The 144,179-nt window shown below is 37.4% G+C and overlaps 3 protein-coding genes across 8 annotated transcripts; 2 read left to right on the top strand and 1 right to left on the bottom strand.

The window, feature by feature from the left end:
• Window positions 1-25,843: 25,843 nt before the first annotated feature.
• LOC127970619 (core histone macro-H2A.2) lies at window positions 25,844-33,136 on the top strand. 3 transcript variants are annotated; one of them, XM_052573273.1, is made up of 10 exons: window positions 25,844-25,974; window positions 30,034-30,068; window positions 30,156-30,337; window positions 30,423-30,529; window positions 30,704-30,892; window positions 30,972-31,079; window positions 31,448-31,547; window positions 31,690-31,779; window positions 32,180-32,354; window positions 32,459-33,136. In XM_052573273.1, the coding sequence occupies exons 3-10, from the start codon at window positions 30,166-30,168 to the stop codon at window positions 32,622-32,624; spliced, it is 1,107 nt and encodes a 368-aa protein (XP_052429233.1). In that variant the 5' UTR covers window positions 25,844-25,974; window positions 30,034-30,068; window positions 30,156-30,165; the 3' UTR covers window positions 32,625-33,136. The 3 variants fall into 3 exon arrangements, with proteins under 3 accessions (XP_052429233.1, XP_052429232.1, XP_052429234.1); XM_052573272.1 differs by lacking the exon at window positions 25,844-25,974 and adding an exon at window positions 26,222-26,414; XM_052573274.1 differs by lacking the exons at window positions 25,844-25,974; window positions 30,034-30,068 and adding an exon at window positions 26,223-26,414.
• Window positions 33,137-34,016: 880 nt separating this feature from the next.
• gbf1 (golgi brefeldin A resistant guanine nucleotide exchange factor 1) lies at window positions 34,017-117,603 on the bottom strand. Of its 4 annotated transcripts, none has more exons than XM_052573464.1 (41): window positions 117,415-117,548; window positions 112,079-112,181; window positions 111,486-111,552; window positions 73,341-73,472; window positions 65,735-65,853; window positions 63,536-63,644; window positions 63,086-63,146; window positions 59,845-59,899; window positions 57,949-57,984; window positions 56,594-56,738; window positions 55,386-55,603; window positions 55,140-55,308; window positions 54,845-55,056; window positions 54,661-54,759; window positions 54,383-54,577; window positions 53,205-53,397; window positions 52,942-53,082; window positions 52,735-52,820; window positions 52,443-52,645; window positions 51,347-51,470; window positions 50,540-50,665; window positions 48,545-48,627; window positions 47,386-47,622; window positions 47,204-47,297; window positions 46,942-47,118; window positions 46,746-46,810; window positions 45,965-46,082; window positions 45,778-45,849; window positions 45,565-45,659; window positions 45,306-45,459; window positions 44,991-45,216; window positions 44,730-44,878; window positions 44,364-44,613; window positions 42,611-42,813; window positions 40,200-40,350; window positions 39,531-39,661; window positions 39,330-39,431; window positions 39,131-39,244; window positions 38,315-38,492; window positions 38,030-38,200; window positions 34,017-35,997 (listed from the first exon to the last, which is right to left on the bottom strand). In XM_052573464.1, the coding sequence occupies exons 2-41, from the start codon at window positions 112,172-112,174 to the stop codon at window positions 35,762-35,764; spliced, it is 5,592 nt and encodes a 1,863-aa protein (XP_052429424.1). In that variant the 5' UTR covers window positions 112,175-112,181; window positions 117,415-117,548; the 3' UTR covers window positions 34,017-35,761. The 4 variants fall into 4 exon arrangements, with proteins under 4 accessions (XP_052429424.1, XP_052429425.1, XP_052429426.1 ...); XM_052573465.1 differs by having other exon boundaries at window positions 42,623-42,813; XM_052573466.1 differs by lacking the exon at window positions 57,949-57,984 and having other exon boundaries at window positions 117,415-117,603.
• Window positions 117,604-119,069: 1,466 nt separating this feature from the next.
• Window positions 119,070-131,857, top strand: pitx3 (paired-like homeodomain 3). Its single transcript, XM_052573463.1, has 4 exons — window positions 119,070-119,280; window positions 125,164-125,290; window positions 127,797-128,002; window positions 130,510-131,857. The coding sequence occupies exons 2-4, from the start codon at window positions 125,182-125,184 to the stop codon at window positions 131,074-131,076; spliced, it is 882 nt and encodes a 293-aa protein (XP_052429423.1). The 5' UTR covers window positions 119,070-119,280; window positions 125,164-125,181; the 3' UTR covers window positions 131,077-131,857.
• The last annotated feature ends 12,322 nt before the right edge of the window (window positions 131,858-144,179 follow it).

Here is a 144,179-nt window from a genome sequence, read left to right as displayed (position 1 = left end):
TACTGATTGCCAAGAGTGTGTTGCTGTGATTGTCCTCAGCTGTGGGACGTATGCAGCCCTCTTTCTAACAGCTCAAAAGGCCTACAGGATGACTTGGATGCTGTCCATCGGTTATTTAGGAGATCACAGGAGAAAGCAGTATGCTTAAGCATTAAATAGTCTACTTTTGAGGAAAAGTGAAAACAGCTGGCAGGCTCTGGATGTCAGCACAAGTAATATGGATGACAGATAAGTCCAAGCTTTAATGAATAGAGAATACATTCATTCTCAGAAGCAGACAGGATGCTGTGTTTGCCCACTGGGCGAATGTCTTTACCGAGATCATTTGTTATTTCATTAGTATTTTAAAATGACAGTTTAATGAGAAAATTCTCATAATGAGAATAAATTCCCATTTGTTTTTCACTGGGTAGGAACACTATCTTTTGTGTGTGTGTGTGTGTGTGTGTGTGTGTGTGTGTGTGTGTGTGTGTGTGTGTGTGTGTGTGTGTTGAATGCAGGTGTTTTTAAAAAAAAATCCAATATGTATTGAACACTAAGCCCCAAATGCAACACCACCCCTTTCAAGTAAGTGTTTGGTCTTTAGCTTTAATCACTTTTGTCTCTTTCAAGCAGCTACTATGAGTCTAGTGAAAGCAGGGGCCACATGTGTGGTCTGTGTTGTTCCTTTGTTTCTCAAAATATGCCAGTCACACCGAAGCAGAGAGGAGCAATGTTTTGACAGGGTTTGACAGGGGCGGCAGCATCCCGCTCCAGGATTGTGCTCTGACTGTTAATAAAAGTACAGCCTTCTTTAAAAGCCTGCGCCAGAGTGTTTTGATACTTCAACAGTCATGATCCACTCAGAAACACCCATCTCCAAAATGGACTGGCCTACCACGTCTATCATAACAACATCAGTTTATACACATGGGAACACTTTTTTTTCCTCTTCTTCTCTGAAGACGTGAAGTACGGGCAAATTCCTTTCCGGTGTGATCCAGGCACTTGTTGATGACAGGTTTCATCTTCAGGTTCTTCTCTAGACTATACAAAGCAGCTCGCTGGTCATCTGTGGCATGCTTTCAACAGGTATAATGGAAAGTCAAAAGAAACCGTTATGTGAACACTCTGAAGTGTGTTAGTAATTTGTGTCTCGAAATGTGAAGTCTCCATGTGTGATGTGAGCAATGTCCCTGAAATAGTAGCTACTGTGATTTCAGAAAGAAAAACCTGGAGTGTATCAAGAGCGGAGTGAGAAAGAGGAGAAATCGCTCTGATCCATTGTTCCAGACCGGCTTTTAAGCTGTTTTGGCTTCTGTTGGAATTATTTTTCTACTCTTGTAGAATAAATAAAGCCAGTTTTGTGGCCAAATGAATTATGCCTACACTTCTGTGCAGATTTAGATGTACGGAAAGTAAATAAGTGTTCAGATGAAGCAGACATGGCTGGCCTGAGCCCACCCTAGACCAGCTCTAATGTTTCAATGTTTATGCACGAACACATCTGCTTCTCAAAGAACTCAGCCTTTCAAATGCACTGCAGATGTCAACTGTGTTTATAAGAGAAAAAGAGCATTTGGATTCAAGCGTTTTATGAAGAAGTGTGGTCAGTCTCTTGCCCTTTTCACTGTAAACCTGTCCTTGGTTCACACAAGCACCTGTGGCTAGTGGAAGCAGGTCAGACTTCAAAAGAACCTGCGGTTTTGAGACTTCACTTACTGCAGTTACTGTCGTATGAATATGTAAGAAAAAAAAAGGAAGAAAAAAACCCGCATTTATTTCTATTTTGATTTTCTTTCAAAAAGGCTTATAGTTCAACAAAAAATGAAAATGTACTTGTTTGTCTTTTTTAGCTTTTGTTGAACACAAAAGGAGATATTTTAAAGAATGTTAATGCTGCTCTAAATGGGCTGTCATTCTCCAAAAAAAGACAATAAAAACCATAAGAGTAGAATATATGTCTCACAATATGTTACAAATCTGAATCCATAGATTTGATTTGTGTAAGGACTGTGACTTAAATTTTTATTCGGCAAAAATCTCTCTCACATTACTACGAATTCATACATGATGATTCATAATAACACATTATAATTCTTTTTACATTTTCATTGTTAATATAATGTCGATACACATTTTCTGATTCTGATGTAAAGTTACGTATATGAAAGCACTACAATTTAAAGGATTACTTTAATGGTTTTGTACAGCAAGGACACACTAAATTGATCAAAAGTGACATTGCTAATGTTGGAAAAGATTTCTATTTCAAATAAATGCTGTTCTTTTCTGTTTTATTTAATCACTGAATACATGAAATGTATTAGTTTCCACAAAAACTTAAGAAGCTCAACTGTTTTCAAAATTGATGATGATAAAGAGCAGCAAGTCGGCATATTAGAAAGATTTCTGAAGGATCACGTGACACTGAAGACTGAAGTAATAGGAATAAATTAGATTTTAAAATATATTTTAATAGATTTTAAAGCATTAGTGAGCATAAGAGACTTCATTAATATATCTTACTGGCCACAAAACCTTTCAACAGTGGAGTATGATTTTCATAAATCTCACTGATCAAACGTTTCACACTAAATATTTCAAAATAATCCCACTGGCTATTAAAAAACAGAATTGACCAGCTATTTCAATCGTCTTGTTTCCAGATTGTACTTTCTTTAATAAAGATGGTTAGCAGAATCAGTTTTATTCTTGAACATCCTTTGATTCTGCCGGTTTGCAGCTTTGATCTCACAAGTACCATAACCTCTTAAAATGGACTGTGAGTTTCTGCTATCATTCGCAACAGTTCTCTGGCTGAACAACAAACTTAACATGTTTAATCTGAAACAAAGGACAAACAGGATGTCTCTCTGAATTTCTCACACTAAATCATACGGCACTCAGTACAGCACCTAAGAAGTGCAGATTACACATCGCCGTCCACACCAGACTGGACACTTGGGCGGCCGGTGGGCAGGTGATTTATGGCAGGTAACTCAGACCTCCTCCTCAAACCTGCTGACGTCTGTTATTACGATGAGATTCATTCTCCCTCCAACAAGCCGGCCTGATGGTTTTAGCAGCCTTGCTGCCACGGCAATCTGATCTGAGGAGGAGCTGAGAGAGGAGGAAGTAGAGCAGTGATGGGAGGAAGGGGGCGTCCAGAGAAAGGGTCCAGCGCTGGTGATAGGGTGGGACAGAAATAAATAGTGTGCACTGTAAAGGTATGTATTATTACCCTCAGCAGACTGCTGGATGACAGTAATCTGAATGATGGTGCCTCTCAGTATTTAGTACTGTCGTTATATCTTCTTTTATTGCATAAAAGGTGAAGGGTGTAATTTTTTCTGTTAAAGTACTTTCTTCTATGTAGAATAAAGTGTAAAGGAAACAGTTGTCTGACACAGCAACAATGGTTCAACTAATAGCATGAGTTTGACTGTTGTAAATGTACAAATTATATCAGTGTATACATGTAGCAATTATATATGCACAGTATACAGTAAAAATAAGTGCTGCAATTAATTATCACAACTTAAAATTCAACACTAGAATACATTAAAATTACAAGTTATTTAACAAAGTGTGTATGTGTTTTATACGATATATATATATATATATATATATATATATATATATATATATATATATATAAATACTGTAACTAAATCAACTTATGTTTAAAAAACGTAAAAAAATTAAATTTGAATAATACTATAACTGATTCAAATAAAGGGTATTTTATATGACTCACATACAGGTGTACATATATAGATCTATAGATGGCACCAATAAAAAAATGGGTAAATAAATAAATAAATAAATATACATATTTATTTATTTATTTACCCATTTTTTTATTGGTGCCATCTATGATCAAGAAAAAGATAATAAACACTAAAATAATTCAATTAATTTTTTTTTACACTTTTATTTAGCCAGCATGCATTAAATTGATCAAACATATAGATATAATGTTACAAAAGATTTTTATTTGAGCAAATGGATTTGATTTTATATTCTTAACAAACTTAGTTTACTAAACTCATAGCATGACATCACACAAGAGGAAAATGTGAAAGGCTTTCTGAATGCACTTGTGGTCCATATATAACTCCATCTATAGGGAATGACTAATTTTGCTTTCCATTAAATGGCAGTGTGCTCACAAAGGTTCAGCGGGGAACACTTGTCCAGAAGGTGGACAGGCAACACAAACATCCCTTTCCGAGGGGGACAGGAGCAGCCCTTTGGAGTGCTGGAGCTGTGTTATTGATAGTTTCCAGGCATGTGGGAGTATTATGCCTGCAGCTGAACAGGCCCTAAAGATAGACACGGGTCCACTTTTTTGCCATTCATGTTTACATGCATTCACAGAGCAGCGAAAGAGTGCGTCACTGTCCAGCTCATTACCAGACTACACTTCACATGCTCATTTATTAGCTTCTCTTTTACAGGATGTTTCATTGTTGATCTTTGATTTACCTGCCTCTTTAAATCTGTTTTTGCTTAAAAACACAAGATAATTGGGGAAACACGGGTGCATGGAATGATAGCAACAATCAACATGGGACATGGAACACATCGAGGGAAAACACAACACAATGTCTCACTAAAATTATTGTTGACCAAAATGTACTGCAAGCCACTGAAAACACTGGATCATGAATGGTTCATGTGTAAATGCACACAGTACCACGCCTCACTCTGAAACACATTAACTTAATTATTTTGCAGCCTTTGCGATCTGACAAGTGCATCATAATTAAGATTTTATTTTAATTAATAATGCAGTCTTACTAATAATGAAGTTTTAGCTCTAGTCAAACAAACAAGTCAATCAACTAGAGCAACTAGGAAAACATGTTGCATGTTGCTTGCATACTGGCTGTTTTATTAATACTTGCAATATGACAAAAATAAAATTGTGGCCAAAATATTTTTGAAATATATGCTAAATATATGTTGTAAACAGTAAAGCTAAATGAAATTAATTAATTAAATGAAATAATGAATCTATCGTATCTTATTTGATTCCAGTCTAAAGTTTGATAAACAGATAAACAGTGTGGTTAGGTCATGCTTTTTTACTCTTAGACATTTGGCCAAAGTAACTTTCCTTTCAACACAGACATTCAAAAAAGTCATCCATGTGTTCGTTACATCTAGATTAAACTATTGCAACTCTGTACAATGGGATAAATCAGAGCGACTGCAGTCGGTTCAAAGTAGAGCTTAGATCGGGCCCAACAAATCAAACCCGACCCTACCCGACCCCGAGCACGTTGTGTCCGAACTCGGTCCGGCCCAACACTGTAATTATGAGCCCAATATGTGCCATTTTAATATGTGGGTCGTTATAACCAGAGGCGGCGCCAGATTTTTTTTTTTTTTTACCGCAGGTGCTGCTGTGCTATACATAGTACTTTGTGATGGAGCATTGCCTCGAAGGAGTTATCGTGTTCCTGAAAAACTCTTGTGAATCCAAAAAAAAGTGGATCAAATTTTGAGTATGAACATCATTGAACCCTCTCGAAGTGACTGGTGTAGTCCTGTGGTGTTGGCTCTAAAGAAGGATGGAAGTCTCTGTTTTTGTGTGGACTTCCATTATCTTAATTCCGTCTCTAGACTCGATTCCTATCCAACACCCAGGATTGATGAACTGATTGATCGCCTAGGCCATGCTAAATGGATAACCACTAGTGACCTTTGTAAAGGTTACTGTCAAGTCCTCTTGACTGCACAGGCAAAAGAACTGACTGCATTCCGCACTCCTTGGGGTCTCTACCATTTCTCTGTTATGCCTTTTGGGTTACATGGGGCTCCCGCTACATTTCAGAGGCTTATGGATCTGGTGTTGTCTGGCCTTTCTGATTACGCAGCTGCATACTTGGATGACATTATTGTGTATAGTTCATCCTGGGACCAACATCTCCAACATCTGAAGGAGGTCTGCCATCACATCCAGGAGGTGTGCCAAACCATGCCCTCATTTCAAAAAAGCCATTTGTGTTGCAGACGGATGCCTCTGATATTCGCATTGGTGCAGTGCTCCTTCGGTGTGAGTCAGACAGTAGACATCCAGTGGCGTACGTCAGTAGAAAGTTGTATCCAAGGAAGGTACGGTATTCTACCGTTGAAAAGGAGTGCCTGACAGTAAAGTGGGCCTTGGATACCTTCAGGTACTACCTTCTTGGTAGAAAGTTACCTATTGAAACTGATCATCGACCATTGCAGTGGATGGACAGAATGCGTCTTTGCAGTTTATCAAATAAAAGGACATTACTATATTGGTTTGGTTTACAATCTTTATTTGTCATTTTACTGAGCCAGTGCACAAGCTTAGTTATTTGGCTTAAGGTTAAAACATTAAAACCAGTTAAAATTCCTCTTTGGGTAGAATATGATTTTATATAAACATAGCAAATTGTTAAAGTTCATTCTGGTAATTAAAATGACATGAAATGTTTAATACCTGTTGGGTTGTAGGAATGGACCAGCCTAGTGACAAAGAGATTCAAACAGGAAGTTGTTCTGTTTTATGTGAATTCTAAAGGAAATGAGACCATACCAACTTTGATGTATAAGAGGGGACATAGGAAAATGTGATGTCTTGATCAGTGTGATGTTTGTCTAATAGAATCCTTTTTCATTAACTAAAATGTATCCATGGCTCTAAATTTAGTTAAATGTATTGTTCATTCCAGATTTGTTGTTGTGAAAATGTGTATTTTGTTTCCCCTTGTTTTGTTTCATGGTGCTGGCCACCTCCTATAAATTCAGTGTACAGTATGTTTTGTCTATTGAGGTTGTTACGTATTGTATTCTGGTAAAGGTGGTATGGAATGTTGTCCTTTGTCAGTTTGAGAGGATCATGCCCCGTTATGTCCTTTGTGAATCTCCTGTGATGTAATCTACATGGAATACCATTTTTGGTCTTTTTCCTCTCTAATGAGGTTTGATCACATTTTATCTTGCATAAGCAAGAATTAATAAACCTATCACAATTGAAGACCACTTTGCTCCCTGTTTTGTGGCTATGGGCTCATTATTTTTCTTGTGATCTGCTCATGCTTATGACGGATCTTTCACAAAGATATACCAAAATATACTTCTAAATTTATTTCAGGGGCTATATATATATATATATATATATATATATATATATATATATATACACATTTTAGTACACTACATTTAGGTTAAATACAAATGTGCATGGCCTACTATAGATCAAATGTAGATTTATAATGATTTGCAAATGTTTAATATTTAATATATTGCGATATTTCATGTTTTTTTTGGAGCATACATTTAAATAACATAATTTTAAATGTTCCTTGCTGAAGTTTTTTCAAATGTTTTTATTTTCACATGTATCATAGACAACTAATTTTTTCTTCAGGTGTGACAACTGAAATATATAGAGGTGAAAATATATATTTAAATGCTTTTAAAATATAATTATAAATGTAAAATATATATTTTTTTAAATGTGTGCATATTTTCGCAAATACTTTTGTTTGTTTGTTTTGTTATAAAAAAAACATATTAATGCCTTATTCTGCGTATTTTAGATCGATGAATCCTACCCCATACTTAAACTTACCAGCTACCTTAAGCAGCAAACTGAGAGTTCAATCAATCAATAAAGGTCAATAAAGGACGTTTTTCGGGGGGTCCAGATGGTGCAATTATGATATCTACCATCAGCAGCTAAACAGACACATATGGTTTTACAAGTCATGCATATGAAAAGAAGAAAGAAACAAGAACTAAACATACAAAACCTTGACTAATTTCAAGACGACAGAATAAAGCAAGTTATGCAGTTGTATTTGCCTTTCCTTCAGTGATAAACATACTAACTTTGTCTGTTTGGCCTACCTACTTACAAATCACTCCTGCACATCTGCCACATTACTTATGATACACATTTTCCTGCTCTGCTATTACTCAGCTTCAAATGAATCAGCCAAATTCACCTAATGAACTTTCATTGCTTGCAAAATGACAAACACAAAGAGCTAAATAAATCTCTCTCTTCAAAACACTGAAAACTAATTCTTCGCTGGATTAATGTGACACGTGTAACATCTAACAGAGCATACAGTAGGTGCTATAAATGCTTCAATATTTTTAGATCCAGGATGTGGTTTTGATTTCGGGAGCTGAGATGTGTCTTTGCTGCATGTCTGCATTTGGACTATTCCTTTCGAAACACTCATCATCACGCAGTTTTGTGGAAATGAAGCATAATGGGCTTTCTAGGGGCTGAAAAAAAATCATTTTCCAAGCAAAACCATGATTTAATTAGGAACCGATTTAATTATATTCAGATTACAGGGAAGGTGCAGTAATTATGACTCGTTATGAGTAAGTGAGTGAACAGCAACTGGGTAAAATACGTTCTAACTTTGGCATTTTACATGGCTGCTTTGTGTCTCGTATAGGTGCATTTGACTAGCTCTGTTTAATAGAGCACACTAAGTTACTCAAACCCAGAAAGACACCCATTTCAGATATGCAGCAAGCAAAGCAACACTCAGGTTGTAAAATGTTCAAGAGTTCAAGAGAAAAGTAACAAGCTGTTTTCATCAGTTTACTGCAGGTAGACATGTCTTTTGGTGAGGGTCAGTGTCATATTGAGATGATGCTGCAGGTCTGAACATCCGTTTCCCATCTCTTCATCGCGACAGTTATTCACACCTCTCTCAAGGGCTTGTCTTCAATGTGTGGTATGAGAGACATGAGACACTTCAAAGCGCAGGGGCGGAGCTAAATGTTCTACTCGTTTCCAAATAGACACTTTTCAGCCATGCAAGCTCAGCGTCTCATTGGCTGATTCACTCGGATATAGTCTTACATAGTGCATTAAGACACTGCCAGTCTATTAAATACCTGCATAACTCTGCTGCTTTTTTAGTGCTTACATATTTTGCATAACTTTCTGCAACACATTTTAAACTTGTGGTTTATGCATGGCACATTAATGAATTATGGCCTGTTATGGTTTTTGATTAGTAATATGCATTGCTAAGAACTTCATTTGGACAGCTTTAAAGTTTTTTTTTTTTTTTCAGTTTTATTGCAATTAATAAAATGCTTTTTAATGTGTTTAAGTTCTAGCATTCTAGCAAAGTTTCTAACATTCATGTAAATGTTTTTATTTCTCATGCTTATGATGTAAAGGAAATCTGTAATAAATGTAGAAAATAATACAAAACAGAATAATTTTCACTATTGTCTCAGACATCATTCTACAGTATAAGCGATTTAATAGTGACCTATTAAAAACAGCAACAAAATAAAATAAAATAAAATGTAACAATATTTTTAATAGTACTACAAGTTCAAAATGGTACTGTCATCTAAGAAAACATCCAAAAAGCAAAACTAAATCATCTACAAGATATTGCGTGTAACCCAACTTAGCCTAACTTTAGCACAGTTCTCCTGCAGGCATTGGTCAGGATCAGGGTGATATCATTGGTCTTCTGTGGTCCCATTCTTGACCGGGACCTTTCATCTCCCTCTTAGTTCTGAGGGTCGCAGTACAGGCAGTATATCATTTCAAAAAGAACAGAAAAGCTTTCAAGTGAGCACGTCCCTTGAAAGACTAGCCAGAATGTAATTATAGTGTGGTGAGGATTTGAGCTTTGAGCTGTGCTGAAGATAACTGTGGTGACGCGGACCAGTGCCGTTCTGCATCTCCTGAGAGAGAATGAAGAGAGGGAAAACTCACAGGGAACATGGCAAAATCTACAGAGGACATAATGGCTTTTGAGGTTAAACCACATAGTAAACCACCATAGAGACCAGCAGAAGAAGTGAGGACTTGGTAGAAAGTCTTTGAGAAGGTCCAAAAGTCTATAAAAATAATACAAATCTGATGTTTTACTCTTTTGATTTAAACTTGATCAAATTTGTGATGCTGAACATGTGACTAATTTATACAAAAGGTAAGATGTTTCTAGCTTGGTTGCACTATAGTTGCTTTCTACCATCGCTATAGTCTCAAATACTGCTTGAAGATCTTCCCTTTTTAGCTTTGGGGTAACTTAGTCATACACAGGCCCTTCAAAAACCGTTTTAACATCTGTCCCACCAGCATACTGTTTTTAGTGGGAACACCATTTCCAGAATCCGTGTATCTGCCTTCAGCATTGCGGAAGAGGAGGAACACACAAAACGAATCAAATAAACCAGATGCAAACCAGATGTTTGGGTTAGGTGATCAGGTCAGAACTTAATCCCAAAACTATTAATCCAGTATTTTGCTCTCTCTGTACATTTCCTCTTCTTTGTAAACGTCAGGCAAATGCTTCGATGTGGAAAGAGGAAAGGCCTGCACACATCTTCATACACTCATTCACTCTTTTCCCCGTTCAAAACACAGCACTGCAAAATAAAATGAGCACCAATTTGTTATAATTAAATCAATCCTTTAAAAATAGGATGGTAAAAGAGCAGCTTGACAGTGGACCATGAATAGCCATGGACTGACTTATTCAGATGTACACAGTCTTAGACTTAGTCTTTTCTTCACATTCTCTGCTCTGATTTGGGGGGGGGGGTGTTATATAAGTACTGTTTATATACTATTATAGTATTTATTGTTATTTAAAATTGGCCTCTACTTTTAAAGTATTTTATTTTTAGTAACTTATATGTTGTGTGTTCTTGTGGGGTTTTTTTCTATTTATCTTTAAATTACTTTCATTTCAGTTTAAGTATTATTAATAATAGTTATTATACTGTATATCGGTTAGTTGCCAAGTCTACACTTCTAATTTCTCTTTTTTTCATCTAATATTTTATTTTATTTGTTACTTATTTAAATAAATGACAACAAAGTTTTAATAGTTCCGTTTTTTTTTTTTTTTTTTGTTAGCAATAAGTGCATTGGAGTAAATATTTTCAAAAATGTTTTAAATGTGTTAAATTAAGTATAGCATATTTAATTATCTGAAAGCATGATCAAATTAGCATATATATATAAAGTGTATTTCTCAGGTCCTGTTGTTTTTAACCATCATGAAAATCACCTATATTTGTCTCTTATTGTGAACGATGACGATATGTTTTTTTTTTTTTTTTACCTCATAATGTTTAATCAAAATGTTATAACTCCTTGGTCTTCTGGTGAAAACGACAATCTTCTCCTCGGTTCATTTAGTCTGCTTAAACATCCATGGTCAACTTGAACAGTTCATTTTTGCATCGCCCACATCTCAGCATCCAATCAATAACACTTTTTTTCAATAATCCATTACAATATTCTTTTTTGATAACTTATTAATTTTGGATGTACAGCAATATGTTTAGTATCTTTAATATACTGTAAGAGCGTAAAAGCTGCATGTATACATATAACAAAAAAAGGCAAACTGTTGTATAAAATATCGTTTTACATATAAAATGTCACCGCAACACATTACAATGAAATATCAGTTTTAGTAAACAGTACTAAATTAAAACTATATTGCATTCAAAAAAATAAAAGACTGAAAATAAGACAGCTTGTCTGGAGATCAAATAAAAGACTGGTTTTGGTTTTGCTATAGCATTTTGAGCACACAGAGAGAAGTCCTTGTGTTCAGGTCAGAGTATGCGGTGACCACCTGGAGGTGTCACATGTCCTGGGCCGTGGATCTCTTCCTCTACATCTTTAGGCATGTGAAGGCTGCAGAGCTACTTTGGGCCTCCTACAGGGTCGCTGAAGCACAACCCTTCCCTTAACATCCACAAATCACCCTCGTTCTCAAGGATCTGTCATCCGTACAGCGCTGAGATAGTCCAAGACCAGTTAGTCGTGAGATTGCGTTTGTTTGCTTTGGCAGCTTTGACGGTTATATACTGAATACCATGGATATCCATAACATGTATATTGTCTTCATATGAAAGAACATTATATTACAGCATTGGATCATTTCACAAAACAGTGGGGTCCAAAAGTCTGAGACCACTGGTGAAAATGCTTCTGTTTTCCATCCACTAACACTATATTACTTAATTTAGTTGTCAAATAAACACGGCATTGTATATGAATATTATGTATTCTATAGTATGAATATTGTCGGCTCTATTCCCAAATTGTTTTGTTCCTCTTTTGTAAATCGCTTTGGATAAAGGCATCTGCTAAATGCATGAATGTAAATGTATTTTAAGGTGTAGTTACATGTATGTAACATATACTTTATAATAACAGTAAAGTAGGCATAATTACAAGCAACTAACCGCAACCCTAACATTAACAGTACTTGTATTTAATTAATATTACTATGTATTTACATAATTACACTGTAACAATATGACCTTCAAAAAAAAGGGTCACACTTTATTTTAAGGTGTCCTTATTACAGTGTAATACAGAATAATATTAATTAACTGAACATACTTGCTAAATGGTTAGGATTAGGGTTCTGCTTAGGGTTACTTGCATCTAATTATGCATAATATTATAATAGTGACATGTAACGAGGACACCTTAAAATAAAGCATTACCAAAGAAAGTATTACATTGCATTCTTCAAAATTGAATTGAAAAGTTGGTGTCAAACGTCACGAACTGACGATCTTGCCGTCTGTACAAAGAGTCACACGATCAAAGACAGAAATGTACTTATTCTATACAGACCTAGAAATAGTGATAGCAAAAATAGCTTAATTTACAAGACCATGTGTTTTCCTTATTATTTTCAAAATCCTAAACCTTTGTTTTGTTTTGTTTTTGGACCTCACTTTATATTTTAGGGAAGGTCAGAGGTCAGTAGGTGAGTGGGTGTCACAGGGCCGGAGCAACAAGGCCGTGGTGAAGAGGTCTGTCATGGAGACATGGCCCGTGTTGACCTCAGGGGTGCATCGGGTGACATTCTCACTCAGGTTAGCATGCTGTGTCAGATTACAGGAGGGTCTGCTGATGGAGGACTGGACAGGTGTCTCTCTTCCACAGCTGTATTCATAAATCATAAGAAGCAGGACTTACTAGCCAGTAGCTACCAGCTTCAATTCTTTTGCCTTTATTTGCAGGGACTAGGTTTGATTTGATGGATTGATCAATGATTTAACATGGGAGTTGTAAAGCCTCTCCACTGTCATTCTCCATTCTTAATACAACTAAGTAACAGGTGTGTCGTTTCAACATTCATTTATCCATATCTTCATCCTCTGGTTGAATTAAACACACAGCAGACTTATCTGGAAGTTTCCAAAACCATTAAAGGCAATGGGGCGATACATAACTGAAAGGCACAGCGGATCCAAAACAGGCCATGCCCTGGGGCTTTACACAAACTCTTCCTCCCCAGGGTCAAGGACTTCTCTCGGGTTGTACTGCCAACAGGTCAGCCCACCATTATGAGCGCAGCTCCAGAGGTCACTGAACCTGCTCTACAAACACTGTGCTCAGTCACGTCTAAAATAAAGTGGAGATGCGATGAATGGAGCTCATGTCACAGCATTCGTTTCCGTATTCAGACCTCAGTCGTTCTGCTCAAATGTGAGCTATTTACATCCACAAACGCCATTATGAGTGTCGAAATACAAATCTAATGACTATGATAGAAATTGAGCTAAACCAACACATTTTTATAATAAGACATACACTGCTTTGCAGGGGTTGGTAAGAGTTGTTTAGCAAGGCTGCATTTACTTGATAAAACTATTCTGTAAAAACAAACACATTGTGTAATATTATTACAACTGTTTTCTAATTTGAATATATTTTAAAATGCATTTAATTCCCGTGAAGCAAAGCTGAATTTGTATTATCATTACATTACAGTGTCACATGATCCTTCAGAAATCACTCTAATATGCTGATTTGCTGCTCAAGAAACATGTCTCATCATTATTAATGAAAACAGTTGTACTGCTTGATATTTTTGTGCAAACCCTATTTTTTATTATTCTTTGAGGAACAGACAGTTCAAATGAACAGCAATGTTAAAGTCTTTTCTGTAATTTTTTTTAACAATTTAACAATTTCATCCTTTCTGAATAATATGTTTTCTGAAAAAAAAAAAAAAACCATGACAATTTAATTATTTACGTTATAATATATCCAGTAGAAAAAAGCTTATTTTGTGAATACAATGACTTTTTTTTTCAGGATTTCCAGGATGTTTAGAATCCATGAGCATCTAACGTCTCGGTTACTCCTTGAGGGGATTGAGGGTTACAATACGTAACCGAGACATCCCCTTTCAGTCGGTCACTCTCAACACCACATCGGTGACCGACGAAAAATGGGATCCCTACTAAAGCGTCATGCATGCTGCCCCTTCCAGTGCCCTGTGCTAGCCGCCTGCGCCCCTATTAGGTGTAGGCTGGGGCTCGGAACAAGTAGTTCCACTCACCATTGTCAAAGCACTACCTCACTGGGTGAGATTTGATAACACTGGGAAAACGTACCCGTTCTGCTTGGAACAGGGACGCTGCGGAAGCCCCATCCTTCCCAAAGGAGGTTTAAGGAGCAAATACACACATAGCATCCATTTAGGTGTATATGGAGACATTTGAGGTGATTAAAACCCTCTTGGGAAGTCAGAAGTCTGCCGGAGAAACACGGGGTCTAAGGCTATACCGTTGACAATACACATACGAGTACTGCTTAGGTCTCAATATGGAACCCAGCCTTCCATGGTTCTCACGGATTCATCATGAAGGCCTGGCGGCGGACGTTCCACCGCGTCCAGCTGCCTAGGGTGATGGAGGATCTCTACAGGGTCTATAGTACGGACACTCTGGAGCAGTTTAAGCAAGCCGACACTAATCAATGCCTCTCAGTGCCCCTACCTGTTTGTGGTGAGAACACAGGAGAATACCGGCTCTACACGAAGGCTCAGTGTAGACCCAGGAGGATGCAACACTTCTAGTTGAGTGAGCTCGCAACCAGAACGGGCAGGGCACACCCGGAACCCGATAAGCCAGGATGATGGCATCCACAATCCAGTGGGCCATCCTCTGCTGAGGGACGACATTCCCCTTCTAGACAGAGCAAAGCCAGGGCTGGGTCTGCATCCTACAGGGGCAGCGCTTGCAGGTTCACCACTTGGTCTTTGAAGGGTGTAGAGGGAACCTTGGGCACGTAGCTAGGCCGGGACCTCAGAATTACCTGGGAGTCAGCCGTCCCCAACTCTAGGCATGAATCGTCGACCTAAAATGCATGTAGGTCCCCTACCCTCTTGATGGAGGCCAGTGCAAGCAGGAGCAGAGTTTTCAATGAAAGAAACTTTAGCTCAACTGAATGCAAAGGCTCAAATGGGCCCTGCTGTAGCGATTTAAGCACTAAAGTCAGGTCCCAAGATGGTATAGAGGGGGACCAGGAAGAATTTAACCTCCTGGCCCCTCTAAGGAACCTGACAATGAGGTCATGCTTACCCAAAGACTTCCCATTCATGGGGTCATGGTATGCAGCAATAGCAGCAACCTGGACTTTGAGGGTGGAGGGAGACAGCCTTCACTCCAGCCCTTGCTGCAGAAAGGAAAGCACGACCGCAATCGGGCATTATTGGGGGTCTTCTCTGAGAGAAGAACACCACTCGACGAACAGGCGTTCCATTTCAAGGCATAAGCATGTCTCGTATACGGTGCTCTTGCCGAAGTGATGGTGTTCACTACCTCTTGGGGTAGGTCACCTAGAACCTCCATGTCCTGTCCAGGGACCAGACATGGAGCTTCCAAAGGTCTGGACGCGGGTGCCAAATGGTGCCCCATCTCTGAGTCAGTAGATCCTACCTCAGAGGAATCAGCCAAGGAGGGGCCGTCGCGAGGAGCTCTAGCTCGGGGAACCAGGTCCGAGTGGGCCAATCCGGCACCACTAGCAAGTCTTGCTCCTCGTCCTCCCGGACTTTGCACAGTGTCTGTGTGAAAAGGCTCACTTCCAAATCCCTGTGCTTGCACAACTGATCCCGAGATTGTGCTAGCATCAGCCAATCGTCACATGAAAGTAAGCGTCCTTCAGGTCATTCACTGCAAACCAATCTCGGGGATGGACACAACCGAAGATGCGTTTCTGCGTCAACATCTTGAACGGTAGGCGATGAAGGGCCTGCAGAAAAAAACTCGCAGATCCAAGATCAGTTGTAACCCACTGCCTTTCTTGGGTACAATGAAGTAAGGGGCTGTAAAACCCCATCCTCATATCGGCTGGAGAGACCGGCTCATTCGCGTCCTTCGCCAGTAGGACTGCAATCTCTTCCGGCAGAACAGGGGTATCGGACACTTTCACTTTAGTGAAGCCGATACCGCTGAACTTGGGGGGGATGCCGTGCAAACTGAATCGCATAGCCGAGGCTGATGGTCCGCAGAAGCCAGTGAGACGGGCTGAGTAGTGCTGACCAGGCACTTAGAAACCGTATAAGCGGGACCAGTGGAACCACAGCCGTACCCGCAGTGGGGAAACGAGGTGGAACACAGGGACCCAACTCGGGCGGCTTGTGAGCAGCCCAGAGTGTGGTGCGAGTGTGGGGTGCAGGGCTCACCTGGTTCCATGGGTTGGCAGAGGGTGCGTGAGTAGGGCCTTTGTTGACACTCTCGAACCGCCCACTGCTGCCATCTGGCAAAGGAGGAGGATGAGTGAGGTCCGGTGCTTGGCCATCCGCAACTCTCCATGCCCTCCTGGGACCCAGAGAGAAAGAAAACTGCTCTCTCATTGAGATTTCCAGATTCTCCGCCTGGCCCTCCTCCAGGGGAGGGAGAGGTGTCTTCACCAACCCCCAGAAAGCAGCTACCTCTCTCTGGGTCATCCGGGAGGTGCAGCCTGCCTGCGCCCTGCTCTACGTCACCACTTGGAGGCTGCTGCAGATGCAGCACGGGAGCGGAGGTGGATGCAGGGGGCTGCCCTTGGCGAAAAGCATGCTGGGGCACAGCAGCTGTATGCAATAAGTGCATGCCAATGTGCATCTTATGATAATTGCTTGTTGTGGTTTTCAACTGTAAAACTTTGGATTCAAACGTCTGCCAAATGAATAAAAGTAAATGTTTAAAAGAACAGAATAGAAATCCCTTGTAAAATTATAATGTCTTTTTGTAATTTTTTATCTAATTAATGCATGATTGCTAAAAATAAAGATATAAATTTCTTCTGCCCCACACCTCCTTCCACCTAATATTCCCCAAACTTTTGAACAGTATAGTGTAAGTATATATATATATATATATATATATATATATATATATATATATATATATATATATATATATATATATATGTATATACACACACACACAAACACACACACACACACTGCTTATATATACAGTTACAATTAAATTACAGATTTTTTAACTTAGCATGAGTCTCATCTCTGGTGGGGTGTGTTTTAGGGTTTTATATGTGAAAGGTGCAGAGGTTCCACTCTTCTTTTCCATGTAATACCTAATGGTATAGCCTCTATATTTATCCAGTATTGTTTGTATCCAATACTAGTCTTGGGCTTCAAAGGGATGCACACATGAGCAGCCTGCATGCCGCCATGTCTTTGAAATTCAACACTGTTATGTGATGTTGTTGCGGTAACTGTCCTTCAAAGTGACAAGCCAATAAACAAGGGGCCTAAACAGGACGTTTCAGAGTTGTCAAGACATAGTTAGTGTACAAAACTTTCACTACCTTTTTGTATACTGTATTAAAAGTGTATACTTACAACAAAAATAACTGCAGATTACAAAGAATGGACACAAGCTACGCTGACAAAAAAGGCAAAATATTGCATTCTTTGAGGTACCATGTAAATATTAAGGAATATGAATATTGTAATATAGAGATATGTATATCTTATACAGTGTACTATAAAAGCACTTTCAGGCCGTTAGTTTTGCAACAGTGAGTCTCAACTGGTTTGCTTTAGTGGCCAAATTTACTCTAGACCTCAATGGTGATTCCAAACAGTACCAAAACTGTTTATCATCCAAAACTAAACAAAAACACACTTACAATTAAACATCAAAACACATTAATATTTGCAAGAACTACACAGGCCTAAGAATAGGATGAAGGCATGTTTCACAACCTGCCCGCGTTACATCTGCTTAATTTGGCTTCTATCAGTGACAGATAAATTTGTGTCTAAATAGCTTAGCGTAATTAGTCATCTAGTGTTGACATCAACAACAAAACATATGGGAAAGATTTTCTCCTCACTTCCCGCAGCTGAGATATATATTAATCTGCATGATTATATGATTACTTGAATTAGTAGTTGCATTTAAAAATGTTCTGCACTATCAAAATACATTCATGATTATTGGTTGAGAAACTCTGTTTTAAATAAATTACCGCAAAAATAAATAAATCACAACTGTTTTACTTGATAATTACAGAGCAGCAAATCAGCATATTAGAATGATTCCCAAAGGAGTAATGATGCTGAAAAATTCAGCTTTGCATCACAGAAATAAATTACGCTTTAAAATATATTAAAACAGAAAAGTTATTTTAAGTTGCAATAATATTTCACATTATTATTATCATTATTATTATTATTATTATTATTATTATTATTATTATTATTATGGAGGGCCAAATTACTCGATATTAAATAATTAAATAAATGTTGAAATATATAAATAATCGTTTAATACATAATTAATTAAACAAAAAAATAAAAACATAAAAAAATTATATAAATATTAATTAATTTATTCATTTATGTATTTATTTACTTATTTATTTATTCATTCATTCATTCATTCATTTGCTCATTTGTTTATGTATTTAATCATTCATTCTTTATTTATTCATTCATTTCTTCCCTACACAATTCATTTTCGGGGTTATGGTTGTGGGCACATCACTCAAAGGACAATGTTATTTATTATTATAAATAAATAAATAGATACATAAATTAAGACATAAATCAATAAAAAATATAAATCAATATTTGTATATTTGCTTTGGCATTTATGCATTCATTTATATATTTAATTATTTCATTATGGATTTCGCAGTGTATTTATATATTTCAACATTTATTTAACTATTTAATTTTGAGTAATTTGGCCCTCCATAGTTTTTATTTCTGCTTAATAAAAAAGAAGCAGCCAATGAACTTATTTCAAAAACATTTATAATCTTAACCATAAGTGTAGACTCATTCCACGCAATCAAACCTGTGCTTCTCCATCAGTGCTCAGGTTCTAATATTCTACTTGACTTGACTTCTCTCTCATTTCACACAACATAGCAGTGTTTATCTTGGGTAAGCGCTTGGTGTGCAGGGGTACACAGAAAAGGTGAACTGATTGATTCAGCAGATGGTGAACACTGTTGCTGGGAAAGGAGCTGCTGCGCTTCCAGAAACATCTGTATTTGTGAGGGCAATTCTATACGTTGCTGTCGTAACTTTTCTGTTTTTTCATAACAGACCCCCATTTCTGTTGCGTGTTCTGTTGCCAGCCCGTGATAGCATATCTCGCTGGATCCCCTGATTTATGGGCCAGACTCATTTTCCAGATGGATGCAAAGCTAGGAGGACGCTGGCCAGATTCAAAGCCTTCTTCTCCAGGTCTGACATGTGCTGCGTGACCCACTCCTCCAGGTATCAAGTGAGTGTTGGAGAACGGTCTGCACCTCTGTGTATCAAACCACTAAGACATTAAAGGGATAGTTCTTCCCAAAATGTAAATTCTGTCATCATTTCCTCACCTTCAGTTTGTCCCAAATCTGTACAACTTTCTATAAATCACAAAAGACGTTATTCAGAAAAATCACTTTTTTGTCCATACTATTTAAGGTGCTGTATGCAGGATTGACACAGAGTGGTTGAACTAGGTATGGCAGTCCAAATTCAAAATATTGTAGAAGGTTTTTTTTTTTTTTACCATGCTCCTTCTCCTCAGACTTGCACACGCAGGTTGCCAGATTGACGACAACAACAGGATAGACTGCACTTGACAATGAATGAAATTAAATGCGTTGAGTTTTCCTCCAACTAGCAACCCAGGGTGCCGAAATACAATTAGGTTAACTGGAAGTGGGCGAGTTTCACAAACCAAAACAAAGACCGACTAGAAGATACAGTTCAAGTTCCCTCTAAAGGGAACATTTGTATAGCTAGTATAGCTAGTAGATATTAAGTCATTATTAGGCAAGGCAAGTTTATTTATATAGCACATTTCGTACACAATGGTAATTCAAAGTGCTTTACATAAAATAAAGTAAAATAATCATGAAGAAAGATAGTCATAAAAATAAAACAAGCAATTTAAAAACTTTGAAAATGTTTTTAAAATTTTTTTTTTAAATGAATTTAAAGCATTTAAAAATATAAAATGATTTGACATGAAATACAGTGCAATCGGTACGGACATCGCACAGTGCTCATTCAATAAATGCACAGCTAAACAGATGGGTTCGGAGTCTAGATATATAAATGTGACTAATGTTTTAGCATAGGCATAGTATCTAAAGGCGGACTCCGTTTGTTTTGTGTGAACCCTTGGTATTTCTAACTGACTCGATCTTAATGATCTGAGTGCTCTGTTAGGTTTATATTCAGTGAGCATATCTGCAGTAAATTTCAGTCCTATGTCATTGAGTGATTTATAAACAAGTAAAAGTACTTTAAAATCAATCCTAAATGTAACTGGAAGCCAGTGTAAGGACCGGAGGACTGGTGTGATATTCTCAGATTTTCTGGTTCTAGTCAGAATCCTGGCGGCAGTGTTCTGGATGAGCTGCAGCTGTCTAATTGTCTTTTTGGGAAGGCCGGTGAGTAGACCATTACAATAGTCCACCCTGCTGGTGATAAAGGCATGAACAATTTCTCCAAGTCTTGGCTGGAAACAAAACATCTAATTCTGGCAATGTTTTTAAATTATAGTATGCCAATTTAGTTACTGCTTTGACATGACTACTGAAATTAAGGTCTGCAATTTGGTTCTTTCTCATTATTTGACTTAGTGGGAGCATATACAGGCTAAAAAATAGGGGTGCAAGAATTGACCCTTGTGGGACTCCGCATGTCATGGACGTCCAGTTAGATTTGCTCTCCTTGACTCACATAATAGCCTCTCCCTTCTAAGTATGACCTGAACCATTTGCATACCATCCCAGAAAACCCAACCCAGTTTTCCAGTCTCTCTTTTTTTTTATTATGAGAATGTTTCTCGTTATCGAGAACTATGAGATCTTAAAGTGATATTTTACCCAAAAAGAAAATTACTGCCATCATTTACATACATACCCTCAAGAAGATATTTTGAAGAATATTCAGTTTCTGGTCCCCATCGACTTTCCTGTTTTTTTATTATATATAAATTTTTTTTTTTTTTTTTTATGAGAATGTTCTCATTATTATGAGAAGATAATTTGATATTCAGATATATTGTGTGTTATTATTAAGCTACGATTACATTTTGCTGGCAGAAAGGTCCATAGTCCTGTCTCAATAGCGTAGTGATGTATGAAGCACCGAAGTCATATTCAAAACAAGCAGAATGTTGTTGGTGAGCACATTCAATCCACATGACTAGCCTGAACCAATTGCGAAATCTGAGTGGGCAAATCTTTTGCCCTGACAGGAAATTCCAAAATGCATGGATTGCTATTGAAAATACTTGATTTTAACCACAAAAATTCACTGAACACTCGGACAAACATTAAAAGACGTAAAAGGGTTATATTTTTCCCATAATGTTGTCAACTGTCTAATATGGTGAAGGAAAAAAAATTTACTGTAGGTTGTACACGAGGGAGGGATTTGTTATTACACCTGTTATAATTTTCCAAGACAGTAGCTAAATTGGTATGTGTAAGATCAAATATATTTTACCACCTATTTCTGTAATGTTTTAATACACAAGGCATATATTGTCAATGTGTTATGATTAGTTCTTGTTTATAATGTGGTTCATAATGCAGTTTAATGAAATTAAAAAAAAACCAACATATGTGGTACAAAAATTTTAATTTTTCTTTGGTGCAGTTGGCAAACCTAATGTTGATTAACTCACAGGTGAAACTTTTTTAACCATATTCATATGGTCATGAAAAAGACATTAGTATCCTATCTTGAATGTAGATTTTATGCTTTGGAAACAATAAAGTAATTTTTGCATGAATTTTACTCAGAACATCATGGAAAAGGACAATAAAACTCTCAGTTTTGTCTGAGGATCATAAACTCAGATCCGATAATGCCAGTTACGTTCAGCCTTTCATCGCCAATTAGCCCATGTCACGGAAAACACTATCTTTAGGAAACACGCTGTCATCACCATCCTGTCTATCCCAGCTCCAACAAAAAAACAGGCACTTATTCAAGCATCTGTGACACTAGGGCTGATTTTAACTGCTGCTGCCCTTGTTAACAGGGAAGCTGTCTTGTTCATTTCACACACTTCCAGTGATCCATGTGTCCCTGTGGCCAGAGTCATTTAATGCAGAGCACACATTAAGCATCAGATAAGTGACAACTTGTTCTCAGGTATGAAATGGAGATGGATCTAATCCAGTTTTTTGCAAGTGGAAATAATTGGACTACATGAAAACCTGGTGTACACTACTGTTCAATACTTTGGGGATGGTTTATGACATAAGATTTCTGTTTTAAGTAAATGCTGTTTCTTTTGAACTTTTTATAATCCTGAAAAGAAATGTATCACGGTTTCCACAAAAAAATAAAAATACAAAAATAAGCAGTTTTCAACACCGATAAGAATTAGAAATGTTTCTTGAGCAGCAAATCAGCACATTAGAATCATTTCTTAAGGATCATGCGAAAGTAGACTAATGAGTAATGCCTCAAAATTCAGCTTTGCATCAAAGGAATATATTTTACAATATTTGTAAAAGTTATTAAATTTAAATCTCTATATATAATTTCATTAGAGTAAAAGCAGACTATCAGGGACATGGCTTAGTGATTTTTGCACTGTAGTGCTCATACGGAAAGACCATGATCGAATGCTGCTTGCAACATCCTTTTCCTGTAACCTCTATAGGCCAAAAAATAATATACATAATCAAATGCACTACAGATACAAAATGCATAATGTGTTATAACCAAACCTAACTGTTAAGTAATAACATGATTGATTGGCAGGGAGAAACACAAGATTTCAATATTCTATGCCCATTTATAAACATCAACAAGATCAAACAGTATGTTATGTTCAGAGAAGATGGGGCACATCAAGTTACAGATATTGCCTCACCTACAAATAAAACCTTCCCCTCAAATGACTCGTGGTCTAAACGGCGCTTGCTGAATATTAACGGATATTTCATCTTTTAAAATAGACTAACCTGGGCTAACCTGTTTCAAATCAAGCCACTTTGAGGATTGTCTGGCTTAACTAGCTAGGTTGGACAGATGACGTGTTGGTCATTCTGGCGCTTTCCTCGTAAACAGTGATCAAAGCAGCCGTCCCGGTCTTTTCGCAGATCTACATGTGTGTGTATTTCACCCTAGTTTAGGTTGGACCAGGACCACAATTCATCTCTTTCGATATCGAACAGCAATGTCAACAATGCTCTGGTTCAGCACAACACAATGTGTGCTGGTTTATAAACAAAACTCTAATTTACACATCAATCAAATAAAAGACTGAAGTAAAACGTGGTTGACGTGTCTATTTTTAAACAGGCCCTGTCTGGGTGGGCGTTTGCGCCCCAGACCTCCCTCTTTTACAGGAACAGGAAATACTGCAGATTGCCTGCAGTTGATCCTCTGCCAGCTTTAAATGCCACCTCTAAAAATATCCGGCAGGAATGTTCGGCTTGGCAAAGGGGTAAGGTCGGTGGCCCACGGTTTGTCGCCACTCTGAAGGCCTATTTTGACACGGCAGCCCCCTTTAAGTGTAATCGGAGACTCTTCCTCTGTTACCCTCGCTATCTCGTACAGCTCTTTCTGCCTTGGGACTCTCTAAGGGTCCTTTGCAATGACACTGGAGCTCAGAGGGATGGGTTAAACAGAAGGGGGCTATTCACAGCATCCCCAAGGGTGGCTCTTTTTGTGGACTGTGGTCTGGGAGAGGGAGACACACCATCGCCTGCTTGTCTGAGGCCTAAAAATACCTGGCAAAGGTAGCCGTGCTGGAGCTGCATGATGGGGATTTTTTGCTGATGGGTTTTTTAGTCATGCCACTGGCAGGACAGCTTGTTCCTGTTAAATGACCCAAAAAAATGACACGTCATCAGAAACATCCCTTACACAAAAAAGGTTTTAAAATAATAATTTATGATATAATATTAAAGAATATATGCAAAATGGACAGTGCTATAGGGATAGATTGACAGGTTCCCACGATAAATAACATGCTCACACTCCTGTAGAGAATATATCAGTGGCATATTACTTGGACGAGTGCTAAAATAAGCAAGTGGGGAAAATTAATTCAGCGTCAAGACACCAAACGGCTATAAGAAAACACAGATGGAAAACATAAAAAAACCGAAGCGTCATTTCGCATGTAACACGTTGGAATTTACAGTATGTGATGTTATACTCTGTAAGATGTACAGTATATTTTGAGAAGTCCGATTTCCCCACAAATACAGTAAGCATGCTGTTTGTGTTCAACTCACACTATTAAAATAAAGGAAAATGACTTTGTCTTCAGTTCGCTGAAGCAGCACATTTCACGTAGTTTTCCTCAGTTAAAGATGATGTCATTTCTCTAAACACCGCCAGCCCTGAGACAGACTGAGTTTGACGTCATACTTCTGTTTGAGCTCGATATCACAGAGATGCTGGAGCTGAGGGCCCCAGACCAGGTCCAGTTATTTGTTTAGATTGCTGGAACCAGGTGTTTAGATCATTCAGTCTGGCTCTGCTGACTAAACACATGCATGTCATTCTTCCCAGAATCCTCTTGGGCCCGTTCTGAAGGCAAGGCTCACTTTATCCCTGAAAAAGTTGCCCCAAATAGGGCTGAGGAAATCATTTTCAAAGTCTCTCTGTGGTTGTGTAAGGAATCTGCCACACATTGGGTATTTCAGACTCAGCCGTCCTCTATATCTTTTCTTATATTCAATATTTTTTTTACAAATATATATTAACTGTCTCTTACAATCTAAATATTTAACACAGGTGACTTCAGAAATGACACATTGTGTTTGTTTTCAGAAGCAGTTTTAACATAAAACCTTGTAGGTTTCTTTAAAAAGTAATTTTTATTTGTTTATTTTTAGACAAAATAATTTAAGAAAGGACTGAGTAAGAAGGGTCTCTGTGGATAGGGTTAAACTATCTAGTACAGTAAAGGCCTGATCACACCAAGGACAATAACTGTAACATTAATGATAATATCAGCAGTGAAGTGTTAATAAAGTCCACACCACATCTATTATGATAAGGACACAGAGGAAAAAATATAGAATCAGAACATTCAGTAAAAAATGTTTCCAGCTGCTGAATAATGAAAACTTGACACCTAGTACAGTAATTTAGTGAGCAAATAATAATTATAATAATAATTAACTCTTATTCACAGTATGATTTGGTTCTTCGAAATATATAGCTGCCTTTTTAATTTTAGGATGGGGTTTCTTGCATAAGGATGATCATATATGGGAACCAGGGCATCAAGAAGATTAAAAACCCCCTCAGCAAGCGATATTTTGGACGATGAAAAACAAAGTGTGTCTGATTAAAGATGTTTCTCGCAGTCCTGTTATGTGTAACTTGAATTTGAAAATAAATAAAAAAAACATATTTCATGCCATGTGCATGCTTGAAATGTACATTTTAAATTAGATTTGATTCTGGGTAGTCCCAGAGCAACGCTATTCCTTGTCTGATGGGCTCTGGGCAAATATAACCCAACATAACACAACACCGGCCCCTAGAGGAGCACAGCAGCACACCAGCGCATCTGACTTCTGATCTCTGACTGCCCTCTGCAGAACCAGTTTGGTCTAGCACAGGTGCATTTCTCAAAGCGCACATCGGACTGCGTTCATTAGGCGCCAGGAGAGGTGAAAATGAATGAAGAACAACACGCCATCGCGTAGAGACCAGGTGAAGAGAGGGTTTTACAGTGAGTATCAACCTCCCAGTCATCTGCAGCTGTCTGTGATGAATTCTTTTTGCACGGTGCTCTCAATAACCGCCTCTTGAATGAGACTGATAATGCATTATATCTGCATAATATAATCACTTATAGGTGCATTTAGCATGAATTGCATTGGCTGCGCTCTAAATGTATTTCATATTTTGAATGCAATGGTTTTTTTTTTTTTTTTTTTTATGAGAAGCAGCAGTAGCCTAAAGCCTGCCTCCATCGACAGTACGGTGGTACTGGCTGCTGTAGTTTTTCGCGGTGTCTCTCTCTCTCCCTCTGTAATTTTTTTTTATTTTAACGAACAGCAGAGACTCAGAACACAAGGACAGGGAATAGGAATTTGGAACTCCTCCTTATTTGCGCCGGTCAGAGGACTGATATATTTCGTACATGACGCATTCGTAGAGAACAAACAGGTAAATATTGGCACGAGATATTGAGTTGATAAGCGCGCGATGCGATGCATGCGAATACGGCTCGAGCACACTGTACGAGACGCGCGCGACGAAACGACCGCCGCGTTCGCATGATAAAACACGAAGCTGAACGCAGCTCGCGTGCAGATGCGTTGATTAGAACAACAACGTTGCAGTTGTGTCGCGTCGCGTTGAAACGCATCATTCGCTTGCGATGTTTTACTGTATGTAAATGCAACGAGGTAAAAACAAAATGGGGGAGAGTTGATGTGGGAGGAGCGAGGTTAGAAACCAAGATTAAGAATTTGTGCACGACCTAATTTGTCCGGGATACAGATATGTCTGTGTTTTGTGTGCGTTTAATGGAGAAGCGGCGAAGTTAAGGCGAGGCCTTTGATTTTACGCGTTGAATCACTGATTCGGCGATGGCCTCGCGATCACGTACCGCATCCTGACTTAATATAATGGTGTTAACGTGCTGTTGCTGCCAGGAGGCGGGTCTTTTATCACACATTTGAGGCGAAACTTTTTTTATAGCGGGGAGGAATCGCGCTCCGTGTTTATGAATGTCCGCTGTTTATCTTAAAACAAGCGCTGCGCCTTTAACTCGCGACGGCGGCGCGAGCTCGCTGCAGGCTGAGACACTTCACAGCCATTCGCAGACCGGGGCTCATGTTTGTGTAGTTTGGGCTAAATGGTGTGGTTTTCATGCCTTCTTCTAGTCCACACAAAAAATAAATACAACTGTGTGAATTGGTCAACATAAACGAATAGCATGCAGTGCTTATAAACGATTTTTATATGGGTAAATCTCATGAAATATTTGAGGAATGTGTCCTGGACACGTCAAATTTCATCCATCCATAAAAAAAAAAAAAATCCCTAATATCCACCACCAAGATGTATCCTGCTAATTACATGGATATTTAACAAATACATATGTAATAAACTTATGATTGGACTTTGAGACGAACACAGAAACTGTATTAATTTATAAAATAAAATAAAACGTATTAACTAGGAATCCAAGTTTCTTTCTCCAGTGTATGTCAGTCTCTCTGTTTCTCACCTGTTTGTTGCTGTTCTTAACCTGGGAACTTACTTTTACTTGGGGAACTATAACCATTAAAATATTACGCTTACCATACAGTATTGTTCAAAATAATAGCAGTACAATGTGACTAACCAGAATAATCAAGGTTTTTAGTATATTTTTTATTGCTACGTGGCAAACAAGTTACCAGTAGGTTCAGTAGATTGTCAGAAAACAAACAAGACCCAGCATTCATGATATGCACGCTCTTAAGGCTGTGCAATTGGGCAATTAGTTGAAAGGGGTGTGTTCAAAAAAATAGCAGTGTCTACCTTTGACTGTACAAACTCAAAACTATTTTGTACAAACATTTTTTTTTTCTGGGATTTAGCAATCCTGTGAATCACTAAACTAATATTTAGTTGTATGACCACAGTTTTTTAAAACTGCTTGACATCTGTGTGGCATGGAGTCAACCAACTTGTGGCACCTCTCAGCTGTTATTCCACTCCATGATTCTTTAACAACATTCCACAATTCATTCACATTTCTTGGTTTTGCTTCAGAAACAGCATTTTTGATATCACCCCACAAGTTCTCAATTGGATTAAGGTCTGGAGATTGGGCTGGCCACTCCATAACATTAATTTTGTTGGTTTGGAACCAAGATTTTGCCCGTTTACTAGTGTGTTTTGGGTCATTGTCTTGTTGAAACAACCATTTCAAGGGCATGTCCTCTTCAGCATAGGGCAACATGACCTCTTCAAGTATTTTAACATATGCAAACTGATCCATGATCCCTGGTATGCGATAAATAGGCCCAACACCATAGTAGGAGAAACATGCCCATATCATGATGCTTGCACCTCCATGCTTCACTGTCTTCACTGTGTACTGTGGCTTGAATTCAGAGTTTGGGGGTCGTCTCACAAACTGCCTGTGGCCCTTGGACCCAAAAAGAACAAATTTACTCTCATCAGTCCACAAAATGTTCCTCCATTTCTCTTTAGGCCAGTTGATGTGTTCTTTGGCAAATTGTAACCTCTTCTGCACATGCCTTTTTTTTAACAGAGGGACTTTGCGGGGGATTCTTGAAAATAGATTAGCTTCACACAGACGTCTTCTAACTGTCACAGTACTTACAGGTAACTCCAGACTGTCTTTGATCATCCTGGAGGTGATCATTGGCTGAGCCTTTGCCATTCTGGTTATTCTTCTATCCATTTTGATGGTTGTCTTCCGTTTTCTTCCACGTCTCTCTGGTTTTGCTCTCCATTTTAAGGCATTGAAGATCATTTTAGCTGAACAGCCTATCATTTTTTGCACCTCTTTATAGGTTTTCCCCTCTCTAATCAACTTTTCAATCAAAGTACGCTGTTCTTCTGAACAATGTCTTGAACGACCCATTTTCCTCAGCTTTCAAATGCATGTTCAACAAGTGTTGGCTTCATCCTTAAATAGGGGCCACCTGATTCACACCTGTTTCTTCACAAAATTGATGACCTCAGTGATTGAATGCCACACTGCTATTTTTTTGAACACACCCCTTTCAACTAATTCAACTAATTGCCCAATTGCACAGCCTTAAGAGCGTGCATATCATGAATGCTGGGTCTCATTTGTTTTCTGAGAATCTACTGAACCTACTGGTAACTTGTTTGCCACGTAGCAATAAAAAATATACGAAAAACCTTGATTATTCTGGTTAGTCACATTGTACTGCTATTATTTTGAACAATACTGTATAAGTATAATAATATTTGACCTTTTTAACATTTCTGGGTTTCTCAGCAGCAGAAGTCGTCACACTTGGGTTAACTTGAAGAGATGGGAGAGTACACCACAATGCGCAATGAATGTAATCTAGAGCTGTTTTTATACAGTCTGTGATCTAGACATACTACATTTGCCATGTTTGTCATTGTCACGTGACCTACCAGCATCAATTGAGTCCCTTCCCTGCCATTTACAAATCTTCTGAATCTTGCTGGGAGTAGTAGGTCATTTTTGTCTGCTCTTTTATGAGTACTGTGAATTCAGAATTCTATGTAGTAGGGAAGTATCCAATTTCGAATGCAGCCCAATTGTGTTTTATTAAGCGCTGCATTAACACTACAATTTAAGGTATGCACATCTTCTTTGGTTATAAACATACAAATGTAAAAATTTAGCAAATGTTTAAATAATATACCATCTTCTCCACTTTCCCACCACAGTGCACACCTGCAGCTTTGAAGTGTGTGTTCTTTGATTTTAGCCAAGTAGTCAATATGTGATGTTCAGATTACAATTTTTTTTGATCATACATCATCTTGCTATGCAATTTTGCTGATCTGCGTTAAACAAATTTGAACTCTTTGTTTTGACTTCATCAGAAGTCAGTGGAATGAAAAGTCCCCTCCCTTTAAGCTTAAATTGTGGCCAAAAAGCATTAACTTTTTTAATGTGCCCATGTATTAGCTTTGTTCTCATCACTAATTTAGTCATTAATGTGAATAATGTATATCTGTTGACGCAGATGGAGACTGTTGAGTTTACATTCAGAGATGTTGATGAATGGATCATTTTGTCTTGATTCCTCTGTAGGTTCTCCATCCAGTGGCACTGTGAGTCAAGAGGAGGTGGGTCCTCTCGGTCACTCGCACGACTGATGTTTCGATTACGGGGATCATTACCTTGATCAAAAGACCTTTGATTTTTCTCCACAGAAAAGGCAGGATGTCAGCCAGAGGAGGAAAGAAAAAGATCACCAAGCTGTCTCGCTCTGCCCGGGCGGGAGTCATTTTTCCTGTCGGGAGGATGATGCGTTACTTGCGCACAGGAACCCATAAGTATCGCATTGGCATGGGCGCCCCGGTCTACATGGCAGCTGTCATCGAGTACTTAGCAGGTGGGAATCCAGATTCTCCATTATGCAATCATTTCATTATATTGAACACTTACATGGAGTCTCTGTTGCACTGATGTTTTTGTAGCTGAGATCTTGGAGTTGGCTGGAAACGCGGCAAGAGACAACAAGAAGGGGAGAATCACTCCAAGACACATCAAGCTGGCTGTGGCCAATGATGAAGAACTCAACCACGTAATGAATTACATGTTAAATAGACTGAGGTCGGGTAGGGTTAATGTGAAAGCATAAGAGGCTTCTTTTGACCGGAAGTGTAGCTCTGCTAAATGTTTTAGGATCTGCATTTTGACTATTGTTGTCCTTGTAGCAATGCCATTAATGAGTTGGTTTTTCTGTATTCTTGAATAGTTGCTCAGAGGGGTGACCATATCAAATGGTGGCGTTCTGCCTCGCATCCATCCCGAGCTGCTCTCCAAGAAGAGAGGAGGCAGGGTGAAGGTGGAGACTCAGGTGACCGTTCCGGAGAAGAGGGTGAACCGGAAACCCATCAAGAAACCCAGCAAAAAGAGCAAAGGAAAACCAGGCCGCAAACCCAAAGTGCGTGCAGTGTCGTGCATGTGTTGCTCTGGTGCCGTGATTATCCGCAGGAATACTGAAAAAGGTTTCTTTCTTGCAGAAAAGCACAGAGAATGACAAAGAAGCAGATGCCAACACAACAGTGGAGGACGGACCAGGAGAGGGATTCACTATTCTCTCCGCGAAAAGCTTGTTCCTTGGACAAAAGGTGGAGATATTCAATATTTTACAATTTATTTTAACACTTAGAGCGCACATTATAAAGTTTATTTACCTTTGAATGCAAGGGACATTTAGTAATTTACCTACATATATTTTTCACTTTTCATATTTACAGTCTTGGATTAAACTAGTGAGTAGTTGAATCAAGATTTTGATTGTCATTCTGAACAGAATTAAACAATACAGATATTATTTTTTTATCTTAGACAGCAGGGTGGTCATCTGCAAATATATTGTAAAATGTATCGAGTAACTCATTAAAAAATAAATATTGAATTTGGTTTTTAAAAATCTGCTAATACACTGATGATTTAAAACTTAATGCAATAATGAGTGAACTGGTTTGTTTATCAGCTGTCCCTAACAGAGAGCGAAATCAGCAAAATCGGCACGATCAAAGTGGAGGGAATCATCAATCCCACAAACGCAGAGATTGATCTGAAAGAGGGAATCGGTCAGTGCTTTTAGCTACTATTAAGTTATTGTCAATTAGATTTGCTAGATAGTAAAATGCTAGATCTGTGTAGCAAGTGTCAGTTTTCCTGTATGTTGAAATATGTGGCAAATGCGGATTTATTTTCTGTGCTGTAACACAGGTAACGCTCTGGAGAAAGCAGGAGGAAAAGATTTCCTAGAGACTGTCAAGGAGCTGAGAAAAAGCCAGGGTCCTCTGGAGGTCGCATCAGGTTGAATTCTCATACATTTCTTGACACAAGCAGACTCGGATTAGTGTGTGTGCTCTAGCAATGTACAAAGGGGCAGGAAATGACCTTGTTAAATATTTTAATATAGGAAAAAAAGTAACGTACCTGGAAAAGTCATGGAAATTAGTGAAATCTTCAATAGTAATTGAAGATTTTTATAGCTTGGAGACATTTGTACACCAAGAAGTGTTCTACAAAGATTGTTACCTGACATACCATGGCAAATAAGGCCAAAACAAGTACTCTTTTCGCTCAGTCCTTTGATTCTTTGATCAAAAAGTGTGGGAAGCAGTAATAAATCCCCTGTAGATACTGAAGCAAGACGTTTGTGCTTGTTGCTGCTGTTCTGACTGGAGTCTTTCTTATTCCCTCTGCTCTGCAGTGGCTGTGAGTCAAGCCAATGGGATGGCAGCACGTTTCATCATCCATTGTCACGTTCCTCAGTGGGGTTCAGAGAAGTGCGAAGATCAGCTGGAGAAAACAGTCAAGAACTGTCTGTCTGCTGCCGAGGAGAAGAAGCTCAAGTCGGTGGCCTTCCCTTCGCTACCCGCCGGACGGTGAGCATCACAATCGTGAATAGTTCTGTTTCCATGCAAATGTGGTGAGAAATAGTTCCTAGAAACCAGAAATCATCTCACCTCTTTGATTGTTGTTCCCCCAGAAATGGTTTCCCAAAGCAGACAGCAGCCCAGCTAATACTGAAGGCCATTTCGAACCATTTTGTCTCAGCAACCACCTCCTCTCTGAAGAACATTTACTTTGTTCTGTTTGACAGCGAGAGCATTGGGATATACCTGCAGGAGATGGCAAAGATGGACGCCAAGTGATGTGGAGTCATGGGTTTGATTTCTTTTGAAAGTGTAACGCCTCGATGCAGCTCTGTTTTAGTTTGCTTTGACTGGTTTTGTCGGCCTGGCCGTCGTGGGAAGGTGAAATGAGTTGAACGTGAGCTTTAGCGGAGAGTGCATCAAGGCTAGTAGGAGCGTAATAAGTGGAGTGTAGTGCAGCTTGGTGAAAGATGTTGTAGGTATATGTTTTTGACAACAGATTATTTGAAGGTGTTTAAACAAGGATATTTGTGAGTGATGTACTGTACACATTTATGTTTCACTGTTCTCCTTTAAAGTAAAGACATTCATTTAGACTAGATCAACTTAATCTTCATCGTTTGCCATTTTTATCCTTAGAATGATCTTTTTACATTCCATGTTCAGAGTTGAACTTTTGACCGTTGTTTTTGGCTAGATATCATGTGTGGTTTCTGACCGTTTTGGTTTATCGAGAAAAAAAAAAAAAGTGTTTCTTGTTCTGCTTTGAAATAAAAAAAAGTTTTACACCACAGGTTGAGCTCTCTTTTTCCATACAAGTTTCCATTCACACACGACTTCACCCCAAAATTAATTTACTCATCTTCGTGTCATTCCAAACCTTTGTGGGTATTTCTTTCTTCCGCAGAATATGAACGATATCTTGAATAATGTTGGCAACCAAACAGTTTTGGTTCCCTTTGTTCCCAGTGAGTGGACTAAAAACATCTGTGTTACACAGAAGAAAGTCAGTCATACAGGTTTGGTACCACATGTACCACCAATTTGCAATGACAAGCAGCAAAACGAGATGTATTGTACAGCTAAAAATACCGGAATAGTGGACCGGAAGCCTTGCACATAAAATTGACAAATAGCCGCACCAGCTCTTACGGGGAAAAATAAGGTGAATAGGAACAGAATGAAATGCAAGTTGTGAACTGCTGCAAAAGTTCCCTTGGCTAGAACTTCTCGAAACGTTAGATGCATCAGATGTCATCACTGGCAACCCCTAACTAGTCATGTGACTTATTAAATACTTTAGCTTTTAACTTTATGAGCTTGGCGATCGATATAAATCGGATCTCCAATGTAGCTTAAAGAGATTGTCATAGTCTGCAAAAAAATGGAAATTGTCATCGTTTACTCACCCTCATGTCATTCCAAACCTGACTTTGTTGGTAACCAAACTGTTTGTGTTACCATTGAATTCCACTGTATGAAAAAAAAAAAAAAAAAAAAAACCCTTTCTTAACATTTCTTCAGGTCTGAAACGGCATGAGGGTGAACGAATAGCAGAATTTTCAAGTTTGGCCGAACTTCATTCTGCCCCTCTGGATCTTAGCCTCCTAAATTATTCAAATTAAAGATATAAAACATAATTGACCTGCAAGAGAAAACAATGAAACAGGATTAGGATATTTTACCATATATTTATTACATTGTAAAAAGTACATTAACTTTTGTTCATATATATATATACACAGATTATTTTCATTGAATTACCTGTTGACTACAGAATTAGTTCCTGATGCATCTAAGAACGCAATACAACAAGTGAAAAAAAAAGAAAATAAAAAAGAAAATGTCCATCTGTTCACAGCCATCTCTTAGGATTGTGATGGTGTGATCGTTGATCTGCAGTCACTGCTGTGACAATCTACATTAAACTACAGTGATATTCTTAAACGAACCTACAGTTTTGGTACTGATCCAAACAGCATACGTCTCAGGTCAAACGCTGATCGCTGAACACACTTGAGCTGCTCGTGGGTGGTCTTGGCTGATGGAAGGAGCTGCAGGTCTGAGAGCTATTATACTTTTATATTAGTGAATTTTATAACTCTCTTTTGAGATCTACTTCTCATGAAGCATTCATTAATTCAAACCAAAATAAAAGTGGTCTGTAAACTTTCCAGAGCCGAGATCACCGCAATAAAGTGATACAGTTAATAGAAAGAACAGCAGAAACGTATATTTGGAAGAAATGATGCATTGTCCAGGAGAAATTCGGGAAAGGGAGAGCAACAAAGAGCAGAAGTGCTTCAGTGATACAGCATTAACACGAGCAACAAAACCACCTCTCTTTAAGACAACTAACCAATAAAAATACCCATCAAAATAAAATAAAACCTGACATACAGAGTTTAGCTGGTTCAATTAGTTGAAAACATCAGGGATGTGTCTGGAATGTTTTAGAGATGCACGATAATCATGTGGTGTCATCAAACAAGCCATATTAGATTGTTTTGAACCAAAAGAACTGGACTTAATGGGACAGTTCACCCAAAAATGAACATTCGGTCATTCTTTACTCACCCTCATGTTGTTCCAAACCCGAATGACTTTCCTTCTTCATTTCTTTCCTTTAAAGAAATGGTTTGGTCCATACAATAGAAAGTCAATTGTTGACAAGGTCTACAGAAGGTCCACAGAAGAAAGAAATGTATGACATGAGGGTGAATAAATGATGACAGAATTTTAATGTTTGGGTGAACTGTGCTTTTAATTTTCTCACTAATGAACCATGAATGGCAAACATTACGTGGCTACATCTCTGACTCTTTTCTCTGGAGCAATTACGGCAAAACTATATAATTAAAGTGTAAAAGCCACAATAAGAAACAATATGAATTGTCAAAATAAATTATGTTTTCTTCATCATACTGTACAGGTTTATTTAGCTGGAGCGGTGATAAAAGCTGCAACACTAATGTCGATTTTTTTTCTTTTTTCACGGTTTCATTAGCTGAACCCAGTGTGCGGTACACACTACCCATCAGCCATTCTCTGTGATCACTGCCTAAGTACTGATACATTAAAATCTACTCTGACCTAACTGACCGAAATCCAGTCCCATCAATAATGATCTGTCCTCCAGGGTGGCACCACCTCCCTGTTTTGAATAAATATGATCATCTATGTAACATCTCTAACCGAAGGACATTCAAATCCGAGTGGTTTGGGAGTTGCTTTGATGTTTGAAAAGAGGACAGGCAACCATGCATGTCAATGTCCTCTCACGCGGTCTTGTTCCAGGTCCTGCTGTTACATAATTTAATAGTGTGGGCTACAGCGAGTGCACACGTGCAGGAGAACAGTCAAATCAGATGCCTCTCCTTCAGATGCACTCTTTGGGCTGATGTTTGAGGGGTGGGTCAGTCTGTGTTGGGCCGGGGCAGCAGGGGCACTGGTGAGGTAGCCTCTATTAGAGCTGGGTTCAGGATGATTGGCAGGGACATCGGCGGGACGCCCACTTGCAGTGGAGAGGCGAGAGGCTGAAGGATGAGCGGAGACTGGCCCAGAGGAGACCGCAGGGACTCAGGAGGACTCATCTTTGCTGGAGTGGGCATTGGGGGTGTTGATGGAGGAACTGGAGATGATCTATCTGATCCTGCACAGAAGAACGAGAGCAGAAAAGTTCACAATTATATATATGTATATAAATAAATATATTTTTCCAGACTATATAGTCTGTCAGTCCTGCGACTTATAGTCAGGTGCGACTTATTTATCAAAATTAATTTGACATGAACTGAGAGAAATGAACCAATAGAAAACATTACCGTCTCCAGCCGCGAGAGGGCGCTCTGTTTTCTCTTGGGTCTAAATAAATGCGACTTATAGTCCAGTGCGACTTATGTTTTTTTTCCTCATCATGACGTATTTTTGGACTGATGCGACTTATACTCAGTTGGACTTATAATCCGAAAAATACAGTAAATGTTTTTATTCAGAAACTATGCACTGGTGTGACAGTAAAAACTATTGTAAATGAATGCTGTTCTTTAGAATTTTCTATCCATTAGAATGTCATAAATGCATAGTTTTCCACATAATTAAAATAATTACTTTTTTATTGTTGTTTTCGAAAGAAGTCTTATGCTCACCAAGGCTGCATATATTTGTTCAATTATGGTAAAAAAAAAAAAAAAAGAAAAAAAAATACATTAAAAAAACTAATAATGTGAAATTGTTAAATGTATTTTCAAAATATATTTGAATATATATTCAATATGTAATTTATTGCGTTGACGCAAAGCTGAATTTACTATGGGATGAAATTAGACTCAAAATGATTAATAGATGCAAGCAAAAATATCAATGTACCACATAAATTTTATACATGTATCTTACGAACCACAAACGAATGCCTTTCAATTTGATCCGGGATTAAATGATTGTGCAGCGATTAGTACATATACAGACATGTTTGCAAATAAAAAATGTTCTCTTCTGCATTAAAATATCATAAATTGCTCATGCAAAAAGGAATATGTGCATATGTGGATCAGTTGACACGCGTGCATCAATGACGTCTAGTTCGAGTTGATCTTGTTTGGTTCATTTGGATTTTGAGACTTAATTTTCACAGTTTTCAGCATTTCACGTCCCCCACACACACACAACTACTAACAAACAAGGCACAGTGCAATTCATCAATATAATTATTTTTATCATCAATATAATTCTACACTGAAAAAAAGATTTGTTTCAGTGTAGTGAAACACATTAGCAAATTTTGTCAATCGTGTAAACGTTAATGAATTGCACTGTGTCTGGGAAGTGAAATGCTGAAAACTGCGAAAATCCAAATGAACCAAACAAGATCGACTCGAACTAGACGTCATTAATGCACGAGCGTCAACTGATCCACATATGCATGGATTCCTTTTTGCATGAGCAATTTATGATATATTAATGCAGAACAGAACATTTTTATTTGCAAACATGTCTGTATATGTACTAATCGCTGCACAATCATTTAATCCCGAATCAAATTGAAAGACATTTGTGGTTCGTAAGATATATGTATAAAATTGATGTACTACACTGATATTTTTGAGTGCATCTATTAATCATTTTGAGTCTAATTCCATCCCATACATTACTCCAGTCTTCAGTATCACGTGATCCGTCAGAAATCATTCTAATATGCTGATTTGCTGCTCAAGAAAACATTTCATGTCATCAATGTTGAATAAACTGAATTTTGTGCATCATTAGTTCCATTATCAATTTTTGTGAAAACCATTATGCACTGCCTTCCAAAAGTTTGAAGTAAAAGAAAACTTTTATTCAGCAAGAATGCATGCAATTTATATCATATAAAAAAAATTAAGCAGTAAAACAATAAAAAAAATCTATCTTTTTTTAATGATTTTTTTTATATTAGATTTTTTAATAATGACAACCATTATTGATACATGAATACTAATAACAACGGAGCACCTAATTTTTATATTAGAGTGAGTTCTGAAGGATCCTTTGACACTGAAGACTGTAGTAATGATGCTTAAAAATTCAGTTTTGATTAAATAAATGTAGCTTTAGTGAAAAGTAAACCTTTAGTGAAAACTATACCCATAGTACATTATACTACCCACTCCTATTCAATATGTTAGATGTGTCTAAATGATGCTTACGATCACCGTTGGCACTAGGTGTGGGCGTATCCTGAGGTGACTCGGGTCTGCTGGGGATATTTGGCTCTGCCGGGGCAGCTGGCACTGGTGAGGGGGCTGGCACAGGGGGAGAGGCTGGGGTTACGGCAGCAGGCGGTGGGACGGGCTCCACAGGATGATTACACACAGGTTCTGTACGAAAAACAAAAACCAGCAAAAGAGGATTTCAGCTAACCAAATCCAAACCTGTGTTGTGCATGGTTGAACTCAAATGTTAAATGTGAGTATTATGTTTGTGCTCAGTACCTGAAATGACAGCCTGTTTGAAGAGCTCCTCCTTCAGATGGGGCAGGAAACAGTCAATTCTCTCCCAGGTGATTTCCCACAAGTCTGAGTAGCCTGTACGCGAGTCTGCGCTGTGAAAGATCCCTGCTGTGTCCATCACCAGCAGCATGTTCTTCAGAGACTCAGGGATGGCCTCCAGCTGTGCACCAAAGTTACACACAGACTCATCAGCGCTCAGGATTTAATCACTTTTTTGCTGTAAAACTATGAACATATTTAGGAATGATTGATAGCAAAATAACATATCACAATTTATTTCAGACAGGAACACGATTCTTAACAATCTTAATTATTTTTCAAGATTGCAGTCTTCACTGTATGATTTTTTTTCATATACATTGATTCTTATTAACTGTTTCTCTCAACAGTTTACATTCACTTAAGACACAACTGTGTTTGCATGAACTTTGAGTGTGGTTGGCAAAATACTGTTTGTTTTTGACAGTTTAAGCGCAATAAGGCATTTTTTTAATCCCATATAGTTCCAAATGCATTTCTTTCTTGTATGAAAAATGCTAAAAAGAAATTTGAGCTACTGTTTTCTACACATTAAAACTGTCAAGCTTCAGAAAAAGAAAACAAGTATCAGAGTTTCATACAGTGCATTCATGCGAATTCTGTACAATCCACAATTTTCCAAGTCAATACTACACCTTTGCTACAAAAATACACTGAATTCTTAGTCATTGTTGATATAATACAGGTTTGAGATGACATAAAGGTAAAAGATTGAGAACAGGTTCCTTTAATATCCCTTGCTATCTGAGAGCATCTTACCAGAAGGTCGCTGGAGCCGGCGTGCATGTACTTGTCCATGAAGTCTAAAATGGTGAGCCAGAGGGCAGCAAATGTGGGAAGAGAGAGCAGAGGAGAGAGATGCTGCAGGAACACCTGAGGAGACAGAGACACTTACAGTCACTCTTTAAATAAGGTTGAAGTTATTAGGATTATTAAGCAAAGAAGCCCAAGGCCAGACCTTAGAAAGCAGTGTGCAGGCCCTCATCCTGGTCTCCTCCATGCCTCCCACATCAGCTGGACTGATGTTATCTAGGAGTTTTGTCAGCAGAGGAAACAGGACCTAAAAAAAAAAGACAGAAATCACCATCATTTCTGCAGTTTCCTGAAAATTTAAATGCATGTTAAACTAACACTATACAGCCAAACAGAACTAGTTTACCTTGTTGAAGCAGGACTCCCACTCCACTGCATCCAAAGTTTGTAGATCATGTACAAGAAGTGCCCTCTGTAGGTAGGTGAGAGCTTGCATGCGGACTTGCCTCCGTGCATCACAGCACAACCAAGCCATACCTACAAGACCAAAGCGCACAAGTTATAGAGCATCTATAACATCTTTTAAAGGGATAGTTCACCCAAAAATGACAATTCTATTTACCCTCTTACCTGGAAGACTTTCGTTCATCTTCAGAACACAAATGAAGATAGTTATGAATTAAATCTGAAAGATGCCTGTCCTTTCATTCACAGTCTACACAACTACCACTTTGACACTTCAAAGTCCATGAAGACATCGTAAAACTAATAAAACTAAAACTTTCTATGGAAAATCATCTATTTATAAATTTTTTGAAGCATCAAATGTTATGTTACTGTCAATGGAGGGACAGAAATATTTCAGATATCAGTAAAAATGACTTAATTTGTGTTTTAAAGATGAACGAAAGTCTTATGGGTTAACGACATAAGAGTAAGTATGGCAGAATTTACATCTGTGGGTGAACTCTTTAATCTCTTTAATGCACTCAGTATAACATCAGACATAACATGAAATTATAACATTTGTAAAGACCCTGAGGCTTGCTAATATGCTTTTTGGCTAGTCTCTGACCTTGAAGGAGAGGACACCAGCAGCTGGACCATAGAGTTTGAGAGTCTGCCTCGATCTTTCTGCCAGCATCCTCTAGGTGGCGCTGTTCCTCTGCCCAGGAGCTGTAGATGCCGGCTGCTCGAGTGTGCAGGGTATGCATCAGGTCTAACAACTACATGGGCAAACAGGCTGTTTTAATAATCACTGAACACTCAGGGGCATATCTGGTGTATTAAATTGATATTTGCTTTTCTAACAGACTCACTTTCATCTTATTAATAGGGACAATAGAAATGATTGTTTTACAACCACTATACTGAGACATGAGAGGTAAACAGGTGGAAAGAACATGACAAAACACACAAAAATCATGCTATACATTTGATACTGTTCAGACATCATGATATTGCTTTTATATGCACTATTCAGGTTATGAATATGGGGAAAACATGCTTCCCCAGGCAAACATCACAAAGACATGTCAAGTCATATTTCAACAGGAAAAAAATGCTATATTTGAATAATTACCATTTTTGTAATATGCCTTTTTAAATTAAAACTTAAGAGCCTATTTCTATCAATAAAGGCATAAAACCCGTCAGTAGGGATGGGTATCGTTAAGGTTTTAACGGTATTACTACTCTTACCGATACTGCTTAACGGTCCGGTACTTTAACGGTATTCTTATCGGTACTTTGTGTTGTGTGTGTGTGTGTGTTTTATTTTAAGAACAAGTTGAGAACAGAAATTAACATTTCTTTATTTTTTTATGTAAAATTAACAATGGGCTTGTCTTGGACCAGAGGTGTTAGGAGTTGGTTGGTTCATAGTTGCTGCAGCTTAAAAAAAATTATTAAAAAAAAAAAATTATATAAATATATATATATATATATATATTGTCAGCATTAACTAGTGAAGTATAACCACACTTTGGAACGTTTTGCACTCTCTGCCATTGTCACTCTTTGTATTAAGCGGGAGTTTTCGTACTGTCATGCGTGTAACGTGCTCGTTCTTGTTGTGTGAGTGTGTGTGTGTGACTGACAGACAGCCTCCGCGGCGCGCATGCGAGTTCTTGCAGATCTCACAGACAAACGTCTTAATAAAATTGCAAATAAGAAATGTTTGGTAAGATAAAATGTGCACGATAACAATAAGCAAATCTCTTCGCCATCGTCACTCTTTATTATTAAGCAGGAGTTTACATACAGTTAATGCATGTGCGTGCGCTCGTTGTGGTGTGTGTGTGTGAGACTGACAGACAGCCTACGCGGCGTGCATGAGAGTTCACGCAGATCTCACGGACAAACGTCTTAATATGATCGCACATTAGAAATGTTTGGCGAGATTAAATGTTCACGACAACATTATTAAGCAAAAATACATAGTACATTATTTTTTTTCCTCCAGTACCGAAAGCAGAACCGATACCGTCAGATCTTACTGATACTGCGGTCTTTCATAATTTAGCCCCGGGGCCAGTTTAATACTGGGTTTCGGTACCCATCCCTACCCATCAGTCATTACTGTGATAAAGCAATAAAATCATCTTGGTCAGAGATGATTATTTTTAAAAGCAACACAACATAATACTATGATAATTGGATTTTCCAAACATTCTTCCCCATTTTAAATAATTCATATTTTTTCTAAAATTACTGAAATAAAAACCTGATTTTGTAAATAAGAAACTAAGAATTAGGATGTGTGAAAAGTAGTCATGAATTAAAAAAAAAGTCACAAAAATAGGCTTGATTTTCTATAACCAAAATATGGCTATATGTATAATTAATTAAATTCAGTAATATCATTGTATATATAAAAAATACATATTAAAAACATTTAAAGAAAAAAAAAATCAATACAATTGTAGTATTAATATCTAATATCTATTAATATCTAATAACAATACTGTCAAAACTTAGTTTAATTAAACATTAGACATCTTTAGAGCTTTTTTTGTCAGGTTCTAAATTTCTTACTTGAATACTTTTTTTAATTGAATACTTTTTTAGAAACCTAAAAATTACATTTTTTATCATATTACTGCTTGCTTTAAATCAATGTGAACTTAATTGTGAAATACTTGGACTATTGTTTCATTTTTAATTAACTTATTTTGTTAATTCGTTTTGTAATTTAATAATTCACATTTAACTTGTTAAATAAAGCTCTGCTCAATAGCATTTTAGTTTCTGCTGTGGCATCAAAACTTAAAAAGGTGAAATTCAAATTGTACTGGTATTAGTGTTGACAAGTAATATTTTAAAAGTTCTAAAATTAAACAAACCTCAAAGCACAGCATGAACTTTTATTTTTTCTACAGTAGAGTTTGAAATGTGAAATGATCACACGGCTCACCCCCACTGAGCAGATCGGCAGACATGACGATGGACAGATCTAGGAATTAGGGAAAGGGCTGTTGTACTTACGTCCAGACTAACCTGAAAAGACACCGTGTGATAACTGGCCGGCACACCCTCGTCTTCCTCATCATCGCTTTGGGAACGGGTGGGCCGCTGACTGGACGCTTTGGTTCTCCGTGATGTGCCTTCCTTCTCGCGTGGCTTCTTTCGGAGCCGGCTGGATTTGGAGTCATATTTGTGGCTCTTTTTCTTCTCGTGGGTGCGGTAGCCTGCGGAGGGCGTGGAAACAATCAACAGAGTGACTAACAAGGAAAATCTAATTAAGTTTTCAAGTGCACACCGCCCCATTCTCACAACTGTCAAGCATGGTAAAAGCCTGCACCGCTTGATGAGAATGAATCACAGGTGCAGATTTTTTTTTTGTGACCTTTTCTCAATGTGACTGCCCATCTTCACACCCTTTCATTTGCTGTTTAGAAGAACCGGTCTCTGACAAATCTTGGTCAATTTTGGGATTGCAGCAGAAAATGTTGTGTTCTGTTTCCAGTGAAAGAAGAACAGAGCAGGTATCTACCATATCATTAATCGCAGTACTGCATCCATTAGATGTTCAAAACTCAAAACGGGGATCTGCCGCCCTCAAAGTGAGCACGTAAGCCCCTGATGACAGCAGGTACCTTCCCATGTAAACAGAGGCCTCCAGCTCATGAAAAGGCCTTGGCGAATGGCAGAGCAGAGCTACAGAGTGCTGAAAGAGTCTTGACTAAGCCTACTGTAGATCGCCGACCACCCTAAATAGAAGAACTGAGAGACAGAGTGAAGGATAAATGGAGAGGGCACAGAAGACGGTTGAATTGCCCCCAAGTTAAATGAGTCACCAGTGGAGCACAGCTCAAGATCCAGCACTAAAGAGCTTACAGGCACTGACACATCCAATTACAAAGCCACGGAAGTGAGGCAGACACTCTAATCCCCCAAGGAGTCAAACTTTAACTTTAAATAAAATGTCCTCCAATAGGTTTGTTTGGAATGGCAGTTTCAGTGTTTAAATTGTAACTTGTACTGTAGCAACACTGAATATTTTGTTAACGTGGCAACATGTAAAACGGAGCAATGGCTGTGTCATGTGGTTATGTGAAGATGATAATTCATATTTATTAGATCTTTCATTTGTATCCCACAAGATGGGCAGGTTTCAATGTCAATGGTCTCCATATTCAGCTATGAAAGTATACAAGAAATAACCATTTCACATCGCATGCGTAAGCAGGGGGCATTTGATTTCTAACTGTATTAAATATATTTGTCAGTAACTTTAATTAGAAAAATACACTATAGGTCTGTTACCAATCAAATAAAATCAGTATCAACAAAAGCCATCGTTTCACTGCAGAGGTGGCAAAGTATTAAAATTACAATTGCATTAATACTGCTATGAGATATATATATATATATATATATATATATAGACACACACACACCATTAAGTGGCAATAAGCTACCGTCTAAAGTGAGGCCTAGAGTCATTAAGATTTCGGGAATGAAGCAAGGGACTTTGTATGAATGAGTCATTGAATTATTCACTCAATCGATTTGATCAAAACCAGTACTATAATTGTGCTGGTATTTGTGAAGAACAGCACACATGCTTATGTGATATTGCTTAACTATATCATAAATTTAACCAGAATGAGTACAGGGGGATTTTTTGATCTTGTATATTGAATTTTAGGGAACTTTTATTCATTTCAGTAGCGTTTTTACCAAAACCCCCGGTTAAATTCTGACTCTGGTTGTTTGTTGTATAAGAGATACATACCTCCATTTAGGCTCGCCTCCACAAACACTCGCATGGCTTTAACACAAAGCTCAAAGTTTTCTGGAGTGACATGGGCGGCATCTCGTACGATGAAGGAAAGCGAATCCACACACTTGATGAGGGATTTGGTGTCATGCAGACCCGTGTCCTGACCAAGAGTTAAACTGTACTGGTTAATGAGAGGATAGGTCATGGGCTTTGAACCTGGAGTCACTGCTGCCTTAGATCCATCCAGATCATCTTTACCCACCTGCCCAAAACAGAAAGAAGTTATATGTCTAACCAAGTCAATGTGCATAATAATGACAGTGAGGGTGGATGTGTCTCTAACAGACTTCCTGTCTGGGGTTTCATGCGAACACTTACCACTAGCCACCCTACATCCACATCCGTAGCTGAACGAGGTATTCTGGATTTGCCGTGCTCTGTGTAAACCTCAGAGTCAGACGTATATCCCCGGTCAAGACTAATTTCACTCTGATGATATGAACTCAGTTCGCTATCTGACTGAGCACCTGGAACAAAAGGATTACACAAGATAAGCCCATCTGGAAAAGGACTTTAGGCTACAGTCGGCTGTGTCTTGAGGTGCATTAACAGATCAAATGGTTAGAAATGACGATTCACCTGTGTCATTGTCTGGGTGGGTGTTGGCGACCTGCAGGGCAGCCGGTGGTTTGACCCCAGCCCCGATGCACTCCAAAAGTGAAAAGAGCGTGTACCAGTCGTCAGTGCAGTGGATGTTGGCAGCATTGGTTTTAAGCAACTCGTGCAAGCCAAAGGCCACCTCTCGACAGACTCTGGACAGGACGTGAGGCTTCATCATCAACAGCAAGCGAAGAGAGAGGAGAACCTGTGCAGGGAGGGAAGAAAGCGCTTAGATGCCCGTCTGGACCACTTCCCACTTTAGAGTTTGTACCTGTATGTGTGGAGTGTGTGTACCTGTGAGCCTATGTCCTCTCTGCGCAATAAGCGTATGGCGAGTCTGAGCAATCCCACCACTGCTCTCTCCACCAGGAAGCAGCTCTCACTGGCATGGACGCATAACTGGTACAGGTGATCCCGTACCGTTTGCCAAACACATGATACTCTGTCCCTGCAAACACACCGTCATCTCTCTATTAAAATCTACAAGCTGCCGTATCTTCGTCTGCCTCCATGGACTAGTAATTTTTCAATGACGTAATGCAACGTGCAGTACCTGTTTTCAAGAATAATGCGTAGCAGCATCTCCAGACAAAAAGCGGCATCTTCTTCATCGTATGTTTCCTCATCCGGGGTCACCGAGATGAGAGCCTGGAAATATTAAAATGACATAACGAACAAACCCTGAAAGTAATACTGTAAGTAATACACTAAAGAAAGAGAATGGTTTCGTTCTTGTATACACCCAACCTTTCTAAGTGGACCTCACCTTCATGAGTTCCTGTAAAGACTCCAACTGCAGAAACTTGCTTTCGGTAATCAGCTTTTCTGGGTCACAGTGCTGACGTGAAGAAAGAAGAAATGGAATAAAATGATTTCATTTGTGAAGGCCAGAATATTTTTCAGATAGAGTAATGATTCAGACTGACTTTAGTAGGTGAACGTGTGTTCTGTACCTTTATGCAGAGCAGGGCAGCTTGTTTGGCCTCCTGGTTCTCTGTGGAGGGGCCCCGGAGCCCAGGCTGTTCACTCAGTGTTAACCAGCTCACAAAACTCAATACAGCCGACTCACCCCTGACAGAAGTACAGCAGTAGAAAAGAATAAATTAACCAATTCATCCAGGACCTTCAGGCACATCACAAAACAGCTCTTTTAGATTTAGATTATAAGTGAAATTGAGCTGAAAATGACCAATGACTGTGTGGGTTAAACACACATTTCCAGAAGATTTTTTTCTATTTCCAGCAAGATTCATCATTCATCGTCAACTACATAGCATATCTGATCTCTGTAGCATCATGGTACATTATGGTCCGGTGAAGAAACACTAATGAAGCCAAGCAATACTGATAATATGCATCTCTACAATTATTTTCAATGTTTTAGTACATTGTAGAATCAAACACATTACTTATGTGGCCAAATGTGCATATAAGCAATAAAAAAAAGAAAAAAAAAGTCTCATTTCACAAAACAGATGTGAGAATGCTTTCAATTAGTTCTAAAGAGCATATATTCCTTCACTAGAACTCACAGGTATAATAACTATGTAATAACTGTGTATTAACTATGTAATAACTAAAACAATGCATTATATAATGTAAAAGATGAGGATAATAGATCTTTAGAGCCATAATGCTTTTAATGTCGATCACTAAAGAACCTGGAAGCACGTGTCTATGTAAAAAAAAAATAAAATAAAGCTGAAGTACTTTCAAAGATGATCTTCAATATACCTGTTTGATGGGGTCTCTTCACGTTGTAAGGAAATCTTCTCATTAGGGTCCACAAAGTCCTCAACCTTTCGACAAGAATGACAGATTTTTTCAAATGTGACAGTAGGTGGCACTATTGCCTGATTTAACTAGGACTACCTTCAATCTAAGGGTTTGTTCGGGGATTTAAAGTGATATGTTGGCGCTCCCATCTCACCTCAACCATGGACTTGGGTAAGAGCTCAGCCCTAAAAAGCTGCAGCATGGAGTCCATGATGTTCTTCCACCCTTCTCGTAAAATGTCCCCATGCCGATGGGCCAGGCTGAACACGGTCTTGGCAGCAATCTGAGCCTTCCTGTTACTGCCAAACACAGTGGGCAGGTTCTCTACAGACTAAAGGCACACAAATCCCAATCAGATCGGTTCACTCTGCTGCAGGAGACTGAATGCATCTGATCAGGGATGCTTTAGGTCTTACCTCAGAGCTCAGAGTAGTAAACTTGCAGAGTGAGATGATTAAGTTATCAAAGACATCACTGAAGCCATAATGTGCAGAGATCATGGCACATTTCCTGAAAGAAAGAAAGAAACACGAGTGTGGCATCTTCAGCAAAATCGTTTGGAGGAAACAAATCCAGTCTACCAGTCTGCAGGTCTTACCTGAACCCAGCGATGGCTTTCTGAATGATAGCGTCATCTAGGCTCTTGTCAAAAACATAGGAGAGGGCAGCTATGGTGGGTCCCCAGGTCATGGTGAAGAGGTCGCGGTCGTAACTGCTTTCGGGCACATGCAGGAACATCCCTTCAGACGAGGCTCCTCTGTGCAGCAGAACACTCCACACATAGTTCTCCTTCACCAGCCCCGTCTGCTCATCAGGCATCACAATCTCCTCATTCCTGCAGGTCCACATGTGTTTAGTCCAGCTTATCCCATCTGAGCCATTGTATACATCAGTATATCCATACACTTAAAGACCAGAGACATGAGGTTTATAACCTCATGAGATTATAAACACAAGAGCTCAACAAGAAGGACTTTTTAAGTTTGGATTTGTACTTGTAGGACGCATTAAATTGATCAACAATTAAAGTAAAGATTTTTTACATTGTTCCTGAATTTTTTTTTTTCTTATCACATCAAATTAATTTCTGAAGGATCATCTGATCATCAAAATACAGCTTTGCATTACAGGAATGAGTTACGATTTAAAATATTTAAAAATCAAAAACAGTTATTTTCAATTGTAAAAATATTTCGCGGTTTTATTCTATTTTTTGATCATATAATGCAGTCTTGGTTAGTGGAAGATACCTCTTTTTAATAATATTAAAAAAAAATCTTACTCTAACTTATACACAAACTTTTGAAAGGTAGTGTATTACACTCTAAATGTATGTAAAATCTAAATATTTTATTATTATTCCTTTGTAATAATACTTGGAAATTTGACAGCAATACACTTATTAGCTCAAACTTTTGCTTCCAAAGAGTGGCATAAAATTTGATCTGTCCATGATGTCCAGTCTCAAAACATACTGTATGTCAGCCAGACAGATTACTGTACTGTAGTGCCAAATTTATATCAGAATTTGCAACAAAAATCAATACAAAGAAAATCAAATGTTAATTTTATGAGCGATTTGTATACTAATCAAAAGTCTCTGGGTCATCCGTGTTGTTGAGCTCTAACACTCTGAATGTGATTTTATAATACTGAAGTTCACAAAAACAATAATTGTATATATTTTATATAATAATAAGTGTCCAATAAGTTAGAGATAATGAAAAGTGCATTTGAGCACTAAAGCAATAACTAACTTGATGGCATTGTAGATGTCTTCCAGCATGTCTTGATCAAAGTCATTTCCTCCATTCACACCTTTGAGATTCTTCTTGAATTGCTAGACAAATAAAACCAAACAACAAACAGGAGGAGGAAACTGATTAAAATGCCTTCATTCCATCCAATTACAGCGACATCCTCCGACTATCACCTTTCAAATCCAATAATTGGTCTGGGTTTATTACTGCTGGTGACACTTAATAGGTGTTAGTGTTTAAGCAGGCTGGTCTAAGGCCAACCTCAGCTCAAATAAACAGACTGACGGCCGCTGCTGAGTGATGGCGTTAGGCCACTGTTTTACTGCATACTTTCTTAATGGCAGGTAAAGCAAGGGAAACCTGAGCTGCCCCACGAGAGAGGGATGAACAGAAGGAGAAATAAACAGAGGAGTAAACAGAGGGTCTTTCCAGGACTGCATTTTCCATGGCTGGGGCGCCGGAGCAGACGCACACACGCTAGCTGACACAGAGACAAGACAGCTGGACGCGCCGTCTGCCAAAAACCCAGTCCCGCCTCGTCTCCTGCTGCTCGCCTTTCACTCCGCCGCCGCTTATCCCCTCTGTGCTCGGGCTGAATACCTGCTGATTACCATTCCCACTGCTCCCTGTATTCCTTTACAACACCAGTGCTTTTAGCAGGAAGATCTGTGTGATCATCTGTTTAAATGGAGCTGGTGCTAATGCATGGAAAACTCAAGGTGTCTGTGACGAGTGCCGATGACAAGATGCCATCAGCCGCAGCCACGTATCTAAGGGTGAATCTCGTGAAAACACGTCCAGGACACATTTCACACCAAAAGAAAAATTTTGTTAAATTTAAAGGAAATTTTCTTACTTTTGCTTGTGTTTTAAGCCTATTTTTAGAACCATGAAAGTGAAAATCGAGCATATTTCCATCAATTCTTTTTGTATTTCCCATTATTATCATAACTGTAATACAGTAATTTTATATTCATTACTTTATATTTTCTTTACACAATTATAATACTGTAATATTATTCCTAAACAACAAATACAATACATGTATACACACACACACACGTATACATACACCGTGTTCAAAGGTTTGGGGTCTGTAAAATTTATTTTATGCTTTAAATATTCATTGTGTTTTTTAAAATCTCTTATGCTCACATTATTAGATTTAAAACACAGTAAAAATGTTATATTGTGAAATATTATTAAAATTTAAAACAGGTCTTCTATTGCAAGATATTTTAAAATGTAATATATTTGTCCATGCATCATTACCTTCAGAAATAATTGATTATTTGAAACAAAGCTTTTGTAATATTCTTCTTTTCATAGATCTGTACTGTCATTTCTGATCCCCAAACATTTAAAAAAAATATATTTTTTCACATTTCAGAATAAATTATTATTATTTTTTTTTTGTATTACAGTAATGACATTTGATTAACTGTCAGTGTCAATGCAAAAAAAAAAAAAAAAAATTCTCAATGACAAAAAAATTCATAACTGATCCTTTTTTTTGCTTTTGGTGTAAAACATGATTTTTTTTTTTTTATTGGGTTCCATGATAGTCACCAGTAGTTTCTTATTGTAATACATTTGAAAATAATAGAACTTTAGTTTCGGCGAATCATGATCGATAAACATGTGTTTAGGTGGAATATACAACAACAACAAAAATTGCTTTGAAATCATTAATATGTTGTCTGTAAATGTGTGACTGCTGTGGCTGAGCTTAAAGCTCCACTAAATCGAGGTCAGCTGTTTGAAGCACGTTAAAATGTGAGACATGGCTACATAACAGTACTCTGCATATGTGGCCAATCTAGAGAGATGGTTTCATAACATACTTAGATAAATAACAAGTAATACACTGATCTTAAACTGTCAAATCATAAAGCTGAAACTGATATCTCAGAAAGGGATTGCATGTGTGGTCCTAAACATGTGGATGACTTTTGGATGTCCCGGTGGTTAACAGGAACATGTGTGGCTCACCTCCAACGTCATGGGGATGTTCTGCTTTCGAACGTTATGGTTGTGCTGATCGGTGTTTAGCATGATGACTGCATAAGCCAGGGCGAAGCCAGCGTCGTTTGACTGGAAGGGATTACCGTTCACTTTCTGCACACAAAAGAACAAGACCATACAATTGACAAGAATAGCATCATCAAATCACCTAATATGTATCTTTACAGGAGCGCGCTGAAGATCATTCGCCTCTAGAAAAACATAAAAGGGCAAAGTAATTCCTCCGGGATCTCCGACTAGTGTAAATGTCAGACACTGAATCCATTCCGGTTTCGATACATCGCTGCTTCGGGGAGGGCACAACCCCCTATGTCTACTTTGTGATTGAGAGTGACGCCTAAGAAAAGAAATTTTCTACGAATACTTTCCAGGTCACACGCAGAGAGCTGCCTTTAAGATGCAGTAAGTGAGTGTGTTTGAAATGTCCTCGGATCGCCCGAGCTGCTTTCTGCAGGCCAGATGGATGTGTCTCACTTCGCGGTGCAACATTTTCCTCTACCCCGGCTACCTGCGTGACTAATGACCCCGTCCTTGATCCCAAACGAACTGCTGTTCTGCCGTCCCTAATTACCTGATGATGGGGCCAGTTGGTGGCCAGGATTGCCTTGGAGTGTGGTAATGGAAGAACTGTAAGAATGCTTGTGTCTGTGACTGCAGCGAACCTACAACCTATTTAAAGAGTATATATATGTGTGTGTTCCCGCTCGAGTGTATATATATTCATGTCAGTCCTTGCCAGTCCGTGCTTGTGTGCGTGTGTGGCAGCTGACTTACTTGCCAGTTGTCAGTGAAGGTTTCCAAAAGCCGATGAATGACAGGCGCTTCGCCAGGAAGACGGAATGCCTCCAGATACAAGCGGAGCGCCTCGTCTATGCGCAGGCCCTGGAAGGTGAACGTGCTGAGGAAGAGATAGAGATGGCCTTAACATAACTTTAAGGTATTATTATCATCTCCAGCTCCATAAAGGATCACTTACAATTTTCAGGTTTTAGACTCAGACTTTAGACTTGGAAAAACAAGAAGTTGGTAACACAACAACCATCTCAACTACTTGATTTAATGGTCCTACCAACTCACTTTAAGCCTGTTATTACTCTATTTATTATTATTTTAGGACCATGCCCATATTGATTTATACACATACTTAGACACTTATTATGTACCAAAAATAAAATAATTTCTTCAGAAGGCCTGGATTAAACTGTTCTTTATGAACTTTTTGATGCTTGAAAGTTGCATTGACATTCAGTGGATAGAAAGAAGTTTCTCAGGGTTCATTACAAATACCATGTTTTGTGAAGATGAAAAAGACGACTTTGGAACTACATGAGGGCAAGTGTTTTTCTTTCAAGGATGAGATGTTTGGTGAACTATGCTTTTAAATATTCAGTGGTTATATTCTCATTTGATTTTTTTTATTACTGTAATAGAGTACATTTTCCACATTTTATTCAACATTATAATAAGATTCTTGTTTTTCTTTTAAAGCTTTAGTTTAGGGAGCAATTCTCACTAACTAGTTGCTTATTAGCATGCCTATTATTATCACCGGCTGTTTATTAGTACTTATAAAGCACATATTCTACAGTACATCTCTAATCCTACCCAATACCTAAACCTAACAACTCCCTTACTATTAGTAAGCAGCAAATTAGGAGTTTGATGATGCAAAAGTCGTAGTTAGTGGTTTGTTAGTAGTGAGAATTGGACCATTTTTCTTAAAGTAAGCCTAAAATGGGTTTCACTGATTTTAAACAGAACAGAATTTCTTTTTTCTTCAGGTGTGAAATATGACCTTAACATTAAGATTTAACATACTACAGGTTAACCCTCATACAAAAAAAACACATGCTATAAAGAGGAGGTTTACTTGACAAAACTGTCGAGTAGGTCAGTGTTCCTGCGGTCGCTGATAAACTCTCCGATCATCTTCTTGTCCAGGCGGGGGTTTTCTCTCAGCCACTGTGCCACTTCATTATTGTCCATGGGGCTGCTGAGCAGGCCTTTCTCCTGCAGGATCTGAATGCCCTTCTTGGGCTTCTGATTGAACTGTTCTGTACCCGTGATCAGAAGCTGGGAAGTATGATGAAAACATGCAATTTTAGCACAGATTTTAAGGTTTTAATATTTGTAAAGCAAATAACTGCGCATGAACAGCTCACCTTCTTCTTGCTCTTGATCTCTAAAAGTTCCTGAGAGTCTGGAAGACAGCTAGTGAAACGATGAGGCTTCTTCAAGCTTTTCTTCTCTGCAGGATCAAGACAAAGCAGCATCTGATTACTTTAAATCCTTGAATGTTTATTGCAAATCGGTGAGTATTGTTTCTTGGATGTTTGTTGCATTTCACAGGCAAAACATCAGAAAGGTACCCGTGTCTGTCTCCTCCAGGTCCTGTCTACCTAATCTCATCTTCTCTGCCATCAGATGACCACTGGTGGGAGGACAGGCAGTCCAGGTGTCTGACACTACAGCATTCTGCCCATTAGAACTGGCTGCAGATTTGCCAGCCTCTGTAAGCAGTGGACAAAGGAAGAAGAGTTTTCCATTATGAGAAACAAAAAAGCTCATATCTTTTCTACATTTGTTACATCGCTTCTGTTAGTGTCTCTCTGGGATTCTTGATCCTGCCCACCTGTTGTTGAATCAGTGATTGTATTGACCGAAGTGTCTCCTTCTACTGTCATTGACTCTGATTGGTCCTGCTGTGCAGCGCTGTTGAGCACTTTAGCCTGACAATGAGCCTCTGTGCTGTCAATCACTGTCAGCAGGGCTTCGAGTGACAGGAGATGGGTTGTGTAGAGCTGCCCAGACACTGGAAAGGCATTCTGGAGTACAAAAGCACTATTAATAAACTTCATCATAACGTCAGAAACATTCAGGAAATTCTATTAGAGGTGAAATCTCTCCTGTAGAAAAATAATAATGGTAATAAAAATAAATAAAAAATCGATAAAAATAAATCACATTGCTACTCCTTGTAGCAATGTGCTTGTAAAAAGGTTTCTTTGAAAAATTTAAATTGGCGAAGCAATCATCAACCCATGGCAGCTTAACTGCTTAAATGTTGTAAATATTGCTATGAAAATTGGCGAATCACAGAATCACAACACAATCCAAGGTTGATATAATTGTTTTTAAGGTTTTTAGGTACTATAAATAAAATAACTATTAATTAAATAATTTCTCAAAATCAAATCAAGTGTATTTTCCACAACTGGTAAATTATTTAATCCATTATAATGTCATTGTTATTTTTATTTTTTTACTTTGTGTAGCTCACAAAATATTTATCAAAAGGTAATGCAATTACCGTATTTTTCGGACTATAAGACTATAAGACTATAAGACTATAAGACTATAGACTCAAATCACACTTGAGTATAAGTCGCATCAGTCCAAAAATACGTCATGATGAGGAAAAAAAACAAACATAATTTGCACTGGAGTATAAGTCGCATTTATTAAGAACCAAGAGTTCACATTACCGTCTCCAGCCGCGAGAGGGCGCTCTATGTCTTCAGTGTAGACTACAGGAAAATGAGCAGCATAGAGCGCCCTTTCGCAGCTGTAGACGATAATGTTTTCTCTTGGTGCATGTCTCTTAGTTCATTTCTCTTGGTTCATGTCAAAATAATTTTGATAAATAAGTCGCACCTCACTATAAGTCGCAGGACCAGCCAAACTATGGAAAAAAGTGCGACTTATAGTCCGGAAAATACGGTAAACTTTACATAACTAGAGGCACCAAATGGTATCCAATGACTCCAGGTCCACTTCTTTCTCACTAGTCCCCGAGTTGGAGTGGCTCACCTTGGAGAGCAGTTTGGTGAGGTCCTCAAACAGGTTGGAGCAGTAAAAGTCACTGTCGTAATTTATGTAGAGCTCAGTGACAAAGCTGGGGATTCTCCAGAGCTGCACGATGGCCTCCAGAGCCATCTCCTTCATCTCATAGGGCATTTTGGGGTTCTCTGAGGTAATGATGTCCATTAGCTTCTTCAGGTACATCTGTGGAGACATACAAAGAGTGACTTCCTACATCTCAGATAGCTTACATCTCACCACAGAAAGATCATCATTCAGTCACGTACCTCAAGCTGAAACTTCAGATGTTCTCGCATGCTTTCAAAGAGAAGAAAACACACGCGTATGGAGGCGGCATACAGATTCATTCGGTCCACGCTCAACAACTACAAAGAGACACCGAGAATATTTACTGCAGCTGGAAACATCAGAGAAATGCACAAGTTAGATTAGAGAAGAACCAAGTTTCACCTGTGTGAGGTGCCTACAGAGCTCATCTTTGACAAGACAGAGCAATGACTGGTAGGGGGCGATGTGTGCAGCTTCTAGAGCCACGTTTAATAGCTGGAGGCCCATGTGCAACATCACGTCGGAGTTATGGCGGTCATGTGGGTTGGTGAGAGAGATGAGGAACCGAAAGAGCTCTCTCAGGCACGGGAGACCGTACGGGATTAGAGCAGCACCTGGAGAAACACAATGGTACCAACTGGTGTGAAGCCATTTTTGACGACAGGCCTTTAAATTTTGGATACACTATTCCTCTTACCCTCTTTCTGGGTGGACTGTGTAAAGCGGACACCTCTCGGGTTCACGTAGTCCATATCGTGAACCGATGCTGAATCCGACTGGTCAGCCAGCAAGTCTCGGTCTTCCAGGACTTCAGGAATGGACTCGACTGAGGCCGACTGAGCACGCTCCACTTCCCTGCCCTCAGACTGATGAGACAGAGCACCATACCATCAAGCTCTGAACACATGCACTTGGGATAGTTTATTGACGCTCTGAGGGATACCTGTGACTCCAGTCTGCCGGGCTCTGCGGAGGGTGTCATGGGAGTGGTGGCCGTTGAGCTGCTCTGCTCCAGGTCTGTGAGATCTTCCTTTGAGGTGGTTTTAGAGCCGGTGTCTAAGCCACTGTCAGCGGTGGGGCTAGAGATGGAGGACGCTGCACTGTCTGAACCAGGAAAAGTGGAAGAAGCTCCACTGTGCTGCTCTATGAAAGGAACTCCACCTGAAACGGACACAGTGGGATGAGGACAGGGTGACAGGACATGCTATTCTTCTTAACATAAATAAAAAAAACAGGATGATATACTGAATGTTCAGAGAATGATTATAAATAGATTTTAGTGAAGGTATTCACTATTCCTTCTTGGTTCAAGTCTTGCAAGTAAGAGAGCGTACTCACAGAGATAGTTTAATAGCAAAGTTCAAAAGCTTATTAAAAAATGAACATTTAAAAAAAACTGATTCATTTAACTGTGATTCAAATATTTGTTTGAGTCACTGCTCAAAAAATGTCCACAGAAATAAAAATACTGCTGTTTATTACTGTACGTATTGGTACATATACAACACTATAAGATTGGGGTCATTTTTGTAAGAATTTAATGTTTTTATTAAAGCACAAATGCATTAAATTGACAAATAAATGACAGTAAAGACATTAATAATGTTACAAAAGATCTTGGTAATGCTTTACAACAAGGTCCCATTTATTAGCATTAGTTATTGCATTAACATTAACACTAAGCAATAAATTTGTTACTGCAATGATTGATCTTTGTTTACATTAGATAATAAAAATACAGCTGTACATAATTCATTGAGCAGAAGTATGAAATCTGACGTAGTCGGGCTAGTTCATGTTAGCTCAGATCTATTAAACAATTTTAACAGATACAACTTTTGATTTGAATACAACACTAGTAAACGTTGAAATTAACAAACAAAGATTAATAAGTGCTTTAGAAATATTTTCCATTGTTAGTGAGTTAACAAATGGAACTTTATTGTAAAGTGTTAACAAGATTTCCATTTCAAATAAATTCTTTTATTTTTAAATTCTAATCATATTTTACAATATTACTGAAAATATGATCAAGTAAAGGCAGCCTTGGAGAGCATAAGAGGACACTTAAAAAAACATTCCAGACCCAAACTTTCATTAGTAATGTAAATGTCTTAAAAACAGAATCTGAATCTAATTTATGTCGTATACCTGAAAGGTTGTTGGTGAGGGTGCTGGACTGGCCTGGATCCATCTGTCCTGAGGGACTGCGTACCATGTGACGAGGGGGGCGGGGAGAACGCTTCTGTTTCTTCCACTTGGACGACTCACTCATTCCCCCGGCTCTCATCTTTAGCTTCAAAACAAACACAGACTTGTTAAATCAAGCCAAACGCTGCAATTCACTGCTCAAAGAACCATGAAGGAGCGTAAGACCAAAACATCATCTCATGAAACCTCACATTACCATAAAAAACATTGCCACACCGCAAAATGGTGCATAAGCACACACATAGTCATGACATTATTAAAAAACTTATGGGTCTTTATGCATTCTGAGGTGATCATGTTTAAATCAGAAAAACTAATGTGATCTACTTACAGGATGTTATTATTTGTATAGAAATGAGAAGCAACAAAAATGGTACCAGTTACTTAATTATTTTTGAAGAAACATCTGACAGTAGTGCAGCTTCACACACAGAACAGAATGATGCGATTCCTGAGAAAGATTTGTTTACTTTCTTTGTCCGTTTTTTAAGGCAAAAACTATGGTTACGAACACATTTGTGGTATTAATGGCTTTTGAAAACAGAGTTTGTTAGCGTGTTTTAACTATTTCACATTTAACTCAGATTGCAGGCTCACAACTCAGCAACCCACACAAGACTGTGTATTCAATGGCTTTAATTTGGAAAGAACTAGAATCCCATAAAGTAGGGCTGCAAGATTAATTGTACTTAATTCATGATCACAATTTCTGCTTTTCTCAATTAATTTAATATAACTGTCTAATATTTTTGACATTTCCCTTCTCCTGAATTAGTAACAAGCCTCCACAAGCTTTCACGTTTGTTGTTGCCAGATGTCAAGAGTTTAAGTTCCCTAATCAAAGCTTCACTCTTAAATGGTTACGTTTTTCTGCCCAGTGTTTTACTTAATCTCTCCAAGCTGGCAACTTTGCGCACATGCTCTCTCCACACTGGGTGCTGAATAAATACTTACTCACACAACATATGTGCCACAACGTAATGTGTGTTGTTTTAATAGAAGAAGAAAAAAACAACTGCTTTTTAGAAAAAATTCCTGAAGGTTTTTACAGTTTTTCATGTAATACAGACTGTTAATGTAGATTATAAATATAATAAATACGCAAACTAGAGAAAGGTAAATTTATTCTCATGATTTATGCTTATGTGAAGGTGCAGTAATTCTAAAAAAAAAAAAATAAATAATAAAATAAGGAAGAACTCCAACCTGGACCTGTTATACTGTCAAAACACTGTCATAGGTTAAATACACGGGGTTGTACAAGGTTAAAGTGAGTCTGATCTCTTCTTCCTTACCTGCACTCGTTTGTTTTTCCATAAGATATTGTAAGCCTCAGGAGAGAAGGGGCAGGCCCCGGGATTAGTGATGGACATGTCACAAGCTCCGAGGGACACGCATGACATTGGAGCACATAGAACTTCATGCACAGGGTGAACATGGGAGAAATCGACACGCATACCAGGACAACATCCATGCACACACATTCCTTATCAGGAACTCAATAACACGCTCATTCAACGACATTAACCCGATGCATCTCTGAGAGTAGCACCTCAGAGTACGTTACAAACAAACACCTATTAACTGGGGAGACTAACCAAGGATAAAAAAATAATAGGTGCAATCAACAGACCAGGAACACACAGAGCATGCAAAAATGGCAGTCAAATAGGATTTCTGGTCTTTAAAAAATAAAAAATAAAAACCACTCGAATGAATATAAATTCAAATGCAAATGAATCTATGGAACCAAAATGAAAATATGAAAATTAAAGTCCTGATGTGGTTTCAACTCAACTCAGTGCATTTGCATAAAGTATAAAGCTGGAACTAAACTACAGGTATGTTACATCGTTTACCCATGACTGTTCATCTAATATTCTTTCTTTAGAATGATGCATCTCTCTACATTCACTTCATACTCATTTGAAGTATTATTTACAAACCCTAATATTTCCAACTTCAAAAAACTTCCACCATTCATAGAAATAGCTACTTGAAGATTTAAGGGATATTTTGGGTCTGGAACAAGTTAAGCTTCATTGACAGCATCTGTGGCACAAGGTCCAAGGGTTCCCCAAGTGTTTTACCAGCCAAACCCCTTTGACAAAACCCCCTGAGATTATAAGTAAATAATTATTTTACAACACATTTATATGACATGCAGAGAAACATAAAATTTGGTCTTTGTGTGTTGATTTTTTTTTTTTTTACCATTTTAAATTTGTATAATTATTACTTTTAAATTGCTTATTTAAAGTAAAAGGCTGCATGATTTGGTAGGAGAAAAATGACTGGGGTTAATTTGGAAATGGACTTCAAATTGAACTGCGATATGATAAATGTTTCATAAAAATCATCTTATGAAGCACAACATTCTGAACTGCTTTTTGTCTGTCAAAAGTAATAGTAAAATTATATTCAATTTTCAAGCTAATTTTTCAGTTTGGGTGATACAAAATTTGGTCTTGAAACTTGAATAGTAGCATTTCGAACAGGAAGAAATTACATGCCACAGATGTTTTCAAAATAGCCTCAATTGTACTGGATTGATAATATCCTCATAAAAAGATAACTCCTCTTTGTTGCTTTGAAAAATGGCTGCTTTAATTCCTTAGCGAATCTCCCCACCATGCATTCAAACATAAAGCCATGCATCCCGGCGTATTTAAATGCACTAGCTGCAACCCAATAAAAACTGCTGTTTTAATGCATGTAAATGTGCTATACCCTCTCTAAGCCCGTCTGATTGGTGTTTCTAGGCTGATCTGCATAAATAAAATCCTGTGTGTCCAGAATACAGCCTGGGATCTGCGAGTTGGAACAGGCAAATGGGCACAGGATGAACTCAACAACAAAAATCAGGTATGAAAGACAGGAGAAGAGAGAAAATCTGATCCCTAAACAATTGAGATGAAAAGAAGCAAAGGTCTTTCAAATACAGAACCAACTGTAGCTGGAAAACAAAGTTAACTCTCACTACATAGCCCTCTATTTTCCATCTCCTGACCTGATGGATGACACACACACACAGGTATAATAATTATGCAACAGCTACTGACCTCACTTATGGGTACGGAGAGCTCTACGTAACGAAGCTCAAAGTAAATGAGAAATGAGGAAGGCAGATGGGAAACAGGTGAAAAGGGTCTGGAGGGAGAATGGAGATCTGGGGAGGGTTTTATATTTACCTTCTTCATGTTAGTGCCCACAAAACTCTTGGCTTCCTCTTTGAACTGTGGCAATCTGAAAAACAAGTATTACAATATTACGGAGAGGTACTGCAAGCATAAATGGCAACACATTTATATGAGTGTTATAGAGGTGAAGAGTGACATTTTTTAACTATTACTAATTTATTTTAAAATGATTCTCTAATGTACAAAATCAGGGATTTTCAAACTCCAGACAAGCTTAGAATTCAAATCTTGAATTTGTTTCATAACTGATCAAATTCATACTTGCAGAACTGAATACTACACTAAATTGATCTATATTTTAACACTATTGTCATCTAAAATTCACGTTTCGTAATTGCTAAATATTGCAACATTAACTGTTACTTTCCTATGTTTATTACAATGAAACTGCATTGAAACAATATGTACAAATAAATGTAAATAATATACAATTAAATTAAATAAATTTGACTTGATTTTAAGGGGCTGCAAGGAGGTGCTTAGGGGTCGGGATTTTTATTTTAATGGGGGAAAAAAAAACATTATAAAACTTATTTATAGCTGTCAAAGTTAACATATGTAAAATACATAAGAATGTTATTCAAATATAGGTTTAAAAAAGGACCAGATATTAAAACATGTAATATTATATATAAAACATTACATGTTTTAATATCTGGTCCTTATATATATGCATTATTTTACTTTCTAAAGACTAGATGGAATAATTTATAAATACTCTCAAATATAACAAATAACTATTTACATAATTTATTTTAAGATTCAAATGTTTTTAATTTAATGCAAAGTAAAATAAATAAATAAATAAGTGCAATATAAAAGCCTCTTATTACATTTTGGAGTTAATTTATAATATGATGCTTAATACCCCCCTCACACAGGTATTTATCACTGAAATTTTAAAGATGACATATTTGCCTCATATATTTTAGAAAAGGGGTCCCTTGCAAGGGTTTTGTCATTTTCTGGTGGCTTTGGCATTAAAACATCTGAAAATTAAATCTTCCAAGTGTTCGGAGCAAAATTAGTTCCACATGTAGTTTCCCAAACTGCAGATTAACTAACTCATTCAGAATCAAAACCTCTCCAAAACCACATCGGAGGAGAGAAAATATTGTCCGCAAGATCAGCATCCCTGTTCCCAGGGCGTGACTTTTGACCCCCTGCGCTGGTTCATTAGCTGAATTAGATGGATGATGTTCTCAGCCTCGAACGCATTGTCTGCATGTGTGTGTGTTGTGTGGACACTGCGGCTTTCCCTCGAGTGAGATGTCAGCACTCGCACAGGCAGGCTGGGAGAGACGGCTCCTGATGTTAACTCTGCTCCGCGTTAATGGAGAGTTGTCTTGCCGGCTTGATTATAGGATGATCTGTGAGTCCAACAGATTAACATCCCTAATGCTTTCAGCAGGCTGCTTAAGCCTCCTTCTGAGCACTCAATAAGATCCGCTGTTCATTACTCTGGCTCTCTCGACCACACACACACACACACACACACTACACTCACTGCTTATTACCCTTAGGCACACAGAAATACTCACACTCATTATTAAGGCCTTTCACACCCTCATTGTGAAGGCGACGTGGACAAGAGGGTCTGGGCAATAAGAACATGCACAATGGGAGCGGCAAACTCCGGTTGTGAGTTTGTGTGTGTGTGTGTGCATTTCTGAAATTAAAAGGCGTTATCAGCTATAATTAAAAATTATTAATGAGTGCTACTCATCTGAAGGACATTTACAGTGTGTGAAATTATAAAAACAAACAGAGGCTGTTTACACGAGTTGAAAAGTGGGTCAAAACACATTATTCAGATGCTTCTTTTTAATGCAAAAATATGATCGTTTTTTATTTTTTATTAAGCATTCCGTAAGAGATCTTATCTCTTGATTTTATCATTGTGTCTTTGTTGCGCATACATACGTGTGTGTGTGTTTGTGTGTGTGTGTGTGTGTGTGTGTCCCTAATCTATATGCAGATGGGTAGAGTGAGATGTGCTCCGCGGTCTCATCCTCTCGTCTGTGCGGGATGTGACTGGAAGTCTAATGCGAGTGGATACGCACCTCTGATAAATGCCACCCCATAATCATGTTATTGCATTAGAACAGCAGTAAACTATGACCTGCACGAGAAGACTAAGGGCTTCTGCTCACAATTACACCACAATCACAGAGCTGCATGTTAGATATGAACTAGTCAGAGCTAAAATTTAAAACTACATATTTCTAGATCGTTCAGGACTATGATATATGGGCCATTTCAAGTCCATAATGATATCAGTGAACTATATCTGCACTTAATAATTGTATCTAGACATTTATGGCCATGTTACAAATTTGAATATCATTACAAATATCTTTACAAATGTTGATATTCTTTGAATATTCTAACATGCGTAGACAAATGATATCCTGAATAATTTAAGGTTTTAAATGTTAACTTTTTTCAACATTTTCCACACTGATTTTTCTATTGGACATACTGATGATTCATTAAATCAGTTAAATATATACAATTCAATTCAACATTTGGGGGCAGTAAGGTTTATTTAACTTCATTTATTTTTAAGAAATGTTTTAAATGATTAAATTGATTAAAATAAGTGTCAAATGATCATAAAAAAAATCTTTATTAAATTGACTAAGTGAGAGTAAAGACTTACATGGTTAAAAATAAATAAATAAATAAATAAATGCTATTCTGTTAAACTTTGTACTCAAAGAACTGTTTTCAACATTAATGATAATATGAAACGTTTCTTAATGCAATAAATCAGCATATTAGAATAATTTCTGAAGATCGACTGGAGTAATGATGCTGAAAATTCAGCTTTGCATCACAGGAATGAATTGCATTTTTATAGCAATATAATATTGCAGATTTTTGATCAAATAAATGCAGCCTTAGTGAACATAAGAAACATTTAAAAGTTCCCCCCATACACTGTGGTCAAGCAGCAGCAGATTCTGTGTGGGCCAGCTAATTAGCAATGCTTCACATTGTCAGAGACCGATGCTTTCACCTGTCCCTATCTGCGTGTGAGGGGGAAGTCGGAAACCTCCAGAGCTAATTGAGAGAGGCCTGAGAGTGAAACCAGAGCCTGTTACGGAGACAGACCCAGTTCCTGTTGTGTTTGGTCTCAGGTTTGGTTTGATTATGTGAAATAGCAAGAACACGACTCTGTTCCTAATCCCCATCTCTACATCCCCTCTTTCATTCTCTCTCTAGTTACCTGGAGAAGAGCAGCTGCACCATGTCCACCAGCGTGTGCTCAGCTGACTTTCTCAGCAGATCTGTGATGAAAAAAAGAGCAGAGCAAGAGGAGAAAAAAAAAGAGAGAAAGAAAGGGAAATGTTAGTCCAAAGGACAAGAGCAGCACCTCAGGGGCTCAGAGTCCAGATTCTGTTTGGTCAGGATTAGAGCAGAGGTTTATTACAGTCCTGAGAGCACAGGAGGTAGATTCACATATTGAGCAGCTCAAGATTCAGGATGAACAACATTTAGATTTTAGACAAAGCTATTTACAATGCACTGTAAGCATACATTTCCCCCTGGGGATCAAACTCATGGACTTGGCATTATAAAAGCCATGCTCTCTCAGCTGAGAGGACAACAGAAAAGGGAAAAGCACAAAGAAAATAAATAAAGACACATTTTATAGTTTCCACTTAACTCCACTTACCACTTAATCTCATTTCAAAGCATATACGGAAACAGGACTGCATGATCTCACAAACAGATTCATTGGTCAGATGGGCTCCAACAGGAGTCAGCAGCAAACTCCTTAAAACCTGGAAATAATAATATAATAATGATTAGAAGATAATAAAATCTTGTACTCAAGCCACTTATCTGGATGCATTTCAGACTAGTGTGTAGTACTGGTTTATCAGATTAATCATCTGATTCCACAGATTTTTGCATTTTAATATGTTGCAATTTTATCTTATAAGTACAAATGTTATTTGTTATATATACACTGATGTTTATATAAAGTATAATAGAGATAAGACAAAGTTACAATAAATAAAATTAGAAAAAAAAATGCATCATGGTTCCCACAAAAATAAGCAGTAGAATAATTTTCAATAGTGATAATTATCATATTAGAATGGTTTCTGAAGGATCATGTGACACTGGAGTAATGATGATGAAAATTAATTTTCATATTTTTTAAATATAGTAGTCAACACTTGAAGTGGATCATCAAAGTTGTCCTAAGACAAGAACGCAATTTGGTTTTAGGTCAACTTTGAAACGAGGCTTTGATCCACTTCAAATTAGGGTTGTCACTTTTTATTCGATATTCGAACATGACGTGAAATATCCGTAATTGAACTATAAATAAAATATCCAGATTTTAAAATGTCATGTGTAGCGCATTTTTTACAGTCTATGATTAGACCGTTTGTTTTTTATTTTATTTTTTGCCATTTTATCCAGTAGAGGGCACTCTAGACGTATTGTAGCTTCTTTTTTTTTTTTATGCGCGGGGGGTGGGCACATAGATATTAGAATATATTCTAATACAGTGGTTCCCAACCTTTTTCAACTCGCGGCCCACACAACCAAACACATATGTTTGCGCAGCCCACTTCAAAAAAATTAACTGACCCCGCTATTGTTGGGTTAATAACTTAGTACTCAGAAGCTAGATTTTAAACTATATTTATTGAATAAACTAGGGCTGTGCGATATGGACAAAAAAAAAAAAAAAACTATCGCGATTTTTTTGATCAATTTTGCAATTGTGCTTTTACAGTCATAAATGCATTCAGGATAAATTTGAAACATATTTCCAAAAGAAAACCAATCAGAGCTTTATCAAAAAGTTGTAACATCTCTAGAACAGACATAAGTCAAAATTATCACTATAGTGAAGATGTAAAAAAAATTTATAGACTTGTGGCAAAAAAATAAAATAAAAAAAAAATCCTGTATACAGGGACTTTTTTTTCTTTTTTGCCATGCATTGTTCATAGAGCTCATTAATTGTAGCGGCACCTCAGGTGTTTGCAGTGTGTATACAGTATGTGTATGCGGTCAGCAGTGAGAGTGCATAAATATAACGCGAAAGCACATTAAAATAATGCACGAGTGCGAATCTCTCTGTTCGCAGCAGATTTCCTTTGCTCTGTCACAAAACCGGTCGTGCTTGCTCAGATACACGCTGCTTTGCGAGGAGAGAGTGTGCACACTTAAAACGTGTCTCCTCTCACTTAAACTGCATCCTGTTCACTAACAAATTCACTCTATGCTCATGTGTTAGACATGAATTATTTTCGCACTTTTTTATTTCTAGCCTTTTACCGCAGTGAGAACGCTCTGATCAGTCAACATTGGCTCAGAAAAAAGGCGCATCACAGACAGTGTGTGAACCTGGAGTTAGGCATATGCGCATGCTCAAATCGTGATTTTAGGACGTTTTCTTTTAATCGCACAGCCCTAGAATGGACTGGAAATGAACAGAAAATAATTGGCGGCCCACCTGCAATACCACCGCGGCACCACAGGTTGAAAACCACTGTTCTAATACATTGCATGATATTCGATATCCGTTCGAATTTGATTTTTCTCAAAAGTGACAGCCCTACTTCAAATGTTGACTAGTCTACATTAAAATGTGATTTATTTTAAACTGTAATATTTCACAAAAGAATTGTTTTTACTCTATGTTTGATCAAATAAATGCATCCTTGGTTAAGTGATAACTAACAATATTTAACAACCATAAATAACAATCATTAAAAAAAAATATGTATTTAGATATATTTTGTTTATTCAATTTTTAACATATTTATAATGAATATTATTATTGAAAATATTCACGATCATTATTATTTATTAAAAAAAAAAAAAAAATTGTTTTCTATTGCATTACCTGGAGGATCTTCATCAGCACCACCTCATCACTGGCAGGGTCTGTGCCCACAAACCTGGCATGTGTGACCGCGTCAGCCATGTTCTCGATGCCCTCCGCTGCCCCTTCATGATTGGCATCTGTGGAGGACAGGGACGTGAAATTTAAAACAAACTAAAAATATCCTAATATATTCCCCCTCACTCTCTCATTAATGCTCCTGATTCTCAGCCAGATAAGCTGTACGTGGGTCATAATGACATGACCGTGGTTACATGATTAATCTTACACAATTAACCTGGTCACCGGTTCAACCCCACATCGCTCTCAACTGACCACGCTCCAGGTGAAGAGAACGAACAGCAATCTGACATCTAATCACCAGATGTGTGCGCTTTTGTGGATGGCTTGGTAAATTGGCTGTCTAGGCAACGATGTTTTGAAACCCAAGTAGGGCCAGATAGCAGGCTGGAGCCAGGCTGCCTTTTCTTTCCCATCGCCGTTAAAGAGCATTTCATTAACTAATAAGCACAGGCTGCCTGGGGAGGAGGCTGGGGCTGTGACTGCAGGTAAAGCCTTGACACAAGAGTGCATTCCACTTATTAGCAGGCAAATAGCACACAGAAAGAGAGAGAGAGAGAGAGCCTTTACTCTGAACTCTGAGTGAGAAGCCAGATAGTTATTAAGGTCTGGAGAAGGGCTTCAAATCGCCCAACTCTTTAATAATTGCCCAGTGATTAAATAGGAGGGCAAATACACTAGTTGAAGCCAGGTTCATTTCTACCACCGTCATGCAAAATGTTGTCAGATATGGGGGAGGAGCTTGTGTGGTGTTGACCCTCTGCTAAGCCCCTCCCCCCTGTTACTGTTGCCAACGCTTCCGATCTTTACCACAAGAGCCTGTTCTGACACTATCAAACACAGAGAAACAACTGGATTAAATAAATGAAGACAAAAACTATTAAATAATGTGCATATAAATTTAATTACTATATAGTTACTATATATAAAATGTTATTATACTATATTATATACACAATAATTGAAAAGATTGGAGTCAGTATGTGTTTTTTTATTTAGTTATATGTTTGTTATATATTTATAGTAAATGTGCTTTAAAATTATCAGAAGTGCAAAGAAAAGAAAAGACACTACAGGTAAATAGTATAAAAACTGAATAATACAATTCCAAGTTATTGGATTACATAATATTTAAGTTTTCTCCAAAACACATTAATACAACATTGTATTCATACAAAACTAGTAATAATCATTTATAAATATATTAAATTGAAAACATTTAAAGCTGCAGTCCATAGGTTTTTCCTCTTTGACAACACAAATTTTAATGGCTTTAAACATCATTATACTTATTTTTTTTTTCTTTTTACAGATGACTGTTTACAGAGTTAAATAACTTGCTGACGTGGCCCAGTGACTGAGCAACTCAAATTTCGAGTGGAAATCTACGAGTGAACCGAACAGCGATGAAGAGGCGGGCTCACAATAAACACGGGACCCCCTTCCAAACGGCCCATCTCCACAGAAACAAGAGCCACGGTCTATTCAGCACAACATCAGAAGTCATCTAAAATACTAATCCTCACTTGGCACGGTCTACACAGCCAAGCGGGAGAGTCATTGTTGAAATAACTGAAGTCTGGGTGGGGCTGGAGGGTCTTTGTGCATGTGTATGAGAGTATCAAAGAGGTTCAGACAGCTGTCGTGTACTAAAAGGTTAAGTAAAAGTACATTCAGACACCAGGGTGTCCCTTAAGTGAAAGAACTGCTCACCGCAGAAAAGCAACCCTGTGTTAACCCCTAAACCATGCGTGCATGGGCACTAATCTGGCAGAAAATAGCTTATGTCCATTTTTGATCTGCTTGAAATCTGGTGTATCGTGTCGCAAATTATGTAACTTTTTTTAAAAGCCCGTCCCAACTTTTTAACTAGATAGGATCTTACTAAACACTCCACGTACATTGATGTGTGTGTGCGGCTGTTGTAGTTTTTAGAGGGATAAGTGGCTGTGTAAGTGAGCCTTTGGTCTGAGTACCGGCCTGGGAAAAAGAAGAGTGGGAAAGGGAGAGTGGGAAAAGTGGGATCTGGATATCTGTCAATACGGCCGTCCCCCCGAGCCCAGCGACCTCAGGCCTGAGATTGAGGGGAATTAGCTCTCGCCAAACAAATTCACAGGGTGGGGGTGTGTGTGTGTGTTTGGTGGAAGTCAGACCCCCCAGTGTGCTGGAAGAGCTCAGGTCTCACTGTACACCAACAGCAGGACAGGTCTGGTGCATTTGACGGATCAAAATCAGATGTTGTGACTCTTGGTTAGAAAACAGATATACTCCTGCTTCAAAAGAAGTGCTCGGTTCGATCATTTGGCAACCAAAACTGCCAAATACATCAAGAAGAGCTGGTCACAACTTCAGTATGCTTATGTAGGACCGGTGAATGTCCATGAATCCTCAAAATGTACCGAATATCACTGTTTTAATGTGTCTGGCCAATAGATGGCAGTATTCTGTCTCTGTACTGTCATTGAGTGAGTTGAACAGTCAACTCTCCGAAGAGACTTCAGTAAGCTCTCAGGACTAGCAGCTCACTTCTTTCCATTGTAGAGGACATTTGGGTTTTGTCAAGACTATGATGCATCTTACAGAAAACTTTTTAGAGTCTTAGTCTTTTTAGAGAAACCAAAAGTTTAAGGTTTTGGACATGAAAACCAGATTTTTCCATTTTGTCTTCCAAATATACATCTGAGCAAACAATTAATAAACAAAAAAGTGGAGGAGACACTACAGGTAAATAGTATAAAAACTAAAAATTCCAATGTAATATGACATTCAAAGTTACTACTCCTATTATTAAGCCATCTCCAAAACTAGGGATGCACGATAATATCGGCACAACATCGGTATCGGCCGATAAAAGCTTAAAATGACCATTATCGGTATCGGCCGATATGAATATTTCTGCCGATGAGCCAAACCGATATTCTCCAAGTGAAATAATTGACCTGTTTTTCAGATGTGAATGTCTGTCTAATATATTTGTATATATATCGATATCGGTATCGGCATCGGCCAAAATTATTTAGAAAATATCGGCATATCGAATATCGGCCAAAATCCAATATCGTGCATCCCTATCCAAAACCCATTATTACTACAATATTGGGTAGCACTTTAGAATAAGGTTCCATTAGTTAATGTTAGTTAACTACTTTCGTTAACATGATCTAAGCAAGAACAATCCTTCTACAGCATTTATAAGTCTTGGTTCATGTTAATTTCAACATTTACTAATGCATTATTTAAATCAAAAGTTGTGCTTGTTAACATTAGTTAATGCACTGTGAATTACCATGAACTAACAATGAATAACTGTATTTTCATTAACATTAACGAAGATGAATAAAAACAGTAATAAATGTATTATTCATTGTTTGTTCATGTTAATTAATACATTAACATTAACTAATGGAACCATATTCTAAAGTGTTACCCAATATTGTATTAATACAAAAAAAAACAATAATCTATAAGAATATATTTAATTTAGAGAACACAATTTTTCTTTTCCACATATAAATACATAAATTATTAGCAAAATAATATATAAACAGCATTTCTACATTCTGTAATGCATTTCATTTTATAGCTGAGCACATATGCGCATACTTTGGTTCATGTATATTTAGAAAATATGATTTCAGTGTTCAGGGAAATAACAACAATAATAGTTCATAAATTTTCCTTGAGTCCCAATGTCCTCTACAGGTGATATACAGTATATATATATATATATATATATATATATATATATATATATAAGGGGTGTCACGATTCTCCAAATCCTCGATTCAATTGCATTTTCGATTCTAAGGTCACGGTTCGATTCGATTCTCGATTTTTAAATTTATTCTCTTTAAAGCACAGATTGTCATTTTTCAAACTAGACTTTTATGTAATATAATATCTGAACTTTGTTTGCAATGTACCACATTACACTGTCAAATTTAAAACTTTTATTAACAACATAATGTAACAATAACGTATATCTTTAGTCAATTGAAAACTTAAAATAAACTGCCATCCAGTTTCTCTTTTGTAAGTGCAGTCACACAAGATGACATTCAAGTTCATAACAAAACAAACAAAAACAATAAAAAATGACTAAACTAACCTTCAAATATTACGATGTACGATCTATTTAAAAGATTAAAGATAAAACACTTGTTAAACACTTCACTGTCATTCATTTAGATTTATATATATATATATATATATATATATATATATATGTATGTACAGTATGTGTGTGTGTGTGTGTGTGCATCATTACAGTCTGTAAAATATGTGTATCTCTTATTACAAGACTGCAATTACTAGCAATCAGAAGAATTCCAGTTAATCAAGTATCTACAAAAGATCTACTCTATAAACAATGCATTAAATTACATTAAAGACAAAAATAAATTAAACAAGCAAAATAAATTATTATTCGCATGTATCTGGTCCACTGATGAAGTCATGGGTCAAGTCAAGTGAATTATTACTCATTTTCTAACAGGCGTCGAATACTGACTTTAGGAAAAGGGGAATAACCAATGACATTTGAGATAAAAACTAAAACAGCAAGCCCCGCCCCACGACTGACAAAAATAAAATTGTTCGCACGAGCAGAGGTGAGATGATCGAGCGCGAGGATGTGGGGAATGAGCATGCGCGCGCGAGGGCTTTTATTGCGCGCAGAGTACATGACACGCGCGCGCGGGAGTTTGAAATGAGCTCGCGGGCTCCCGTTTCTTCGCATCCGATTCAGTTTTCCTCTCGCGGAAGCCATATAGCGCGCGCGCGCCAGCATCAGTTGAATGCTCGGTTATTTTTGTCATTGATTTGCTGTCATACAACATGGGGGCGTGGCAGCATCGACGATTCCATTTTTTAATTCGAAGTTCGAGACTGTGACTTAATTTCGATCGATTTCGATTTAAAATCGAAATCGTGACACCCCTAATATATATATATATAAAAGAGAAATCAAATATTTTAAAACTGTAAATAAACTAATAAATAAATATTAAAATATAATGTAATAGATAGATAGATAGATAGATAGATAGATAGATAGTCCACACATCATATTCATGATCATTACTGTTATAAATAAATATAAACACATAAATACATTTGTCAATAATGACCCATTATTTTTGGTTCCCAGCAATATAAAGTTAGTCTTCAGCATCTCATCCACACAGACCAGTGATCCAAAGTGAAGAGCCCTGTATCAGAGCAGAGCTGTTAATGTAAGGCCTATAGTGTATGGCTGTACTGTATGTCTATGGAATGCTAATTGACAGTAATGATAATGTCACTCTTCATGGCAGATTAGTGCAGTCTGAATGAGCATAACCCATCAGTCAGCACACAGCCTCTCACATACCTAAAGGTCATTTAATCACACACTCGTACGAGTGCATTAATATGTCATGCTCGTCAGGAGTGCTCACCTGGGATTAGCACAGCTCTGCGTGTGTGTGTGTGAGAGAGAGAGAGAGAGAGAGAGAGAGAAGAAGAAGAGATGTGTGCAAGAAAGAGTACTGAAGATCTGCTAGGAAAAAAAAAGACTACATTCTGTATGTTATTCAAAAAAACAGACTGATTATATTCAAAAGTGTTCTTTCAGTTCATAAAGCATTTTCCTAACCTGAAAGAAAATTAAGCCAATAACATAAAAAAAAAAGCACACATAATTGCTTTAAGAAAAAAACGCGATATTTACAACAGGTGTACTTCTGCTAATACTGCTTGAGAGCATGGCTTCATTAGTACTGTAGGAAATGTATGTATTGTATGCCTTATCCCAGGTGTAAAGAGAGAGCAGGTCTGGAGAGCAGGTTGCCATAGAAACCCTTCCTGACGAGATGCTGGCATCATGGCGGATCAGAAACAATGACAGCAGCTCTCAGTGTCCAGATTCATTTATTTCATCTGTCTGACTGTCAATTGCATTCCGACAGAAATCCGTTATGATTAACTTGCGTTAATAAAATAGTGTAGAATCTTAAAGGGATAGTTCAACCAAAAATGAAAATTCTATTGTAATGATATCCTTACCACCTTTCTGGGTCCTGAACGTGGTCCTGTTCATCTCCTTGCTGTCTATGCAAAGCCAGAAAGCTCTAAAATGTTATCTAAAAATACTTTATTTCTGTTCTGAAGATGAACGAAGGTCTTATTTGGAACAACATTAGGATGAGTAATTAATGACAGAATTTTCGTTTCTGTGTGAACTAACCCTTAAAAAAAAAAAAAAGTAAAAAAGTATTTAGGTGCTTTTTAACATTTTTCTAAACCCTGAAACTCTTGTTTATTTAAATTAGATCTTTATTCCATGTGCAATTTAGTGAAATTATATCTTCAAAATATCTTCATCTCAGAAATCCATTGATTCTGAAACCTTACTTTGAGCACCTTTAAATATTTGTAAAATCATCTTTTAGTTGTGCAAAGCATAAAGCTGCTTGACAACTGCAGTCATAGTATTTTTTTTTTATAAATTAGAGATGCCTTGTATCTTGAACAGAATGCTGCTTTCACACTTTGGCAGCATATGACCATATTTCCCTAACAAGGAAGAGGACAGTCTGTGCCGTTCACAACTGCTGCAAAACAAGCTCTCCTGCGTCAGTGAGAAAATACAGTCCAGCCATCAGGAACAGTGACTGTGGTCAAGTTACATCCGGACTTCACCACTGAGAAGTGCACTTGGTAATGTAAAAATGTGTTTTTAACATTGACCAACGAGCTGTGATTTTAAAATCATTTACAGTGCAACAAAAATGAGACACCATTAAAGGGATTCAAAATTGCATTCTATTTATCTAAAAACCCTCCTGTTCCAAACCAAATTTGCTGTTTGTCGTTTACTTTTTTCTGAACTTTTTCATAAAAATTTGGTACATCATGATTGGTAATACACAGATATGAATACATGGATGAAATTATGTCTTATGTATATTTTTGGAGCCTGACAGCTCCTGGTCATCATTCATTTTCAATGCATGAATCAGCTGCTAAATATTTCTTTAGTGATTCACATATGATAGGTGAACTATTAAAGCGATCAATATTTAGGCTAATATGCATTCATATTTCTACAGTATACACCACCGCTAAAGTTTGGGTCCGTGAAATTTTTAAAATCTTTTTTGAAAAAAGTATCTTATGCTCGCTCGCCAAGGCTGCATTTACTCGATCAAAAATATAGAAACAGCAACACTGCAATATATTATTACAAATTCAAAAACTGAAACATTTGTTATTAATGTTTGATATTTATGTTTAATACATTTTTGTTTTCAGGAAGTTTTATTAAAGAAATCTAAATCTTTTGTAACATTACAAATGCATTTAGTGTCACTTTTGATCAATTCTATGCATCCTTATTAAATAAATTTCTTTCCTAAATTAAAAAATATATATATCTTACTGACCTCAAACATTTAAACGGTAGTGTATAGTATATTTTTAAAATATATCACGCTTAAGATTTGTTATCTGTCATTCTGGAAGAATAAACATCAAGTACCGTTTCTCAGGCATAATAAAAACGTACCTATCAGGCCATATGACAAAAACTTGTTGACCGATGTGAGAGCGAGGCCTGTGATTGGTCCAGTTGTGTCTTCTGAGCGGACCACCTCCAGAAAAGGTCTAAGAAAAACGTTGGGCTCCACATCGGACAGATCTGGAATGACAAAAGAGAAATCTCTAGGTCAGAGGAGGGCAATTCAACCTACTGACAAACACATGAATGAAATACGACTCAAGTTACTATTTTCAGCTAATATGACAAATTATTCAGTTTGCTAAGAAGAATTTTGTGTCATACAGTATACGTGAACAATGATTTAGTAGAGGTGTGTCATGACAAGCCTGTGTGCATACATGTGCAGATGCTAGAAAGGTAGAGCCAGAGAGCGGGTAAAGCCAGGGCTGTTTCTTATTCACCTTGGCAGAGCTGGGCATCTTATTACAACTCTGTTTCCAAAAGCTCTTGTTTAAAGCAGCTGTGTAGGATGTAGGATTTAGCATTAATGAAAATGACTGAACTGGCCGGGGTGGGAGGACCCGCTGAAGAACAGCTGCTGGGAAAATTAAAGCCTCTCTCTCATCATTAAGAATGCAACGATAGCGCTGTTCAGAAACAGAATAAGAGTAGTAATTTTCTGGTCTTTGCTGCTATTGATACATTTTTTTTTAGTAAGGCTATAAAGCCTACTGTATTATGTTTTGACAGACACACAAATTTCTGAGGATTCTAAATGATCAAACCTTTTGTATACAATCTTCTATGGGCCTTCTATTACCTGATTTGATACTTCATACTGTTTTAACAAATAAACTACAATAAAATGTGCCACTTCAGGTTGTGGTTCAAGTGTCTTTTGGTTGTGAAATCTATAGTGATTTTCCTAGATATTTACAGATTTCAAGATTCTAAACCAATTTAGGTTTACTTTCTTGTTCTTATCTCTCTGCACATCTCTCAATAAACACTACTTTATTGCATTGCGTTATTGCCCTCCACAATAATAACTACATATCTCTGATCATAAACGGAGCGTTTAAATATCATCTTACTAAGACATATTAATGGGAGATAAATGCATTTTATGTAAGCAGTCTGCTACACTGTTTTAAGGATGTCATGGATTTATATTATCAGAAATTGTATAATTATCTATTTTTGAGCACATAAATATCAGCAACTGTAGCAAGTTACAAAGTTCTGCTTGGGCCAGATTGGGCCTCTGAACTTTTTATTTTTGGTTTGTTTTTATCATTCAAGACATAAAAGTATTATTTATCAAATAAAAAAATAATAATAAATCAAACACATTCACAAGTTCGATTTTGTCTGAAGGTTAAAAAAAAACTGCTGCATATTTAAAATATTTAATATTTGAATAATATTTAAATTTTTGGGGGGGAATATTTCTAATGTCAGGCTTTGCAGGGTTAAATACAGGTCGACATGAAGCAAGGATCAACTTTCAATCCGTTTTGTGCAATGAATTATTGGCTACTGTGAGAATTAACACACATACTCAATTTACAAACTTTTTTACAGTAATACCAATAAACCATTAATACTGAATCTAATACACATACTACAAAATTATATGGTTGTGCAGCCCTACTCTTAATAAGCGTACATAAAACATGCGTTTATTAATGACAAAAAAATCTGATACATTCTCCAGTGTCCCATACAGTAATTTCTGATGAGAACAGCAGAGGTCAAGAAATAATCGGCCTGTTGCACGATACAAATTTAGGCCTGGAGCGCTGAGTTTATTGATGAGCTTTTATAAGAAATAAGCCGAGTCCACCACACATAAAGCCTTAATCTAACAGAGCCAACAAAACACAGCTGCAGCCGAGGATGCAACATACTTCATTATCTCTGCCGAGCTCTTTATTTGTGGATGGGAAAGCACCCCGGGCCAATCCACCCGGGCGCAGGGAACAGCCCCTCTGAGAACGCCAGCGAGATGGGGGGGAGGGTTACCAAATACAAACCAGGTAAAATAACAATGGAAAAATTAGTGGAGTCACGAAAACCTGCTGCGAATGTCGAGCTGAGGCGAAGCTTGCCATAGCAATACTGGGCGGATTAGGGTTCCCCGAACAGCTACTTTGACGCAAAAAAACAACTCGTGACTTCAAAGCCTGAGTCGAGCCTCAGCCAATTTTACAGAGCGCACATATGACCACTGAGTATTAGCTTGTGATATCTAATACGCCTGCGGCTTGTTTGGAGATAAAATATAAAATCATTTGGAAATTTCCACACTTTGTCTTATCCGTGGCCAGGGCTGCTTCTAGAGTCGCTTCCAAAAGCAAATCTTCCCTCGCACACTTTCTTTGGGGAACTTGACGTTTTTTGTTTGTATTCTCATGGGGCAAAGGCTCAGAAATGCTCCGTTCCTACACTGAAAACTCTTTGACGTGCTGTGGTATCTGATAACAAGGGTCTCAAGTGCTTACCACGTAACCAGAGTTCACGAATAGCCAAAGAAGAATAACAAAAGTTTCTTTGAAATCAAGTCGAAGAAACGATGGCGAACCTTCGAAAACACAGGACAAAATAACTCCACCGTTAACGTGTTTCATCAACCCCAGAAACTTTTAAAGGTGGGCTTAGACTATATTACTTTACAGTGGAAGAGGGAGTCTGGAGTGAAGTGGGGGCGATGAAGGGAGAGGGATCTCAAATGAATCTGTCAATAGAGGCTAATAAAGTCTTCATCAGAGGCGATCACCCCGTAAGTGCCACCTTCACCGCAGCTAGTCTCTGAGATTGGAGAACTCAATTGTGTTGTATTGATCCGGCCGGCCATTGGCGGCCTGTCATTCTGCCTCCCCCCACATGCAGCAATCTTCTTAAATAAAGGCTAAATATGACTCTGTACTTCAGCGCAATCTCCGGGGCCACGCAGGGAAATAAATAAAATTGAGCTGGTGGACCATGATGGTGAGACAATCACACAGTAACCAGGGTGACCTCTGTGTGACATTGGCCAAAATAAAAAAGGGATTAAAGTCGGTCACCCATCCATGTATGCTCCGGCTAAGGGTTTTGAGTCTCCAAGTATGTGCGTGTCCTTGGAGAACAAGCTCGGAGAATTGAGCAACGGCACGGCACGGCACGGCTCCTAACAATCTCCCTTAAGATTCAATTGTGCCTGTACATAACTAACAGAAGAACTTTTAGCAAAAACTATGAGAGGCTATATCTCTCATTTTCATGATGTTTATTGCTTAATTATGCACACACAAAAAAAAAAATTTAATTGGATTTTCAAGTTGTGGAAAAATTTTTCCCATCTCATTGGGAATTGTGCAACTGCCCATTCTGTTGTGCTGACTGAAACTCTAAACTCTGATGAGTGGACCGAGTCTGGTTTATAAGGCCTGTGCAGCCAAGTGTGACTGGTACCTCTGCAAATAGCCCCGAACCCTTGGGCCCCTGGGAGCACCTAGAGAAGAAGATGCTGCCGCCACACATTACACATGCACATCAATTGGCAGTGATGCAGAAAGGGCTTAAAACAGAGCACAGTTTAAGCGGTTGAGGGTCTGAGCTATAAATGTTTGTAACAGCATTGAGAGAAAGCACATTAAAGCAGTGTTTAACTGACTTAAATGCATCCCAAATAAATATTTTAATGTCACCTTATAAATGGGTTTGAATTCAGGATCAAAACATACATTTCATAATTTAGGTTTTATTGTTTTAAAGTTGGCTTCTTCAATCATTCAGCGGACTTTCCATTTACATCTACTTCAATTTTTGAACGTGATAGTCCAAACCTACGTTTTTTTATTTTTGATATGTACGTCACAATACAGAAAGGATCTGTTGCTTCTTTGGCTTTGCTATGCCCTTTGATTTTAAAAACCTTTATACTATGAATAAATAACAATGAAAACAGCAAAATGATTTATCTAATGATTTACCAATTAGTTTCAAGTTGACTCTTGTGCAGTCAGTGTTTCCTATAAGACTTTATTTGATGTGAACCTGATGCCAAACTTATTCATCTATTATTTCACATGCAGATAAAAAAAAAGCATCTGCTAAATGCATCAATGTAAATAATTTACATTTAGGCACTTAGCAGAAGCTTTGATCCAATGCAATTATTTCAATGCACTGAAAATATACAAGAATAATATCAATGACATTAGACAATATTTGTATGTATTAAATTACATTTTTTTTTATTATTATTTTAAGGTATTTTTAATACATAAAGCTCCAAATAAAGGGTATTAAATGTTCAAATCATCATTAAATTTAGAAAATTATTTAAAATGGGTATTAACACCAGATTATTTAAAATATAAGCCAAAAAAATAAAAAAACTATTTTGACATATACAATGATATAAAATGGCTCATAATGTAACAACACCATTATTTTGGACATACCACCCAGTATGTATAATATATAGCATTAGTAGGGGCTTATTTAGAGACTATAGATATTAATCTGCTCTCAATGAAAAAGAAAACAGAAGAGATTCTAAATGACCAAATTATCCAGTTTCCTAAACTTTGACATTTCCCCACTCTAGTAAATGTAACTAGAGCACCATTGACCAATCAGAATTCCATAAGAGCCACATTACATCACAAAAACAAGAGGAGACAATTTTCCCAACTGTTCTTATAGACTAATGTGTGTGTGTGTGTGTAGGACACCGCTATTCAGAGCAGCAAATGATCAGACTATAGCAGCAGTATTACAAACAGTGGCTGACTCTCAATGCTAGACCTGCTGGACCTTTGTGTTTGCCTAATTTAATCACAAAAGAATTAATAACTCAATTTGTTAGACTGCTGTCTCACATATTTTAGCCAATCATTCGGGCCAAGTGTCTTCTGTCAGGCTGAAAACAGCTATGCTTGACTGATCAAACTCTTTCAACTGCTACTAAGTAGTACAAGAACGTATACAAAAACCTGCTTGGAAATGTGTGTAACATTTCTATACCCTTTGAATAAAAGAATAAATGAATGTGCATCAAACCTTCCTAACCCACTCACTCCATTCAGACAAGCACCGATTGAGACTCAATTGAGACCAGTGTTGGGTAAGTTACTCAAAAAAAGTAATCCACTACAAATTACTAATTACTGCTCTAAAATTGTAATTTAATTACATTACTGATTACTGCATGTAAAAAGTAATCAGATTACTAATTACTTTACTTTCAAGTTACTTTGAAAACTTATTAAACATACAAGGAAAAAAAACTACAAACAAAGTGAAACTTTCCGTAATTTAATATTGACTGAAAAATATTAGTTAATACTCCATATCCACATAGGGCTGTCACTTTTCGTTCGAAAATCGATTGCAGAATCACCAAAAAAAGTTTCGAAAATGAAAATAGGGAATCGATTTTGACCAAACTATAAATTTTAAAATTATTAAACAATTAAAAAAATATAGATATAAAAAAAAAACTCGTGTTGGGGCTTAATTTATATAATACTGAGCAGACTCTGGCTTGCGCTCCGTTTGTGAGGTAAATGAGCGGTCATGTGATGTGTTTCGATTAGCGCGAGAAAGATGTGAAATGGATGCTGAGTAGATGTAACGGAGGCTTGCCTCTGGTGAAAATACGTTTGGTTGCACCAGCAGCTAAAGCAAAGTTTTGAGGTGTGGAAAAGTTTTGACCGTGTTTATAATAAGAATAATGAGTGAATAATCACCATCAGTGAGCACAGGAACACATTGAAGACGTCTACAGTGGATTCATTCATTTTCCTCCACAAAAACATGTAGAACTAGCCTAATCTCTGTGAGTAAAGGTTTTTCAAATGATAACTATATATTCATTAAGGCTTAAATGCATAATGTGGACTGAGTATTTACGCTAATGTTGGCATTATTCTTTTATTAAATGTCAGCTGATATGTGGAGAAGCAAATCCGGCGGAGCTTTTATCTTAATTTCGTTACTGCCAAATACCCATATTAATTGAAAATTAATCTTAATTTAATCTGTTAAAAAAGAATCATTTTTATTGGTGCGTTGGTTTATTTATAGGCTAAATGAGTCTATGTCTATTTAGAGTGCTGAGATGTTACGATGTTACAGAGGACTTATTTTATTTCTTTATTCCAACTTCCAAGTGGCATAGTCTACGTTAGTTATGAATAAAGTATGTTAAAACATGTATAAATGACTCATTGTTGACAAAAGGCAAAAGAGTTGTGCGTATGCGCACATCTGAATGTCAGGCTGCGCTTCACACTGGTTCTGGCTTTTAAAAAGCTGTCAATCAAAATGTACTTCTCGGGCTCGGGCCGAAACCTGTCGAGCTCGGGTCCTGTCGGGCCTAACTTTTAAGGCCCGATTACAGCTCTAATGCCAATTAATAAGAAATATTGCTGACTTGTGCGTTTCCAAGCGCTCTCGTTCGTCCGATATGTGGCGTTGAAAAAGGAAATGCCTTTTTTTTAGACATGGAAAATCGATTTTACAATCGATTCAATGAACACTTATGTCTTAAAAATCGAAAATGCTTTTTACACAGAAGTGACAGCCCTCTATCCGCATAGCATTTATCTAGATACCTTGCAAATGTATTTCGGTCCTGCAAGGGCACAGAGCTGTCCGAGTAGCCTATTATCGTAAGCAAGTCTCTAAATGACTGCGATTCCACAGTCGACAAGCGCAGCATTTCCTCCACCACATACGCTGCTACAGCTCTCTTCACCTGTCCAGAAGTTACCTTCCCTCCTGATCTTGAACAAAAATCTCTGTCCATTTTAACAGCACGAGTTCTCCAGTAATTCATTAAAGCGCATGCTCAATAACTGACGCAGCCGCCCCAAAACGTGATTAGAAATGCATTTTAATTTATTTACTTTAATATTTTTTTCTTACCAATACATTTGTAACGCAAGTAACTTAATTTTATTGACATCAGTAACTGTAATCAAATTACATTTATTTTAAATGTAATGAGTTACATTACTGCGTTATCACGAAAAGTAATTAGAATACAGTAACGCGTTACTTTGTAACGCGTTATACCCAACTCTGATTGAGACACAGTTCACAAGCTCACGGTGAAAATTACCTCCGAACAAAACGACTCTCAGCCCACAAGGGTTGCGAATGGGGGTGAGCAAAGGGAGGTGGGGGGTGGAGCATCCTGTGGCCAAGCCAGCAGCCCAAAACCAAACACTGATGGTTATTGATCTGCTAGTGGAATTAGAGCCGGGTCTTTCCAGCCGCCTGCTCTAATGCTGCGGGAGATGGGACGAACTAACAAGGCCAGCACGGCTAAGGCAAACCCAGGGAGACTTCTCATCTCAGGCCCCAAACACAGCCTGATCCATCTGCGGGGAGGAGTTTGACGCATGTCAACGCGCCTGCTCTTTTCTCTCCTGCCTCTTGAAGAAAATTGGCACTTGTCGAAGAGGGCAATTAGGTTGTAACAATGTTATGGAACTCCATATGGTCGTTCGGTACAACCCACAGTGGTGTTTTATAAATGCGTCGAACAATGCTCGCCACAACCTAAACAGGCAATTTGAAAGCCCTAGAGAAATTAAAACTTTTCAGAGAGCTTCCAAAGTAACTCATTGAAGAATCTTTTTTTACCCTAACTGTATGATATCAAAGCTGTATTTTAGCATGAAAGGACGACATATATATTTCACAGGATGTGATCTGATTTTGCCATTTGGCCAAGAAAAAGGAAAACAGCTTAAAAATATATAACCTTCATAATCTACCCCAAAAGCTTTGAAAGGTAAAATCTAACAAGAGCTCTTAAAAGTTGAACACTACTTGAACACTCAAAAGTTTGGGGTTAGTCTTATTTTTAATTTTTTTTTAACAAAAGTAAGCAAAAGTCAACAAAGAACATTCAATGTGTCAGTAAATACATTTATAATGTTACAGATTTTAAGATTTTTACTCAAAGTGATTGTTGTTCTTTTAAAATTTCTATTTAAAAAAAGAATCCTGAAAAATGTATTGCAAAAGTATTGTCAAGTTGTTTCCACAAAAATATTACCAGTAAAAAATTTTTTATAAATTGATAACAATAATACATGTTTCTCGAGCACCAGATCAGCACTTAGTACACTACGTAAAATCTGTAAGAATATACTGTTAATATAAAGAAATGTCCTTTTTTTTTTTCACCGGTGTTTTCCTCATTAAGAATTATGCATTTTGTATTTTAGGGTTGAAGGATATGTTCATAAAATTAACCAATAATGATTTGGCAGAATGAACAGTACCTTAACCATTTTCATGCTTATTTTCTTCTTAGTGTATAATTTCTTAAAGATCACTTGCCACTGAAAACTGAAGGGCTGCTAAATTTTAATAATTTCACAATACTACTGTTTCACTGTATTTTTGATCAAATAAATGCAGCCTTGGTGAGCATAAGAGGCTTAAAAAACAACAACAACTCACTTTTAAATTTTTGAAAAGTAGTTTGTAAGTAAAAAGCATAGATAAAGAAGGAGTGAGGGTGGGCCATTATAAATAACATTAATTGCTGCAACTCATCAAGAAGCCTGTTCTTCAAGATCAAAGCTCTTAACATTAGGTAAGCTAATGAGAAGGGGGTCTGGAGAAGTGCTCTTACATTAAACTACTACTGACCGGGAGCCCAAAGCATGAGGAGGAGTGTGTTTTTTATGTGAGGAATGAGAAAGTGACAGCACAGCACTACCTTCACTGCACAAAGATAAACAACGGGCCTGTTTAGCTAGCCCTCACCCCTAATCCCAGCCTTTTCTGCTCTCTCCTCCACCTCATCACTCTCTCCTGCACTCGAGGGGTGGCTGGGGCTTTGTTTGCTGCACCTTGAGGCCGATATTAAAAAAAAAAAAAAGTGCAGAAGAGATTTTGAGTGACAAAAGCAAACAAACAAACAGCAGGGCTGAGGATGACCTTTGACCTAGGAGGCTTTGTTCAAATCACCCTCTAGTCATTCTGAGCAGATTCAAACGCTGTTAGTTTTGACAGAGGTGAAATGGTGCTAGTGTGAGAATGAACTCTACTTCATGGAGGGAAAAAAAGACAGAGGGAAAAAGGTGGAGATAAAAAACTGATGTACATGAAGCAAAGTTTTTTTAATGACATTCTAGACAAAACCATTTTTGTTTCTGTTGTTGATAAATGTTTTATTAGCATCAGATGATTTCTGTATGATTATGTGATACTGAAGACTGAATTTAGCTTTTCCATCATAAGAATAATTCACATTTTAAAGGTTCCATAGAATGCATTCATAGAGTATTTTAAATTGTTCTCTGATGTGCCCAGATTGTGTATATGAAGTTTTATCTCAAATTAATTATTTTTAGCTCGTTGAAATTGGCACTTTTAGGGTATGAGCCAAAACTTGCTGTTATTTGAGTCAGTGTTGGCAGTCAGTGTTGCCAATTCTGCTGTTTTTCCCCCGGGTTTAAGCAACCCCTATGGATATGTGGCCCCTAAAATGCGATTTTTACCAGGAGACCCCCCTCAAAACATAATTTAGCTAGTTTTAAGTAGCATATGGGCAGGTTTTGTTGCGAAAACCTGGCAACCCTGCAGAGCTTCAAGAGCTCATGCTTGCAGGCATACCACCGGTGTTACGATTTAACTGGTGGTGGTGATCATATTTATTGACTTCAAATGTTCCAAATGGTAGCTTTAGCAACATTAGCCTTATGAAGAGCCAAGAAGGTCATTTGGTAAACAAAATATGATGCGTGATGCTTACTTTGTCTGTAGTCTGGATGTTTGTGCATGAAGTTTCGGTATCATTCCCTCTTTCAGAAAAAAAATCTTCGCACAACTATAGCAGTTCCAGAGCTGAGCTGACCCTCGTTTGTGAGGCAGTCAGGTGTAAAATGTTAGCACAAATGTATATGACATTTCCATTTTTTCAGAGACATTTCCTCTGAACATGAAAGTTAACCACGTGTCCTCAGCGGTCTATGGAGATTCTCATGTTTGTTGGTGCATCCTTTTGCACCGACATTGTATCTCCAGTAGCTACAGCAAGAGAACAGTAATGGAAGACCGCTGCTTCTCACTCAGGGCTGTGTATATGCTGATAGGGCAGAGAGCGTCACATATGGGCAGGACTTTCCCTGAGTATGACATCATAGTGAGAAACCTAGAACTGTTAGTGTGGAGAGACTGGTTATGATTTATTTGGATCATAAAACAATGAGTGGATGGATGTAACTAAAACTGTAATTCATTGACTGGCCACTAGAGGCTGGCTGCAAAAGGGAATCAGTCCCATAGACTCCCCATGTTAAAATGCCCAACTTTACAGAAGAAAAAAAAAACGTTTACACAGCCTGGTGCAAAAAAATATTTTGGTTTATATAGCAAATTTTGCCCTTCATGACAACTGTGAGGGGGTGAATTTTTTTATAACTCATCCGCTAGGTGGGCGTTGGCTTCAGCAACCAGCTACCCATTGCCCATTTTCAATTGTCCGGGAGTCTCGCGGGGAGATGCGCTGCCAAGATGGCGACAGCCTGCCCTGCACACTTTAAGCTTCAAAACGCACTTCAGGAGTCTACGGGTGACGTCACGGACACTATGTCCATGTTTATATACAGTCTGTGGTTCAAACGCTGTATAAAAGTGATTTCTGCATTCTATGGCACCTTTAAAATAATTTTTTTTAAAAAGATCAATGCAACATTGGTGAGCATATCAACAGTAGTGTAAACTAATAAATAGTTTCAGATTATGCTGAACTAATAATGATATTAAAAATTGAATAATATTAATCATAAAAAGTCAAAATTAATTATAAAAACTTGTCAGTAAGTACACTTTGTACCTTACATGAGATTATTAAATACTGTATTATAACAACTTCCATAAAACACTTGATGTAATATTTCTTATTAGTTGGTACAAAACCAATTATTATTAATTTATTGGGGAAACAACAAGAGGACCCCAGTCCAAACATGATGCATTCACAAACCATGACTTCATTAGTGCACATTCCCTGCCTAGCCTGCACCTGTTATCCTGCAAATAAAATATATTTTTTATGCTGCATACTTTGAACAGAAGCCACATTATTCCGGCTGACCACAGAGAGGAGAGGAGCCGAGCAGTGAAGAGCAGGCCGGAGCATACAGTAATGTGTTTCACAGCTTGCTGTCTACTCATGATGGATGGACTTGTGCTCCAAAATACTTTACGCTCAATCACCTTATAAATAACGGATGTTTTATCATGCTGAATTAAAACATTTGAGAGATGGCAAGCATACGGATAAGTTCCGCTGAGTGTGCGTGTGTGACTGTGTCTCCACCGAGCACTTCCCGAGGAATGTGTTGCTGAAGGTTACTTCCTGGGCTCCAGAAGTCTATGGTGGGAAGTCTTCAGGAAGCATCCCAGTAGTGTCCAGAGTTGATTTACTGCGTGTCACAGCAGCGGAATGATGTGGCCATCACAATGTGGCAAGAGTTTCAATTCTGATACATCACTAATCATGTAAAGCTGCTACAAATTTTACGACACCACTTGCCTGATGTATCTAGACATGGAGATTCTTTTGTTCTGATGCAATTAAGTGTATTCGAGTTCACATTTGAAAACATCCCAGTCTTACTAGAAATATCCTTTTTTAAAACATCAAGGTTCCAAACAAAACAAATACATATAAATATTGCTCTGTTGTCTAAGGACATGAATCACGAGAATCGAATATTATGTATATATGCCTGAATCACAGTTCCCTAAGAGAGTCAGTTGTGAATGCATCTGAAACATAATCTTTTTCACTACAAATAAATATTACTCTGTTTGGTAAGCACATGAAACATGTAAATTAATAAATTAAAAATGTATCTTTTTTTACTGACTCAAACAAACTGATGCATAAATGCAATTCTTCATGAAGCAGACATTGTTCATTGTTGCATTCACTGCGATATCTCACAACATTTCCCAACTGTTACCAAAAGCTACTTTATAGTCTTAACTAAACTAAAGTAACATTTTAGTCAAAGTCTGGAGCATTATCAGACTAAACTAAAGAAAAGGCTACATGATCACTGTTAGCATCACTTACAAGCAAAACATTCTTTTTCCATAATAATTTCAATCCACTCATGCTTGGTTCTCTAATTAAATTCAATCCTTATCCTCTTTTTATTTAGAAATTGAGTGCTCAGACGTCCCCCAGTGTGTCCTTCAGCCGAGGCGGCCCCAAATTAGCGCCTCTATTTAGAGGGAAAAACAAACAGCCAATATGAGACCCTCTGTTTCCGTTGCCTCCTTTGAAAGTGTACCCTTGCAGATACCCTCTTGTGTCTTGAGGGTAGGTACGGGCATCCGCGGGGGGGTTGACTTGCGTACAGCGAGGGGTTAAGCCTGGGAGAGCGGTCAGCTCAGTACGATAAATCACCACACTTGCCCTGGCTCGGAGCTCATTTCACACCACTCCTGATGACTACTATCATCCACAACTGCACGGAAAGAATGAAGGAGAGAGAGCAGACTGAAAGAGGAAAAGAACAAGGGGAGCGAAAAAAGGAAAAAAGCGAGGTGACAAGAGGGAGAAAGGGGGAAACAATCTGGCCCTTATTTGTTTCACCTGCTGTATTCCTTCAGTTCCACACTAATGGCATTCCCATGGGGTGTGAGAGCATATCCTGCAACCACGCACTGTAGATTTAGACAACAGGCCTCGGCTACTGTGTTAGCAAGACACTGTGGCGCATACTAAAACAATCCCTGCCTACAATTAGACCGCATTTGAGTCAGTATACAAGGGGAAGAACAAAGGTTGAATGGTGTGCAATAATCTAATACATATTCACTTTTAAAAGTTTGGGGTCTCTTAGGCTATATTATTTGACCACAAACAGTAAAAATGTTAAATAAGTGTTAAATTAAGTATAATGTAATTCATTTCTGTGATCATTACTCCAGTCTTCAGTGTCACTGAACTGAAAGTTCATAACAAAACCATTTACTTGAAATAATTATTTTGTAACATTCTTAATGTTTTACTGTCACTTTTGATTAACAATGCATCTTTGCGAAATAAAAGTTTACATATCTTTAAAAAAAATTTTTTTTTAATTCTTACTGACCTCAATGTATTGAACAGTAGTGTAGTTAAATTCAGGTTGTTAAGAGCTCTCATTAATTTTAATTGTCTAAATAAAAACCTAAATCTTTGAAATCCTGCCAAAACAGTGTCAAATCGAGTGCTTCAGCATATGCCGGACTCAAATGTAGGCATTTCAATAACTGGTTTGATTGCTTGGTCTAAACTTAAAGTCCAATTTCATTCTCGTTTTATCAGTACATATGCACAATAAACTGTACTTTAATAAAAGTGAGCATACAAATACTCAAACGGTCAATGACAGCAATTCAAAGCTTTCGGGGCAACTAAACTAACCTGACATCATCGTTATCATACAATATGATTAAAAACTGCAACAATGCTTAAGAGACAGACATTGTCTTGACTTTCTTGATCAGATGGTAGAGTGGAGTTGTCAGTATGAGTTATCTACTGGAGCGTGACACTGGCCGGTGTCCAGCAGAGCTCTTCACAGAAGAGTACAGCGGATTAATCTCAAAGGTGCTGAGCTCTCTCTCGGCCTCCTCACTTTAAGAGAAGCCAGCTGTGTTGCTGCTACTGCAGTCTGACTTGATACTAACACAAGCAAAAGCGCAAGGGATTCATAGCCACTTGTGTCCTTCCTTACACATCTTCTCTTATTTCCTTGTTACAATCATTTCGGACTTACTTTAATTTGCAGAGCAGAAAAAGTGATAATTTTTTGGTGAACTATTCTTATTAGCATGAAGTCACCTAATTTAACATGGACGCTTACTTTCCAGTGAAGGCCTCTCTGTCCATTCACACTCCACAGCTCAACACGAGCTCTTGATTTACATTTACCATTCAGTGAAGCATTAATCAGTATTAAGTGTCAGAGCGGCCTGTATTTATATGTGATGCTGTGTTTTCAGCCTCCAAGCATTGACAGCAAATCCTGTGTGTGTGTTTTAGAAAGCACGGTGGTTAGATGGGCTGGATTAGGCTCAAGTCACCTAATGACTATATTATGAGCCGGTGCATTAAGGAGGATTAATCTTAATCTGAGCTGTTTCAGTTTGCTGTGTGTGAGAGCGAGTGAGAGGGCAGAGGGCCTAGTGAGGAACAGCCCAAACACGGCAGAGCCGCATTAATGAAGACCTCTGGAGGGTCTGAACTGATCAGTCCTGTGTGGACCGACTAACAAAGATTATAAGAGACAATGACTGTGTTTATATATTAGGGGTGTGTGTTGATTAGTTGTGGATCTGAGGTCTTTAGCTGCGCTTGTTCTGTTCATGACGACTAAAGAACACTCTAGTGTCCATGAACTGTATGCAACCTGCAACAGTACAAAACTATTTGAAATTTTGGGGGGAAAAGTTAACCGGAGCAAAAGCCTTCATATAGTGTGTTAATATATGAATTAAAAATATTGTGACCAGTGCTTTGTTGCTTTTAAGCTTCCAATCAGAACTGAATAAGATGGCAAGCCATGAAATAATGCATTAAATACAGGGTTCGTACAGAAACTGCAAAACGAAATTCCAGGACTTTCAAGGACTTTTCAAGCACTACTTTTTTTGGTTTTTAAGGACTAAAGATCAGAGATCTTAAACTATTTTGTTATTATCTTTCAAACTCTAATAAACTAATAAAACAAAATGGCACAAATAAAGTGCAGCACACAAGCGTGCAATAACCATGGAAACTTTAACATTTGAAATGATATTATGGCAAAGTTATCGCTTTCCTTATTCAAACTGATATATTTTCCCATGAATATGATTGACCTGAAGAATGAAAGCTGTATCATACACTTCACAAATTATTATATCAACACTAGGGTGTGAGACAATACACTTAGCTCACGAGATATACAAATACTGAGTTCACTAGAATAAGACAATATTTTAATACAAAAAAAAAAAAAAGTACAATTACAAAAATTTGTCTTAAAAAAAAAAAAAAAAATCACACAAGAGAATATATATATATAAAACAAATGTGAGCAACGAAGACTGGTGTTAAAAGAAACACCATTTGAAACAATATTTATTAAATCTTTATGATGCCGATAAAAAAAAGTTTTAAGTTTGAAAAAATCAGAAAAATAAATAAAGAAAGAAAGAAAAAAATTGTTAACAAAATGTCTGTCATTTAACAAAAAATGGTTCTGGCTACACAGCACTGAAACCGTAATACTGGAAAAACAAAAGCAAATAGTCAGGAACAGTCAGAGTGTAATCATCCACCAAGACCAAAGGAACTGAACGTCTGTTAGTGCCAGTATCTCTCTCCATGGTAACAGCTGGTGACTTTGAACAACACCGGGTCGGGGACCACATTGCTGTGCAGTGATACCACAGGGTCTCCACAGTGGGCAAACATTAAAGCCTATCGGGTGTACTCCCAGCAGGATATTGAAATGCTATGCTGAGAGTGGCGGGCAATGCCCTGCACAGCTTATCAGACCAAGGCGACAACTGTCATAAATTACTCCCCTGTGGGTCAGCATGTCTGCAGTACTGTAAGCAGTCAGGCATGGAAAGAGGGGTGAGAGACCACAATGTGCTTTCCACAGGCCGAGACTGACATCAGCTATAACTGGTTCAACTACCGTGGCTCTCAAAACAAAATGGAATGCACAGAGACGCATACACACAAAGATAGAAGAGCCGTTCCGGGGAAGAAAAATTACGGAAGGACTTGAAGACTCGTGCACGGCCTCAACTCCCTCTTAGTTTCCGTTCATGGGCTGAGAGTTTGAAGAGCAAAAGCTAAAGTACTCAAGCCAAATTCCCATCCCATCTCAACCTTTTCTACTGATGTCTAAAGTGCACTTCCCTGGGGCTTGCTGTTTGTCATAAAACATCTCTCAGCACATAATTTACCCCAAACCGGAGGAGCAAAAAAGAAATACAAACACAATTTACAGAAGTGGTGGTGGACCAGAATACTGCAGCCGTTTGCCAGTAGTGCGGTAATTTTAAACCGTGCTGCGTTAAGTGGCTCTTCTACCATACTGTGTGGTAATGTGGGACAGCTGAGCACATGGGCCCCTGGCCAGGGAGTGCATTATCTTTATGAATTCATGACAAAATTCTTCCTAGATAGCAACAGCAAGATAGGTGTTTGTAAACATTCAAGCTCCATTTTCACATGAGAACATTTTGAACAAATGGAGAGCAAGAAGTGACGTCTATGCACTACGCAAGCAATCGGTCATGCTCTCCTAGTCGCAAGCCAACTCTGGTGATTAACTTGATTTACAGAATCACTAAATGAACATTTTTAGTGTGTGTTATTGACCACCACATATTGTTTAAAAAAAACAAATAAATGTTTTTTAAAATTGTAAACAAAAATGCAACAATGCACTTTTTAACGGTAAATATTAGGGCTGGTTAAAAAAAAAATACTGATATCTCGATATAAATCATTTAACTTTTATTACAAAACAATACCGATTCTTAAATCCCAAGAATCGATTAGTCTTGCCTGTTTTCAGTTAACTGACGGAATATTGAAAAGCACTTCCTATCCAATAAATCGCAATAAGCATTGTGCTTTGGTACTTTTAATATGAAATAAAGTCTCAGGTTTCAATTAATGTGGAGTGACAGACCGCTGTAGAGCCTAAGTTCAACAGATGCGGCAGCTCGAGGCGGGCGTGAACATCTCCTCCACAGTTTCAGCACAAAATAATCATGACTAAACATCCGAAGTCAAAAAAAAAAAAAAAACAGTACAAAGTACTGAAGTACTAAAAGTAAGTATTAAAGTAAAAAAACAAAGTACAACTTTACAATCAGTATCCTGTCTCATGTTATCACTCAATCAGTGTTTCAGTCATGCAAAGACGTCACTATAACAGCTTGTAAACAATAACGTCTCACGTCACATTTACCTTAGAAACAAACACAAACATATTTCATGACCATAAACTCTTTTAAAGTCAGCCAGAAAAAATAAACTGTAGAGAGGGGTATTTTGCTAAATATATTCACCATATAACATATTCATTATACTTTTTACTGTTGTTTAATTTGCTCTAATAAATCTATAAAAAAAAGAATAAAAAAATATGAAAGCCACCATTTAAATTTTTGTATTTAAAAAAATTAAGTAGAAATATTATGTAATTTTAACTTTATTATTTTAAAGAGCAGGTCATATGGTTTTTAGAAAATTATATAATTTGCAGTTTATAACGTACCTGTCCTTAAATGAAAACAATCTGCAAAGTTGTTAATCAAAAAAGTGCATGATAAATAAAGATAATGTCTCTCCAAAGAGAGAGTTGAGGCAGAGTCACCTTAACAAGTCATTATATTTTCAAATCTTTTGCCTGTTACCAGTATACAGTATGTCACTGGGTAACACATTTGGATAATCACCGCCTGCCCGCTAAATACGAACAGAGTCTGACCTGCCCACAAACACTTTACACTATTAAAGGTGTTTTACAATGTTGAGAAGACGCTGTGTTTAAGGACACCACAGAAATACGATTCAAACCTTTTTGTTGTGTGCATGTAATTTTATCAATGACTGCTTCTCTAATCTTGGCTTTTATCTTCGTTGGCTTTTAATCTTCTTAATTTCGACTAACAAGCTCCCCAAACTACAACCTGTAAGTACAATTGATACATTGTGTGGATTTTCAATTGAGTGCTCAAAATATCACGTTTTTGTGCTAATGTTATGTATACCTAGTGCAGCTTTAGTTCTTACTGAGGTGGCTCTGATAATTTGCTGTGAGCCTAATATTTCCTCAGAATGTGTTGATTAATATAGACTGACGTAGTTCTAATCTAATTACTTTGTTTAAAAATAAAAACAGTGGTTCTGCGTTCTGATTAAAAGTTAGGACAGGGTGTCTTTTGTCTGTCGTTATTCAAACTTTACAGTAGGCATATTTTGGTTTACAAACTGTATCATTTCATCAGTTAGCGCTCAGCTAACAAACCCACCAGTGATGTTTAATAAGCTTTGTTCGGGATGTTAAACTACTTTAGAAGCTCTAAGGACAGCCATGGTGAAAACATTATTTGAAATCTCCTTGTGAAATTTGCTAGAGTACATATGGGTCAGTGTTTTGATTGCAGAAGAGTTCGACAAAGGATTACTAGCACATAATAAAACACAACTCAAGGTTTGTTTTTGATGAGGATATGACAATGCAAAATGGTTAAAATGGCTAAAAAGTCTTTTAAATGATAAAGACCCTTTATTAATAAGTTACTTGGGGGAAAAATGGGCAAAACTAAAATATAAGTACATAAACCGATTAATCGACTAATCATAAAAATAATCAACAGATTAATAGATTATCAAAATAATCATTAGCTGCAGCCCTACAAATGTATGTATACATGCGTATGCATTTATTTATTTGTTTTAATGACATAGCAGCAGCAATGGCTATATTAATGGCAACATTAACAGTATCATTTCAATACATTGTTTATAACTATATAGCATTTCTTTAAGCAATCACTATACAAAAACATACTAGAAACAACAATAGTAGTGATAAAAATCATATAGAGTCTTTCAATTTAATCAAGTTATAAATTCAAAAATTCTTCTGAGAGAAACCTTTTAAAAATGTCTTTTAAAGTATTTTCTGAGTAAAAACGTTATCACGTAAATATGGACATTGTTAAAATGTTTTACACACAAAAAAATTCTTACACGAGTCACAAACATGTTTCTCTTCACTTTTCAATAAAAATGAATGAGTGAATATCTTGAATCTCCAATTCGACATCTCGCATAAACATCCTGGTCATATCTTTTTTTAAAATAGTAATTACTTTTCATATACTACTGGATTCACCTCATACAGTTTGTCGTACATGCATTCATTCCATTAATATAAAACAAAAATGTTATATGAAAAGTAGTAAGAAAACTAAAAGAAAAGCAAATTGTCTAAAAAAATAATTACATTGGAAAAAGTTAGCTACCAGAACTCACTCTTGAACGCTATCAGAAACCACATGCCAACAATGCTCAGAAGGTTTCAGACTAAACTTCACACAATGTTGCTTACATTACGGGCTTTGCTAGGCTTAGTTTATAAGTGCATAATTGAGACCCTCATTCCCTTTCACACTTGTCAACTAGCTCGGGTTTTTTTTAACCAGTCCCGAGATAAAATTATGACATTTATATGGATTTATTAACCTCACAGCAATTCAGTTCTACTCAATGTAGTGTTCTTCGTATGAACTATGTAAAGAAGGACTGTGGATAATTACAAAATGCTTTGATAAACTTATCAAATCATTGTGTTTTACGTGTTGTTTTGTTTTTTTAACCTTGGACAGAACTCTTTCCCATAAATCGAGTTTTTGCAGTCTGTTGCGTCTCCATCTCGGCCCGTTCGTTCTGCACACGCAAGGCTGCGCCTATCCAATCCGACTGGCATCACTGCCATGGAATGCTGAAGTCCACATTTTTCCCATTCAGCAAGGAAAAACGGCCTTTCAAAACCAATCAGCTAGAAATGTTGCTTTGTTTTTATTTTCAACTGAACTTCCTGGAACCTATTATGAAGCTGTCAGGGATGTATATTTAGCTATGGCAACAGTGGGCCTCCTCTCCCACTTGCGCCAATGGTCATGTCACCTCTGATAAACAGAAAAACAATTGGCTATCCCCTTTGTCACCTTAAAAGAAAATGGCCGAAAGAGTGTTGGCATAGAGGTGGCTAATCACAGGCAGAAGTAATGGAGACCTATGGGACTTTTTACCATGGTTGATCAGTTCCTTGTGTTTCTTCTTTTACATAAGATAAACTATTCATTAATATTAACGTAACATTTAACTTTCTTAGGGCCCTTCTATAATCAAATAACATCTCTTCCTTGCCTTACAATGATGGCCTTTCTTCAAGATCTGGTGCAACCTAATTGATTAAAATTAACTGAATGGAGTCTTATTGGTCAATAAATAAGATTAAAATTACAATTAAGAGATTTCTTTCAAAGTTTCCAAACAAAATATCAGTGTAAAATCTACAGGATGATAGAACCTTAAAAACTGAATAGTGTCTGTTTTTTTCTACATTGTTCGGTCCTCACAAATTCCCCAACCCTGCAAAAAGAACAGTGTTGTTTATTGGCTTGCTATATTGAGAGCAGACCCATATATCTGTGCTGTTGAGTTTGGAATCTGTGCATTGAGCCCAGGATTAGCCCAACCTAAACTTGACTAAACGGTAACAAGGGAGCCGACTGGTTCACAAGTTCAGCCCACTGTGCCCTCCCTCTCAGCCTTCTTTAAAGAGAAAAAGAAACAAGACACAGCGACTCATTGCATGTTCCCAGGTCATAAATTCAGGGTCAAGATTTCATCACTCATAACCAACGCCAGCACTGCCAGTTTAGCAGGAATTTTTACAGTTTAAAACCAACACCGGCTTATGTGCATAAGTGGGATGGCTAAAGACTGACCTGTACATACCAGAACAGAACGGGGGGTGAGACATGACAGAACAGTCATGTCAGTCAAAAAACAACCACCATGAAGGACTGGTGCTAAACATACTATCAAACATTTCCATGTGTGCATTTGGTAGATGTGGTTTTCCGATGCGATTGCGAGGTGCACATTTATAATATTAAAATTTGTTTGGTAAACAATTTGATAAATATTGTATTTTCGTAATGCTTATTATATTAATGAATATAAAGGAAAATGAATATCATCAACACTATTTTTATTTGATAAAACGTGGAAAATACCTTGATTATTTTACAGTTTTAATTGATGCTTTAAGCATTCTTAATCTATTTAGTAACAATGACTATCATTATATGGTATATGCGTGTTAGATTAGTATTATGTAATAAAGTGTAATTTTAGAGCTAAAAACATTGACTTAAATTTGAAACAAATGACAGAAAGTGTATGCAATGATCACTATTTGATTGAGATAGGTAATCTATAGGTCCTAAAAACATTTTGCCATACCTGCCAATGGCCAATGACTTCTACAGAACATGAATAATATTAAATATACATAAATATATTTACCGGCCATGAAACTGTATGTGCATTAATTCATTAAAAACACAGGTAGAACAAACTGGGGAAACGCATCGGATTTCAAACATTATTATTATTATTATTATTATTATTATTATAATCAATTGATATTTTTATCAAATTATAAAGATTAAACCTATAAAGAAAAATAGGATTATTGAACTATAAAATATTTAATCATTTCAATGTGTAATAATAATTATCATTATATTTTATGTACTAACAACAATTACAATACTAATACTTATGGTTGTTTACTTTCAAAAATTTAACCAGCTTTTATTTTGAAATTTAAATAATATTGTTATTATTGTTACTACTACTACTACCTCATATATACACATAAAATCATTGATATTCTAATCCTGTATTACTTTATTTGTAGTTACATCACTCAGCCTTATGTCCAGATCTTTAAATGCGGTTAAGTCTTTGTCTATGAGTGGAAGACTAAATTGCAAAGCCTGGATAGCACCATGCAAGGCACTAAAAAAAACCAAGAGCACGTGGGGAGGGATGTTGGCACACCAGGGTACCAGCAGGTCTATTTTGCTTTCAGAGCAGTCATCACCTCCTTGTTGTCCTGGGTTGTTAGCATGTCGCCCGGTCAGCTGTGGGGGCTGTGCCCAAGCCACAGTCTCCTGTCCCTGACAGCATGACGGCTTTTGTCAAAATTTGTAATCGGCGGCGCTGATCTGATTCTATTTAAGAAGGGCTCGTCAACAGGTTTAAAAGAATGGCCGCACATGTCACCTCTTTCGATTGAATATTTATGCAGCCACCCCCTCAAACGAATGGCTGGCAGTTGTTTAATCATCTGAGAGCGTCTGTTTCTCCCCCGACGGCGACAAGAAAGTTCTGACCCGTGTCACCTTTATGACAAGCTCTGCTCTAAACTCAGCTGCTGGCCTAAAATAGGAGCGTTTTTTTAATGCCAGGCCACTTGAATGTTATTGACTTTGCCAGCGTTCTGTTCTTTGCCGACAGCAGGCATAAGGCCTTTAATCGTACGGTTGAGCTTTGTCACAGCATTTCAATGAAGAGTAATTGAGAGTGATGGGTATCACTGGACAGTGATTAATGAAGTGCTGGTAACGCACAGGCTCATCAAACACAGACACTGAATTATTCCATACATCTGTTATGTGATTTACGATAGTACTCATGTCTTTTAAAAAAATCTGAAGTTGAAAGCATAAGGAAAAATCCATCTGCTCCCCTTCAATTGAAGAGCGCAGTCATTTTTATTAGGCGAAGAGAGTAAGATGATGGTTCAAGGAATGAGTGATGGCCACAGCTTGACAGTGGAGACCCAGAGGCTCAAAATTTCAGCACAGAAGGCTACAAATGTGTGGTATTTATCAAAATAAGCTCAACGGCATTTCTGTAATCGGGATAGAATTATTTTTCCCATTCATTTTCTCTGTAAGTATTTTTTTAAATGCTTTCTGTAAACTGAACCAACCAGCACAAAGAATGATTTCAAGCCAGCCATAGGCCTATGCACAACATATACTGTAGCTGAAAAAAAATCGAAATAAATACTGAAACATACTAAATACGTTTTATATATATATCTTTCCACAAACCCTATTCTTACTGTCCCCTTCCAGCTCCAACATGCCCTAAATACTTTATGTGTACGAATACCGGACTCGATCTGAAACCCGTGATGGTTGTCATGTTGATAACCACAGCAATGTTTTGGTGTCTCATGGCTGTAAATAAGAAACTTGGTTTCCAAGAATGTATCCTGTTTGGATGTTAGCTATTTTTGATGAAAGACACATTAGCAACCCGAGACATTAACATGATGCAATTTTTAGTAAACCGCCATGTTGTTTGTACATGTTCTCAACCTTTTTGACACCCATTGCCAACATTTAAAAGTGCCATGGCTTCTCCAGTTCTCCATGACTTCCCAAACAAGGATAAAAAAAAAAGATTTTTGTTTTTAAATATTCACTCACAGTTTATACACAAAAATATTTTAGAATTTGGCATAACTAATATATATATATATATATAAGTGATGGAACGCGTGGTGATTGACCGCCTCCTGCGCGCCCTGCCCCGCGTCCATCGTCAGGCGGTCGCTATGAGGAACCCCAGGATGACCCTAGAACTGGTGGAGGAGGTTGAGCTGAAGCCGGGAAGTGGGAGAGCGAGCGCCACCATTTCCCCAGAGGGTGGTCCAGGGACAACGCGTGCCAGAGGGCCTCCTTCAGCCCATGAGCAGGCCGACAGGCCCTGGTCCCCAGGATGAGCCGATGCCCACGGGGCCCACTTCGACTCCCGCGCGGACCTGGCTGGCAAGCTGTATATTACATCAGCACCTACCAGTAGGGGCCCCAGAGGCCATGGTGAAAATCAACGGCCACCCCTTCAAGGACCTGTTGGATTCCGGAAGTGCCGTGAGCTTGGACCGGTTCCATTGGCCGGTGCTGGACGCCAAAGTCAAGCAGTTCTATCAGGCCTGCCCCATATGCCAGAAGACTTCACCAAAACCGCCTCCCCCCACCCCGCTGCCGATCATAGGAGTGCCCTTCGAGCGCATCGGGATGGATCTGGTGGGGCAGTTGCCAAAGTCAGCCCGGGTACACGAACACATCCTGGTAATTGTCGACTATGCCACCAGGTATCCGGAAGCCGTTCCCCTTCGAAAAGCCACGGCCAAGAACATCGCACACAAGCTGTTCCTCTTCTTCAGCCGAGTCGGCATCCCAGCCGTATTGACCGATCAGGAGACCCCGTTCATGTCCCGGCTAATGGCCGACCTCTGCCGGTTACTCCGGGTGAAGCAACTCAGGACGTCAGTGTACCACCCCCAGACGGATGGACTGACCGAACGCTTTAATAGGACTCTCAAGCAAATGCTGCGATGGGTGGCTGCAGAAGACAAGCGCGACTGGGATCTGATGCTACCATACGTCCATTTCTGAGTTCAAGAAGTCCCCCAAGTGTCCACCAGCTTCACCCCATTTGAGTTGCTGTTCGGCCGACAGCCAAGGGGGCTACTGGATGTCGCCAAGGAGGCTTGGGAGCAACAGCAGCCTTCTCCCCAACGTTCCGTCGTTGAACATGTCACCAAAATGCGGCAGAGGATCGATCGCATAATGCCATTAGTCCGGGACCACATGACCAAAGCACAACAGGCTCAACAACGACATTATGACCGGCCGGCCCAGCCGAGGGAGTTCCAGACGGGGGATCGCGTGACGGTGCTGGTACCCACAGCAGCGTATAAGTTTCTGGCCACCTGGCAGGGGCCCTACACGGTCATAAAAAAGATGGGACCAATGACGTATTGGATACACCAACCTGGAAAACGAAACCCCACACAGTTGTATCATATTAACCTGCTCAAGCGGTGGATAGGAACCCGGGACCAAGCGGTGGATAGGAACCCGGGACCAAGGCGCTGCCCTCGGCGCTGTGGAACCAGCAACCGTGGACATGAACCCGGATCTGTCTGGCGGACAGAAAGCGAGTTGCAGCACCTGGTCGGTCAGTTCTCCGATGTCTTCTCCGACCTTCCCGGGCGGACCAGTACCCTCCAACATGACATCAAGACACCAGCAGGAGCAATCATTAGACAGCGGCCCTACCGGATCCCAGAGGCTTGCCGGCTTGCTATTGAGGAAGAGATTCAACACATGCTCAAGTTGGGGGTAATTGAACCTTCCCGGAGCCCGTGGTCCAGCCCAATCGTCCTGGTCCCAAAACCCGATGGCACCCTCCGGTTTTGTAATGACTTTCGCCGCCTCAATGAAGTATCGGAGTTCGATGGATTCCATCGAACTCCGTACCGCATACCGAACCAAAAGCCTCTTACCGAACGGTTCAATACGAATACGCGTATCGTTACACCCCTAATATATATATATATATATATATATATATTGTGACGAGTCAGCTGCCTCCTCCCTGATTGTCACCGGCACCCCGTCGTAAATCGCCGCCCTTCACCAGGCTCCCGACTGGAGTGGGTGTGTGAGAGGAGGGGCGCTGGACGAGTCAGGGCTGGCGGCGTGTGATGGGGCACACCTGAAGGAAATGGAGCCTCATCACCGCCGATGTTTAAAAGCCCAACGCGCCTCTCCTCAGGAGACCGGTCTCTTCCCCGTGCATGCACACTGGTGTCCTCGTGGGTCCAGGAAGGGTGCGTTGAGGGACTCCCGCACCACAAGAGACGTGAGCTGCCTGAACCGCGATCCGGAGGAGAACCGCACCCGTTTACACGGCCGACGGGCCAGGATGCCGGGCCGTCCATCCCCTACCAGCGCCGCGGCCGACGAGAGAGATGCGGTCGCTAGAGGAAGCCCCCGCCCCTCACGCCCCGGACCGAGGAGGGGATCGCGTGCGGCCGCCAGACTCCGCCCCTTACCTGGACCCTTCCTCCATGAACACTGCCCGACCCACACGAACCCTGCAGCACGACGAGGACACCAGATTCCCTGTTATTTTGGACACTTTCCCCTTTTGGCCACTTTTATCCCCGTTATTTTTTTTTTTATATATATATATATAAAAAATTCATTATAAATTGTTAACGGATTTATGAGATTTTATTAAGTTACATAACTTTCCTAGGTCTAGATATCAAACTTTTAAAATTGGGCTTCTTCAGACATCCAGGATTTTAAAGGATTGGTTTACTTCCAGAAAAATATCCTATTAATTTACTCACCCTGTCATCCAAGATGTTAATGTCTTTCGGTCTTCAGTGGAAAAGGAATTAAGTTTTTTGAGGAAAACATTCCAGGAATTGCTTATCTTGCACTAGCTCGACCTCATGTATTAAGCAGTCACATTGAAAAAGTCACGCGTGACACAGGTGTAAGTACAGGCCCAGTGTTTACAAAGCGAATTTGAAAAGAAAATCAAAAGCCCTTTAAAAAAAAAAAAAAAAAAAAAAAAAAAACGTAAACCAACGATGTTGGACAATTTTGAGGTTGGAGGAGAAAAGGAGATCTAGTTTTTTAACCATACCCTACCTTTTTGAACTTAAGTACTCACACAAAAAGCTAACTGTGCATGACCTTTCCAACATGATTATGTAATGCGAAGTCGCCGATGCGCAACACAGAGCAATGAATTTGTGGATAAAAATTATATAAGGTTTTTTTTTTTTTTTTGTCCCACTTTATATTAGGTGGCCTTAACTACTATGTACTTACATCGAAGAAAAAGTACAATGTACTTATTGTGTTCATAGTGTATTGTAAAACACTTTTGCTGCTATTGAGGTGGGATGGGGTAAGGTTAGGGAGAGGGTTGGAGGTGTGGGTAAGTTTAAGGGTGGGTTAAGGTGTAAAGTATGGGTCAACAGTGTAATTATAAATGTAATTACAGAAATTAAATACAGATGTAATTACATGTCGTTTTTTTTATTATATAAGTACAATGTAAAAACATGTATGTACACAATAAGTACATTGTACTAAATTATTAATTAAAATGTAAGTACATAGTAGTTAAGGCCACTTAATATAAAGTGGGTCCTTTTTTTTTAGAAAACGACCGATCATTTTACTAGACAATACCCTTATTCCTTGGCTGGGATTATTTGTAGGTGCATTAAAACTGCAATTTGGACCTTCAACCTATTGGGTACCATTGAAGCCCACTATATGGAGAAAAGTCCTGGAATGTTTCCCTCAAAAAAAAAAAAAAACCTTTAGGTCTTTGCGTCTGGAGAAAGAAAGACACGAACATCTTTGAAGACATGGGGGCGAGTAATATATCAGGACATTTTTATTCTGGAAGAAAAATTTTAAAAACTGGAAAAACTTGGAGAAATTTAAAATTAGAAATACCTTACCATTCTGACTAATTTAATACGACTTATAAGTCATATTTTGGCCCCCTCTGAAAATTGCTGAGGCCCGGTCTCCTGGTTGAGAACCAGTGCTCTAGACCACAATGTACAGGGTTGCCAGGTCTGCAATACAAACCAGCCCAATCATGCCCCTAACCATCCCAACTGTGTTCCAGGGCAAACTGGTTATCAAAATCGAATTCAAGGTTTCACCAAAATAATGTTCGGGAGGGTGGGGGTTTGCTTCAACCTGTGGACTTAAAACAACAACCAGTGGCAACAGTATGAAAGTATCGCCATTTCTACAGGAATTCTACCATAGACTTGGCAACACTGGTTCTGTACATTCTACACAGTTTTAATCCTAATGTGATTTTTCAGGTCTGAATTTGTGTGAAGAATGTGGTTTTCACTTCTGTAAATAACTAAAATATACAGTACTTTTACAGAATGGGATTACTGACTCAGAGGATTGACAGCCACATTTAGCTGCAGTGTGCCTGTGGGCAAAGCGTGTTTGATCAGTTTCACATGATTACGATAATGCACTTTAATCTTTATCCAAATACAGCTATGGCTTCATGATACAATGACAAATTCCTCAAAAAAGAATGTTGTTGAATAAAGGAGGAAGAATTAAACAGGAATTCACTCAACAGTGCATTGAATAAAATAAACTGCGCAAAATGCTTTAAGAATGTATGGAATCAACACAAGGCCTATATAAAGTGCAAAAACAACAGCGACTCAAAACACTGTCAACAATTGCTATGAAATCTCATCTGCCCATAAAATGATGACTTTAACGTGCATGCTATATGGGTGACAGTGAAGAAGTGTTTGTCCTAGCATTGCCAAAGCAAGAGTGGTTTGAATTTTATTCGCGAATAAGCCTGTCAATCTTTGTGTATGTGAGCGCGTGTATGTGTGTGTGTAGACCAAGGAGTGAAACAAGACAGTTGGACTTGAATGCACACACACCGATGCCTATTTAATTAGAAATGTGTATTAGAATGTTCGTGGTCACAGGGTCCTTATGGGGCATGAAATAACAAGCAGCTGTGTTCAGGGTGTGTGTGTGCACGTGTGTGTGGAGAGGTTTATTAGCTCAGTCCATAAAGGCAGTCTGGGATTCGCACAGGGACGCCCTAGGCTTAAGATCTGAACGCCACACAAGCAAGGCACTGCCTCTGAAATACTAATATTGGCCCTTATTTCTGCAAACCCCCCATCCCAGACCATTCCCCCTCTACCAGGGCTTAGTCTACTGCTGGTCTGCTGTGCGCTTTGATTTCTCCAGCCTGACAGACTTGCAAAAAGCAAACCCTCTCAACATCATAAGACTCTCCATTGTCAATAAAATCGGTGTAACCTCTACTCTTGTTCTAACATTACACTCCTCAATGAAATCGGACACTGTTAATCACACACCTTTCCTCTTTTAGCATTACTATTTCGGCTGGCTTTACACTGACCAGATGTAAGAAACCAGAAAGCACAATACCTGATATACTTCTTACATCCATCAAAGGGTAATCACTTTTGTCAGAATCAGAGAGGCTTTGTATTAATTTAACCAGGCCTACAGATAAGCCAGATTTAGGGAGATTCAGTGTGATAATAACTACAGTTATGCCTCCCGCATGTACAGTAGCTTGCATCTTTTTCTAGCCTCAGGCATTCACATGTGGAAGCTTACTAAAAAGAGATTGACAATAAAGTGCTCTGGACGTGACCAAACTGCTCATAAGATTTTTACCCAATTTCCTAAAAATCCTCCAGGGTGGATGGTTTATTTGGAAATCAAAACAAACTATATGAAGCCCCTTTTAATTCCTTGATTATGTGACCGCATCCTTGCTGATTTTCTTATCTATTACTACAGGTAAGTGTGCTTCAAATACAGCACCATTCGAAATTGTGGGGTTGGTTAAACATTTAAATGCTAAATTGTTGTGAAATATTATACAGAGTTTAGAAACTGTTTTGTAATTAAATGCATTTTAAAATGCAATTTATTCCTGTGATCTAAAGCTGAAATTTCAGCATCATTACTCCAGGCTTCAGTATCACATGATCCTTCAGAATAGACCTACAATAATTTCTATATTAGTTAATTAGAACATTTTTTATTTTTTGTAGCAGCCATCTGCATTTAGATTTGATAGTCAGTTTAACAAAAAAAAACAAAGACTAATTCTTTTAGTCTTAACTTGGCACCTTACTGGTTTACTGGAATTCTAGAGGATACAAGAGCATGTCTGGTGCACATTCTCTAGTATGACAGGAAAACAAACGTGCTTTCTTCAAAATGATTGATCAGATGTAAAACCATGCTGGCAGGAGACTGATAAAAATAAAAAAAGACAATTGAGCCACTCAGCCTTTGCTAAATTTATTCCAGCCTCTTGTTGGTTAAACATAGCAACAGTATGATTTGCACATCAAAAACTAGCACATGGCACTTGCAGAAACTGCAGATACCTGGTCATTTTGTTAGTCTAGGAAATGCCAACTGTCCTGTCAACATGTCAACACACAAAGGGCTGTGGGACGAAGGCAGAGGTGTTGAAATGCCCCAAAACCCACCATAATACTCTTCAGTTTATGAATGTCCTCGGCTCCCAGTGTAGCTTTATGAGGGTCCAGAGCCCTCTCCTTTTGCGGTAACAAAATGAGCAGGCATCTAACACAAGTGTCCGAGCCCTGGACCAATTACCACATCATAATAATATGCTTAACAGAACATTAAAGAACAATCTGACACAGCCACACAAAAACAATCAATACTTCTGCCAATTACGACTGACATCTCACAACCAGAAAAGTACAAGAGACTAAACACCAATTTGTAATAACCATCTGCATTTCAGCAAGGAGCCTCCAGTGAAAACAATACAAATTACCAAAATAAAATGTGCATTGCAGTAATGACAAAAAAAACAAAAAAAACTTAATCTTTCTACTATAAGCATTTTTAAGCAAAATATGTTGCCTTTTATCCCACTGTGGAAAACTCCCTTAAATGAGCATCTCATGCCTCAAAGCCAGTTTGAAGGACATTTCAAGCTGCACACAAACACTGCTTTCAAATCAGCAGAGCGTCTGTTTACATGAGAGTAATATTAATTCAGAAGGCAGAAAGTAATTAAGCAGTCTTGTTTGCTAATCATCGTCTGCTGCGCTGATGAGGGATTACTGCAGACCTCACAACAAAAGCTGCCAGTGTAACTTGAGTCAATTTGCACTCTCTACAGAAGGAGCTTGACTATTTTGAGAGTCTCGAGTACAAATCAATTTTTCTTCGGTGCCGTGTTGAACAACTACAGTACGTTTAGGTGACACAGGATCTATCATTGAAGCAGGAAATTAGACAAACGGGCAAACCAAAATGGTCTTGTTGTTAAAATAATACATTTAAAAAATAATAATAATCAAGTCACTACAATTCTGTAGGATGGACAATGTCTTTGTTAACTAAAACAAGATGAAGCACATTGTAATAATTTGATTCAAGTTTGGGGTTGGTACCATTTTAAACATTTTTAAAGTGATAGGGAAATAAATAAAAAAAAAATGACTCCAAATTTATGTGTGATGGCAAAGCTGAATTTTCGGCCTATAGGTTGATATAAAATTTTGAGCTGAAATAGGCTGATAATTATTTTAAATTTGACTTTTTTTTGTGAGAACCAATTATGAAAGCTCAGTGTGAAAAAAATGATACTGATATTTGCTGAAAATCACATTTAACAGCGTTATTAAATTATTGGTGCTTTTAAAATTAATTGAGTATAACACAAATTGTGGTAAATTGCAAAAATCAATCAATCTCTAATACTGGCATGTAACCATTAATAGGGGTCCACAATAAATATTGGCCGATAATTAATGCACATCTCATCAGTAAAGCTGGTTCTCTAATCAGCGGTAAATTCCATCGGCTTTACTGACGAGATGTGCATTAATTATCGGCCGATATTTAAGATGCGCATTAATCATCGGCCGATATATATCGTGCACCCCTAACCATTAAGGTACAAACTTACAATGCATCCATAATTTATATATTACAACAAAACCTTACAATACTTTATTTTAACCTGTAACACACTTGGAAGATTTCTCAAACCGAGCAGTATATAATTTCACTTCTCTGGCCCCAATAATGGTTTTAACCTTGCAGCTCACACACCTTTTAAAGTTTCTTCTCTAAAGCACAGTTGGCAAGGTCAGACGTTTAGGTTGGGGGGTGCAGACAAGCTTCATGGAGTCGGTCGGCTTCTCGTGCTCCATCTTGTCCTCTGTTCCTGTCAACATAACACCCCACCAACGTCACCTCCACCTCCTCCATACACATGTACCCCCGCCCTGTGAGCCTTTCATAGCAAAGACTATGATTAATAGTTGTGCAATGGGCCCCCCATGAACTCAGCACACTGTTGAGAGGCTCTGAAACAGGACAACAGTTGCATCCCCACCTAACACTGGGCCTAAGCCCTGACTGTCAGGCCCCGGTTAGAGCACTGTTAACTGGCCAGATTTACAGCTACTAACCAGCACTGGGTTGCTGCTTGGCAAAGAACAGACAAGCATCCATCATCACGACTTATGGAGCATTTTATTACTGCGGGACAGAGGCCATGATGAGCACACTGCCACCCTGAGTGACACCAATACAATGCTGTGGGTGTTAAACTTACCACAGGGACGGATGACTTACATATGAAGCATGTACTGTGGATTTACAGAGCTAAAGTAACACTTCAACACACCTTCGGAAAAGCATCTGCACGACTTCAAGTAATGCATTTCATTATTCAAAAAATTATGCTGCACTTACACTAAAACCTTTGCTATGCAATCTACATTTACTACAATGAGCACGCAACAAACAAAATGGGGGGAAAATATAATAACGTTACATTCAAAGAATAACGAAATTGAAAAACTATTTACACCCACTGCCAATTATTTGTAAATGCATAAAAACATCCAAATGTTTTGTTTTTAGCCAAATGGAAAAAGTATTAATATATGACAAAATTACTTAGTTGTGAAAAAATAATAATAATAATTGATCAAAATTATTTAAAATATTTTAATTTTTTTGCCTTCTTATCATAAATTACTATTATTCTGAGCACCAGGTGTTTCTACAATCTTAGCTTAATTAAATATTTTTTTGTTAGGCATCTCAAACTAGTCTCTTCTGCAATATATTGGGTCCAAACCTGAAAAAGGAGCCCAGAAGATCCCACAGCATTCCTTTACAGAAGTAAATCACATATTTAATTTATCAAATATGACGTTTATTATATGTGAATCTGGAAGAGTTTTTTTGGGAAGGTCCATTTTTTGTCCTAGCCCCTATTTATCATGCCAAAACATCCAACTGTTAATTTAATAAACTGCACGTGAGGATGCGTCTTCTTGCTTTACAGATGATCGCAGACTTTCATTACCACCACCTATCTCTCAAATGGACCTTTGACACTCTCTGTACAATATCAATTAGGAGATTCATTTTTGGGTGAACTATCTCTTTAAGACTTTAAAATCCTTTTCGGACATTTCATGACTTAATTGACAACATAACTATGATGTTGCATGCTCATAGCTTCATTTGCGCTTTAATATGGAAATTATATATAGCACATGCCACAGCATTTTGTGCATATGATTGAAGAGCCATTGCTATGAGCACATTACAATGGCTGACAGAACAGGAAAATTTGTTTTTACTGACATAAGGCCTGATAACATCTCATCTGATCACAGTTCACTGCTGCTCTTCTGAAGCTCCCTGTCAGCTTGGCCCCAGCATTAATTGTGTTAAATATTTTTACCGTGTTAAATCGGAACATTTTATATATATATATATGTGTGTGTGTGTGTGTGTGTGTGTGTGGCATGCGTTACCATGCTAATTGTGACAGTATTAATCATAAAAAAAAAATTTACTCATGACAATTATTTAGGCTTGTCAACACATCAAAGAAATCAGACATGTGTGGTATTAGTTACAAGGTTAAAACATTAGCAAGTGTTCTCTTCTTATCTCTCATTAGGACAGGAGATCAATGTGGAGAAGAGGAGCCAGGGACAGTCCAGAATTGTTTTTGATGGAAACCTAGGACGGGAGATTGGGCGTAATGGAAGGAGGCCGCTCTCCTCAGGGGACAGCAGTTGTAAATTCCTTCCAGTGAACCTCTCACTATTCACCAGGTTAGGTCATTTCATCTCTTTGACATTCACATCGGGACAGTAACCCTGCCTTTAAACCTTCAGCTTCACATTAGAGGTTAACGATAATAACTTGGATATTACGTATGTATCAAAATATGGTGCAATGTCAGCATGAGGCAAATCTCAAGGCTGCTCCAGTGACCAATTACCGATGATACGACTTGTCAACTTGCCTATCATCGGGACCCATCCTTCAGTGAGGCTGACTACATTACCACTTTAATCAACTCAAAAAAAAAAAAAGAAAACGTTGTAAAGAAATAAAACAATTAATTTATTTCTTAATATCTGTCGTGGGAGTCCTTACTGTGCTTTCGGTCTATAATATTCTGTAATTTTAAATCTAAGTGACACATCCCTGTAGAAGCATTCATCACACTGATATTGAGAACACACACTCTACTTTCTATTTGTTTGCAATCTCAGATGACGTTACCAAGGACATGAGTGGCAGACCCTCATGTTTTCTTTCCTCTCCATTCCCTTGAAGGGGATAGGGAATTTATTTGCTCCATTTGCCGTGGTAAGTAAACATATTTGCATTTGTGTCAGCCTGATCTGACTTATGACTCTTTTCTGTGCACATTCTAACAGATCATCTAGGTATTATATACATGCACATATCAAATGGCAGTGTCCATAGGTCCTCAAAGAAGCAGGATATTCCCACGTGCCCCGGGAGAAACCCTTCTTGGGACGCCAGCACATAGGCACAGCTGTGAGCCAGAGACAGATCACACTTGACCTTGAGCTATCGTTCACTTTACATGCGTGTGTTAAGACTGAGGAAACACTCTCAACCATTCAAGCAGAAAAGATTTAACATGTGCAGGTTGAGATGTCAAGTATAGTTTCAAATATACATATGTATGGAGACAAGAATTTGCAAATACTGTACTCAAGACCTGTCAAAACCATGGCAAATTTCTTAATCAAGAAGACACAGTCAAAGAGTTCATCCACAGCCCTTTTTTTTTCAGGAGATGAAGCGATTGCAGAAAGTGCCTGAAAAGAACCAGTGATCAAAGTATCACTGTGATGTTTACTACAAAACTCAGACGCTATCCAATCATTGGATGGTGTGGTCGGAACTATTAGAAGAGGGATTTCTTTAGCACCTGAAAACCAAACGAGAGGAAAGGCTAGGAGTACAGGCTAAGTGAGAGAGTTGTCAATCAAACAAAGCTCTGGTATTGGATCTACCGGGTGGCATCCTTAAACCTGTATTTGTATGAATAAAAATGAGAGGATTTAGTTTGTCGGGCTTCCTCTGCAGACTTGTCAAAAAACCTGACCTTTGACGTGAAGGGAGGGGGAGGGCTGGAGGAAGATCCAAAGCTTTAAAGGACTAAGGCTCAGGCTGACTTGTGTATAAAAAGTGAATACTATGAGCAGGTGAGACATCTTCATTCTCTGGGATATCAGAAACATCCCAGAGAATTACTGAACGCCAGACTGAATCCCAGTTCTCAATTTGATGTTAAATAGACCATGTATCAGAGCTAGAATATCTCCCTCACAAAACCAATAGATCCATCAAGCTGCTGTTCAACAAGCTAGACGCGAGATCTAAAGCTCATTTCTCCAACACCAGTGTGTTTTTTTATATTAAAAAAAAGGAGAGTCTAAAAGCAGATGACAGAAAAACAATGACATTCGTTTGTCATCCCAAGATGCTTGCTTGTAATTCCAGAGGGGTTCAGGATTAACAAGAACATCCAAGTGGCTTCTGCTGCCTACAGAGGGCTATTGTCGTTCATGTTTATGTCCAAAAAAAGGCTACCATAATTTTATCCGTTTTCTATTAAAACTTAGAGAACATATAAACATATTTGGACTTACATGTTAATACTTCCAGCTATCCTTAAGAGCGAAATACTTCCTGTATGAGTTTCTTTACACATTGGACCCCACCGACTTTCACTGTATAGACAAACCCTGGCTGAGACACTGTAAAAATAGTATTTTATTTTACAGAATAAAGTCAGTCAAACAGGTTTAGAACAACAAGAGGGAGTGGAAATTACACTTCTTTAAGCAGCATGTCCCACATTATACAACATCCAGAATCATTCAATATAACTTTCCCCAAAATTAGGGCAGAAAATGCAGAAGCCTGCAGAATCAGCCACGGCCTGCTTATCAGCAACTAAGCGTAGCTCTCTCCGTAAGTCTTGTGCAAATAACACCCGAAGAAATAGATCACTGCTGTCACCACCTTCATGCTTGAGATTCCAAGACAAGAGACGAATGGAAAACTCAGCGATGACTTCAGTACGTCCTTAAAAAAAGTAAGGTACCTGTGTCATCTATAACAAAATGAAATACAAGGCCAAATTCCATTTAATCTGCCTCTTCAACCAATAAGTAAAGAATTTTGTTGAAATGCAAATCCACTTTTTTTTTGGGGGGGGGGGCTATATGCAAATCTAAAAAGAAAAAAAAAGTTTTTAGTCTTGTTTAGTACATTTTACAAAAATGCACTAACTGCTTGAACCAGGTGTACTGTACGTGTATGTGAGGTAGCATGAACACACGCTTCTGACATCCTAAACTCAGGGAACAAAAATGGCCTTATTCAAGAAGAGAACACTTTTTCTGTGGAACGAGAGACAACACTTCCTTTCCCAGAACAATCTATCTCTTGGGCTGACAAGCCTCTCTGCTATATTTACCCAACCTAAACTGCAGATGATATACTTCCAGCTGCACTCTGCCGCCATACGGCACATGTGCCTGCCAATCAACCGGCTGGTGCAGAGGAAGGAGAATGAAACCTTTATCAAGCCAGTGAAAGTGGCTAGTAAACTTTTGGGGCTAATCCACATTTCCTTCAGCGGTATCTTTTGTTGTTGGCGAAGATAAAATGGTCACAATGTGATGGAATTACTAGGCTTTCATTAAGAAGACAGCTGGGCTACAAAAGTCCACCCAACACCATTTAAGAGACATATAAATTTAATTCACAGAACAATGAGCCAAAACACTCGCAATATAATATGACCCCAGTTCAACTTACTTTGTCTTTCTCAAAAAAAAAATTTATGCACACTTACTAAGCACTTACTCTTTTGAATCGATTATTAAGATACAAATAGTAAAACAAAGCAGTATGGTAAAGTCTGAAAACCAAATTAATGTTTTTAATACTTCCAGAAATAACTTGACCCCTTATTGTGCATCCAAGCATACTATTCAGAAGTTTGGGGTCACTGGGTTTCATTTTATTTTTATTATTAATAACTTGTTTTCAGCAAACTGATCAAAAGTTACAATAAAGACATTTATAATATTACAAAAAACAAACGCTCAAATGAACCCTGCTGAACTTCCGATTCATCAAGAATCTCGGTTTCCACAAAAATATTAACCAGCACAACGGTTTACAACATTGATAAAAACAATATTAATTTATATATATATATATATATATATATATATATATATATATATATATATATATATATATATATATATATATATATATATATATATATATATATGGGTGTGTGTGTGTGTGTGATTTCTGAAGGATCATGTGACACTGAAGTAATGAAAAGATGCATTTTAAGATGCATTAAAATGTAAAACAGTTATTTTACATTGTAATAATTTTTCAAGATATTTCTGATTTTTATCAAATAAATGCAGCCTTTGTGAACATAAGAAATCTTCCTGACCCCACACATTTGAACGGTATTGTGCCTAGGCTTGGAAAACAAGCATCATCTATGTGGGACTGTGAAGTAGCTGAATGAAAGTCAACACTTTCTCAACAGCACAAGAGAACTAACAAGGTCTTTGCTATGGTTCAGAAGGGGAGTCTGGCCGATTTCTCCCTGTGTCCAGACACAGCCGCTCCTGTCCATCTCCGAGCAGCACTATTCTCCGGAGAGAGGACTCCCTGGCCATTACAGAGGCATGACGACATGCAGACAGAGTAGAGAGCTGCTGCACATCTCATCAGCTCACACCCCTCCATTAATACACACTGAAATTCACCACGATGAATCAGGCTGGCGTGCTTAACAGGACTTTCAGCTACCAAAGGGAAGTCATGTTAGCCGAGAGAGTTTGTGCCCCTCTTACCCAAAAGACAGTCTTAAAGGGCTTGTTTTAATCAGTCATCACACTCATTAAAGTTCCTTGAACTCATAAGCCCTTAGGATTCTACTGTTATTCTGTAAACAAACCATAGGGGTCACTGTTGTGGTCATTAGTGAGAAATGTATAGTAAAAAACAAAAGAGGAATTGTGGAAAAGTTCTCAACTTATTTGGCCATTCACTATGCCTTTAAAAGTCACTTATCAGCTGTAAACAGTAAAATAAATAAAATAGTAGGAATTGTCATTCAAAATCTGTTATAAAATGATTACAATACCTCTTTAAGTTAAAGAGCATCATATTAAGAGAGAATTTTAATTTATTTTTGAACAGAGGAACAATTACATAAAAACAGCATAACATTTACCTTAGCTGTCCTATTCATTAGGAGGCATTTGTATAACTTGAATGAACAAACACTGACAGTTTCAATGGGACCCCAAACATTATGAGGTGCCCTAAGAGCCCAACAGTAAGACACTGAGAAAGATAATATTGACTGATTTGAAAAGGCCATCACTTTCCTCAGAGGAAATTTAATTTACACCTGGTTAAATACGCTTTCTTCTGTAGCAGGAAAGAAGCTCTTTTGCGAATGCTGTATGAGTCTGTTTAGTTTGGATCCTGCATGACGTGCTTCAGCCTAGTCTCAAATTAAGGAAAATAAATGGTGCTTTGGCAGAATGCATTTTATCCTTTTGTTTATTTTTTTTTACTTATATCAACCAAATCTGTTTAATTAGACTGATAGAGAAAAGGGCATTTGAACAGTAGATATTAAGCAATTAAGAAGCTAGATAAATGGCAATAAACGATCCAAACACATTGTTCAATAACTTAGTTGATAATTGATCTACTGTAATCCTAATTTTGATCATGTCTAACCTTTTATGTTATTGAGGGTCTCTTTCAAGTGGCTGAAGCTGTTGAGTAGTGGGTCCTGTTCTTCATCCTGTGAAAAAAAAGATCATTCTAGTTGATTTCGCTAACAATTTCTTTAGATTTTATTTAAATATGGGATGCATTATGTATGAATACCATATCATGTATGAGTCAATATTACAGATTATACATTAATCTGTGATTTGATATTCTATAAAAGTTGATTTTGGATATTTAATTATGCATGCTAATTTCTCCTCTTATCACTTGCCATCATTCAACAATTACTTAAAGCAAATATTGTTTTTAAATACATTTTTATACTGCACATTACAATGTTGTGATGCCTTAATTCACTTCCAGATTTAAACGACTGATTTTTAATGTTTTAGTTTCACTTTCTTTAGACAAAATGGTATAGAATTTTAATATCAGCCATAACATGACCATAATTATTGGCTTATCAATTAAAGTGCATCCCTAATTTAAATATTAAAGAATTATGAGAAAAATAGGGTCATAAAGCAGCCATTAAATATAATTTTAAATCTCAAATTCAGATAGCTACCATGTTCTTACTAAATTGGACAACTTACCAAAGGAGTATGGGTACTCCATCTAGAGTTCCTCTTGATAGCAGCAACGACAACAGAAATCTCTCCTTGAACGATGTATATATTCTTGTCCACCATAGTGAATCTAGGATTTAATTAGAAAAATGCGATTACACACAAGTACCAACTCAACATCAAGCATATATCGTTTTTCTGAAGGCAACTAGACCACAAGTTATAGAGTAGAGCTTAAAGCTGGAGGTAATCTTCAGTGCAAATCATCAGGCAAAGCAGCAGACAGGTAGTAGCAGCTCAGATTTCATTATTCAAGATGGTGCCTTGTGGGGGCAAGACGGGCAGAACAGGAGAGCCCGACCGATATATTGTTTTGCAGATATTAACGGTCGATATGAACCTGACGCCGATATATCGGTATCGGCGAATATGGCAACAATATGCTGTGGATATGAAAATTATTCTTACAGAACATATCATGCTGATAAAATACTTTAAAAATTTGTAATTTCTTGGTTTGTCCAGCAGAGTGTGCTCTATTATTTGCTAGTTGCTACATAGATGAAATGCTCTAAAGTTATATCTGATATGAATGGCCATATCTCTGTAACAGTCTGTAACTCTGTAACATCGCTGTAACAGCACGGCAAATCCACACCAAATTCGGGGAATCCCTTCAGCTCCAGGAAAATTGTCAAACGCATATCGAGTGTATGTCTAGAGGCAAACATAATCTTGTAAAATGTGTGGTAAGTACTGCTGCACCATAGTGTAAACAGTAGGCATGCATCGGTTGACCGGCCATAAATCGGAACAGGCCGTTTTTTTGCTTAAAATACGTGATCGGCAATCGGTTTTTGGTCTTTTTTTGGGGCGATTTTTCCGGAAGTGCGCCCGCGTGCACATACTACATTGTAATCGTTCGCCATGTCATTTGTATGGAAGTTATTTTGAAATCTGTGCGCAGGACATGGGCAGCCGTTAAGCATTGGAAATGCAGGAAGCGGTCAGCAGTTGGTGTACTGGCGCACAAATAGAGCCTCTTTCCTGCTCACTGAAGCTGCGCGAGCGTATACTGTGCCGGTCCGCGCCCTGAACACGAGTAGACCGTGAAGAGATGTTCAGATCAACTTCTCACATGTTGGATGAGAAACTAAATGGACTAAACTGTGACAAAACTGAAATGTTTTTTTTTTGTTTTGTTTTTTTGTAATTTAGAACTTTCATACACATTTGAAAAGCCAGAAGTAAACGTCAGTTCTGTATAGGATTATTTTTATTTTACCTTAAAATTACATAGACTTAATTTGATTTAAAAATCACCTGCTGTACCACACTAGTGCTGCAACGATGCGTCGACGTCATCGATTACAAAAATACGTCAACGTGCGTGAAATGCAACGTTGCATTCTATCACAAAAACAGAGACAGACCACTGTTATCAAAAGTATGGGAATACTTCAAACAGAGGCCAAATAAAATGGCCATTTGTTCCCTTTGAAAAACCGATATGTACCACGACAGCACAACTGCGATGCACGAGCACCTCAGAGGAAAACATCCTGGCGCTCTCAGGTGTTACGGTTTAACTGGTTAAAGTGTGATCTGGTGACCAACTTCCTGATTCAGGTCTCTGCTGCAGATGTGATGGAACGACCACAGCAGATTCGGCGATTCTAAAAGTACAAACTGATGTGATATTATTAAGTGTCTAATAAAAGCAGACTTGCTCATTGCATGATTCTGATATTCTTGTAAAGATTACAAGTTATTGGTATGATCACCCGTAGCAGCTGAAGTAAGGATAAAATAAAAAATAAAAGTAATTTTTATTCTCACCAACATTATTTGATTTTGACATTTTGGAATAATCCATTTATATAGCAATCTTTTATTTAATCTCACTGGTGGAGACCTTTTTTTTTTATTTAAAACCAAATTTAAAAACTAAAACAAATACTGAATGCTGATTAAGAAACTCTTATTGAATTGCTGTTTGGGCTGTAGAATATGAAGTTATTGCCTTTAATTTCACATGGTTACAGTTATGGTTACAATCTTTTCATTTAAGGCCAGTCCTCTGTAGTTTCAACCCAATTCAAATACAAAAGCTAAATGCTGATGTCTGTACAATCTATGTTTGTATTGAATACTGTGCAGTTACTGCCGTTAATTTCAGATGGTTACGGTTACGTTTTTCAATAGTCAAAAGCCAGTTTGGCCTATTAAATACCAAATAAACATCTTGTTCATGTGCACTTTCCCTCTTTCTTGTTTGTTGCTTAAAGATTAAAAAAAAAAAAAAAAGAAATTGGAAAACGGTATCGGCCAGTTTGCTTGTAAAAAAATCTGAATCGGCCATGAAAAATCATGATCGTGCATCCCCTAGTAAACAGAGTACGTGCGATCGTGAATCCCAAAAGTGATAGAGAAACTAAAAAACTATCGTGCATTCAAAGATGGGGGGGACATCACGATGCCGGCGCAACATTGTGATGTGTATCAGCCATCACCGAAAAAAAAATATATATTTATCCACAGTAATTTTACATGACTAATACAAATATGTCGCTTTGTTTCATAATTAGTGTATACGGTTTTCTTTTACCCTCAAAAAAAATTTAAGTTAAAAGTGACAACATGCCCCATAGGTGAAGTACACTAGCATCTGAGGGGCACGTTGTACTTTGACCATATAGCAACTTAAAATATTATCTGATCCAATGAAAAAAATATATCAGACAAATATATCAGACAAATATTTTGTTAATAAAATAATATATATTTTTTTGTCAAATAAAATAATGGCATTTTTCATGAATTAAAAATAATCTGATTTTGGAGTTTGACGATGAACACATTGCAACCATGCTTGAGACGGCCCACATAAACGAGAAAAAAGCTTTACATGTCTGGAAATAATTTCTAAACATTAAAAATTTACTGTCAGTCTTTATCCACCTGTTTCTCATTGCTTCTGATTAAAATTGAAGTAAATGGTGTAAATTGCATCGCTAATGTCATATTATAGCACACTTTAACTTTAAATTTACTCTAAAATAAATAACAGATCGGAGATTAAAATACCATATTTTGTCTCATTTTAATGAATAAAAACTGAGATGAAAATGTTTCTTAAGCCAGAATTTATCATTTAATATGGTAAAATAAATGTGTGTTAAAACTAAACCTGCATTACTTTTTGCACTGCATTTTGCCCTGTCACACTTCTCTTGTAAGTTTTGTCTGTGTATGAAGACAGTAGCGTAAATGCGTGAAAGAATGTAGCTCAAGTGGTAGAACATTGCCTTGACAACAGCAAGATTAGCGGTTCAATTCCCCGGGAACACATGATAGGTAAAAATGTATAGCCTGAATGCACTGTGAGTCACTTTGGATAAAAGCGTCTACTAAATGCATACATTTAAATTTATTCTATATATACAGTACCAGTCAAATGTTTGGACACACAAATGGGAAAGTATCCAAACTTTTGACTGGTAGTGTACTATAATATACGGAAATAATATTGGCCGATATATCGGTATCAGCCCCAAAAAACCCATATCGGTCAAACACTACATAACAGAAAACACAATGTTTTTGAAGGATGTCTCTCTCAAATAAAAAAAAAAAAATGTTAGAAATACAGACAATACATAAACCTATGAGGCTTTACGACCAGAAAATATATTTATAAAGCAACGACAGAAATTAAACCCAACACATAAAAATCTATTTGTTTATGCAAAAAGACAAACATTTGGCTCATGTTCTGGAAGAGTGAAACTGAAACTCATCTAAACCATGGCATTATGAAATCTAGATATAACATAATAACAGTGTTAAATATATGTGAATAAACCTGCAAGTCAAAAAGTCATAAACTACCAATATGTTCTCTGTGATTGTCAGTTTTACAACTATACATATTGCATCAACTAAGGCAAAGGCAATTTTGCATCAGCATTCAAGAAGGCAAACTCTTGATGTATGGTGAAAGCTACAAACAAAAGCATTCACCTTAAATAACTAATGTACATTTGGAAAATATCAAACAGGTGTTAAATCGTTGTTTTTTTTACCCTAAAGTCCACAGAATCATGTGATATTTCAGAAATAAAAAATTCTCAGCAAGTAACAGGCCTTTTAGTACAACTGTGAAAAACAACCCCCAACATGAGCCTTTTTTTATTTTTTAACTGATTTTTATAAAGTAAAAATAACTTTTATATTGTTAAAAATATTTTAAGATGAATACTACTGAAGTAATGGACTGAAACAACTATGGTTTACTTGATTATTTTGCCTCCCTACACAGCTTTGATCATAAACTACACATCATAATACCATGATAAGAAGCATTAATGGGAGACTGAGTCATAATTGAACTTTATGCATGTTATGCAAGTAGTCAGCAATATTTTTTAAAAGATCTACATTTTTGACTAAAGATTCAACAAGTTGGCCCGTTAAAAAATAATTTATTTTATTCTGCCTATTATTTTATATGTAAGGGTTAAAATGTATTCACTGTCTACATAAGGCATCTTCTAGATCTACACATATTGAAGAGAAGTTTAGTGACAATCACACTCTGTAGTCAAACCTCTGTGCGTAAACATCAGCCCATCTAATGAAGTACAAATAGTTTACTCTATTTCAAGCAGAAATCCCAACGACAGGGCCTTGATCATTCAGTGAAGAAGGACACAAACAACCGGCTTCATGAAGCTACAGACCAGTCACTTCTTCATGACACTCCGTTATCTCCAGCAGCATTCACAATACCAGCATCCTTTCATTACAAACAGTCTTTCTCTTTTCACCACGTGATGTACAAAGGTTGATGAGGAGTCTTGAAGTGATTATAGCTGAATTGATCAGTAGGCCAATATCCTCAGCGAGCCTGCTGGCAAAGCTTGTCAATAACAAAATATGACATGCTAAGCGACCTGCACATCACATTTCTTCAGCTGTCTTCCACAAATCTTCTACTTCGAGAAGCAACTATGAATTTAGACAAGAAGAGACTTATGAATAAACAACACAGTTGATGATGGAGCTAACCATCCTGTCAACAAGCTAGCAAGCGGTTTGTCACACTGAATAACGTTACAGCTGTTAACCAGAACAAACAATCATTTTAAATGTGTCCTCAGGGCTCCCTCGTTGTGTTTTATAAGAGTCTGTTCATATTTTTACGTGTATGCGTCTGTCAAATCAGAAAAACATGAAAACACACGAATCCAAAATGGCGTTCAGATTCATTTCTACTCATTTCGGCTAACTAGTTTAGCAAGCGACCAAATGCGTTCAGACATATAATAATGCTTCGATAACTGCGTTGGATAAAGGCTTACATTTTAGACAGCTCCACGTAGTGTTGTCATGCCCTGATGTTTCTCTGTAAAAGCAATAGACAGGTATTCTGTCACCGATTGGTAATCTCCTCCACAGGCAAATTTACTGACGTGGAAATGGTGCAGGCGCACACTACCATGATATTTCCTGTCAACTGACAGCTGTTTTCAGCCAATGATCTTTCGAGTCTGGAACCTTACTTCCCGTGGGGTTTTAAAGAGGTTATGTCGTTATTTGGACATATACAGTTACACATCAATGGCATACTTTTAAGATTGCCAGTTATACACTAAAAATCCAATTGGAATGTTTATAATTGTAACATTAATGTTATCCTGTTAGCGTATTATTAAAATAGGGGCGGGACTTCGGCGAAGTCACGTCCAAACAGGGTTGGTTGAGTGTCAGTGATGACGAAAGAGAGGTGTCCTCAAGACGGAGGCGTTGAGAGTTCACAAACACGGGCTTATTTTCTCCTGTCACAACCTACAAGAGCGCAAATAGTGCAGTTCATTGGAGACAATTAATAAGCAATGCCGTTTCCAATCATATATTTATTGTTAGATCGCAACTGAAGAAGAACTAACTGTGTTACAGTGCTTCAGATGATTGTAGCCTACAGTACACTATGTCAGCGTTTCAAACATATTGCAAAGGTAAAGTTGTTTCCTAACACGGACAGCATATATCCACTAAATAAAATAAAAGTACAGAATCTTTAGAAAAACATAGAAAGCTCTTATCCACATTCGGAAATGTTGCCCAAGGAGGGCGGTATTGTTTGACTTCAATTGTTGCATGTGATACATTATAATAATCTAAAGGCTACATAGTCGCTTTATGTATCGAATTGTCATCGAGAGTAGGCTAGGCTATAGGCTACAGTCTAGGATAATGTACGTAACTAACGTTAGGTGCTGAACCGTGAACACCTAAAACATCGTATTTATTAAGACTAAGTGTCTGCTTTGAGCTTTTTGTAGGCTATTGTTCTACCTAAAGAGACAGAAAAAGCTGTCTAAATATATCACGCAGATTTGTTTGATGAATAACCATAAATAAATAAAACCATGACGCCTCAAGAAAGAGTCATCTATAGTGTAAATATCTGCTTTAAACTAGCCTAATTCGTTTTTTGTTTTTGTTTTTATTAATAGATGGATTTTGGTATGAACTATTCAGTCTAAAATACAGGTTCCAAAAGACAACCTCTGTTTCGACAGAAGTAAACTGTTTTTAATAAAAGAACAAGTAATAATCTGAAGAATTCTTTTTCGCAGACCGTTAAAAAGTTCCATAAGCAAATAAAGAGCCTTTATTTTAAGAATGTTGAGAAGACAAAACGTTCTATTTAGGCTACTGAGCAAGGAACGACGCCTTATAACACATATATTAGCACGCACCGCGATGAGTTACAAGAATGTTCATGTTTTAAATCTTAAGGTTTTGAAGAAGCTACGCGAGTGAGCTCGGGGTGATTGACCGAGGTTCTGATTTAATGTGTGTATGTTCAGCGAGCGCTTGTGTGAGAAAGAGAGAAAGGTCTGGAGAGAGAGAGAGAGAGAGAGAGAGAGAGAGAGAGTCAAGGGGTGGGCATTCCTTTCTGCTGCGGACCTGTCGCACGAGATATTTAGCATAAAGTCAGTCCCCCTCTGCATGGGGATCTAACCTTCACTCTCCGCTAAAAACTTTTGACAGACAACACCGAGAGAGATAGAGAGAAAGGGAAAACTGTCTCGTTTCGTTTGCTCATCCTAAGGAACTTTCTACATAACGACTGCGTCGTTTCTGAAAAGCAGCTAACACGCGTAAACGCAAAAAGTTGTCCATTTTTCGAGGATTACCTCTACTAGACCGGGATTCATGTGAGTAGATGCATGACAAAAATCACGGTGCTGATGATATGTGTTCTCATGCGACAGGGGAGTCGTGGGGATGTTGTCTCCTTCCAGTCTTTCAAAAACAGGCTACCTGAGTCCAGACTTGTCGCGTTAGACAGAAAGGATCGTGGCACATGTATCGCTCACGAAGAGCCAGCTTTGACCGCGGAGAAACACGAGCGAGCGAGTGTCGTTTGTCATCGGGCTGAAGTTATATGTGATGATGTCCGGCTGAACCGAGTGTACAAACCTATAAGTGCAGCACGTACAGAAGCTAAACTATAGGGTTACAGGTTACTTTAAAATGTGTTATATCTTGTCTTTAGGGTTAGAATACTTAAATTGTTTTTATTTTACGGTTAAAATATTTAATATAGTTCTATTTATATACTATTTAAAATATAGATTATAGGTTATCAGTATTGTTCGACTTGTTAACACTGACAAAAAAAACACCGAAGCAAGTTTCTAGGCTACATGATGTCTCCATTAGTTCAGTAGCTATTATTTTGACTTAACAAACCCTGTTTAAATCTTTATAACACGGATACATTTTTTTAAGTTAAACGTTGTCTTGTGAAGACTTTAAATGTTTTAAATTAGCTACTCTGTTAGCTTATATTGATTTTTGTTAAAGTTGACTTTAAACCAGTTTGTGCCTTCAGCTAAATTTGTTGAATTGTCTGCGATTAGTAAAACTTTTGTCAAGACTATCTTTTAATAATTACAACTGTATACAGCCAACTCATATAGGCCTATTGAATTACAAAAACAACAATAGTAAAATAAAACCTCTGCCAAAATATCTCCGAATTTCTCTTTCTGTTTTGTTGTATTGCCTACATGGGTTTTTCGGGATTGTCTGTTATAGGCTAAGTGAAAATATTTATACAATATAGCCTACCCAAACTGATGGGTGGCAGGTGCTCCGAAGCCGTAGGAGAACCGAGAGTCCAACCCGCGCCAAGTGAAATCAGTTATTTTGTATAAAAACGAATCATATTAGCTATAGCCTATTTTAAAACAGTTTGCTTTACAAATTTGTTATTAATGAACAATGGCATGCGCAACTTACAATAAGTTTCATACAGTTTTTCGGGGGCATTTCGGTTCTGCAAAAAAAAAAAAAAAAAAAAAAAAAAAAAAGAAAAATACTCAGACAAACGCACCTGTTAATACAAATTTACATGCGGCGAAATAGTCAAACAAGATTGACTGAGACATTTTTGTGAGAGTATCAAAAACGTGAGATCAAAAATGCATCCGATTAGGCTCTTTTTTTGTCTTAGTTGTTTTTTTATTTATTTCAGTATTTAAATTGTAGATCGTTTATGATAAATGGCTGTTGAATATTTGTCAACAATATTTATTTAGCCAGTTTTAGAAACGCTAAATATCGTTCAACTAAAAACAAATGCTCAAAAGTCAACCATAAAATCGAAATATCTACATTTAGATATCTTAAAGCTTATTATCTATTGCATAGGCTATCTATTTAATATATATAATACATTGTTAAACCACGCGCACAGACGCACAGAATGCGTGACGCTCTTGTGTTTGGTTAGCCAATAATGTCTCATGTTGCCTATAATACACAAAGTACAAGCATATGATTTTGCTTCAGCTGCAGTCATATAAAATTACTCAAAAAACATATAGCCTTAACTACTTTTTTAATTAATATTCTGCTCACTTAAAAAAAAAAAAAAACATCTCAAGAATGGTTGTGGGTGTGATGTTTGCACATTTCATTTGGCCTACCAAAAACATTTGTAGCTATCTATCTCTCAGTCGGACGTGAATAGTGCGTGCGCACGGTGTAATGGAATAAACCCGACCGATCTTAGCATCTCCTCCCGAAGATCGTCTCGCCGCACACGGATAATCGGAGCTGTGCGTGCAGGAAAAGACATACACAGCCAAATGCAAATGGGTGTTAGGAGGGGAGAAATTAACATCTACAAACACTGGGTAGAAATTCCATCTGCCGCCGGCTCGAGTGGGCCCTTAATAAGTTCTCAGACAGCAAAGTGACACACATCTTAATCAACTCTTAATCCAAGGAATTAATTCTAAACGCGTTTATGAATAATTCCTGAGATAATGCAGCAGCCCGTGGAAATGTATGATGTCTGCCTCCATCGAAACAACAGATGGACCCAGCAATCTTCTGAAAAACGAGAGGATTTTACCTCCATTATCTCTTCTCTTATTAGAGATATATATTTTAATGAGATTGATGTCGTGTATATGAACTGCCCCCCTCACTGACATGCATTCCAGCCTACGAATATCTCAAAACCATCTTACATTTCCTTTCTCCAACTGGCATCAACACATGATGTGCACCTCCAAAAAGAGACATAAAGTTTGAGCCAAACTTTTTTTTCACAGAAAATTAAAATAATAATAATAATAATAATAATAATAATAATAATAGCATATAAAATTATCATAAATATCATAAATACTTTATTATTATTATTGTAGTCCATATTAACCTTTAACAATTTGAAAATAAACCCTCCAGATATTTATGGACAATTGGTTACATAAGCCAGTTCTATACATAACCATGAGATAAACCAAGGTGAGAAAAACCTGGTCACTTTCCCTTTTGGTCTCTCCATTTTTTTTACATTGAAGAAACCTATCAGTTCATCTGTGGCATTTGCATGGAGTCTTTGATCACTGGCCTTGTTGGCCCACTATCCTAAGAGGACCCTTGATAGAGTTTGAAATGTAATAATGTCATAAGTCCTGGCAGGGGTGGGGGGTGCACTGACACCTTGCTTAGGATGAAATAACCAGTTTACATCACCTATAGCTCGGGCCAAAAGATACAACATCTGAGCAGCCTGCCAAAGTCACTCTGGGCATGTGTTGAAGTATATCTATAGTTCAGATTGTAATTCGGCATTCTCATGGTAGCCTCCCCACAGGCCAGCTGCACTTACAAGGCAAGTTACATCAATTGTCAATTAGATTCAAATGCATAGATTTATTAGATTTGGTCGTATTTTATAAAATAAATAAATAAATAAAAAATACATTTTGATTGATAATTAACAAGGTGCATGGAGCAAGAAAGTGTAGTGCTAGAACAATGTATGTAGAATATAGAAAAAAATAATATTTTTTCTGATGAATATGAATTAATTAATTAATTTCAATTTGCCCGCATCATATAAATCTGTAAAATCTGTGAAATCAAATGGCATGCCGTCCTGTGCTCTGAAACAAATCATTATAATTTAACAGGACACCCTGCTTTGGTAAAGCACATATTTGTTATGCAAATGTTTTCTTTTAAGTATTCGTTATATTGAGTATCTAGGCCTAAGTGTTTTCAGCACATCTTTCAACAGTCTGATGTATACAATGAACACGCTTTTCTTCAATTTAAATTATTGCATTTTTTTATTGATAACATATCTACTAAAAATATTCTGTTGTATTTTCACAATATGTAATAGAATTTCACTGTTTATCAACTAAAAACAAAAAATACTTGGAAATGTGATTTGCAGTAAACACTAGTTTTAAGTGCAGAAAGTGTTCAAAATCAGTGATATAACATGTTAGCCTGTCGTCTATTTATCACCACTGATAATCTCAACATCCTCAGGGTCTGTCACCTCATGAATACTGAACACTTCCGTGATCACTATATGGCATTGTTTGTTACTGAAATCTGCTTTCTCAATTGATGGAGGTTTCCATGTTTTAGTAGGTTTTATTGGTTTGACATGTATTTGAAACTAGAAAGAAAGAAGTGGTGACGTTCTGAAATTCCATTTATAATAGTGAACATACACTTGAATTAATATTTTACTAACCTTTCATTAATATTCCACTAACTAACGAAAGTATGTTGTGAATAACTTGGCTGGTGTATGTATTGAGACACTATTGTTGAATACAGTAGGCCTAGGTTCAAATAATGTTGATAAAGCGTTCATAATTTACGCTGTGTAATAATGGCCGATATTGTGTCGCTCGTTTTAAGTAGAACTTTAAGCGTGTCGTTGTGGGAGCTGTCAGGTCTTAAGGTGCTGAACTAAGGTCACAACTTTCTCCAATATCAACATTTATTTAACTCCCTAAATGCAGGAATAATGCTGAAATGTTGCCATGGTGTACATGCACAGTAGTGCACTGTGAGAAAAATGGGCGATGAAAAGGGGCGCTCATTTACTTCTCACTAAAAAAATAACAAAATAAAATTGAAAATCAGTTTTAAACTTACTGCAGAATCACAATAATAAAAAAAAAACATGTGAATAAATAGAAGTATAATAGGATGTATTATTATTCTTATTAAATTAAAGGCCCACTTGAAGGGATGTGCCAAGTAAATTCAGGCCTATCATGTCGCATGCGCAGGGGATTATCATTTTAAATTAGTTTTTAACCAATGTTTTTATTCTCTCGTTTAGAGTATATTTTAACTGAATGTGCGTATATTTATTGCCCTTTGATGTCTGTGAAAGCAAGTGAACCTGACCGATCCGTTCTTTTATTATGAGCGTTTTTACGCGCTGTTCAGGGAAATATAGAAACCTGCTTTTTTGATTAATTGATAGAGTATAAGAAAATTTCCATGTATCTCTATGAGATTCAGCTATCTCTATGATACTTGTTGTAAAATGGGAATAAGCATGCATGTTGTGTGTGTGTGAGTTCGTAATGATGAAGAAGTTTAATAATAATAAAAAAATATATAATAAAAAATGGAGTTCAAAAGTGTGGAGAAAAGGGCAATTTTTTATTTATTTTTTTATATTTATTTTATGCAAATATCAGCCAACCTTTACGACTTGAACAATTTATGAGTCATTCAAAAGAGGTGAAATCCAAAAGCAAACAAAATACAGGAAATCATAAAAGCCTTCAGTTACGCGCGCGAGTTTAAGTGCTTTTTGCTGAATTCTAATCCGTTTTCACTCTTCATTCAGTCACATCACAGATTTCAAGACGCAGTAGGCTAGTGATTATGTTTCTAAATCTCTAGGGTGTAGCATAAATAAACAAGCTGTTATTTTAGGCTCTATTACGAGGCTTCACGTAATTTTCAACGTTTGTTGCTCGGTGTCCAAAACATCTTCAGACAGTTGTACACGGATGAACCCCGCCTGACATTTTAGAGATTTGCAACACAAAACAATGCGCTGGCCTTCATTACTACATCTAATTTGATACGATGAAACATGCAAATCATTCGTATTGTGGATTAGGTTTATTGTTTCCTATCTAGCTGTTCTGATTTAGTCTAGACATGGGTTTATTTATTAATGTTTAATTAGGCTACACTGTTTTCGTTTCTTACAAAAATTAACAGTAAAAATAAATAAATAGGCCTAAATAAAGATGTATTATTATTATTATTATTATTATTATTAATAGACCCTATAATAATAATAACATCGAAGTCAATTGACAAAAACATTGATTATGATAAACGGACAGTCAGATTGTGAAAATTATTTTTCATCATTACAACCTTACATAACAGAACATATGTTTCCATCCATTTAACCTGTTTATTTCTATTCTGTTAAATGGGTTCTTTGAGTTTCCAGTCAATTGTGAATTTGATCAATCGTGAATTATTAGGCTATATGTATATTTAAGGAATTCGGATTAACAAGAACAGAACATGCTAAATCAAAAAAAAATCTATGCATAAAAGTATTTAGTATCTTTTATTTAGGCCTAGTGATTACAAGTCAGAATAAGATGAGCTGCGTCACAGTGAACCTGAGCAAACAATGCAGTCTCATGTGTATTAGCCAATAGCCTGAGCTCGTGTACCTTTATTGGTGAATCATCATTAATGTAAATATGTCTTTGTGCTGTTCGCAGAGCCTGGCGGTCGAGGTGATGGATTTTAACCTTCTAACGGACAGTGAGGCTCGTAGCCCGGCACTGTCTCTCTCAGACTCCGGGACTCCTCAGCATGATCCGGGATGCAAAGGCCAGGACAACAGTGGTCAGTTCATCTTCATCTATAATTAAAACACAACAACGCATTCATATATTAGACACTAGTCTAAGCTTGAAAATGAATTGAATTGAATAAAAAAGAGGTTAAATAAAGAACCTTTCAGTGACAGTTCTGAAAATAAATATTTTTTTTCTTAGTGTGAAGAACATTTTAATAATCCAAAGAACCTTTTTTTTTTTTTGGAATGAAAGGTTTCCTGGACGATAAATGCTCTCTGTTGAACCACTGATGCCAACCCTTATTTTTAAGACTGTGTCAATATGCTATGTACAGAATAAGCAATTTTGTAAATATTAATCGTTACGCACACGCTCATTTTCTAGTTTTGAGATATAGTCCACATCCAGCTTTTCGACCTAAATGCGTGACTGAAGCATCTGAAGGCTCGTTCTGTCGAGTATTTTAGAGCACACTGCGTTCTTCCCCACTTAATTCGTGTTCGAGTTGAGTTGGGCTAGTAATAACAGCACCGCATCTTTGGTTGTAGTTTTGAATAATCTTAGGTCATTTGAATCTAGGTCTACGTTTTACAGATGTTGGACTGTCTTTCTGTGTGCATTGTGAAGCCTACTGATGACAGTCATTTGAAGGAGAAGATCCCGGCTAGCCAGTCACGTGCTGATGGAACGGTGCATAAATTATTCATTTCTGTGCCTCAAATTTGGTATCCAAATGATTGAGTCGGTAGGCCTATACGAATAAACCTAAACACCTGTGAAAAGAGCAAAGGTCTGAAGGAGATAAGCACTTGAGACACTGCATGACAGAGGATTGTGTATTCATAAACAAACTAGGAAAAACGTCTATTTATCGACTTAAATTACTGTTAATAGGCTTATAGGCAGTCTGTGTTAAACTGTACAGACTAACGCGTTACAATTTGACAGTTTCAACGCGGAGATCGGTGCAAAAATTAGGTTCACTATTAAAATATATTAACAGAATGAGTAAGCGATGTTAAACCTGCTTTTAATAATTTTAAACCTAGCAGCGAAGGTCTCCTGTAAAAATAAATAAATAAATAAAACAACGTTTTGAGTTTGATCGCAATTTACATCAGTAGGCTAGAAGATAGCTATGCGCCTAACATAAATATATCACGAATAATTTGTGGCTTTGTAACGTTTACATTTTTAGAAACATGCTATAAAGAGCGGTCGCCCGTTAATAAATAATGAACAGCACAGAAATAGTGAACGCCACTCACTCAGTTAAACACTATTAGGCTAGATTTAGCTATTTAATTATAATCAGGCATTTCCACCTTTTATTTACAGCCTACTTTGTTATGGGTTTATTTAGACTTTTTACTCTTTCAGGAGCCTTACCACAGTTCTGAAAAGCGCATGTAAATGCTTTACACTCTATTTATAAAAAGTTATTATTAGTCCTATTATTACTCAAATCTTTATTTTAAAACATGGCCCCAATCAAGAATTTAAATTCAGTCTGTACATCAAAATTCTGAATAATATATTAATTTTAATTTAATACAACGGGGTTTTTGGTTGAGGTGTTGAACGAAAAGTGAACGCGTGTATTTTCAGTCAACTGCTTCTGACGGTATTTAGCCTATAAATATATATCTGATCTGTTTTTATGAACAATATGTAACAGATTTAACACAAAAGGACTGAAGAAATAGCGGGTCGGTGTTGAAGGTTCAGTGTTCCTCTCCTTAATTTACTTACGTTCTGTCACTGAAAGGATAGAGATAACCTACCTACAAACCCACAGTTTCTCTTATTTCTCATCAGTTTCTTCTTTCATCCTTCAGCCATGTTGTCAAGTTACAATAACTCAAATAAACTATTTTTTAGTTTAACTTAAAAATTATTGATCTTGTTATTTCAAAATTTAATTAATTTAATTTTTTGTGCCTTCTTCTTAATAGACAATGTTTTAAAGAGTTAAAGGGTATAGCCTATCTGTCGACTGACAGATGGCAGCATGATGTCTTGGTGGTTTTCTAGAGGCCCTGCTGAGTCCTGGAAAGCTTGCTGATTAGTTCGAACTGCTCCTAGAGAGTTAAGCTCTTGCCAAACAGCCCCAAACCTGCCCTGTCACTAATGGCTGATCCCAGGATTATGTGGTCAGCTAATTTAGCCCTTTCTGTGGGGTCTTGAATTTGCAATTTGAAGAACTCTACACCACAGTGGGATGATTTTCATCAGACATACAAAAAACACCGCAGTTGATCTTGTCCTGTTTTCAAACCAAACAGAAACAGAGTGCTTTTTTGTATTTAACACTTATATGTTTATCCACAGCTTATTTTGTAATCTATTATATTTTTATAATAGTGGGACTTGTGTATATGTGCATAATTAAAAATAAAGGTTCCTTATTTTATTTTTTTCTTATAAGAACATTTTACAATCTAAAGAATTTAAATCCACTATAAAAGCTTTTGTACAATGTTAAAGGTTCTTCAAGGAACCATTCCGGTTTAAGAGTGTTTTATTTATGCCTTTTCCTGTGACCCATACAGACACAGAGAAGTCCCATCAGAACCACACAGATGAGTCGAACCCAGAGGACGGCTCTTTAAAGAAAAAACAGCGCCGGCAAAGGACACACTTCACCAGCCAGCAGCTCCAGGAACTTGAAGCCACCTTTCAGAGGAACCGCTATCCTGACATGAGCACACGAGAGGAGATCGCTGTGTGGACCAACCTCACAGAAGCAAGAGTACGGGTACGTGTCCCTGCCATGCTAAACAAATGCATAGCTACATAGTACATTCAGAAAAATGTGCAGATGCTATAACCAAAACCACACCGAGTTGACACGCTGACTGACAAAGATAAGAAATTATGTTCACTATGCTGTCACTATACAGTGCATTTGGATAGTGTGTAATGAAAGGGCGTCCTTTTGAACCACGGGACATAAATTATAGGCCCGGGCTATTCCAGGATTTTCAGGAACACTTAAACACTAGACATGGGCTTTGGTATTGGCTGTGGCATTTTTTATTTTTTTTGTCTGTTTCCAGAATACTGCTAAACTGAGATCTGTGATGTAACATGCTTAGAAAAGCCTAGAAAAGTTTTGTGACCTTCTGTTCCAACAAAAAGCAGAAGTTTGATGGGTGATGTTCACAAAGAGAGCAGGTGGGCTCCCGTTCTGATGCATGACAATACAATCGCTACCTCCTCGGCTGGCGCGCATCTAATGGATCAAATTCATGTTGGCCAGAGGAAAGGTCACATAGCACACAGTCTTGGTTGTTATTTTGAAAGAACAACAGAGGTAGAGATACCCCTTTCCTAATGTCTGTCAGTGGCCTCCTGAACTGTGCATGTATTTCAGTAATCCCAGCTGGAACCCTGTGCCACATATTCCACATGCTTCTGCTGTCATATTGATTTACGCAATTGATAGAGTATGTGCTCCTAATAAACTCACAAACCCTAAATCATGGCTCTGACCTGATGCCAGCTTGACCCAGGATACTTTAAAAACCCCCACAATGGACCACACATGACTGCAAAGGGTTCTTCTCCAACTGATGCTGGTTTTGACTTTCATTATATCAATGTTGAGAGGATGGATGTACATTTGTTAACCATTCACTCACGATTTTGTAATTTAAAGTCAACAGAACTTTGGAGATGCTGAATGAAGGTTCCACAGCAAAGCACCTTGCACTTTTCATTGAACAGGTCTTAAAATAATAAAAAAAATTTGGTGTGAAGAATAATCGAAAGAAAATGTTTTCCACTATAAAGATAATTTGTGACCCTGGACCACAAAACCAGTCTTAAGTCGCATGGGTATATTTGTAGCAATAGCCAAAAAAACATTGTATGGGTCAAAATGATTGATTTTCCTTTTATGCCAAAAATCATTAGGATATTAAATAAAAATCATGTTTCATGATGATATTTAGCTTATTTCCTACTGTAAATACAACAAAACTTAATTTTTGATAAGTAATAAACTTTGCTAAGACAACTTCAAAGGTGATTTTCTCAGTGTTTAGATTTTTTTGCCCCCCTCAGATTCCCGATTTTAAAAGAGTTGTATTTCTGCCAAATATTGTCCGATCCTAATTAACCATACATCAATTGGAAGCTTATTTATTTAGCTTTATAAATCTCAATTTCATAAAATTGACACTAAAGACTGGTTGTGTGGTCCAGGGACACATTTGTGTATTTGAAAGGCTCTGTAGATTTTAAAGGTTCCTCATGGAACCATATATTTCAATAAATAAACTTTATAGCTTCAAGTACAAATTCTTGCCATTTAATATATAATGAAATACCTGTATGCCAAAAATATAGAGAATGAACACACCGACCACTGAACTATATTTGGCATTCAGTTATTTTGGAAGCCTTTAAACACCATTGCCGAAGTGTCAGTGGAACATTCACAGAGGAGGGTATTCCCTCTCTCCCAATATAAACTGGTATCATTTACAGAACACTGGATAAAAGATGTCATAAAATATTCCCAGAAAACAGGCTGAATCACAAGTATAATTACACACACAAGTGCAGAAATCATGAATAGTTATTAAGATTTTATTTTAATTTTGTATGTGAAGACATTAACTTTGAGTCACATATAATATAAATGATTGTTTATGTCTTTCTCATATTTATTTAGAAGTTCCTAATATTAAAAAATGCCATGAGTTATGGTGAAGGCATTTTTGGTGCCACTGTCATATAATGGATGTTACTTTTAAAGCAAAACATTTACATAAAGGATTGCATTAAAAATAATTCAAAGGAGTTCTTAATTTCTTATTTTCCTCCCCTGTGTTTCTTTACTAATTACAGTCTGTGAACACTTTCAAAGGGAAAAGACAGACAAGAAAACAGCTTTATAATTTCTCAGAGAGCTAAATGAAATATATTCATTTAAATTTTCACCTTAAAACTTTAATCCACCCAATATCCCCTTAAAATAGGATATCAAATCGACTAAATGAGAGGGAAGCTCTTTAATGACATTTCTCACCGGGGAAACTCATAATAAGTGAATAAATTAGTTTAATAAATGAAGCACTTAAATTCTGCCTGGTGGAACTTTTCTTGCTCGAATCGGAATATTAAAGTTCTGTCTTTTATATTTGGCATTAGGAGCACACTATGAATATGTATTCAAAATGTGTTGTTTTGCATGAATTAAATGCACATCCGTCGTAAGCCCTGTTTTTAACGCCTTCCTCATTGTCTTTCCAACAGGTGTGGTTTAAAAACCGCCGCGCCAAATGGAGAAAGCGTGAAAGGAACCAGCAAGCCGAGCTGTGCAAGAACGGCTTCGGCGCCCAATTCAACGGACTCATGCAGCCCTACGACGACATGTACTCGGGATATTCCTACAACAACTGGGCCACCAAGAGCCTGGCCAGCAGCCCGCTGTCAGCCAAAAGCTTTCCTTTCTTCAACTCCATGAATGTAAGCCCGCTGTCGTCCCAGCCAATGTTCTCCTCGCCCAGCTCCATCCCTTCCATGAACATGGCCTCCTCCATGGTGCCCTCGGCAGTGGCAGGGGTGCCGGGCTCAGGCCTCAATAACCTGGGAAACCTGAACAACCTGAACAGCCCCACCCTCAATTCTGCTGCAGTGTCGGCAGCGGCCTGCCCTTATGCCACCACGGCCAGTCCGTACATGTACAGAGACACCTGTAACTCCAGTCTGGCCAGCCTCCGGCTCAAGGCCAAACAGCACGCCAACTTCGCTTACCCGGCCGTGCAGAACCCCGTGTCCAACCTAAGCCCCTGCCAGTATGCTGTGGACCGGCCAGTATGAAGTCCCAACGTCTAGCACTCTCCGAAAAACCCAACCCGAATTTCAAGCTCTTGTCTAGCCAAACCCACATTTGACTCCGAGGCATCATGAACTTGTTATAGTTTCTGAAAGGACAGAATAGGAATAAGCTTCACGAGGAAGGAGCCTCACAATGGACCAGGACTCATGCGATAACATGTCGAGACTTTGTCGCTGAACCGACCAACTGTTTAAAAAGCTTTTGTCCACTGCATGATTAGAGAGAATTACAAAAGAGGACCTAAACACTTCCACTGCGCTCAGCCAAACGAAATACCTGTTTTCACCATCAGTACAGACGAGAGGATGTACATAATGGACTTTGTATTGTATGTGATAAAAAAAACAAAAAACAAAACAAAAAAAAGAAATCGGACATGTAGTGTATTAATGATGAGAGGAGCATGTTCCTCCTTGAGGAATTTTAATCTTTGTTGTGAATTCCATTCACTTGAGGTCAGAGGTCAAGGGTCAAAGGTTGTTGCAAGACGACGAGACGGAACCTAGCAGTGAGTAGTTTCAGATGAAAAGCTAAATAAATACGGAAGAAGAAAAGCTCTGAAAATTAGGACTTTTTTTTTTTTAAAGAATGAACTAAAAAGCCATTGAGTAAATAGATTTGTGTGGTGTTCTAAAAAAAGGGAGTCAATGACTGTAATATAATGTATGTAAGAGTGCAGTTGTTATAAAACAAGCTTTTTCTGGTGTAGCCTGCTTTGTCTCATTAAACCTAAAATAAATGATTATTTGTTTTTATGAATAACCCATGCTTTGAAAGCAAATAGCACTCACCACTGGTTGAAAACACAATGTCCTTGTGGCATAGCAACGCAACCTCAGATCCATGGCAACGTTAAACAACAGAAGTGAGCGCGGGAGGCAGGGAGATATAGATGTTCTCGTTGGCCTGTCACTGATCGGTTTGACCTACAGTCTTGGAGGGGCTTCCATCAAGTGGCACTCACTATCCTGTAACGGGGGGGAATTCCTGGTGCCATGCCTTGTACTTCCGAGGGAATGATGCCAAAAGACTACGTAAGTGTGTGAGAGTCATCCCTCTGGAGAGACGTGACGGGGAGCTTGCTCAGGTTTACAGCTATTGCAACCTTATATCTCCCATTGCACCTCAGCCTAGACAACAAACAGACAAGAACTCACCCATCCTAGGATTTAAAAACATAAACTGCAATCTTATTTGGTATTGCATTACAGAACATTTGATAGCATTTCTATCATGGCAAAACAAATCAACTGCAAAAAAGAAAAAAAAAAAGAAGTTGAATCCAAAAAATAGAAAACACATACCGAAGCATTATCCTTTGAAAATCATATTCAGTTGTATTGCATAAAATACACATGCAGCATATGACATTCAGAACAATATGATTTATTTTGGGACAAAATTAGACTAGTCAAATTATCTACACAAATTAAAAAAATGTTGTTTATTAAAACATTGTTCTATATATATTATCTTGTTATTACAATATTATATTAACAATATTTATTGCAAAAATAACAAACAAACAAATAAATGCATTCTCTTTCCTAAAGGAAACTAATAATTTGAGTGTATATGTTAAAAAACACACACACACACACACACACACGGGTACAACATTTTTATTATTAGAAATACACACACACACACACACACACAGAGAGAGATACATACATATATATATATATATATATATATATATATATATATATATATACATATATATATATATATATATATATATATACATATATATATATATATATATATATATATATATATATATATATATATATATATATAGAATAAAAATATACAAATAATACAAATATATTCTCCTTCACATGCAGCATATTAAACGTGGGAAAAAATTTGACATTACACAAAATTGCAATTTCTATCATGACAACACAAATCGATTGCATATCTAAAACAAATGTTTTACATAAAAAAAAAACGTTCTTTTATAGGATGACAAATACACACATTTACCTTCATGAAAGAAAATATTCACTTGCAAAAATAATACACAAGCAGCATATGACATACATGACAAAAACTTTTCTTCGACATATAGTTATTCTTGTCTATTGCCAGATGCTTTTTTCCCCCCATGTGTAACGTAATGTGCAAGTAAAACCAGTTTGGATAGATGCAAATATGAGTGTTTAGTGTTAAAGGACGTACATACAATGAAATTAAACAATAGTGTGACAACGACCTAGAAGTACAGCTTTCTGGCATGACGGACCAGCATTTGAAATTGATTTGGGAGAGGCATCCTTTAAAAATGAATTGTCACACAAAGTAAAAGCAGTGGAGTCTGTGCATTTGTGCTCACACTCACGTTTCACTGAGCACTGCAAATCAATATCTCACTGCAGGGTAAACATCCGCTGCTCCCTTATGTTTACATCTCAAAACTCAAATGAACTGAAAAGAAAACAAATCTACAATATACACCACCTGCAAAAATCCTACTTTCAATCATGGTTTTAACTTAACAACTGCTTTTATTTATTTGCTTTTGGCATTGAATAAAGTAGGCCTATATGTGGCCTAATCATGCAAGACATTTATTTAGCACCTATTGGTATGGACTCTATTTTAAACCATTTTAAACCAAGCACTGCACCCAAACAATGACTCAAAGAGTGTTGAAGCATGTGGCCTTTATTCAAGCGCGACACCATGCAAAAGTGCCGGGACGCCTCAATTACCTTAAAGTGAATGAAAAGCTTTCAGAGACAAAGAAAGAAACATTTGGATCCTCAAAGGCATTGTGATAAGCTGTATAAGTCTCTTAAGACTTTCTGACAGATATCATCACAGCACGAAACTATTACATATAATACAGTTTGAGTTTGCATTTCTTTTTTTAAAATAGCATCGAGATTTACAAACGTAAGTGTTGTTAATTTACATCCGATAAAACATGCAAAATATAAATAAAACATAATCCGAGTATGAACCACCATTAAAGAGCTATGGAACAGAATATATTAAAACTTATAACACAAAGGCTGACTACTTTTGAAATAATGAAAGCTTATTATTAACACTTATATAAGTATGGCATTTTATAAAAAGAACTGCTCCTCGATTGGATAATTGCATATATTGTTGGAGGTCGTGGTTTAATTAGGTTTTGATCTTTTTTTTTTTTTCAGTTCATGGTACAGTGAAGTCATGTCATGGGGCACTAAGACGAAATTAAAACAGAAAATTGGATAAACGTAATTGAAGTCTGAACAGGTTGCCTTTGTCATAATAATTAGTATTGAAAATAAAAACAGACAGACAGATAGACTGAAGAAATGTCATGTCTTTTTATACTATGTTCCAAATGAGGATTAAAGAAATTAAAGTCTGCCTGGCTTCCTCTCCAGACTTATTAACAAGACAAATTGATCAGAGACAGATGGAGCCTCTCTTGTCTCAATAATACTTGTTTCATGACCTCTTTGCACGACTTGGCAAATGAGAAGTATGTTTAATGAACGTTTGAGATCTGCCTGTAATTGTGAAAGTTCATCAATAAAATTTGACTTTGAAAATGAAAAACACTGTAGTTCTACTCGACAGGATCTTTCCAAAATTATCTGGTATCTGCTAATCACATTTCTTTTATGAAGTAAAATGAAACTATATTTAAGTATTTAGAACAGCAATGATTATGTATTTACACTAAGAGGTAAAAATAAGTATGCTTAACTGTATTAAATGTGCACTTGTAGTGTACTTCAAATCTTAAGACTACTTAAAAAAACTACTTGCAGATAGTTTTGTATTAATGAAATAAAAGGCTACTTAAGTGTACTCAAAGACGGACATTTCAATTTTTGTTTCTTAACACAGAACACTTGCATCTTAAGTGCACTTTTTAAATGTTTTACTTTAAAGTCCGTTTGAAATCATTTTGTTTAAATAATCTGTTGACGTTTCTTTTCTTTTGAAGTGTTGACATTTCAACTTCATGAAATCATTTTGTTTAAATAATCTGTTGACGTTTCTTTTCTTTTGAAGTGTTGACTTTTCAACTTCATCATGATATACAACTTTCATCAGAAATAAAGTATAAAGTTTACCATAAATGTTTTCATGAAATACATTGGAACCATATTTCACGGACAATAGCAGTAACTGTGAAAATAAAAATATAAAGATGTATTAAATCCTACTTAAGTGGATGAAAAAAAGCACTCTTAAGTTCAAGTATTTGTATTTCATATAAACTCAAGCGAATATATTTTCATAAACATCCTTAAAAACATTTACATTCAGTTTGCACTCAAAGCATATTCTTTCAGAGTACATTATGTCCTTAAGTTCAATGTCATGAGGGTGAGTGAATGATGACAGATTTCACTTTAACCCTAGCTTACGTTATTCTCTCAAATACACAACGGACACAATTACCCCTGGATGATGTATTGAAGCTCAATCCGTACAGCAGTCTATATAAATGACACCTGGAGCCTTAGTTTGCTTACAGCCCAAATTCTTTTTGTCCACAGCTCTTCCAAAATATTTTAACCCCAAAAAACGACGGTGTTAACAGGTGCTAATCTGCCATTACATGATTAGTCGCAATTGCTCTTCGTGGCCTATCAGACTGAGCTTAGAAAATGGATACAATAGAAATGGTTAGAGCGGCCCCATGCACCGATGCCTGAGGCAGGTGTAAATTCACAGACCACACAACGTCTCACACCCTGGGAGGATACGAGCTCAGAGCTGTTCCCCCACAATTACCAGCAGTTTCATCACAATAGAGATCATTACTGATGTTTCCATGACGGCTGCCAGAAAAACAAAACACCTAACCATTTAGCAAAATTTAAGCATGCAACAAAAGAACTAAAAGGTGTCCCGGTTCAGCATTTCATCTTGTGTGGATTACACAAGCATGATTACCGTCTGAAGTACTCTTCCGATTACTCCTCCTCTAGATAAGAAACCTTTCTGCCCTGGAGAGCGTGTCTGCGCTGCGGTCCAAACCCCCCGACTGTAATACATTAGCAGGATTAAAATTCCACAGGAACTGCCAGGTATCTTACACTCTTCTCTTTAGCGTGAAAAAGAAGTTTGCTTAATTGCATTGAATTGTAGTGTCATACAAAGTACTTGTAAAAACTATGCTTGCAGGTGATATAATATTATGGAAGTAAAAGGCTACTTAAGTGTGCATATCTTTCATGTATACTTAACTTGGCTGATTCCTAACACACTTTTGTTTTTACATTTTTGTTTTACATCCTATGGAAGTCAATGGCTGCTATTAACTGTTTGTTTGCTAACATTCTTCAAAATATATTCTTTTTGTGTTCAACACCTGAAAGAAATTCATGAAGATTTGGAATAACTTGAGGGCGAGCAAAGGACGTACTGACATTGATTACATTTCTGGGTGAACTATCCCTTTAAGTACACATTGTAATAATGTCAAGTACATTTGAAATGACTGTTTTATTAAATCTTTTGTCATGCCTTGAATAAATGAGTACACTTATTTACACATTTACAGTGCTTTACAGAACAATGTTTTTGATATTACATTTAACGTTAATACATTTCAAATGTACTAAATTATACTTCATCTTTACAAATGTAGAATTATGAATATATTAAACTGGAAAATATTAAAGTATATTTTACTTTACCACAAATGCTTCTCAGTACATTCAGAAGTACACTATAACTATATTTGAAAGACAACTGAATTTGGAAATTATGGTCACACTTTAGTATAGAAATCAATTTTCACTATTTACAAGTTGATTATTAGCATATATAAAGCACATATTCTGAATGACTATACTCTAAAATACATTAACAACTACCTATTAACTATTAATAAGCATTGAATTAGGAGTTTATAGAGGCAAAGCCTTAGTTAATGGTTTGTTAAAATAAAGTATGAGCGAAATTACATTTAAAGATGTACTTAAGTCCCACTTAAATGGGTCTAAAAGCACTATAATGCATTTAAGGTAAATGCATTTAATGTTAATTTAATCTAAAATACTTTTACAATTAATTATAAATAACACACATTTAAGTGTTCAAAAACAATTAATTCAGTTCACGCGCAAGTATATACTTTCAAGGTTTTATTTATAAAAAAAGTGCTCTTTTTAAAAGTACGCTAAAGTTTACTTCTTTTTCACAAGGGCCTGCTTCATCTTGCAAGTCTTTTTTTTCTTTAATTATCCATTTTTTGTTCTTAAGCAATATTAAGAGTTGCATAGAATAACACAATGATAGGTGACGGCCTAAACGCTGGCGTACTGACATGTCTCCCTAACCATTCGAATATACCGGCATGATCAAAACCTATTGTGCTACATCCTGTCAGAGCTGTTGGCCTCACCCATTAGTCCCATAATGCACCAGACACCTTTCATAAATCAGTACTTACACAGGCATCTCACAAAGACAAAAATACCTTGAGGGTATTTTCAAATAGGATTATCTTGGGCTTGAGAACCAATTACTAGAAAGCCATTTAGGCTTCTCATCTAGCAGAGCCTACGCCTCAATTGTATTACTTTTGTTTAATATTGCCAGTTAGCTAATAATCAGCTTTATTTGCGTGTACACCTTTATAATGACATTCTTACAATAACAAAGACATAATTAAGCCATCAATTTTCATTCATTTGGCCTACATGATTTAAGCCTTTTGGCGTCTCAAAAGAATGAGTCCCATGTGTAAGAATTACAACTCTCTATAAACTGTGTAATAAACCATTGTTTGTTTATTAGTCACAAGCATCTGTTTTATTTCGGTTGCAGTGATTATTTAATTAGTTTAATTAGTAAAATGAATAAATAATAATAATAACTACCCAAGAAGTGCAGAGAGATTGAAAGAGAGCATGTGTGCAGGATGCACTCTGCTGCCATCTATTGGTAATGAAGTTTAATTGTCAGAATCCAGAATTTTTAAAGCTCATTATACAGTATGGAGATCTTGCCATTTAGAGTAAATTTCAGCATTACAAATGTGTAATTTGGTCAAAAGACGAGATGTCCCATTTTGGTGTTCATTTTTTATATGTATACACATTAAAAAGCATATTAAAAGCAGGTAAAGTGTCTACTTTCATTTTTAAAACCGCTTGTGAAAATGAAATGTCAGAATATGGGTAAAATAATGTTTTTTTTTTTTTTTTTTTATATTAACCTATAATACATTTTATTTAATTAGCATGCACTTCAATATATTCCTACCATAATAAGTGCTCTTATAAACATGCAAAAATATACAGCTTTACTTTACACTGGAAAAGTGCTTGTTTAGGTAATATTTTGAGAGCATTTAAGCTTTAGTTGCGTTATAGTTTGAAGAATGTGTTTCAAATGTGGCTGCTGGTTTGTTGGAGTAATAGTTTCTCTTTTTCTAACAAACATTTAATATGAACCTATGAATTTTTAGGAAACGCCAATAGACAAAACAGCCTATCCAAGTACAAGCCAACCAGATGGACCTGATTTCTAATCCATGGATATATTGACAAAGGCAATGAGAACTGGCCTGTTGACTCGTGTAAGGACTTATTAATGGCTGGTGTTGGACAGGGTGAAGTGTTTTCAAATCCTTTCATTTAAATGCACTCGTCTGACATCCAGCTCTCATGATGACAGCTGAAGATGTGAACTACATACAGTATGTGTGGACTGGAAAACATGAGAGCGCTTGAAACTCACATGATCTTAATATATAAAACAAGCTGAAACAAGACATCCTCACAATTACCCAAATATGTATGGCTGCATGTTGAATGATTAAAACATATCTCCTAATGTTTTGGCAGTCTTTAGATAATAATATAGTCTTGAGAAGCATTTATTTAGAGTTACTAGGCTTCCACAAGACTCCATTCACATCAAAACATCTGTCGTCAGAGTGGAAACTCACACAGACACTAAACAGCACATCACACAAGGTCACAGCTAACGCTCAGTGGCTTCACACGCAGCTTAAACTGGATTAAATAAAGCCATATTCTATTCTATTCTATTCTTCTTTCACCCACTCATTCTGTAATTTATTTATTTCACATTTTTATAACAATAAGAGCATCTGTAAATAGAAAAAAATAACAAAAGCATCAAAAGCCAAAATTACATATGTAAATACTATTTACAACTGCTAAACAAATGAAATCTGATATTTTTTTGTCTATATTCCAACTCTGTTCATTCTCTCAGCCAACTTCATGAAGGGCATTGTGAGAGACTTTTAAAAACAGTATTGTAACTCAAATGAGTTTGCATGAATGCTTCAAAAAACAAATAAATAAATATGTACACTACCATTCAAAGGTTTGGGGCCCTAGGGTTTTTTGTTTTTTTGAAAAAAGTGTTATGCTCACCAAGGCAAAATAAAAACAGTAATAATGTGAAATATGACTACAATGTAAAATAACTATTTTCTATTTGAATATATTGTTAATTAAAATGTATTCCTGTTATACAAAGCTGAATTTCAGCAGCAGTACTGGAGTATTCAGTGTCACATGATCCTTCAGAAATCATTCTATGCTGATTTTGAGGTAAAAAAAAAAAAAAAATTAATGTTTTATCATGATCAATGTAAAAAATAAGTTTTCATCAGAATTCTTTGATGAATTGAAAGTTCAGAAGAACAGCATTTATTTCAAATAGAAATAACTTGTAATGTTACAATTAAAAATGTTTACTGTAATTTTTGTTCAATTTAATGCATCCTTGCTGAATAAAACTGATTTTTTTCGTTCAAAACTTGTAATGTTACAATTAAAAATGTTTACTGTAATTTTTGTTCAATTTAATGCATCCTTGCTGAATAAAACTGATTTTTTTTTTCTTTCAAAACTTGTAATGTTACAATAAAAATGTTTACTGTAATTTTTGTTCAATTGAATGCATCCTTGCTGAATAAAACTGAAAATCTTTCTTGCAAAACCTCCCTATATAAAAACTATATAGTAATTGCTATTTCTCTACAAAACAAATTTCAGGCATTTAAAGCAGACAACTACAGGTTTTTAAGATCATTGGACACATAAGTTCAGTCAAGCATGTCCAAATATTACACTATTTTTTGCCTGTCAAAAATATAGAAAATGAATGAGTTTTGGGACGTGCAATTTATATTTTAAGGTTTTATGTTTGTGTGTGTGTGGCTATATTACATTATATTACTTGACAGTGAGAAGACGGTTGAGACATTTTGCAGTGTTACTTCCTAATTTATGATACGTTTAAAACAGAACAATTAGAGATTCCTAACATTCCTAACAACACAGTGACATTTTATATTCAAATTAAATGCCATTTCATATTTGGCTCTTTAGGGAAGTTCTCCTGTACTTTTAAAGACCACTGATTAGTATGACTTGCACGGTACATTATGTATTACGCTATGCCATGAAAACTAAGCACTATGCACTGTCATGCATAAATGTGCATGCAACTGGTCATTTTTAGCAAGACAGCAGGGCATCAGAGAGTTTTGTGGGGCAGAACCACGGGATAATCACCATTTCAAACCGACAGCGGGTTTCTTTTGAAATCAGCTGGAGTGGGTTAGCGGATGGGGGTTGGAGTGACATCGCGGCTCAAGTGGCAACATTTGTGCAATTCCAGCGGGACAGGATCGGAGGCCACAGCTGAATCTGTTCTGTTTGATCCGCTCGATGAGAAAGACTGAAGGAGCCAAAGCTACATAGCTAAACTCTTTAGACACATGCTGGTTAACTCATGGTGTGAGAAAACAAGACAAATCCCTCTGACCCATTCTCTGATCCTTCTTCCTCTTTTCCATTCATCCCTTCATTCGGTTTATCTCCTTTTTCCCTGTTATTTTTCCTGCACTTCATTTCCAGGTGCCTGGGACGACCATCCGAGAGCCTATAAGCAGCACAGCGACAGCTTCCAAAGCCTCAAAGGTTTACGTGATACCGCTGCTCTGACAGAGACAAGTTCGGGTCTGTAAGTGGGATTTTACCTTGGCCTGAAAAATACAAACCAAGCAGAAGATGTTTGTGAGATGTTTGCTAATAAACAGTGAGTGTCCGCAGGTCTAATGTGACAACTTCAGACAAAGGGGGAGGTTGAATTGTGGACTTCAGGGACCACCTGTTGTAGCACAAGACACTGATATGGCTGTGAAAGGTTTCTATGGTTTTAGAAGTTGATTTGGGCCCAGGCCCAGTGGATGGTTTCTGCTGTGGCCGCTGACAGAGGGACCGTATCTGCAGCTGTCCCTGTTAATTATACTGTTATCCCGTGTTTGGGAGGCATCCCAAACAAACTGTGGAGAAGACACAGAGCATGACTTCATTGACTCCACGTCTACAGGGAATGGTATCTCCCATTTTGCACTCCTCATAAATGCCTTTGGGTCTGATTGCTTTATCTAGATCACACCTATAAACTCTATGCTGTTCCCACACTGTAAAGCATGGTAAATTACCACCCTCCCCTTTGAACAGATGGTGTACAGTCACATATGAAAAAAAATCATGCTTTCGAAAATAATCAAATTCATAATTATGTTATGTTATCAAATTTAATCTTACAATTTTTACTTTTTATATCACACTTTCAACTTCATCTCATAATGACTTTGTATGTATTCATTTAAATTTTTCATCTCATAATTGTGATTTTTATTTCATAATTTAGTTTTTTTTTAATCTTAATTATGACTAAGTATGTCATAATGTATCTCACAGTTTTAACTTTTTGTCATAATTTAATCCATTATGTTATCACTGATTTTATGCCGTAATTTTTACATTTTATATCATAATGTCTTTTTTCGTCATAATTTTGTCACAACTGGTTTTATGCCGTAATTTTTACTTTTTTTTTTTATCTAATAGTAATGTGGTAATTGTTTTTATGTCATCACTTCAACTTTTTGCTTCATAAATAGAGGGAGAGTGATACTTGTCATTTAGGTCATAATAATGACTTTTTATTTCATAATTTGACTGTTATAATTTCATCTTTTTTTCTAAATTGACTTTTATTTCATAATTGTGATCTCACTTAAACTTCATCTCATGCTTTATCTCATTCTTCTCAAATTTCAATATGACTTAGGACTTAGTATCATTATGTTAACTTTGCCACAATTATGACTTTTTTAATCACAGTTATGACTTAGTATCTGATAATTTATCTCACAATTTTGTCTATTTGTAATAATTTAATCTTTTATGTCAGAATTGGTTTTATTTTATAATTTTGACATTTCATCTCAAAATTATGATGATTTTTGTCACAGTTGACTATTTTGTCCTCTTGTAATTATAGGGTTCTATCTGACATTTTTGTCAAAATTGAGTTATTCACATATTCCTATTCTGTGACAATTTATTTACATTATGTGATAGATTTTGTAATGTTGTGTACTTTTTATAAAAAAAAAAAAAAAAAGAAAAAACAGCAACAAAAAGATTCTATCTACACAGTTGAATGGAATGCAAAAACCCGGAAGCTCAATATCTCAAAACTACCCTGAATGCAGATAAAACCTTATATTTCTATTATAATCTTTTATGTCAGAACTGGTTTTAAGCTGTAATGTTGACAGCTTATTTCATAATTATGGTTTTTAATAATTTTGACTTTTTCAACTTCCTGCCTAATATGTCACACCCTTGGACTTTTTTGTTGTGTTTCCATCCCTCATTTGTTCCTTGACATAGTTTCCGTCTCCCCTTGAATATCTTGTGTCTAGTTCATTTATACGTTAGTCCCTCATTGGTCTGTCTATTTAAATATTTATTTGGTGTAAGACAATGTGTTTATGCAGTTTAAGGTTCAAAAAACACATTATTTTACATATAGTGTACATTATTGTTGCTCCTCTATGCCCTGCCTTTCTGAAACGTGTAGATTTTTACAAAGCTCATCGTTCTAAAAAGCAAGTTATACACTGATTGGCCAGCTATCCAGTACATTGTGATTGGCTGAATACCTCAAGCGTGTGACAGAAATGTTACACTCCTTAACATATTGTAATGCCATCTCCCGGCACGACGAGACAAAACCAATAAAACCCATTACCAACGTGCCATTTGTTGTGACCAGTGAAGACATAATTACTGATTACAATGACTTATACTGTTTTTTACGCATTGAGTTGCATATTGCAAGGTGTAAACATAAAACCATGTCTGCATTTGTGATCAGAAAAATTACAAACAACAAGTGCCACTCTAGTACACTGCTTAAAACTCGCATTAGAATCATCAGTGGCAAATTCATTCTATATAAAAAATTTACTTACAGGCTGTGAATCAGAAGTGCCAGACTGTCCTTGCAAAGTTGGAACTGCCCCACTTTATAGAACAGACCTATTTTAGGCTAGTCTGCAGGTTCAGGAAACAGTTCTCCATAAAATGCATCACAGAGCTGGTATAGTCCTATTTTGGAAGGCCAAACTAAGTAGTTTTGCTTTCACCACGAAACACACAGCATCTCCAAAACATGGCAGCGGTGGCAACAACAATGCGAGAATTAAAGTTATGCCTTCTTTCTTTGCGTGAACATTTGGGCAATGTTATGCAAATCTTCCCACACAGTGACGTAGACGTGGGGGAATGTTTAAACGAGGCATTTTGGGAGGGTGAGGACAAGTCTTAACTTTTGTAAGGAATATCTCTTTGGATTTGAGACTTTAATCTTTGCAACTTATATCTATCATATCTACTTTATGCGCCAAGAGCTTGTAACAGTCCAAAGAGAAAGGAAATATTCAAATCATATGACCCTTTTAAGTTGTAGTTGATTCAGTTTGTCCTTGTCCAGTGTAAACGCTGATTGCAATGTGTGATTCCTGCCTTCCTTCTGTGGATTATCTCTATGTTGATTTATTAAAGACCTTCAAAAAGGAATATGGAATGGGCAACTAAATTCCCTGACTTTTTCCTCATTTACTCTGGGGTTTGCTAATCAGTCAGTTGTGAGCCCCTTCCATGACGAGACCCTGAAATTCCTTTTCCAGATTGGGGCAAACTGTGGAGGGTGTCCTCTGGATCTGGAACACCACTTGACCAAAATCCCAGCCAACCATCACCCC

This window comes from Carassius gibelio, chromosome B13 (assembly GCF_023724105.1).
Source record: "Carassius gibelio isolate Cgi1373 ecotype wild population from Czech Republic chromosome B13, carGib1.2-hapl.c, whole genome shotgun sequence".
Lineage (NCBI taxonomy): Eukaryota > Metazoa > Chordata > Actinopteri > Cypriniformes > Cyprinidae > Carassius > Carassius gibelio.
Note: the sequence above shows the minus strand (reverse complement) of the source record. Positions and strands in the feature narration are given on the sequence as shown.

Excerpts from the sequence above, each read along its gene's own strand:
- LOC127970619 (XM_052573273.1), top strand. The coding sequence starts at position 30,166 with ATGTCAGCCAGAGGAGGAAAGAAAAAGATCACCAAGCTGTCTCGCTCT. Across the intron at positions 30,893-30,971 it reads AACCAGGCCGCAAACCCAAA|AAAAGCACAGAGAATGACAA; the intron begins GTGCGTGCAGTG and ends TCTTTCTTGCAG. Across the intron at positions 31,080-31,447 it reads GCTTGTTCCTTGGACAAAAG|CTGTCCCTAACAGAGAGCGA; the intron begins GTGGAGATATTC and ends TTTGTTTATCAG.
- pitx3 (XM_052573463.1), top strand. The coding sequence starts at position 125,182 with ATGGATTTTAACCTTCTAACGGACAGTGAGGCTCGTAGCCCGGCACTG. Across the intron at positions 125,291-127,796 it reads CAAAGGCCAGGACAACAGTG|ACACAGAGAAGTCCCATCAG; the intron begins GTCAGTTCATCT and ends TGACCCATACAG. Across the intron at positions 128,003-130,509 it reads TCACAGAAGCAAGAGTACGG|GTGTGGTTTAAAAACCGCCG; the intron begins GTACGTGTCCCT and ends TCTTTCCAACAG.
- gbf1 (XM_052573464.1), bottom strand. The coding sequence starts at position 112,174 with ATGGTGGACAAGAATATATACATCGTTCAAGGAGAGATTTCTGTTGTC. Across the intron at positions 46,811-46,941 it reads TACCCAAGTCCATGGTTGAG|GTTGAGGACTTTGTGGACCC; the intron begins GTGAGATGGGAG and ends TCTTGTCGAAAG. Across the intron at positions 44,614-44,729 it reads TGGATGTAGGGTGGCTAGTG|GTGGGTAAAGATGATCTGGA; the intron begins GTAAGTGTTCGC and ends TGTTTTGGGCAG.